At 38.9% G+C, this 144,179-nt stretch overlaps 2 protein-coding genes and 1 long non-coding RNA gene across 4 annotated transcripts; 1 reads left to right on the forward strand and 2 right to left on the reverse strand.

Moving 5' to 3' along the window:
• Positions 1-29,838: 29,838 nt before the first annotated feature.
• slc7a11 (solute carrier family 7 member 11) lies at positions 29,839-73,423 on the reverse strand. 2 transcript variants are annotated; one of them, XM_088009278.1, is made up of 12 exons: positions 72,871-73,422; positions 70,594-70,720; positions 65,282-65,397; positions 63,398-63,523; positions 51,074-51,173; positions 48,545-48,589; positions 39,202-39,325; positions 35,972-36,075; positions 31,656-31,752; positions 31,398-31,547; positions 30,774-30,948; positions 29,839-30,289 (listed from the first exon to the last, which is right to left on the reverse strand). In XM_088009278.1, exons 1-12 carry the CDS (start codon positions 73,148-73,150, stop codon positions 30,234-30,236), a joined length of 1,500 nt encoding a protein of 499 aa, XP_087865404.1. In that variant the 5' UTR covers positions 73,151-73,422; the 3' UTR covers positions 29,839-30,233. The 2 variants fall into 2 exon arrangements, with proteins under 2 accessions (XP_087865404.1, XP_087865405.1); XM_088009279.1 differs by lacking the exons at positions 35,972-36,075; positions 39,202-39,325 and having other exon boundaries at positions 72,871-73,423.
• A 42,297-nt stretch (positions 73,424-115,720) lies between these two features.
• Positions 115,721-117,541, reverse strand: LOC148156654 (uncharacterized). The gene is made up of 3 exons (XR_015764355.1): positions 117,089-117,541; positions 115,954-116,449; positions 115,721-115,785 (listed from the first exon to the last, which is right to left on the reverse strand). It is a non-coding gene; the product is annotated as an uncharacterized LOC148156654 (long non-coding RNA).
• Positions 117,542-131,746: 14,205 nt separating this feature from the next.
• On the forward strand, positions 131,747-133,752 carry LOC106912201 (THAP domain-containing protein 6-like). The gene is made up of 5 exons (XM_088009211.1): positions 131,747-131,934; positions 132,405-132,597; positions 132,728-132,841; positions 133,045-133,255; positions 133,366-133,752. The coding sequence occupies exons 1-5, from the start codon at positions 131,855-131,857 to the stop codon at positions 133,521-133,523; spliced, it is 756 nt and encodes a 251-aa protein (XP_087865337.1). The 5' UTR covers positions 131,747-131,854; the 3' UTR covers positions 133,524-133,752.
• The last annotated feature ends 10,427 nt before the right edge of the window (positions 133,753-144,179 follow it).

Here is a 144,179-nt window from a genome sequence, read left to right on the forward strand (position 1 = left end):
TACAACAGACACTGACAGGCCTCTGTGTCTGCCTTTCTCTGAAGAACTACTGAGAGGGAGGAGACAGGTGAGGAGAAACTGTTCTTATCGATTCAGTATTTTTATCATACAGACATTAGGCTGCTGTTTTTGTGCTATTAGCTAGCTGTTAGCTAACGAGTTTGCTAGCAAAGCTAGATAACTAAAAAGCCTCTTCCCTGTATCATTAATGATAGCAGTCATTCTTCAGTATCGCTTGTGCAATAGGGGCACATCGCCCGTCCAAAACCGATCATCTCCATAATGGATATATGTCTTCTAATTTCCTTTGCTGCATAATGTACATTGCATTTATTCTGGTGTTATGTAAATGTATCTTGAAGGAGAATAGCACTTAAATAAAAGTCCAACAAGGATATTCATTTAGAATTAAAAATAACTCACCCTGAATTACCAGGATATATAAAATGTATGTAATAAACGTGTGTCATTAATGAAGGGGAAAAAACTGAATCCAGACTTTAAGTAAGTTTAGGGTCTGGTTCGCAGAGTATGAAGTCAATTTTTTCCCCAATTATTCAATGAAAAAAAAAAAAAAAAACTAACCTCAGTTAAGTAAAATAAAATTGTAATCAAAACTTTTGGAATTGTAATGATTTCTTTTTTAAAAACAAAAAGTTTTGTTTAAAAAACTTTTTTTATATATTAAATAACTCATTTTTGTCCTGTGAACTTAAAAAGTTATTTGCCAAACATAAACTTTTATTTGCACACATCAGAAATCTTTTGTTGTGATTTTAGGCCCTGCCCACGACGTCATGTGAGAATCACAAGCAAAACTTTGAGTCACAAACAAAAACTTAGAATAGCAAGAAAAGATTTCTGACATGCGCAAATAAGTTTGTTTTGCAAATAATTTTTTCACTTCATGAGACAAAAATGTGTGATTTTAATTTTAAAACAAGTTTTTTTTAAGCAGAACTCAGCAGGCGTTTCTCATGACATGCATTAACAATTCAAATTTTGCTTTTTTTTCTTTTTTCTGCAGTTCCACATTAAAGTTTGATGCAGCTCTGCTTTCCTGAATGAACCATCTTCATCTCCACTGCAGCAAACAGGCAGCTCTTTTTTTATAGATTACAGTCACTAAAAGGTTGCATTGTGCCCTTGTTTATATTTTTAATAGTGTAATTCTGTAAAGACAAAATATGTCTGGTGGTCTAGCTCTGATTTACATATCTTGCTAAATTGCGGGTTTGAATATTGCAATACTTTCCTATAACAAAATAGACCTGCAGAAAGAAATTACTAATAAAATATCTTACGCGTAGTTGTATGCTCTATATAGAGATTTTCCTTAGCTTTGATTGTATATCTCACAATTTTGTAATTTATCATTGTTTATTAAACTCAAAGCTGTGGTGCTTTGTTAATATTCTGTCTTAAAATGCGGTTAGATGTGCCCTTTTTTTGTTGAGCACCTGCCCCTCTAGTGGTCTCTGCACGGCCCTGCCCACCACTGATATTCACAGTAACGGTACACATCGAAGAGGTGTAATGCACTCACCACGCCACTAAGTTCTTTGAAACTAAGTGTGCATGCAATTAAAAAAAAGCCGTCTATTTGAAAGTTCTATTTGAAAGCACGTCGATTCACGTTTTCCCATCAGGTACCGTTCCCCCAGATATTGGGGAAAAACACGCACTACGTGTGTCTGATTAGGGTGCAGTTGGAAAAAAGTGCGATAACTTTGCTGAAACACATCGTTTGAGCTTTCACAGTGTCCGTAGTTCTCTAGATAAGAGCGCTGAACAAGCACCTGCCCCTTTACCACCGCCCAGGTGGTATTTTGCCACCTGGGCGGTGCGGAGCTGTGAAGAGACACTGGAGGAACCATATCTGATGGGGAAACACGAACGGTAGTAACACCAGTATTGTCAGTACCATCTTCTTCTGTGGATTGTAGGAAGCAGCTATGTTTAGCGTCATATTATGCATGAGCTAGGGATTCCCTGACAGAAAAGATCCATTTACTCTGTTTACAAGACAATGGACACTAGTACGTTTTAGAAACATTGCACTCTGGAACCCGTTCTCAAATTGTGTCATTGTCAGAGAAAACATTTCTCTGACCTGCAGGTGGTTTCATGTAAATGTAAAGTGCAAACACAACAATGCTCTTCCATTTTCACTAGAAATTGTTGTCGTGTAAACGGGGCCTAAGTCTTGGACTCTCTGCTCGCTTTTGAAAACCCCTTTTGGCACAGTCGCCTGGCAACCTCTCAGCCAACAGAATGATAGTGTTATACAGGGTGCATTTGTTTCCTTCTAGCAGGTGTGCCTGTGTGGCTACTATCGATTGTAGCAACCTGTGCCACCCACTGGATGTGGGTGGTGCAGGTTGCTACGCCACCCACATCCGTAGCAACCTGCTACGGATGTGGCAGGTTGCTACCACATCCGGATGTGGCAGGTTGCTACCACATCCGGATGTGGCAGGTTGCTACCACATCCGGTTGCTACCACCAGAAAGCTGCGTGTTACACTAAATATTCACCAGCAGTGTGCTACTGATAGCTAACAGTAGCTTTTGACAAAAGCTATAACAAACAGGAATTGAGGAAGTGGATGAGGAGTGTACCACCCTATAGAATGTCATCAGAACCTATAAAAACAACAGATGTGTCTCCTGTGTGTCCACAAATCAGCTTTTAGAGCAGCATGTTCAAGTCATATATCTATACATTTATATAGAATTGTATTGTTTTAAGTCAGAAGGTCTGCCACGTATTTATCATCAAGCCTGATCGTTCTAAAGCGAATCCACTTCTTTCTAAAGGGGTTAATATTATATGTAGTGGCTAAAAACCTATATCTTAGGCCACTGGTTGTTGTTGAAAGGCGTTGGTTTTACGTGCGCTCAATTAAGATTCAGCATGCCGATCTTCCGTTTGATATAAAGTAAAGTCATTTATTTACAGTACAATGTCCATCGTCTTACTGTTTCCTTAAGATCCACATCAATTCGACATGCATCCAAAAACCAAGCACAGTAGAAAACTGTTTTGCCTCTACCTATCAACAACACCTGAACAGAATCATGATTGACCTTAAATAACCCATCCCCCATCAGACACTCAGAACTCAAAATAAAATACGCCCCCTGGTGGCGATAAACACCAGAAAGGATAAATGGCTCCTACACGCCAGCCCCTAATTGCGTGTGGCAATTATCAAACTTAAATTAAAAGGAGCCACAAATAAAGACATATCTCTATGCAAATATACATAAGATGTAAATCAGGTTTACTCATTCATTATCCTATCAGTTTTCAGTTTGTAGCTTCACATAATAGACAGATTTTTGTTACAGGTCTTTCAATTATGTTTGTTTTCGTTTGAAGATGAACCACTCGAACCAGACCTTTTTTATCTGGAAAGGTTTTAATAACTTTCCCTAATATCCATGACCCTCGAGGTGTTGTAGAGTCCATAACCACCACCACATCTCCAGGGATGAAACATCTCCTTTTCTTTGTCCACTTTTGTCTTTCTTGTAACAAACAGTAGATATTCTCGAATCCAACGCTTCCAAAAGAGATCTGAAATATATTGGTTTTGTTTCCACCTTCTTTTAGCGTAAAGATCCGTTTTGTCAAAGAGTCCTGGCGGGAAAGCTGGTTTTCCCTTCATAAGTAGCAAGTGGTTGGGTGTTAAAGCCTCAAGGTCGTTGGGGTCCTCCGATAACTTTGTGATGGGACGATCATTAAGTATTGCCTCTGCTTCACAAAGTACAGTGTGAAATCCTTCGTCGTCCAATATTTGTTGACTGTTAGTACAACATCTGCTGAGAAGTTGGACTGATTATCCTCAGCAGTCTTTCTGAGAGCATAGCAAGCACAGCTCGGTGAGGAGACTCCACCAAATAAGTGGACAGTCATACGGTATTCCTCAAGGTCTTGTTCTAGATTACCTTGAGGCCACCACATGAAACGTAGAAAGTCCACATGCTCCTCAGCCACCTTAACCTGGTGGAACATGGATTTTATGTCTGCCATTAATGCCACATGTTCCTGCCGAAACCTCACTAGAACCCCCACTAATGAGCTAGTTAGATTAGGGCCCTGTAAAAGCTGACTGTTAAGAGAGACCCCTTTATACTCTGCTCCACAATCAAACACTACACGCAGCTTATGTTTTTGTGGATGGTATACACCATGATATACCACACCTTGCCTTTTGCTGTTGTCAGCTGATGCTGTGGAACCGTTTCTGCATGTCCACCATCAATGGCATTAGTCATGAAGTTTGTGTACTCTTTATGGAAACCTTTGTTCTTAAATTTTCTTTTCAACCCATGTATGCGCCGCAGGGCAACAGAAATGTTTGGCATGAAGAGTTCTTCCCTTTTGAAAGGCAGTTTCAGTTTGTAATGTCCATTCTCCACTTGTGCAGAGCGATCCATTATGTCTAGGAACTTTTGTTCCTCTCTTGACATTTCCTCTTGTTCTGTAAAGGACTTTTCAATAAAGTCATAGTTGTATTGACTGATCAGAAGCTCTTCAATTTTATCAACTGTAGCTCTGTTGACATGAACTGAAGGGTAGCCATTTTCAAGATCATTGTAATCTTCTGCTGAAGCATTTACAACCCATCCTAGGAGACTTCTGATTGCATAGGGCCCTTCACCCTGACTATTAACCACCTCCCAAGGTTCCATTAGTTTAGATGCATTGGTTCCCACCAGTAGATCTACACCAGCATGTATGCGAGGAAAGTTGATGTCCTTTAAGTACGACCATTTAGACAGTTCCTCCTCACTGATGATGTTGTCGGTGGAGACTGGCATTTCCTTTTGTGTAAACACAATGGGAAGCTGATAGAAATGGCTTCCATTTATTTCTGAAATCTCCAGCCCTTTAATGATTGAAGTTGTCATTGTTTTACTCTGACCCATTGTCTGGAGATGAATCTGAGTCTTTCCACCTTGAATATCGAGTTCATTAAGAAGTCTTTCAGAGCAGAATGTATCGGTGCTCCCAGGATCCAGAAAAGCGTATGTTTTAATGATTTTAGTTCCCTTTGAACTTTTCACTTTCACAGGCAGGATAGGAAGAATCCCTCTATGGTGGCCAGCCCCAGTATGACCACAAGTTGAGGAGGTTTTACAGCCCTTTGCTGCCTGATCCAACTCCTTCTGATAGAGTCTTTCCTTCTGTCCAATGTGCAAAAAGCTGGGATGCTTTTGGTTACAGTGTTTGCACGTTATGCGTTTAACACAGTTCTTGCTTAAATGTCCTGTATTCAAACAACCAAAACACAAACCTTTGTCTTTTAGAAAGTCTAGTTTTTCCCTGTGTGACCTCTTTTCTAATTGCCGACATTGTTCCAATACATGTCCATCCTGTGTACAATACAGACAGGATAAGTAATTTGATTTGTCAACAACAGTTACTTCATTTTTAAGAGAAGGCATGTTACCGTCATCATTAACAGAAACATGGGTGACAAAGCTGTTTCTTTTAAACTGTGACTTTATTTGAGGTTTGCTAGGTCTTATGATCCCCCTAGCAAGTTGTAAATCCTGTATATCTCCAAAAACTGGATCTGAGATTATTCTAATCTGGTGTTCAATAAAGGCAACAATATCTCTGAAACATGCCCTTTGACTTGTTCTCTCAAAAATCTCATTTGCTTTTGTTCTCCATTTTTCTCTTAGTTTAAAAGGAAACTTTTGAACCAAGATTTTCATGTTAGCTGGCATGCTTAACTCATCCAAATACTGCAGTTCCTCCATTGCATTGCAGCATTCACGAAGGAACAGTCCAAAGGCCTTTAATGCTTTTGCATCTTCACCTTTAATGTTGGGCCAAGCAGTGACCTTTTCCATGTAGGCTGCAGTAATATTAAATTCATTGCCAAAATGTTCTTTGAGGAGTTGCTTGGCTACAGCATATCCTCTTTCTGCAGTCATGTGAAGGCAGCTGCGTATGAGGTCTCTTGGTTGCCCTCTAGTGTACTGTTCAAGGTAGTACAAACAGTCTCCTTTAGAACTGGTCTTTGCTTCCACACAACGTTCAAAGGCTTTCATAAATGAATTGAACTGCAAAGGATCTCCATCATAGATGGGAATTTCTCGATGTGGCAGCAACTGGCTTGATTGCATTTGAACCAGAAGAGCCGTTATGTCATTCTGTTGTTTCAACACATTGTAGAGATCTCCAGCAGGTTGATTTTGATTTGATGGAAGCAGACTTTTTTGAGTGGCAACATTGGGATCGGATAAAATAGAAGCTTTAGAAGTTTGAACAGGGGGAGCTGTTTGTGACACCAAAGTATTGAAAACAGTGTCCACCTCAGGTGGAACATGCTTTTCATAGGCTGTGGTTAGATCTGACCCGACCTCGAGTCCAACATCTTGAAGCTTCTTTGCAGGTTTTGTAACTAATTGTGAAGCTTGAGGAAGGAGTAAAGTCGGTTTGAACTTGGGTCTAGCACCTTTTCTAACATATGAATCCATTCCATCAGAATGCTTGGATGTAATGCTGCCTTTAGTGCTGCCCTCTAGCACCATTAGCAGCAGCTATTTTAGTGTCCATCTCAAGTTGTTCCTTTCTTTTCTTTAACAGGTATTCCTGTTCCTCCAATGCGTGCTTCTCCTTTAAAGCAGCTGCACATGCCAGGAGTGCAGCCCTTTCTGCTTCTGCTTTTATTTGTTCAGAAAGCGTTGACGATCTGCTGGTTGTTACAGAAGAACCCCTTTGACTCCCAGTTTTTCTAGAAGATCTTACAGAAACATTTGAAATGCTGTCATGAGGTTCAATCTGCAGCTCCTCCTCCATCATGCCACCACTGGCAACATTTGGTTCAGCTTCCTTATTATTTTTACTTTCATATCATCAGGCACACCAGTTGAGCAACCTTGTGCCTCAGTCAACCATTTATGAGTAGCAGCAAGAAAATCATGAACATTCAACATTTTAGCTTGAAACCATACATCATGCTTCTGTGCTTCATCCACAGGCAATAAACCCAACAAAACCTGGTGTACCTTTTGTGTTTCTTCAGACAAACCCAAAAACCTTTTAAATTCTCCCTTAATGTCATTCACACACCCTTTGTCATTTTTCAACACTGTAATAGTTTGTCTTAACTTTGTGAGCTTATTTAACTTTGTTTTTCTTTCACTTTCTAAGTTACTGATTTTCACCAACAAAGCCTTGGCTGTTAATTTCACCTGTCTTTTTTCAGACTCCCATTGAGGATTTTCCTCTTGACCCACAATGTTATTTGGACCCTCCTGATCCAGATCAACATTTTCCTCTTCTGCCATAATGGCCGACAGTTTATAAGAATAGGAGACAGCTTATAAGTTTATTTATTTATTCGCAAATTGTAGATTGTTTATTTATAGAGAGCTCTCTTTGCTTTAAGCAGTCTTCAGTCTGCTACCAATGCATTGGATTTAAGTTTGAACCTTTGTGTGCGCACACATAATAATAATAATGGCCATTCATAGATATCAGCGCTGACTCACATACCCCAATGATGCGTTGGCCGGCATTGATGATCTTCGTCCCGATGTCCGCTGCAACGAATCTCAGTAGCTCCAGTAGCTCGATCCATACAGCTCTGTTCCCAAGCGTGCGGTGTGGATCGCTCCCGTGCGGCTCCGGTTCTGGTTCTGGTTCCGACGACAGGTGTCCCGATCGTTCCTCTGCGGGTCCGGTTCCGACGTCAGGTGTCCCGTTTGTCCCTCTGCGGTCCTGGTTACGACGGCCACTGTCCAGCGGCTCCAATAGCCTGGTTCTGTGCGGCGTTACTTGTCCGGTATCTCCAATAGCCCGGTTCTGTGCCGTTACTTTACGGCTACGTGGAATCCCAATGCAGCAGGATCCGTGGATCTTCCGAACGAGGCAGTTTTCTACCTAAATGTAGCGGCTAAAAACCTATATCTTAGGCTACTGGTTGTTGTTGAAAGGCGTTGGTTTTATGTGCGCTCAATTAAGATTCAGCATGCCGATCTTCCGTTTGATATAAAGTAAAGTCATTTATTTACAGTACAATGTCCATCGTCTTACTGTTTCCTTAAGATCCACATCAATTCGACATACATCCAAAAACCAAGCACAGTAGAAAACTGTTTTGCCTCTACCTATCAACAACACCTGAACAGAATCATGATTGACCTTAAATAACCCATCCCCCATCAGACACTCAGAACTCAAAATAAAATACGCCCCCTGGTGGCGATAAACACCAGAAAGGATAAATGGCTCCTACATTATATTTGAACAAATTTCAAAATAATGCAAATTAACCATTAGAATGTTTTAATGGTAAATTAAATATTAAAACAGACAATTGTTTTTAAGTATAAACAGATTAAATAACATGACCAAACATTAATTTGATCTTTTAGATCTGCGGGGTTTCTTTTTTACATTTTGAGATTTTTGATGCCCATCTTGAAAGAGACTAACTCAGTGAGTCATTCCTGATTAAACTTGTTTTATTACATCAGTTCACATTCTTCCAAAGTACATAAACGAACCTCAGTTATGGCTCCAGTGTGCAGTGGCATTCTCACTGGTGACATTTACGCTGGTCTTTACTGCAATGACTGCAGCCCCGTTGTCAAGATGGTAAAATGTTCACTTATGGAAAGTACAGCTTTATGAATATCTTCATTCAGTAAGTTTTTGTTGTTCTTGTGTTAGATAAGAACATGTTACATTTTCATATCACTGGATGTAGTTAATGCTGCCCAGGACTTTGTGAAGCTGCCTGTTGCCTGGCAAAACAGAGTTTTTGTACAAAGACGTCCCGACTGGGCTCTCCATTGGCTACATCAGTCCCATAAAGGGACTTCACTGTTGCCATAGTGTTTTTTTTCTCTCCCACAGACAAAAGAGGATGCTGGGGACAGAGAACATGAGCGAAAAGTAAGAGACAGATGAACAGAAAGATGGTAAAGAAGAGAACAAATCACTTGCTTGGCAGCGCCAAGCTGTTCATTAAATCTGACATGAATGATTCATTAAACGTCTCAATTTCAGCACTACGTCAAAAGAAAGTGGAGGAATTTTCAGGGATGTGACAAAGGTCAAATTAATGTGACAGAACTCTCTATTAGGTACAACCGCAGGTAGGAAGATTCACTATAGAGATTATGTTTTTGTACTGTAACTAATTAGTAGAAGAATAATACAAAATCAGCCCGCTCTTGATTGGTCTCTAGCATTAAAATCATCCTAGAATATATTTATCTTGATTATTAAAATCATATTTTCTTTCACCTCACTGCTTTTTAATCACTACAAAGAAAAACAGGAGCTGGTGGTGTTGGTGTCCAGAGGTGATTGGACTGGAGGCGGGGTTCAAAGGTCGCTGGTCTATCACAGAGCCCGAAATATACAAAGCCAAAAATATAAACAAAAACAATCTAGAACACAATATTAATGCAGTTAAATACTGTTGAGGAAAAATGATTATTTTTAGTGTTTAATACAGTTAATCTTACGGCATGTGTAAAAGGTATATTGAGCATTGCCATTTTGAACAAATTTCTTAATTTTGAACAGGTTTGTGTTAATGATTTAAAAACTAAACTATTGATGGGTAGGTATTCAAAGTGCAAGAAGGAAAATACAGATCAAAAGGGAACTCTCACTGAGGCTCCTGTTGTGTTATCAGAGAGGAACAGGAGGCCATAAAATTAGCATCTCCAGGAGGGCAGTATCACTTGAGCCTGGGAGAGAGAAGTTTGTTCAGTTCACGGAAGATCAAAAGTCTTCCAGAACTAACATCTGGGACGGTGTAAAACTGAATACAACATAGAATGTTAAAACCACTAACATTTAATTTCTAAGACATTTTTCTTAGTTACTATTAGCATGTTTTTTAATGAAAACTGTATTATCTAATTTTAGAATTACTAATATAGTAAATGATGAATGTATTTGAAAATTGTACTATCTGTGACAATATCAGAATCAAATGGAAATTGTTTGAATGAAAATGTTTTGTTAAGTATTAGAAAATTGCTCAGGATTTATGCTAAATGGGGTTTTGGAAAATGATTGTGTTAACTTGTATACTTAGGATTGAATATTATGTTTCATAGGTTAGAAAAAGGAATTGTACCTCATTTTGTTCTGTTGATTTTATGTGTTATTTTTGGTTTAAGGCAGGACTCAATCTTTTGGGGTGCTGAGTGCAGAACAGCAAAACTGGGTTTGTGAAGATAACCTTTCCCTGAAACAAATTACTGAATTTAAGTTTGTTCCTGAGAATCTATGTAAGGAGAGATAGCGGTAGAGACTCCAGATTTCACAGCTATCTGTGAAATACTTTTCTTATGTTTTTCTTTACCTAGATGGCCTTAGAACCGCAGGAGGCCAGGACAAGCTCTCCGCTCTTTTTGTTAAACAAAAGAGCAAATGGCCTTTGATCTTCGCCGTAAATTAGGGGGAGTTCTAAGTTTTTCGGAGTCTCCAAGATAGCTTCCAGTTGGTCAAGCAGAGGTACGCCTTATTTGAATATATTAAAGAGGAAAAACACGCCTACATTATAAAAGTTCGTGCCCAGGAGTAATGATTCAGATAGCTGCCGCTTTTTGCCTTTTTGCACCAGCTCTCTCCAAAGACGCGTCTTTGCCTTTCTTTTTCTATCTTTTTTGTCTCAGGTAATGAATGTATGTCTCTGTTGTTCTGCAGTTTTGTTGTTAATTCATATGTTGTTTTCTATTGGATTAAACTCTGTAATTCTGTGACGTCAACACGCATTGTTGTTTTCCTTGTGGCCACACGTGGCTCATTGGGAGGACCTGTGATCTAAGAGGAAGAGAGAGCCAGACTTTCTCCAAAGTTAACTAATTTAGATATTCTTCCTTAACAATACCAACATTTCCAAACCATAAGCAGCTACTTTTTTCACACAGTCTGAACATTGCGTTGAGGCTTTTTGCTTTTTTGCCAACACTTTTTGAAATGTTGGACTTCTGCGAGATGAAGGATGGTACAAGCTCATACAAATTTGCCTCGAGATGAAAGTGACAATGAAATAAAGACCGAGGAAGTGTGTGAATCTGTTTACAACACTAAAGAAACTTTAGTGGTTTTAGTGTGCAGGAAGATGAAGAGGGCAATCAAGGACTTTTCCTTTTTTAAAGCAGTCATGCTACAGTCACTGTTTGTAAAAAAAATATGGTACATATTTGTATGCTATATTTCATTTAAAGTTAAACATCTGTATACATTTTCTCGTGCTACAATGTAGGGACCTGCAGCTCATAGACAAATGTGGCCTATATATGTATTGTTTTTTTTAAGTTGCAGGGTTTCCCCCAGAAAACTTGCTAAGCCCGGTGGTCGGGGCGTCAAGGCGGTCCACCGTGTTTTTTTATTAAAAGATGTTAAGTTGACAGGAAATGTAAAAGTATTATTGTATAATTATATGTTACGGGAAAAGATCTCCAGTGAAATGCTATTTAAACCCACAACTAGTATTAAAACAACAAATTTGCACTTCAGTTTAATCCAAATTAAGTCAGCAGCTCCATCAGGTCCCCAGGGCTTCAGAGGCCCCATAGATGATAATAATTTAAAACAGACCACAGATACAGAAATGTAACACTTCTTTATTGAGATTATCAATGCTGTTAAATTTTATTCAATTGTTTAGGCATACATAAATTAAATAATTTTAAATTGTTTAACATTTAAATACAAGATTTTAAGGAGCTGACAAGTTTACTTTGTAAAACTTCAAAGAACAATATTCATAGTTAGATTGTTTTGTTACCATAGCAACAATCTGATGCTTTAAATTTAATCTTTGAATTTACAAATACAAATTAGTAAACTACGATTATAACTTATTGCTTTTTAGGCTGGCCAATTAAACTACTCCCTTCTCCCATATTTCACTAAATCTAACACAGAAGCTGTTAGAGGTGCCGATATTCTTAGCAACAAAAGAGGCCCCTAAGTCAGATTTTGCTCCAGGCCTCATACAGTCTTGGACCGGCCCTGAATGATGGGTTAAATCTGCTGCACTACGCAGAGATGCGCAACAAACGGGAGAGTTAATTCAATGCTGCTAATGTGGCTTTAGTAGTTGTTCCATTTTGTGTCTGTTGAGTTTTTAATCGTCACAGAAACTATTCTGGTTGGTCGAGTTTATGGGACGAGTTTCTCAGATCTCCGTGCGGCAGTGCGTATTAACTCTAAGTAGACAACACATTTGATATGGTTTGATGCATCGTGTAACCGGAAAAATAATACTAAAACTAATAATAAAATAATATAAAATCAGCGTGATGCATGACTCCGAGGAGAGCGTTAAAGCTCCTCACCGGGCTGAACCTGGATGGTCAGGTTAGCGCTGCTCGTTATCCACAAACGCTCCGGCCAACCGGGACCACAGATATAAACTTTACAGGGAAGACAGACACAGAGCCACACGCTGGGCAGCGTGTTGAGATGTAAACACCGCATATAATTGTTCGTTCACAAAGATAAATCATTCTCACCACTCCACAACGCGCCTCTGAATTCGCTACAAGTTATTCCTGCGGTTCACATTGAGCTGCGCAATGTTAAGGAAGATTTGTCTGAATTAATTAATTTTGGAAAAAGTTTGGTTCTCTCTCTTCCTTTATGATCCCGGGTCCTCTCGCGGCGGCCGCGTGTAGTCACAAGGAAAACAATGCGTGTTGACGTCACAGAATTACAGAGTTTAATCCAATATAAGACAACGTATGAATTTACACAGAAACTGCAGAACAACGGAGACATACATTCATTTACCTGACAGATTTGGAAAAGAAGGAAAGAAAGAAAAGCAAAGACATCTTTAGAGAGTTGCAAGATCAAAATCTAACGTGTTACTTCTGTGTAGAAAGTTTTATAGTAAAGGCGTAGTCTTATCTTTAATTTATTCAAATAAGGTGTATCTTTGCTCATCCAATCCAGGAGCTATCTCTGACCCTCTCTCAAGCCAGAAACTCCTGCTGTGTTTACAGCTTTTCACAGATGAGTGTGAAAAGCTACAACTTCTCCTGTATTGTTTCCCACACAGACAAAAGGCAGTTCAAACAATCCTAGCAAACCATCTGCTGTAACTACAGGTAACATAAAGGTCAAAAAGCCAGAATACGTTACTGATTTTCAAACCACAATTAGGCCATTTGAATCAAGACATGTAAAGTTTTAAAACTAGCTTATTTTAAATTTATTTTCTCAACAGCAACCAGAGCTAACGCGCCAGGCTTTAAACTCTTACCTACCTCTTACCTCTTACCTTAAAGGAGGCGGCAGCACGCGAGGCAAAGTGCAGAGGCGCCAGCTGTGTGATTAGTCCGCACGCTGTAGGCTTTAAATGCATAAACCTATCCTTTAGGAATAAATCTGCTCTGCTAGTGAAATGCAAAGAGCAAAAGTGACGCTTGCAGCCCAGCTTAAAAAAAAACAACTTTTTTTTTTTTTTTTTTTCCCAGAAACGTAAACAAGCAACGCTTAGCTTGGCAGGGCTAGTAAAGCATGGCGGGCCACCAGGCTTATAATACACTGGGGGAAACCCTGAGTTGGGGTTGTGGCTTATATTCTAACGGAAAGCGAAATCAGCCAGAACCCAAAATGCAGCCAACACCAGAGTTGGTTCACCAAATGTCTTTATTACAAAAATAAAGGTAAGAAGGGGCTAAGCAGGGTGTGGTCACGCTGGTTGGTCAGGAAGGGGGAAGTCTACTGGGGTCTGGGATCCAGCCAGGGAGGGGTAAGGTGGATGGGCAAAGGGAGGACTTGAGGGCTCAGGGGAAAACAGATGACAGGGACAAAATCCACCAACCAGAGGCTGAGTCAAGGGACAATCCAAGTTCATTCACAGGAGCACCACAGGCAATGAAGATCCAGTAATCAGAAAAACTTGAGGCAAGGTCAGAGTCAGGCAGGGTTCATCAACAGCAGGTCAGAAACCCTCCAGCAGCCGAAGGACAAGGTAAAATCTGTGGTCAAAAACAGGCAGGATCAGAAAACTTTGAAACATGAGACAAGGCTTGAAAGCTGTGACTGGGGCAACAGACGATCTCGCACTGAGCTGGTGATGAGCAGCTGTTTAAATAGGGAGCAGCACAGCACAGGTGAGGGTAATGAGTAATCAGCACACTCAGGGTGGAGCTGAGGGGCTGAGATCATTCAGGTGCACTCAGTAGTCTGAAACTCTGTTAGATAGAAATGGATAAACTCTTACATAACATTAAATACACACAACTAGAAACCTCAAAGAGAACAGTTCTAAAAGTTCAATTTTACTTTCCAGAGTTAGGTTCTCACATTTCTGAATATAATGTAAATTCAACAAACTGCAACTGTTGATGTTTGGTCCATAAAGGACCATTTCACATAGAAAACTACAGGTTAGTGTAGTTTGACTGATGTTATACCATAATCATATACCATGTAACACATGGTATATGATTATGTACATTAGGTTGAGTTAGGTAGTGCTTTAAACCCAGAGGAAGTTTTGAGGTTCTACTGCTCCCATGCATGCAAACCATCCATAAGCCTGGTTTTATACTGGAGACAGAGTTAAAAGCTGGAGCTAAATGTCACAACGGAGAAGTTTGTTCTGCCATCCACATGTTCACCTAGGTTTGTTAAAGGCAACTGGGATATCTGTTCCAAACTTAGAAAGCTCATACAGTATAAATGGATAATAATGCTGTATTATCGTAGGACTCCTGTTTCTGATTTCTATTTATAGGCTTAATCTTTAATAAAGATTTTATGTCTGGATACATGCAAGATACAAATTAAATACAGCTGGCCTGTGTATGATTAATCTTCTGATTCTTGTACATTATTCACCAGTATGTGGAGAGAGTTACACACAGATGTGCAATATTTTAGCTGTATATGTTTGCATTGTGAATGAAATTATAAGTTTGTTGTTCTGCATAAAACATGTAATGTTTGTTCTGTGTTGGTTTGCAAGCCATGAGTTTCTAGCAGTTCAGAAAAGAGTCAACATCTTTAAAAAGGAAACATTTATTGAAAACTTGAACTTATGATTAGTTTGATCACTGCTAGAATAATGCATTTTATATCACTGCCTCACTTCATGAATGTTGATCCTTGTAATCTATGCTGCTAACATGCCTGGTCCCTCTAGGACTTCGTTACTGTACTTAAGTACAATTTTCGTGTATCTGTACTTTATTTAAGTAGATTTAATAATGGATACTTTCTACTTTTACTCCACTACATTTTACAGTATCTGTACTTTCTACTTCACTACATTTCTACAAAACTGTCGCGTTACTGGTTACATCCAAGTCGCGTTGCGCTTTTTTTCATTGCTACTCATGCCATTGTGTGTTGACTGAGGTGTCGCCTATATGGGACAACACTGTGACCAAAGTGCAATATAGTAATATGACATTCAGGAACGATCCGATTCTTCTGGACGGATCTTTATTAAGTCCTAAGGACTGAAGCCTCACTGAGAGCCGTTCTTTGTTCTTGTGTACACTGCAGTAGCTAACACATACACACGTTTATTTAATCGCCGAATAAGTAAAAGTTGAATGAACACAGAGCATGCTCATTGATTGATTTCGTCTCCTGTCATGGTGGCAAACATCGCAGGGAGGGTGAGAACAGTCATGGTGCTCCTTCTGCTTGGTTTCTTGTTGCGCCGTTGGACAGTGTTCATAGTTGAACGTTATTTACTGTTAATTGCGATGTTTCAGTTGTGGTTTCTGACATGGGCAATATAAGCAACCGCCCAGGGTGTTATTTTTCTAGGGATAGCAGGAGACCTCTGTGGATTGTAGCACAGCGATGAAAGCAAAACAGAATGAAATGAGTTTTAATTGATACTGGTTAAATATATTTCAGCTCTAAGTATTTAACATCTAGGTGTTTTTATGGGAATGTGGATCTTTCAGATCAATCTGAGAACCAATTTTGATAGGTGCACTTCATTTTATTGTGTCATGTAGCGCAGGGCGCTGGTCTTGGTCTCGGTGGTCTTGACTACAACTCTGCTACGTGGCTCCTCGATTGCATGTCTTCCCCCCCACACCTTCTTTCCATCCCCTTTCTGTTGGATTTCTTTCTAAATAAATGTCACTAATGAAGTTCATGCTATGTTAGGACAGGAGACAAGATGTTTCCATCCCTGAAATTATGATGCATAGAATCACATATCTAAGTATAAACTGTTACAGAGAATAAACACAATAAGAACATGTTTAATCTGTGACATTGTTCATTAAAATGGCACATTTATCACATTTTCAAATTAAATACTATCAGTTCACTTAATGATATTAGTGATTAGGTTATGTATTCAGCAAGTACTTTTACTTTTAATACTTAAGTATTTTTAAAAGCCAGTACTTTTTTACTTTTACTTAAGTAAAATGTTAATGTGGTACTTTGACTTTTACTTAAGTACATTTTTTGAGTACTTTCTCCACCACTGGGTGAAAGTAAAGGGATATGGTAGGGTACTGCGTACCCCAAAAAGATTTACCGGGGCTACGCAGTACCAGCAAGAGAGTGGAGTGGCTGTCTGCTGGAAAAAGTCAGTGGGTTCACTGTGCAGCTGTGAGTTCACCCACTAATTAGCCGTGACTGATTAGTTTTTCAAGAACAATCTAAAACACGACTTAATCAGTTAATAAATAACTTTTTTCCCGTTTCATATTGTTTCTGAACTGTTCGTGCTTTTGCTAGAGCAGCGGTGCAATATGTCGATCGCGGAAGGTTTTGCGTCGATCTCGGCTTTAGGTGACAAACTGAACGCCGCCATGACACTGAGACCAGCACGTCCTCCTCTGGCTCCTTATCAAAAGGTTTGTAACTTTATTAAAGAACAACAACAAAAATCAACAAAACGTGTTCAAATTAATGACCCAACAACAATAATAATCTCAGTGATTATTGTTTCAACAAGGTGTTGCGCAATTCTGTGCGTTTCGGTTCCATTTCCAAAATAACGAGCAGAGCAGGAGTTTAAAATTAACTAATCAACCACCGCTGTGTTCAGGGAGGCTTAATAATGATCGCAAAATAAATATCAAGCCTGCAAACCTAATATTGTAACGGACTGAATGTTATGTTTTTAACCAGAGCCGTGTAGAGACCACAAAAGGGGCAGGTGCTCAAAAGAAAAAGGGCACATACGTACATATATATTACCAAAAAAAAAAAAAAATATATATATATATATATATATATATATATATATATATACACAAGGGATCAGTAAATAGCTTGAGCAGAATTGTCAAACAATTATGCCATCCAGGGCCGTGCAGGGACCACTACATTCTAGGACAGAATATTAACAAAGCCACAAAGCTTTCAGAGTTTAATAAACAATGATAATTTACAAAATTGTGAGAAATACAATCAAAGCTAAGGAAAATCTCTATATAGAGCATACAGCTATGCATATGTAAGATATTTTATTAGTAATTTCTTTCTGCAGGTCTATTTTGTTATAAGAAAGTATTGCCATATTCAAACCCGCAATTTAGCAGGACATGTAAATCAGAGCTAGACCACCACACATATTTTGTCTTTACAGAATTACACTATTAAAAATATAAACAACAAATAATTTTAGTACGTTATTATGTGTCAGAAGAGGGCTTAGAAAATAATACCAAAAAAAAAAAGGGCACTTGGGGGCAAGGAGCAAAAGGGGCAGGTGCTCAAGCCCCCCCAGCCCCTCCCTCTGCACGTGCCTGATGCCATCAACACATCAGTAACGCGTTACTCTAATCTGACCCTTGTTTCAGTAACAAGTATTCTAACATGTTACTATTTACAATCCAATAGTCAGATTAAAGCTATGCAGTATAATGACTGTCATTCCAGGATGAACACTCACTTTAGCATTTGCCTCACAACTAGCAAGCTAAATACTCTGGTAGCACAGAGCCGACCAGATTCTGATGTATCTTATTGGTCAAAATGCATTGATATAAATTGACTGGTAATTGAACAGGTTCTACTTATTTCTAAAACCAAAGTAGAAAACAGCTCATAAAATAAGACACAACAGTTTTAAACTCAATACAGCAATTTGACCAACAAAAATAAAATCTAAACAAGTTATGGAGCTAATAGCGAAAATTCAACCTAGAAGACTCCATCACCTCCGTTCGTCCATCGGCGTCATGCTCATCCCCGACCTCAGCTCTGGACCTCACCTGGCGTGTCCAATCATCAATCAAGCTCAGCATAAAAGGATCCACACCGAAGCAGTCAGCCGCTTCCCAGCTGCGTTCAACCCACCACCTCCCCTTCTCCACCCACATCCTTCGGCTCTCCAGGATGGCACCCTTTCCAGACCTCCACCACCAGTGTTGGGCCCTGGGGGAGAGCATCCCTAATCGGTTATCGGGATGTTCATCAAGTTCACATCAAATCTCAGCTCAGATCAGCTGCCGGGGCCCGAGCGCCAAAGAACTGTTATTCATTGCTGTCATTAAATCTTTTAATTGTTCCTTTTTCTTCGTCTGAGTCTTTCCAGATTGAATTGTTCTTCTTTAACATCTCTCTACATCAGTGCAACAGTTTGATCTACAAAATAAATAAAAATTATACTTTTCACGTCTAACAGACACCTTAGCTCCTCACTGTTAACTCAGTCTCACTCTCCAGCCCTGCATTCAGTAACTTACCAAAGATCCATGAAAAACACTGAGGCAAAAAGACTAAATGTTTTTTTTCTCCTGTCATTTTCAGCCGCAAACATTTAACTAAAATATCTACAGATATGTGTTTCTGTCTCTGCCTCCCTCTGACTCTCTGCAGCCTGATGTTCCTGCATGGATTCATGGATTTACAACAGACACTACAGTAATGTACAGTGTCAGAATGTGAACTAAATATAAAAAGTATGTTTTATCATACAGAATGAGAATTTAAACAACTTAATTTTCAGATGTATACATTATTATACATCTCAACTCTATTTACTGTGTAGCAAAAATTTTCACTAATTTATTTTTAAACCTCTCCTCAAGCATTCTTTTATTGTCTCCTGTAATTAATTTTAATATAATTAATATAATTAATTAATATAATTTTTAATGTAATTAATTAATATAATTTTTATATCTTTACACTGAAACTCCACCTGGCTCTCTTATGTCTTCCCTGACCTGCTCCTCTCATAATAAAATAGTTTAGTTTATTTAAAAATTAAAAACAGTTAATACATATTTCAGTAAACTAAATGAAGACCTCACCAGAGCTTCTTCACCTTTCTTCAACATCATTCTAGCCCTGCTGTTCTCCTAAATATCTAAATAATATAATATAATATAATATAATATAATATATAAATACATGTTAAGTGGTGAGTATGATCAGATGTTGCTCACTTTAAATAATAAAAAGGCTCATTTTGCTGCTGTTTCAGTCTCATTCTAAATCATTGTGACTAGACTAGCTAACTTTTAAACAAAGTTAGCAGTAAAATTTTGGACATGTGACTATCCCAGAATTAAAACAGCTTAACCTAAAAGATTTAGTTCTATATATGAAAGTAAACTGACAACAAGATGTTATAAATGAGCGATATTCATGGCAACATCCCTGACAGACAGTTTACCTCCTTCAAACGGAGTTTCTGACTCCGTCTGCTGCTGCCTTTACTCTGAGCCGTTCAGAGGGGGGAGGGGCAGGAAGCGCTCTGCTGAATGCGCTGTTATGCGCCTTCAAAATAAAAGCACGCGAGTGGAAGATTTTAAAATTCTTCGCAACAGAGGTGAAATTATTGGGGGGAACGAATGTGGCTCTCTCCAATATTGGAGAGGACATGTCCCCCCCGCCCCCCGCTTCCTACGCCTATGTGTATATATATATATATATATATATATATATATATATATATATATATATATATATATATATATATATATATATATATATATATATATATATATATATGCCTTACCAGTGATCAGATAGCAACCTCAATAAGGTCACAAGGAAAGGAGCCACAGCCAAATACCTCCAACGAACAAGGCAAGTCCTGAGAAGCCAGCTCAATGGCAAGAACAAGATCCATGCAATAAACAGCTATGCCTTACCAGTAATCAGATACCCTGCAGGAATAATTAGCTGGCCAATGGAGGAGATAAAGGCCACGGATGTTCAGACTCAGAAGCTACTAACCATGCATGGAGGATTCCACCCCAAATCCAGCACCCTGAGACTGTACACAAGCCGTAAGGAAGGAGGCAGAGGACTAGTGAGTATGAGAACCACTGTCCAGGATGAAACATCCAAGATCCATAAATACATCAAGGACAAAGCCTCAACAGACGATGTGCTCAGCGAATGTCTCAGAAAATGGGGAACAGAGGACGAGGTGCTGGAGGAACCATCATGGGAGGACAAGCCCCTACATGGGATGTACCACCGACAAATAACTGAAGTGGCTGATATCAGGAAATCCTACTGGAAAAAGCTGGACTCAAGGACAGCACAGAGGCCCTCATCCTGGCCGCCCAGGAACAGGCCCTAAACACCAGAGCAATAGAGGCTCAGATCTACCACACCAGACAAGACCCAAGGTGTAGGTTGTGCAAGGAGGCCTCTGAGACAGTCCAGCACATAACAGCAGGGTGCAAGATGCTGGCAGGGAAAGCGTACATGGAACGACATAACCAAGTGGCGGGCATAGTGTACAGGAACATCTGTGCCGAATATGGACTGGAAGCCGCGAGGTCAAAGTGGGGAACACCCCCAAAGGTGGTGGAGAATGACCGAGCTGAGATCCTGTGGGACTTCCAGATCCAGACAGACAAGATGGTAATGGAGAACCAACCGGACATTGTGGTGGTGGATAAAGAACAGAGGAAAGCCGTTGTGGTGGATGTAGCAATACCAAGTGACCACAACATCAGGAGAAAGGAGCAGGAGAAACTGGAGAAATACCAGGGCCTCAGAGAGGAACTGGAGAAGGCCTGGAAGGTGAAGACCACAGTGGTGCCAGTGGTCATAGGGGCCCTCGGGGCAGTCACCCCCAAACTGGAGCAGTGGCTAAAACAGATCCCAGGAACAACATCAGACATCTCAGTCCAGAAATGTGCAGTTCTAGGCACAGCCAAGATACTGGAGGAGAACCTGAAGCTCCCAGGCCTCTGGTAGAGGACCCGAGCTCAGAGGATGAAAAGAGAGACCACCCACGGAGGGTGAGAAGGGAATTTATATATATATATATATATATATATATATATATATATATATATATTTTATGTATATATATGAAACATGATCGATAACTAGGGCTATTTATAATCGGAAAATATAATCTTAATTTTTTTAAGGTGGTAAACCTCATTCTTACACACAAAACTGACAAATATAATGTTCAATTGCTGTTATTGGCATTATGTTTATGCTGAGTAATGTTCTGCTGTTTCAGGGGGAAAGCTTTGGCCCTGCCTTCAAGCTTTGTTTGAGAAATACATTTGAAAGAACAAAAAATATGGAAAAACCTTCAGTTTAAGTAGCAGAGGAAATCAATATCACCTCCTCTAACACATAAAGATTCAGAAATAACTCAGGAAATTATCTGATATCTTTCTTATACCATAAATTTATGACACCATGACAACGACAGGTGGAAATATGAGCCAATTGTTGGAGCTGACAGGAGGGAATACGCCCTGCCTTTCATTCGGAATATTGCTTGGGGAATTTGTGGCGTGAACAATGAACGATGTGAGGATGTTTTCTCAGCTGATATCACTTTCACTTTGTGGCCTGCTGCTTGTTGAACAGGTGTTCTGCTTCACCACTACGTGACACACAAACCAATCTGGTTTTGTTTGGCTGATTGGATTCCTTTCAAGACAAATGCACTGCTGGGAAACATCAGGCGTGTTATAAAGTTTTGACGTGATCCACTGATTTCAATATGCACCCGATGACTTCTGTCGCCTTTCTCTCCTGAACGCCGCTGAGCAAAGCAAGCTCTCATCTTAGTTTAATTTCTTCCGAAATCAAAGCACACACAGAGAAAAGGATGAGGAACATTGTTTCTGATCCTGGGTATGTGGTTTTTTTTAGACCTTTTTTGCTGGTAAATAAGAAATAAAGAAGCTCCTAGAGTTATGTTTTATTTTTTGAGAAATCTACAAAGGTGCTGATGGGATTTCTTTGCAGATTTGTCCTTCCTTTGTTAATTTATTAAAGGTCCTCGGGCTCAGTCTTATTTTTGGGGACTCTTCTCCCACTGTTCATTAGATCTACTATCACAAAACAGCATTATTCTGCCATTTGTGAATAATGAGCACCTCTAATGTTCTCAATGTATATTACACCCATTTCTTATTCTGAATAATGACTTGCAGCACATTTTATGTGCATTATAGTGGAGATCACACACAAGTTTCTGGCACACACCATTCAGTCTCACGGTGCAGCTCAAACATCAGACAAACTGTTGTTTGAACAATGGTTCCCACAAGGCAGCATAAGAGCTGATGAGCCTGAACCAGGAAAAGAAAACACATCGCTGTAGCTTTGCTTACCCGAGGCTAGAAGAAGATGTCCTGCTGTCCTTAGCCGATAACAGCGCCATTCCATTTGCATTGAAAACAAAAGCATGAAAGCCAAAGGGTTATAAATGATATTTTCAGGAGTACTTTCAAAATGTTCTTTATTCAAATTCCCTTTGTGACTTTTCAATGCAACAAAATCAAAATGATGGACGTTAACTTGCAAGTCTGGAGCCTGTCATCTTGAAAAGGATTAAGATTTGTCAGGGTGAGTCTATTATAAACACAGATGAACCGCTAGAGAACTGTGGGGTAAACTGTTACAGCAAAAGACTTGCTGTAGACATGCTTTTCTATGTGAAATAAACCGAAACATTTACTTCAACTTCCTGTCTGTGTAGATGCAGTGGTTTGATGATCCAGTCATACGGGAAATAAAACCATAAACCTGTTATACACCAGATGTGTTCAGATGTCTTTAGGTTGCTGCAATGAGGTCAGGTCTCATGTCTCTGAGAGGCAAATCCAAGTCCTGACTTGTGGTTTGCATTGTCTTAAGTTTCTAATGAATAAAAATGTTTCCAACAAATCCATAACTTCTATTCCTTCTAAATCTGCAATGAAATTCAAATTAAATTCAGATTCAAAAATATTTTATTGATCCTAAAGGATTCCAAACCTGACAACAGAAGAAGACAATAGAATAATTTAAATGTTTAAAATCAGGAGCTTAAAAATAAAACTCCTGATAAGTTTTATTTTTAATTCAAATTAGTTTGTGGTCTGTTTTTTGTGAGATTCTTTAAGTTGTTAGTCTGGTGAGGCTAAAATTATACAGTGAGAGTTGAACTGCCACTTGCACTGCTGACCTTCTGACTTGCCTTAAATTTAAGGAAATCATTTTCTTTCAGTATCTTTTTACACATCTGATACAAATGAAGAAGCAGATGGACTGATCAAAAAAGCATAGATCCATCCTGTGTTGTATCAACAGTTCAGACCACCGGAGGTGTCATGGTTTATTGTCTTGACACAATTTGGGTTTGGGTACCTCAGTATTAAATCAACATCACATCAACACCACAGCCTGGCTGAGTATTTTTACCAACCAGGTCTATGTACCCATTATCCGACAGTTAGCTTTAGCAAAATAAGGCATCCTGTCACAAAGCTCTGATCATCCCCGACTTTTTTTGAACATGTCAATGATAAACTCTGTTGGCCTCCAATACCTTTTGGGATGTGATAGAATATGGATATGCAACCAACTAATCTTCAGTAGTTACATGATGCTTTCTTTTAATATGAACCAGAATCTCTCAGGGAAGTTGCTGACATCTTGTCAAATATGCACCACAAATTGAGGCAAAGCTCCTAAACCATAACAAGGGAGTGTGCACGACAATGTGTTGATGTTTCACAAAATGTGCTTAATTTTTTTCATACTTCAATCAACAAAGAAAGCATTTTAAACAGGCTTATAAACGTGGCAGATCTCAATTTTTAATGTCTCTCTCTTGTCCCTAAAATGTCTCACAGGAGGTTGAAATGATTCCCCCTCATGCGGTTCCAGGGGAAATTGGATTTTGGGTGCCGAGTAGTAAACCCTTATTTCTAAAACTACAGAAGAATAAATTTAAGGCTTCCCCTGTGCAGTAAAATTGGGGCAAAGAAGACTTTATTCTCTTTAGGGAAGATGAATTTCTATCACAGTTAAATTTGGATTCCAGTGGATGTTCTCACTGTCAGCCCTCTCCATCCATCCCTCACAGTTTTCATCAATACCTTTTTTGCATTAAGAAAATGCAGCGACACAATACTGTATACACACATGCACACACACAGACACACACGCACATTTATATCTATCTATCTATCTATATATATATATATATATATATATATATATATATGTATATATGCCGCCAGAGATGGGCTGTGGTCAGATTGAATTAGTTACTGTCTCATCAGCTACCTTCTCTACCTCACTCCCATACAGGGTATTACTCACTAAACCTGAGTCACACAGACTCTATGAGCACTGTGCATGTGTGTGTGTGTGTGTGTGTGCGTGTGTGTGTGCGTGTGCGTGCGTGGCTGCGTGAATGTACATACATCAGTCACCTTTTCTGACAGCTGTAGCCTCAGGCCACTCAGCCTCCCCTGCAACACATTTACATGCAGGAACAAACAGAATCCGAAGCTCTTCAGAATGCGCTGAGTCCCTGCTATAAAGGAAACAACACAGAGGCACACGCACTCTTGTCATTTCCATTTAGGACAAGACTAACCCTGTGGCCAGACGCCTCTTACCTGGGGGAAGTCGGTCCGCTTCCCGCTCCTTACCGGTTACTGGGACGACCGTCTGTCTTCAAGGTCCACCACACACACACGCACACACACACACACACACACACACACACCATTAATCACACTTTGCTGCAGGAACCCCCCCAACACACACACACCCTCCACTCTTTCCCCCTAAACTCAGTTGAGTCAGAGTTCCAGTGTAACAAAGGGAAAAATATGTATATGAATATAATAACTCTTTATTCTTAGGACGTCTTTGCTGTCCATAACTTACAGCTGAATAGGAACATTTTGCTTTCTATAAATGTTATTTCTATGAAAGGAACTTTTCTGAAACAAAGTAAGTGATTAATGAAAATAAAGTCAAAGCTGGTATGAGCCAGACTATAAATGCCTCCTGGCCAGAGAGAATGAATACCTTTTGTAATATAATAGAAAGTAGTGACACATGTAAAGACTAGTTGTATGAAAGACATTAATTGTGATTCAAAATGGAGGAGGTTCAAAAATATTTCCCACAGCAGTGACAAATCCATAGACTGTTCTTGTTTAGGATTCCATCCATTACTGAACCTTTGACCTTTGTTTTACAGGCACAATAGTCATCAAATGTTTCCTTTAAGTTCAAGCATTCTTTACCAAGTCTCTAACATCATCACTTTATGTAACCAGGTCTCAAAGTGGACGTTTCTGGAAGATTCACTGAGGTGTGAAGTACTCCACAGGTGTGAAAAGGCACATGCTAAGAACACACAGCTGAAGGTTGGTTCTGCACATGCAAAGGCAGATAATAACAAAAACAATGGTGGACAGCATTGTACTGTGTGCTACTTAACCTGCTCAGTTTAACAACCTCTGACATGGAGTATATGAGTATATGAGCACCTGGTTCATCAGAGACAGGTTACTGTTTTCTGAATGAGGTGGAAGCTAAAGGTCAAAGAGCATTCACGTTGCAATGGTGTGCTAAAATCAGAGCGCCATCTAGTGCCCTGGCATGACAACTGTAGCAGAGTAAGATTGTCTCATCCAAACATGAAACTTTTCCCCATCAACATCCGGAAATGCCAGCAGTTGCTGTTTCCATGAGAGTCACCCTCTGCAAGTCACTTTGATGTCTGAGCAGTGCACCTCCAGTCTAGCAGGTTTTAGATAGATTCTTGGACAGAATTCTCTATGATTTGACACCATGTTTCTTTTGAGCGTGATGAATTGATAACACTGATTCTAGGAGCGCCGTGTGTCGAGGCTGTGGTTTTATTAGTGGATGTCTTGGGTTCATTTCCCAGTCTCAGACTTTATGCTGTTTGTCTTCCTGTTCTCTCTTCAACCTATTTCCTGTTCAATAAAAGCCAGTAGTGTTCAAAACTCCTTAAAAATGCCTATGATTCGATGTGCTACAGAGTTATTTGACCTGCAGCTGGATGGTGAGAACCCACATAACCACTGATGACAGTAGACGGACGATAATGGCCATTAATGGGGTTCAGTCAAGTGGGAAGTAGGTTTCACATTCTCTGTGACAATGTGTAATCAGGAGCTGAGGAAATGAAAGCATCATGTGCTTGATATAAGAAGAATCCTTGTGTGTTTCTAGTCTGCTGGAAACATGAAAGCAGCAGCAACTTCTGACAGGTTAAAAGCCTGCTCTGCTGAATCTATAAATTACTCGAGTATTGTCTGATGGAGTAAAACTTCCTGGCAGCAGGGCAACATATTTCCAAAGTGTTACGAGTCACTGACGTTCTGCGAGGTAACCTCTCATTGTGAGATGTGATTTTCATCATTTCTACGTCCCCATTGATCTGTGCAATAGAAGCTGCCTTCAAATTCTCCCCTTCAAATCATTTACTGTAACTCAATAATGTCTCTGCTTTGTGTGATCCTCCAGGCATTGTTGGAGTGTTTGCGGCAGTTTCTTTCATTGTTTCTAACTAGCCTGCGCTTCAGACCATCATGAAAGGGGATAAAGCACCCAACATTTAGGAAGCTCAGCAGCATCCCCATGTGTCTGTACTGTGAACTGCACATGAACGGGTCTCCTCATAAAAATGTGAAATATGTTTGAGTGAGAGTCTTGCTCTGGTCGTTGTTTTCAGATAACACAGTGAAAGGTCAGGCATGTCTGGGGATTGAGGTCCATCCTAAGTCAACTGCAGGAGAAAATAATAGAATGGATGATGACAAAGAAGAATAGATGGAGCAGGGAAGGAGGCTGGAAGAAGGGAAATGAGAAGAGGTGATGAGGAGAGGAGATATTACGAACCCATCCAAGCTGTCAGAGTAAATTAATAAAGTCACAGTAATCTGGGCTGCTTTTTCAGCCAGCGACTCAACAGCTTCCAATAGCTGTAGACACAGTCAAGCAATCATTTAATAGTTTATTTATCCTGAATGAAAAAGGAACATAGACACATGAAAACAATAACAGATTTTACCTTCAGTCTGTTGATCAGTGAGTTTCAAGTCAATAAATCTCATTTTGATTGTAACAGAAAAGGCTCCCCTGTGTTCCTCCAGTCGAGACCGACTGGCAGGGTAAGACGACTGTCCTCCGACAAGCAACATATTTCATCTGTTTTTTAATTTACAAATCTGTGCAGGAGTAATCAAATCCTTAAAATACAAACTCTTACCACAAACAAAGTTCAGATATTAATATAAATATTTAATGGTTTCGTTGGCATTGCATTTTCTGGTGACTTTACCTCAGCTAACACACTCTGGTGTCTGGTAACACATGGTTTATAACCACAACATGCTGGAAACCAGATGCTTCTTTTTTTATTCCATATATTCTGCCCTTCACTGTCAACAAATGGAAAAATATACTGACTGAAAAAATAGAATACATTATTTAAAAATACATATATGATTGAGTGTATGACTCCCACACAGCCAAGCTGTTTTGACAATAATGACAGGCTTTTTCCTCATTAACTCTCATATGCTTGGCTGTTAGTCTTCTACATGGGTTGGAAACAAACAAACTATGTCTTCCAGACTCATTAAGACTAAGAGTCCAGAAAAGTCCAAAAATACTGAAGAAATACACAATTTTATACTTTAATCTTTTATTAATTAAAGCACTTCCTGCTTATTCAGCAGATTTTCAGACCCACAGTAGAAGAATATTCCCCTGGCAACTGAAAGGTTGTGGGTTGTTCTTCCAGTTTCAACGACCATATGTCAAAGTGTCCTTGGCAAACACATGGAACTCCAAGTTGCATTGCAATACTGTGCAGTGAAGTGTGGATGTGTATGAATTGGTGAATGTGACTTGAAGACTAAAAACACTCTGAGTGATTATTAAGATTAGAAAGTGTCATTTAACATTCAGACAGACTAATCCAGTAAAAAGGTTGGTGTCTGATTCTTTAAAGAGCTGAAATGTCAGCTGCTGAGTTGGATGGTTCCAAATATCTGAATGTGACAAGGTTTGAAAATATTCCTGTGGTAGGTTTGCCCTTCATTATTGAAACTGATTCAACTGACTTTTAGTAAATGTTACTTTGCCATTTAAAAGTCCAGCGATGGCAGTGCATGAAGCATGGGCACTGTAGTGAATCTTCATTTGCCTGCAGCGCGTCCAGCTAACTGCCTGCTTCCCACCCAAAGCCTGATGCTGGTTGGGTTTAGGCCAAATTTTTTGTGGCTCAGCACTAAAGTAAAAGCTCCTAGGCATTTTGTCTCCAGCCTGCCATCCTGTCATCAACAGTAAAAGCCCTCCATTTACAGGACACAGAGCAGAGAGGGAATTCAGTGTGCCATGGGGCAGCAGTTACACAGATAGATTACCTGCAAATCCCACCCAGGGGGAACTGAGAGCAAAGACATCAACAGACTACACACACACACACACACACACACACACACACACACACACACACACACACGCACACACCACATAAATATACACACATAGTTCTCTTGAGTGAGAGCATATGCACAGCAGGGCACATTGGGCCAAATCGCTTCATTCCTGATTCAGGAAGAGGATGGTGGTGCAGATGCAATCTGACTGGCAAATGTGAAATGCAATGGGAGAAAGGGAACATAAGGTCAGGGTGGTGATGGAAAGTCATGATAATGATTGAGTCTAATGGCAAAGGTCCTAATGGTGGAGCTGGACCATCTGCATGCTAACACAGATGGAGAACAGACAGACGTAGCACCTTTCATACACAAGCTGAATCTGAAAACTTTGAAACTAAGTCAGTGTGGTGTGAACATGATGAAGGAAGTCAGTCTCAGTGACATAGTTTCAAAATGAAAAATTTCTTAAATTACTATATTTTACGCATTAAAATATTTATTCTCTCCGTAGAATAAATCGCATCAGTCAAAAAATGCATCATGAAGAGGAAAAAACCATACATAAGTCACATTTATGCATAACTTGTTCAACATGAGGTGGGCTTTATTCATGTTAAACATATGATCCAGTGACATGCTGTGTTCAGCTTCCTGCTTTTCAGCAAACTCAAGAGATGTCAACTTTGGTTTAAAATCTGTTTGAAGTTTGCGGCGAACTGATGTCTGTGCTCTGATAGAGAAGAGTTTGGATTGCAAGAAGCAGGTAACACCAAGAATGCTCGCCTGCAAAGTTACTCATTTTCATCTCCTTGGCAACAAGTCAGGTGTGGAGACGTAGCTGCCCTGTCTCTTCCAGCAGCACGCTCTTCAAGCACCAATCTAACTTAGCTTTCCTTGTGGAAGCAGACAGTAATGTTTTCTCCTTGCTTCACGTCAATCAGTATGAATTCACGTTTAAGTCATCAATCAAAAAAAATGCATCATGAAGTGAAAAAACCCCACATATAAGTCACACCTGACTATAAGTAGCAGGACCAGCCAAACTATGAAAGAGTGCAACGTATAGTCTGGAAAATAAGGCAAATGCAAGAAACATTTAAACAAATATTAACAAAATGTCACAGACACGCAACTACACAGACATGAGTTTCAAACTTGTGAATAAAGTTTTCAGAAATGACAGAGAAAATTCTCCATGTTCATACGCTTTTATTGGGAGATATGATGACCAATTGCTTGGAGAAAATCTTCATGTTAAGACATTTATTTTCTGGTAAATTGTCAATAAAACTAATAAATAAAAATATGAGTATGTGGTTATTTAGACTTCCAGTTTATATTGCTAATTTCTGAGATAAATCATTCTAATAAGTACTGTAAAAAACCCATTAGCAATTATTGTGTTTCAGTGCATGGAAGGTCCTATAATATCTCATGATTTTACTCTAACTTTTTTACTCTAAACTAAAATATAATACAAAATACAAAATGATTAACGTAAAAACAAACATATGTTTAACTCAGCCATATTTGACATAAGACTTGTCTTTCATCATTCCTCAGCTGAAGCGAAACTCTCCACTATTACTGGTCAGCAGGTACTACCTCCAGGATGATCTGCATCGTTCTGTTGAAGGAATCTGTTGGTACAGAAATAAAACAGCTTACAAATAACTCCTTCCATTTCACACCCAAGCAATAATGTTCTGTTCACATTTATAGACAAAACTAATTCTGCAGAGCTCATCAAAGCAATCTATACTTTATTTAGATCATGTTAATGAATTCTTTCAATGCCTGATGTAGAGATGTCTTGGTATCAAGTGACAAAGGACAAAAATATCAAAGATTAACAGGGGAAACCTTATCAATGGTGTCTTTAAAGTTTTAAAGGACTGTTGTCCCTGGCATTAACATCTCTCAGGCCATACAGGTCTTGCTTTAGTTCTATGAAGACCAGATAGTTCATGAGAGCATCCCTGACCCTGCATACTCCCTCAGCTCTCACTGGCTCAGGGGAACACAACCGTAAGATCCAAGAATCACATGTGAGCCACACAATCATGACAGACATTCATTTAGCAAAGAAGCCATCATATTAAATGGATGTTTGTGCTGAGTTACCTAAAGCTTTTTGAAGCCACCTTGGTCTGCTGAAGTAAATAAAAATGTAGTAGGCAGGGATGCCAGTGAGGGACATGGCGAATCCAACCCCTGTGTTAAACGGGTCTGAGTACAGTGAGAGGAAGACCATGAAGAAACATGTCAAACAGAACACCACGGGGATGAAGAGTGGCACCTGTGGATGAGACAAGATGGAACTGATGCAATATGATGCATGTTTACACTGATGTGTGGTTTCAGAGTTCCCATGATCTGCATTTGCAGATCAGAAGAACAATATTTCTTAGAAAATGAACAAAAATACCACAGAAGGGGAATTAGGTCTATTCTTGGCACTGACTGTCTTTTTGAATGACTCAAAAAGAGCCTACAGTTTGAAAGTTTGAAAGTTTGAAAGTTTTCTAATTATTAGAATACTACCAATAGTAGTATTGGTAGTATACTAATACTACAAAACCCGAACATTCAAAGGCATATGGACCAACTAAGGGACCTGCAAAGCTGCAGGACTTGGCAATTTAAACTCTTAGCAATCAGCAAAAGATCTACTTAAAAAATGCATGAAACTTCATCATGTATGAAACTTTGTGCAACAATAGTTGGTTAAAATATTGAGACACTGACCTTAAAGGGTCGGGGGAGATCTGGTTTGGTATATCGGAGGTAGATTAAACCCAGAACCACCACACCAATAAACAGCCACCGCAGAAAGCTCATGAAGTTAAGAAGGCTATAAATGTCCCCCACAAACAGCTGGAGTATGGTCATGGGATACTGCAAATTCAGATACATACAACTTGTTATTAAAACATGAGATGACATACAGGAGATAATGTCAGTATTGTCTGTTGAAGAAAAAACAAGAACTGAAAGTGCACTGACCAGTATAAGGACAGCAGCCAGTGGAGTGTGTCTGCGGACATGGATCATAGACAGGACCTCAGGAAGCTGTCCTTCACGTGAAGCTACATAGAACATTCTAGATAACACAAACACCAACTCATTTAAACATAGAGAAATGGGAACAGCTTGACAGTAGCGTAAATGCTCCCACATACTTGGGAATACTTCACTCCACAGAGGTCCATGTGTACTCAAAGTGTATTCAAAGAGGACTCAATGCAAACTGAAAATGGGCACATCCTCAGGTAACACTTTCACATCAAACGGTAACACTTTATTTGAAGGGGTGTGAATAAGACTGTCATGACACTGTCATAAACATGACATAACACCTGTCATGAACTTCAATAAGTCTTCATGAATATTTATGACTGTTGTCATAAAGTGTCATTCGGTAAATCATGACACTTTTAATACAAAGTTGACATTATTCAAAATGTCTTTGTTGTGACAACTTGACATTAACCAAGAAATCATGATCTGACATAAATTCGTCATAATAGTAGTCATAATGATTTAATTATTACACTAGCAAAAGCGTTAACAAAATAATGATTAATATTTCCACTCCCTGAAATAAAGCAAAACTGTTCATCAATGTTAATATAAAAATTATAAGAATCATTTCTATCAAATAAAAACATTGTGCTCTTTATTCAGAAATGCCCCAAAACAATTAAATAATCACAACAAAAGTTAGAAACTCTGTCTTTAGTAATTTCTTTGATTACCAAATATATTAATGTGTGTGAGAAAATGTGTCAATGACAGGTATTAACTTAAAATACTTTGTAGAACGGCACTTTGTGAAGTTCGGTCCATTTACTTGTATTAGCTTACTGGGACATATTCCACATTCAATATGGTGGACGCTTTTACGTATCGCAGCAACGGGATGACCCGCTCCATGAGGGGGTCTGCGTATTAATGTCTATGGTTATAACCATAGACATAATATAAGCATAGACGCCTCATGGACCGCTCCGGCGCAGGAAATACGGCGGCCATCTTGGAGCGGTATACCCTCCTACTTTGCTCAATCAAAACAGCAGAAGATGCCTCAGCACTGAGGGATATTGTTGTTCGGATCGATGGATTATTGATGTGAGGGCTCCACAGACAACATTTCACAAGTAAGATGGACATATTATTGTGTATATATTGTGATTAGAATATTACTTTACTGTATTTATGTCCACCGGCGAGATACCAGCTAATATTAGCTACAGTGCTTGGTGTAATACGGGTTCAGCCCCGCTATGAAGGCTAACTGAGATTCTGTAAATCTAAAAACATTAATTATTCTCTAACATTGACTTAGATTATCAGACACAAGGGCCTATATTAGAAAAGAAACAATATAACACATACTATAAAATTTATATTATGTGTTATAACATTCACCGGCAAAGTTTACACAGGTGGTAAAGACTATTATTTATATTCTTTCACTCTGTCAAAAGTAAGATACATCCTAAATCTTCCGTTTTTGTTTTGAAAGTTTCCTAAAGACACGATGTGAGGAAGAAGAGGGAGAAATCTCTAAAGAGAGACGGATTCACTGCAGCATGGATGAATCTCACATCGGATTTTGGACTCGTCGGCTGAAAAACATACATATATATATGTGTGTGTGTATATATATATATATATATATATATATACACACACACACATGTTTATATATATATAATTCAGTATTAATCATTATTTATTTGTGCCATTATTAATCTTTATTTATTAGTGTTTGTATAGTTATATAAAATATGTATTGATATTACTAAATAATTTATTAAATAAATTATGAACGGCTGTGTGCTTTGTAATATGCTCTTCATTCATCGATATCAGAATATTCCATTCCTATTCTATTGTTATAGCCACTAAGCATATTTAAATATGATGAACTATGTATTAAAAACATACTTAAAAAATACAATTGTTTATAAATGTTGCTTTGATAGATGTTTGAATATGGTTTACAGTAACAAAAAAGTGTGTTATGATCGATTAAATCCGCTGATACGTCATTGTGCTGCTAAACACATAAGGCTGAGTGGAGTGGAGTACCGCTCCAAGATGGCCGCCCTAAATCTCGTCAGCGACAATAGGCGAGAGCGGTCCATGAGGGTCTATCCTTATATTATGTCTATGGTTATAACTTGTGTTAGGTTTGCGCCACAATATGGAAGATTTCTTCTTCACCAACACACTGAACACCTGTCCGTGCACTGCTGCCTCTCACTGGTGGAGATGGTGTATTGCACTACTTAGCCCTTGTGTTTAGAAATGGGATCCATACCAACCGACCCCACACACATAAAACTTTTATCATTTGCCACAGTTCTCTACGTTTGCCTCAGTCCTCGCACGCACAAGGGTTAAAACAGCCTTAAATAATGTTTCAAATGCTAAGTTCATAAGTGCTTTGTAGACATCTTGCTGTAAAACTTTAGGATCGATTAAATTAAGAAAATTAAGACTAAACAACATGGCAGAGCTTTATAATATTACTACATAAAGCTAATTTTTAAAGTTTAATCAGTAATACTTTCATAACAAATTTATGTCAGATCATGATTTCTTGGTTAATGTCAAGTTGTCATAACGAAGACATTTTGAATAATGTCAACTTTGTATTAAAAGTGTCATTATTTACCGAATGACGCTTTATGACAACAGTCATAACTATTCATGAAGACTTACTGATGTTCATGACAGGTGTTATGTCATGTTTATGACAGTGTCATGACAGTCTTATTCAACCCCCTTCAAATAAAGTGTTACCCAAAGAAATGTAAATGAACAGCCATTAACACCCACAGCCCATCAGGTGGGGACAGAACAACTCTTCTAAATCTTTGAGGCCTGTTTTGTCCACTAACCTTGTTTGCAGAGTGCCAAAAGTTTAAAACGGTCATTTCTTTCTAGTTATTTATTTATTATTATTATTTCTATGTGTTTGACATTATTAGAAAGCTTAGAACCAGTGGTGGAAAGTAACGAAGTACAAGTACTTAAGTACAGTACTTCGTTACTGTACTTAAGTACAATTTTCGTGTATCTGTACTTTACTTAAGTAGATTTAATAATGGGTACTTTCTACTTTTACTCCACTACATTTTACAGTATCTGTACTTTCTACTTCACTACATTTCTACAAAACCGTCCCGTTACTCGTTACATCCAAGTCGCGTTGCGCTTTTTGTCCATTAAAATGTGAAGTCCAGGGTTTTAAGGTGGCACCGTAAAATCCAAGCAATAATGTGACTTAGTGTCTGTTGTCACCCATCGCCTCCACCTTTACTCGCACACGGAGCTCCAGACATGCGCAGTGGTTTCCTCTGAGCGGGAGAAGATGTCTAACTAACTGTGTTTCATGGTTTAATGGTGCAGACAGTTGTGGTTTCTGACATGGGCAATATGGGCAACCGCCCAGGGTGTTATTTTTCTAGGGATAGCAGGAGACCTCTGTGGATTGTAGCACAGCGATGAAAGCAAAACAGAATGAAATGAGTTTTAATTGATACTGGTTAAATATATTTCAGCTCTAAGTATTTAACATCTAGGTGTTTTTATGGGAATGTGGATCTTTCAGATCAATCTGAGAACCAATTTTGATAGGTGCACTTCATTTTATTGTGTCATGTAGCGCAGGGCGCTGGTCTTGGTCTCGGTGGTCTTGACTACAACTCTGCTACGTGGCTCCTTGGTTGCATGTCTTCCCCCCCACACCTTCTTTCCATCCCCTTTCTGTTGGATTTCTTTCTAAATAAATGTCACTAATGAAGTTCATGCTATGTTAGGACAGGAGACAAGATGTTTCCATCCCTGAAATTATGATGCATAGAATCACATATCTAAGTATAAACTGTTACAGAGAATAAACACAATAAGAACATGTTTAATCTGTGACATTGTTCATTAAAATGGCACATTTATGATGTTTTCAAATTAAATACTATTGGCACACTTAATGATATTAGCGATTAGGTTATGTATTCAGCAAGTACTTTTACTTTTAATACTTAAGTATTTTTAAAAGCCAGTACTTTTTTACTTTTACTTAATGTGGTACTTTGACTTTTACTTGAGTACATTTTTGCCTGTGTATTTGTACTTTTACTTAAGTACATTTTTTGAGTACTTTCTCCACCACTGAACCCTTAAATAACTCAGAGCGGACACTTGTTCCTGGTTTTGTCCTGCCCAGTCACAAATGTGTACAGATGGTTTTATATTGCAGTTTGAACTCAGTCCAGAACCAGGTTGAAATAAATAAAGAGAATCTTTACCTTGACAAAGCAAAGTGACCGCCGTTCATGGAACCAAAACAGGACAAGGCCACAAACACCGGGACAGCAACTGAAAAGTTTCCTAATAGCCTCTCTGCAAATGTCTAAAGAATGTAAATGAGAAAAGGGATACAAATAAGAAAGTAGGATATGTGCTGGTTCAGAGTTCAGGCAGTGATTAAAGTGTAGATAATGACATTAGGTCAAGTGGTTGATGTCTTAATTAAAACATATTTCTTATTGTGCTGAACTATGTAAAAAGGTTGTAAGTGTTAAAGTGAAACTACAGGATGTAATCCTTCCACCTTGACATGCCCAGGGTAGAAAAAACAGCTGTTATCTAAAGGTTTTCAAAATAATCCAAAGACTTTTCCAGGTACATAAATGTTGTGCTTTGAGTACTCAGTCATTTTAGATATATTCAAATCATTAATATATCTAAAATGACTAGTTATGTGACTAACTAAAGAAATCAACTAAAACAATTCACATATATTTCACGAGTTTCAAAGGTCACATCAGATTTGTGTGAATTTATGGTCATGACTGCAGACTGTTACTTTTTTTAGTCTTATCTTATTAAATGTGGTTAATTAGACTGAATTTAGAGGACTGAAAGGACTGCTGCCAGTAATTGTCATAAATGGGTCATGCAGAAGTGGGAGACAAAGCTAATTATTATTCATGAAGCTATTAAATTTATATTAGCCACAGACATTGCTGGCATGGGTGAATATAGTCAGTAAAGGGGAAAAATCTGAATTAACTAAATACATGTACAGTTGTCATTTTAAACTAAAGTAATGATTCATTTTAAATGGAAAAAAGAGAAATGTTAACTAGTTTGCACACGACCGAGGAATCCAAACCAAGATGACGTTCATATCTTCAAAGATTTGACCACTTCCATCTTTTTGATCAGTTCCATCTTCATCAGCTTGGTGCCTGTTGTTCCATTTAGCATGTTTTCAGAATGTCTGGTGACTGCTTTATTTAAAGTGACAAGAGACAAATCTAGTAGCTTTTCCTGAGGTCATTGGAACTTTGTGGTTCAAACTCTGCTCAACGATCAGCAGATTCTTGACCATGCTGGTGATACAGCAGCCACAGCTGACTAACATGATATTTGTAATTGTGAATACTGACATTGGATTAAAACCACAAATCAACTAAACTTAAAACTAATAACCTTTTTTTTTAATCCAAAAGTTTTTTACAGATCAACACAGAATAGGGATATTCACTCAATCATCGTTGCTTCCATACCATCCATTAGACTTCAATTCATTTACAGATAAACGATTATGCTAATTAGCTGACAATGTCAATTAGTGACTCCTGTGACTTTTAAAAGTTTTGAAATATTTTGTTTATAAAACCAGAGAACCACAAACATAGATCATCCAAGGACAGAATGTGCTCTGTTCAAATGTCATTCAGACCAGGGTAATGTTTTATCATTGTAATCCTCTTCAATTTTCTCTGATCGTTAGCTGTAAATATGAAACTTTATTCCTAATGGGTACTTAATGCTTAATTGCATAAGATGCAAAATTAAAAGGACCTTTAAATAATCCATGTCCTCTCTCTCTTCATTGCTTTCCACACCAGATAATACAAGCACACATCCTGTTAAGGTCATCTAAAATGACTCATTACGCAATGCTGCAAGCTTCTTTTACATAAGTCTGACACATGAGTTAAATCTTAAATTAAGTTTTCAATGTAAACTTCTGCCCACTGTCTAATGGAGGAAGAACAGACTGCAATCCTTTTATCATATCAACCTTCTAAGAACACAGAAATACTCTTAACACCTTTCTTAAGGCGCTCTTAACACTCATTGTGCTCAAGGTAATAAAGCTAACCACATTACAAAAAGGCAGGGATCTCTTAGTGGATCTGAGAGCCCTTAAAGCTGAGGAAGACTCAATCACTGATAGCATCCTGCAGCCTAATAAGGAACTGTGGCTGTTATTGGGGAATGTCTGAGATGTGATTAGCATTACCAGGGTTGGGCTGAAGCAATTGCATTAGAGGGGAAGCAAAGTCGTCAGAAATGCTTCACTAATAATGAGATGCTAAGTGCAGGAACTGCAGCATATAGGTTCAGACTTAACTGTCTGATAGAAGAACAAAGGACTTTCTGCCGACATATATATCTTATTATATTGTTTTAAAAGACTTTAGTTCATTTCTTGAATTCTTAATATTTTATATTTCATATTTTATTATAGCAAATGATCCAAACCAACATTTTTTTGTCACCATTTGTGATCATATTACCACACAATTATGTATCAAAGACAAACTTTCAAATATATTAGCACTCCCTGACTTTCTGGTAAATGTCCATCAGGTTAAATTAGTTTTCATTATTTAAGCCCAAATATCTTCCCTCCTTCAAATCCTTACCAGAATATTTCCCAAGTAGAGATCACTACAGGAATAATGCTCTGTGATGACTCCAAAGGTCGAGCTGACTGCATATGATGTTTATTAATCTACGTTTTATTTTTAGCATACATGTGCAGTTGATTTGAAGTGATATATTTCCTTTGATTTCCAGCAGGTAGATATTGATATGACAGATTTTGATCATAATCTGGCAGGTAAACACCGACTGGGTTTAATTAGCTGTTCCTCAGAGATCTTTCATATTCCCACATAGGCTGGGTTACCAACAGGGCAACCATCAGCCCTGTGATTGAAGTCTGAGATCTTTGCAGGCTCTGAATCCCTTGGTTAAACTAACATTATTTTTTGGTCAATAATTTAATAATTGCAAATTCTTCAGAAAGATATTCCTCTGATTTTATGCTGAAAACCTCCATCATAAAGCCCTGAATCTCAGAGTAGCCTTCTGGATTGCCTTGTTCTTTGGGAAACTACTTTTTATCTACTTTTATTATTTACTGTTTACTTTAAAAATAGTAAACAGGTTTTACTGCTTTTACTTTCATGAAATTTATTTTTCATAAAAATAAATTGTATTTTACTTTTATGAAAGTAAAATACAACTTTCATAAAAACGTCATATTTAACAGCTAAATATTTTGACTTTGTTAAACATACTTTAACACACTTTTTAACTATTATTGTTAATTATGGAATTATCTTATAATTCACATTTCTACAACAACGCTGATCTGTGGTCATTTAGTGGCCTTCAAAAATGCTGAAGGAGTTGAAACAGAGTGCTTTCTGTGTTTCTGTTGCTGTGTTCTTACCACAGCAACAGCCTCTGAGGCTAGGAGTTCCTCTGCTGACATCACAGTGTAGTACGCGACGTTGGTCAACACATAGCAGGAGGTCACAATTGCCATGGAGATAGAAATGGCCAATGGAACAGTCCTGAGAGCAGAGAGATGATTATGATGAGCATCTCTTTGACCTGCTCCTCTCTCCTGTCTCTGTTTTTAGAAATTAGCTAGTAACACAAAGTCGAAAGGGACTTTATCATGTAAATTAGACATTTTAAGTCTAATATTAGAGTTTTACGTCATGTTAATATTATGTTATTATATACACAATTATATAAACAATCATGAATTTCCAGTCTTTGAACAACAATTTTAATTAAGTCGTTTTTATAAGCACCTTTAAATAAAAAAAATTATGATGGCTCAGTAAGATTTCAGTTTAATTTACAAACAAAATTATGTTTTGGCTGCTGTTTAAGAAATTACAAAATATTCTTAGATTTATTAAGTTAACTTAAGTAGTACTGACTAAAATTGCACAAATTGCTGTTAACTAATCAGTTGATTCATTAAAAACTTCATTTTTTGAGGCAATGAGTTTGAATTTTTGAAGTAAGGAGAACTAATTTGATGATACTTTTCTAAGTGCCAGTTTAAGAGCTATGACTCAATTGTTTAAATAAATACGACCAGCTGGGTCAGACTGAACAGAACTTCAGCAGATAACTGATCCTTTTACCTGCCTTTGGCTCCAGTCACCAGCAGGCCACAGAGAAGTCGGCTCCCTCTGAGCTGATTGTTCTGAACAGCGCCCAGACGAGGCACACTGATAATGAAGTGTGTCAGTGGAGTATTTAGAACACCCACCAATTGTGTCATATTATGGATTATGTGTATCTATTTAGTAGAGATGTGCCGATCAGGTTTTTTCCTGCCGATACCGATACCGATCACCCATGAGGGCCGATCACCGATACCGATCACTGATACCGATCACATAATTATTATTTATATATATATATATATATATATATATATATATATATATATATATATATATATATATATATATATATATTTAATAACTTTTTCCAAGAAGAAAACTAAACAAAACAGGCATTGTGCAAATTGTACTGCTATTTATAATACTATCTTTAACAGACTGATAACATATGAAGGCTCTGAAGAGGCTAAATAATACAAAGAGCCAAAATAAAACCTCTCAACATTGCCAAGAAGTTCAAGTATAAAACTTAACATTCAAAGGCAAAAACAGGATCCATTACAATAAACAATCCAGAGTTACTGAATGAAAACTTCCTGTTAGCATGGCGGTTAGCTGATTACTGCTAGCTCTGATTGGCTGTTTCTGACTGAGCGGAGTAATTATGCAGAACAGGGAGGAGATCAATTATTTTTTTTAGAGATTATCTGTCTCATGTTAGGACAGCGAAAGTTTTAATACGTATGTAAAATGTATTTTTTAAGTTAGATGCTGCAGCTTTAAGCAGGTTCGGTGTGAGAGTCACTACCAGGTGGAGCAGAAGCGAAGCTCCGTCTGTCAAATATTACTACCTGTAGCGTAGCAGCGGTTCAACAGGAGAGCAGAACCAGCGTCTTACATCGCAGCTCGAAGACTTAAATCATTTTCCAGGTTATTTGTTTAGCTTTCTGACCGTCATGCTAATCCGGGTGAGTGTTTGTAGCTGTGCGCTGCTTTACCTGCTGTCTGATCCTCCGTATGTCTTTTTTACTGCAGTGAGCCTCGATGTAGCCAAACTCCGTCAAGTATGGCATTGTTTTTATGCCATATTAGATTCGTTGTGTTGATGCATTTTGACCTGCTTCACCCCTCGTGCTTTAATTTTCTGCTGCAACATGCAAACTTCCCCATTCACTCAGTGCGTTATAGTTCCACATCGCTTAGGATTTGTTGCTGCGCGTTTGCGCAGAGTGAAGGAAAGAGGAGACCAGCTGCACAGGCAGGCTGTGAAATGAGAAGCAGGTGATCGGTATCGGCAACCCAATGATCGCCGATCACCTATCATGCACTTTTTCACGGAAATCGGCCCGATTATGATCGGCACACCTCTACTATTTAGGGAAGGAAGTAACTATGGAACTAACGAACCATGTCTGTCTTGTTTGACTTCATTCTAAGGTAACTAAGACCTGATTAAAACATTATCTTGTTTGAGCATGTGCCAACTTCCTTGATACTTTAAAATAAATCCAGAGAGGAATCAGCTGGAACAATTAAATTGCTTTTTCTACTTTAGACCACAGTGACTGATTTGATCACCTCATTAGTGTGGTTATGTCAACTTTACTATCTACCATGCTTCATTTTATTTTTTCATTTTTCTAATAAAGACAACAGTAGACAGAATGAGAGCAGTGCTACACAGGGGTGTACAGTATGTAGAACATGCAGGTAGTTCTGTGGCAGTACTCACTGTGTCCAGACGTCACTTTCCAGTTAGGTTAGATGAATGTTCTCAGAATACACTGACACAGTTTCACTAAAATGGAAAACACACTGTGCAGTCCCTTCAGTGGTTAACAGTCTGTTTTCAAGTTCTCCGTGTGTTTATTGTATCTTTCTTCTTTCACGTTGCTCTGTTGCTGTTGAGTGTTTATTCAATAATAAGTCTTTTATCTTTATTTTCTCTTTGCGAAGTAATGAAGCAGAAGCAAATATGTTCAGCATTTTTTATCTGTCAGTGCTTTGTAACTTCAGGTATCAGTTGATGCAGAAAAGTGTTTTTGTGGCATTTTGTGGTTTTCTGACTGTTCCATATTATTTTCAAGCTAGATAAGATTACATTTGGATTCATTCAAATGACTTTTTCCTTTTGTCATCCCAATGATTCCTCTGCCAGCGCCTCTGTGGTCAGTGGCTTCTCTCTGTCTGTATTTTATTGATCACAGATAGTTTATCTCAGCTCCTTCACTGAGCACAGCCTGCTGTGGCAGCTGTTGCAGGAAAATCAAACTAAATGCAGAAACTGAACTATAGGTGACTTAAGTTCAAATGCACTGAATTCTGAGGGAGAAGTGCAGAGACCATCAGACACTAGTTCTTCACATATTTATCCTTCTAACCATCTTTGCATGTCACTTTGTCAGTTTACCTAAACCTTTTCCTCTGGGTTTCTACTAGTGTTAGATCCCAAGACCACTTTTTGATGGTATCATCTCATACTAGATCACATTGAACTTGCTCTTGTCTCAATCTCAAACACTGAGGACTTGGGATTTTATTTCAAGAGCAGTCAAGACCACAACTGTAAATATCACTAAGTTGTTGTCCAATTTATTTAACATTGTTGCTTCCACTGGATATAAAATGTCCTGATTCAAATGCAAGCAATAATGTGACTCATGACTAATCAAGTATTTTTGTACTGCTCCCACTCATCCCCAGCCACTTTCACTCACACTCCAAAAAAGTGAGCAGTGGTTGTCTGGAAGTAGGAGGGGGTGTTGGTAAAATGTTCAGGAACAGTATTTGGCCACATTCATCATAAATAATATTGTAAAACAACATCAACAACCTCCAGAAGAAAGCATAGAGCAAATTATAAATTCTGCAGTTCATCGCTGTGAGAAATGGTGGCCACAACATCAAACTCTTATCGTCACTTAGGAAGGAAGCAAAAGTTCTGTTTAAGTCAGTGTTTCTCCACCCTGGTCCTCACTGCCCCCCTGCTCTGCATGTTTTAGATGTGCCTCTATTCCAGAACAGCTGATTCAAATGATTGCATGACCATCAGGTACTGCAGAAGCCTGTTAATCACCCAGAGATACAATTCAGGTGTGGCAGAAGCAGGGCTTAAAGAGCTCTGGCCAGGGACCGGATTTCCGGCTTTTGACCAAACGGTCCATCTTAACCCATCTTCATGGTCCGCCTCAACCAAACTGTAGTCTCCGGGGTTAAAGAGCTCCGACTGGGGACCAGACTTCCGGCTTTTCAAGCAAAGCGAGCATTGGACCAAACGGCCCACCTCAACTAAACTGTAGATAATAGACAAAGATGTCTGCCAATCAGAATACTAGCTCCCGTGTTCTTGACCTGTAAAACCATAGACATAATATAAGAGTAGACCCCGCCTTGGCCGCTCCGGTGCAGGAAATACGGCGGCCATCTTGGAGCGGTATGCCCTCCTACTTTGCTCAATCAAAACAGCAGAAGATGCCTCAGCACTGAGGGATATTGTTGTTCGGATCGATGGATTATTGATGTGAGGGCTCCACAGACAACGTTTCACAAGTAAGATGGACATATTATTGTGTATATATTGTGATTAGAATATTACTTTACTGTATTTATGTCCACCGGCGAGATACCAGCTAATATTAGCTACAGTGCTTGGTGTAATACGGGTTCAGCCCCGCTATGAAGGCTAACTGAGATTCTGTTAATCTAAAAACATTAATTATTCTCTAACATTGACCTAGATTATCGGACACAAGAGCCTATATTAGAAATGAAACAATATAACGTATATTATAAAACACAGGTGGTAAAGACTATTATTTATATTCTTTCACTCTGTCAAAAGTAAGATACATCCCAAATCTTCCGATTTTGTTTTGAAGGTTTCCTAAAGACACGATGTGAGGAAGAAGAGGGAGAAATCTATAAAGAGAGACGGATTCACTGCAGCACGGATGAATCTCACATCGGATTTTGGACTCGTCGGCTGAAAAACATATATATCTATATATGTATGTACATACAGACATATAAACATGTATCTAATATATATATTATTCAGTATTAATCATTATTTATTTGTGTCATTATTAATCATTGTTTATTAGTGTTTGTATAGTTATATAAATATGTATTGATATTACTAAATAATTTATTAAATAAATTATGAACGGCTGTGTGCTTTGTAATATGCTCTTCATTCATCGATATCAGAATATTCCATTCCTATTCCATTGTTATAGCCACTAAGCATATTTAAATATGATGAACTATGTATTAAAAACATACTTGAAAAGTACAATTGTTTATAAATGTTGCTTTGATAGATGTTTGAATATGGTTTACAGTAACAAAAATGTGTGTTATGATCGATTAAATCCGCTGATACGTCATTGTGCTGCTAAACACATAAGGCTGAGTGGAGCGGAGTACCGCTCCAAGATGGCCGCCCTAAATCTTGTCAGCGACAATAGGCGAGAGCGGTCCATGAGGGTCTATCCTTATATTATGTCTATGTGTAAAACGGCTTGTAGAAAAGAAGTGCATGCGTTCGGTTCGGCGGTTAAATCAAATGCGATATGAAAGAAGATGGAGTTTGTCTCACCCGGTAAAGAAACATATGAGGGGCCGTTTAGGACAAAATTTACGTTTTGTCTCTCACACACTACCAAAAACTCTCACATACTCCAAAAAAATAGCCACGCACACTCAAAAAATACTCACGCACATTCAAAAGATACTTAAATTGCGTATACACACACTACTAAAATGTCACACATACACAAACGTTAACTTTCTCGCTCACATACACTGCTAACAGCTCGCACACACACACAGACGTTTATCTCTCACATACACAAGACTAAAGTTGAACACACACACAGTACTAAGACTCGTTTTATGTATGTGTGAGAGCGAGACTTTTTTTGAATGTGTGAGAGTTGTCACGGAAGAGGCGGGGCATAATTTTTGGATCAAACTGCGCATGCGTAGATCCTAAACTATAAGTTTCGATTAGTATATTTGTGCTTTTAAATATATATAGAACGTTTAACTTTCTTGCAGATTAAATGTGCTATAGAAATAAATGAATCTGATTGATTGATTAAAAATAGCAAAATTGCTGTAGTACAATCTGTCCACTGGGTGCCAGCATTACAGGAATTATTAAGAGGTCTTGTGAGAAATTCTGTTCCCCCTGTGACGGGAGCGCGCATTGCAGCCAGAGACGCGGATCTGGTGAATATGACCATTTTCACGGCGCTTCTGATCGATTTCTCGGTAAAAACTACTCATATGATCATGTCAATGTGTAACTTTCAGTTTAATCGGAAGCTATCAAAATAAAAATACATACATAAATAAACGAGGTCTGGTGTGGAGGTCTTTTTTTGCTGTTTTGTGTTATTTTGAAAGCAAAGAAAATCGATCTTTTTTCAGCTTTTGTCTCGTAAGCCTGACAAATAAAAGTCAGTCAACAAACACAGGTTCCCAACACGTAGTGTGCATTTATAATTTTTCATTTCTGATGAAGGAGGAAGGAGATTAATATACCTGCAAGATCTTTTACTTTGTTTTCAAAATATTTGCACTATGTTTGACATTTGTCCTTAACATAGTTTAATATAAGGTAGCTATTGAAAGATAGTTTCAATATATTTATATATTTTTAAAAGCACAAATATACTAAGTAATAGAACATACAGTGAGTCAATAATCGAAACTTATAGTTTAGGATCTACGCATGCGCAGTTTGATCCAAAAATTATGCCCCGCCTCTTCCGTGACAACTCTCACACATTCAAAGAGTCTCGCTCTCACACATGCATAAAACGAGTCTTAGTACTGTGTGTGTGTGTTCAACTTTAGTCTTGTGTATGTGAGTGAGAAAGTTAACGTTTGTGTGTGTGTGTGTGTGACATTTTAGTAGTGTGTGTATACGCAATTTGAGTATTTTTTGAGTGTGTGTGGCTATTTTTTGAGTATGCGTGAGTTTTTGGTAGTGTGTGAGAGACAAAACGTAAATTTTTTGAGTGTGCGTGAGTATTTTTTGAGTGTGTGTGGCTATTTTTTTGGAGTATGCGAGAGTTTTTGGTAGTGTGTGAGAGACAAAACGTAAATTTTGTCCTAAACGGCCCCTCATAGAAACACGTTTACTTGAGAAAGGAATTAAAAACAAGTGGCGCTGGGCATGGCTAGAGGAAAGGGGACAAGACGGGAAACTGGCGGAAATTTTTACAAAAGGGGGGCGCTGGGATTTCTTTGGGGGGTGTTTGCACCTTACAATCACAACAATACCAGTTTAGACTTTAAGCAACTTCCTAAAACTGTATTGTGTAACATTAATTCATGCTTGGCTGCAACGGTATCCATGGCAGCTCTTCTTCTCTTCAGTGTTTGTAGCTTTTGGCGCAGCTCCTGCTAGTAGCAGGACTCTGAAACAGGAGAAGCGGGACGTAAAACGGAGCGACGAACTAGATGTGAATTAATAATTAAAAACAGAGAATCCGACGCTGAACAGTGAAAAATCAACACATGATGATTAGGCGGCGCAGCAGGTGATGAGTGAAGATTACTGATGGTCAAATACAGAGACTGTATGGCAAGAATAAACAGACACTATTTCCAGATAAAAGGTAAAATAATATTGTTGTAGTGCCATGGGTTTGTTGAGACCATATTTAGTACTGAGAATAAATATATCTTACAGACCATAACAGTAAAGAACTTATCACTTATTTATGTTTTTAATTAGATTTGATATATTTATTTCTTCAATATTATTTTTCATGTCAGTGTTATTGTCATGAGGCTGACGACTCCATAACACCTTCAATTTGACTCATTAGGATTTGATTAAGAACCAGATTTGTTCTTTGTAATTTCTGTCCAGTAAAACTATTAACCTGTAAATCAATAGACAGGTCTATATAAAGATACAATCCATGTTTCTGTCTCATATTTGTGAGGCATTAAAAGGGTCTGGAACTTTTGTTTTTCCACTGAAAGCTCTGGTTTGCACAATAAATGCCATGTGGGTGAAATTTTATGGATGATACTCTGATGTCCCATTCTCCTGAAGGCAGCACAGAGCTGCACCACCAGAAACAGAAACACTGAAGAGAAGAAGAGCTATGATTAATGTAGTTACAGTTCTATCCATGTTTTAATGTTGCAGAGCTCAGTCGGTTTGCAAATAGTTCAAAGTTTAAACTGGCATGTTGTTCATCTTTTATCTGGTCATTTTGTGGAATATTTAACAACTAGAAATTGGCACAGAACAAGAATATTTTTCCACTCTGATTGGCTGCTGTTAGGCCTACCGATTTTAAGTTGAATGTTCATTGCATTTTTCGTAGACGCCTGTGAAAATAATTTCTATTCCCATGGGTTTTTTGTTCTCTGGGAAATTATTTTGATGATAAATACAGAAACAAGCATCAAAATCAAAACATCTAAAATAGTGATAGTAACATTAATAAAAAAATAATAGTCAGTGCAAAGTAGCCTACAAATTCTTTGGTGGGGGGCAGAGAGGGACCTGGATATGGGATGGGGGATGCTGGCCCGAAAAAGGCTGAGAAACAGATTTAGTTGGTAATGTTGCATGTTCTAAATTACTTGCAAAAACATAGACTGAAAGGACTCTTATCTAATGTTGAGGGATTTTTGCCTGTAAGGCAAACCTTTAGGGCACAGACATTTTACATTTTAAGTTGAAATGTACTGAAGTCTTATTTAAGTTTGAGTGTTTAGCTAATTGTATTAATTGTATTATTAGAAGCAACTGTTTGCAGTATTCAAAGACACTTTTTATTAAACTGTGGCAATAGCAACGGTTATAGTTCATTTCTATCACGACTATAAGTTTTAGGCTCAGGATTTTTTTTTTACTTTAAGCCCTGCAGAAAGGAAAAACTTAAAACATGCAGGACAGGGGGGCAGTGAGGACCAGGGTTGAGAAACACTGGTTTAAGTGATGTTAGCCAAGCTAGCTAGCTAATGTTAGCAATGTGCCTCTGTAACAAAATGATTTGCCCTGCCCTCACATACAGAGATTTGGTGAATATTAGTGATAATGTTTAATTAGTGATAACTCTACCTGTGTAGAGTAAATACTGTGTGTTTTATGGCATAGTTTGTATTTCCTGTCAGCTCTTTGCCTCCTCTGCACAAGTTAAGCTAACGTCACCTAATATAGTTAACATATTGAAGGAAGTAATCAAATGCAAATTGAGAGATTGAGGGAACAGGACTTGTGGTGACAACTTCTTCCTAAGTTTCATTTTTGCTTATGATAATCATAAGACAAGCCAGGATGATTTAATATTAAGTTCCATCAACTTTAGTTAGTGCTGCATAAAGCTTCTGACATTAAAGTTATGGGCTGAAATAACTATATTTACTTCAGCTCTGAGATTTTTAATATTTAGGTGTTTTTATGAAAATGTTAATCTTTCAAATGCATTTGAGAAGCTCTTGGACTTGTTTCACATTTTACTAAGTCATGTTGGTCCTGTTTCAGCCTCGATACACTCTGGTCTTGATCTCGACTTGGTCTTAGTTAGGTGGTCTTGACTATTATCCTAGTATGTAGTTCATCACATTAACCAGAGTGTCATCACAGATCAGCCAGCATATGGAACTTACTTCTCTGGGTTATCAACCTCCTCTGTCACAAAGTTGAGATAAAACCTGGAAAAACACAGAGAAGAAACAACTTTAAAGGAGAATACAAGCAGCAACAGACACAAGATCCAAGTACTTCCTGTACTGATATGAAATAATGACTCACACAATTCCAATACTTATTTCATAAATCATATTTTTATGTTGATCATTTAAATGGAAATTAAGCATTAATTATGCCATTTAAAAATGATATGTTCCAGGGCCATATCTATACATAACTGTTATTCTGGTTTAATTCTCTGCTGCGTCTGTTCATAGACCTGAAATAAATCTTAAGATAAAATATTTAAACCACATTGATGTCAAGAGTGTTAGTCATTTTAATTACATGATATAATTCTACACAAATTGCTGAAAAATGGAAAGGAGCACAAACTAAAGCGTGTAAATATGCAAAATTACAAGAAGTCACTAACAAAATCTGTAATTCTCAGTCTGAGAGCAAACAGTAAATATGAAGAAATTTGTCTTGTTCTGGAAGCAGAAAACAACATGTAGTTTAATCTAACATGTCATTAGAACATGGGAGTGTACAGGCTGTTCCAGTACATCAAGATGCCTTCTGGAAATCATGTTAATGTTTAAACAGTGTTAAAAGCTAATTTATAAAAGCCAAATGGAAACTGTTCAGCATGAATTATAATTCTTACCCAGAACTGCCCACATCACTGCTCTGGCACTTATAACAAGATCGATCCGTCCGACCCTGAACACCATTTAATTATTCTTGCCAATCTTGGCTGTTAATAAAAGTCTATTAGATGTCAACTATTTTGGCAGAACCGCTAAAGATGCATAAAACCTTCAAATAAATTCAGTGTTTACTACTGTCGCCTAATCACACACCCGGAAATTCAGAAAAAATGAGGACACATTTTCTTGTCAAATACATGTTTTTAACAGAATGAATGGTGGTAAAAATTTAATTAATTTATTTATTTTTTATTTATTACATTCTTAGGTTTATCAGATTGTTAAGGAGCAACAGTATAGAAGGGTCTGTGGGGGTCACCACGTCTCCATAGCAACCATTAGATACAATCTACATGCTAATCATGTATAAAAATAAAAAAAACAAATCTTTCTGTCCTACCATTACAAAAGTAAGCGAGTGGAGTTCACCTGCTGGGACTTTACCTGAAGTGGTGTGTGTTGAGGAGGTCAGATGAAGTTTGAACTGTTCAGCCTCACTTTCAGATGAGCTTAGAGTAAAACAGAGGATGAACATGTGCTGTTGATGTGACTCTGGTCCAACCCAGCTGAACCGCCTCCTCAGTCTGTAAGCTAATTGTTCAAAACCTTGCTAATGACCAAGATATTTGACTCAGCTGTGTTGAAACATCTAAAAGGCTCTCATAATGCCAGAAGGGGGTTGTTCGATGTAATACTCAAATTGTCCATAAGTGTGGCACCATAAAATTAGTTATAAAATAACATCTATCTACATGGGCCTTGTAAAACCTCAGGTGTTTAGTAAATGTCAAACTAACTTTGGTTTGTTTCCCTCCTAGGTTTGGTTCCTTTGTGTGAACACAGCAACAGCAACCTGGTGCAGACTAAACTAACCGTATTGGGACCCTTTGGAGGAGGTGGTCTCGGTGTGGTTCCACCGTAGAGCAGGACATTTGCTCTGTGAATGTGAGTCGACCTTGATCTGACTCAGCAACCAGCTTTAGCCAACCGCCTTCCCTTAGCAGGTTTTCATTGCAACGTGAGATGTGGCTCAGAAACTAAGCTAATAAACAATGCACATCTTTTCCATGAAGCATAAAGCCTCATGCAACTTTCAAGACATCTCAACATAATTTTTTTCAGATAATTTTGCCTGATATGGTCAAAATTAATGAGATGATTAAATTCTGTGTTTCCCCAGCTGAGAGTGCAGAATCTGCTTCCTGTATTTACATTTGGTTCTCTCTCCCCATATCTGACCAGTAATCAGACTGAATGTTGTTAAGTGGTTAGCAGCGAAAGGTTAGGGTTTGTTGGAGTTTTTTATGCGTGAAAAGAAACTAATCCAACAGAAGAGCAGCAAGTTAACAAACTCGTCAACGGATTTAGATCAGAGTAAATGAACAATAGGTGTGAAAACACCCCATATTTACTGTATGGTTATACAGTACATAGAAAGAGAATGAAAGAATGTTCCCTATATGTTCTTCAATGTTTTCCATGGGAAATTATTTTATTCTCATAAAGGTTAAATTCATTTGAAGGCTTTTAACACATCTACACCAGTCGTGCTAAAAATTCTGGCTGCCACTCTAGATGAGTGTCTGTTGAGCATCTGTTCACTGGAGGTCTAGTCACTCCAGTCATATTAATAATTCTTTAATGTTAGGCAAAAATCTAACAATTCCAAATTTTACCTGCTGATTGATAGGATTTAAAATTGCTGTCTGCTATTGAGAAAACATTGATCGTCTGTCTTTGTTTTGTGAATTTTGCCCAAATGTGTCGGTCTCCGTTTGTGTGGACCATACCTACCAACCAGCATATGCATACATCCCAGAGTAGAAAGCCAGGGGCATTCCAGACAGCTGCACCTTGCTCAAATCAAAGGCATTCTCAAAGTTTTTGGTCTCACCTGTACACACACAAAGACACACACACATATATTCTAAAAGGACATGCATTACCTACTTTAGGTGTTCTGAAACACCTTCATTGTTTTAAAGTGAAGAGTGAGTGCTATAGTCACATAATGATATGTGTATACAGTTGAAACCAGAAGTTTACGTACACCAAATTAACACATTTTTTCTCACTGTCTGAAGATAAATAAGACTAAATTCTTTAGTTTTCAGTCAGTTAAAATGACAAAAATTATGACTATTAACTAAATGCCAGAAAATGGAAAAGACTTTTTAGAATTTTTTGTAACTTTCTTCAAAATCAAAAATGTACATACATTTAGCATTGCGTGACTTGGGTCAAACCTTTTTGGTTTCCTTCCACAAGCTTCTCAGAATAGTTTGCTGGAGTTCTGGTCCGTTTGTCCTGACAGAACTGGTGGAACTGAGTCATGTCTGCAGGCCTCCTCGCTCACACACACATTTCAGATCTACTCACAACTTCTCCATAGGACTGAGGTCAGGGCTTTGTGATGGCCACACCAAAACACTGAGTGTGTTTTCTATGAGTCACTCTGTAACCACTGTGGCTGAATGCTGATTAAAATCTGTGCCCAAGATTTTATTTCCTAAAATTATGCTTCAGTAATTCTACATAATGTTCTTTCCTCATGTTGTCTATTTTATGAAGTGCACCAGTTCCTCCTGCAGCAAAACAGCCCCACACCATGATGCTGCCACCACCGTACTCCACACTTAGGATGGCACAACCGTCCCCATGTTTGCTCCAAATTTTTGACCAACTGATGATGGTCATTATGTCCAAACAGTTCCACTTCATTTTTATCAAACCACATTACATGTTTCCCATGGTCAGGGTGTCCTTTCAGCTCATGTCGGTACTGGACAGTTTCACTATGGATAATGACTCTGTCTTACCAGCTTCAGCTGCATCTTCACCAGGTCTCTGCCTTTTGTTCTGACAACCCAGTTTGAACCAGAACCCGTCTCCTTCCTGAGCGCTATGATAGCTGGACATTCCCATCATGTAATTGTTTGAACAGATGACTGCAGCACCTTCAAGCATCGGTACATTGATCCCCAGAATGACCCAGACTGGATCTGCTCTATTATTCTCCTTCCTGACATCTTAGCTAATTTATGCTGACTTTCCCATCGTGTCAGACAATGAGGTTGTGTGTTCCTGATGAGCCTCCAGTTAACTCAAATATGACAGTTAATCTATCAGAGGTTTATTGAAGGAAACTCAAAAGGTTTTACTCAAGCCATACAACTTAAAGACAGTTTTCCCTCATACTAACAAAATGAATATAAACTTCTGAATTCAAAGACAGAAAAAGAAATTTCTTAAAAAAAATTTCTCACTAAGTTTTCTGGGATTTAGCAAATAGAAATCATTTTGATCATTCTGACTGACCTAAAACATGAGAGGTTTGTGTCTTTTTATTCAGTGTATGTAAACTTCTGGTTTGAACTGTATCTGCAGTTGCACACAAGAACAGGAGCATCCTATTTATTAACAACAATAATAAAATCAGCCATAAAGTGAATGAGTGGAGGAACGATTTTTCTCATTTAGTTTGGAGAGTTAGAGTTCTGCCAACAAAGGTTGAAAAATATCCCTCAAGTGGGATCAATGTTAAGCTGTGAATGAGCAAATGCTGCCCATAATATAATTCATCTACATTGTTTAACTGTATTGCTAAGAATCATAAAGTCTGTGTATTGATAAGCAGGAGAGAACAAAGTAATGTGAAATCTACCAGCTGTAGTAGGTACTCTACAGAACAAGCCAAGCTAACCCTGTTAGTTTATTTTTCATTAGTGTGTTACCTATGAGGTGAGCTTCATAGTAACTTCATTTAATAGATGGTTTTCCACAGTGACTGACATTACACCAAACACAACACATGTACAGCTTTTATTACTTGAGTTCAAACATTCAGAATTATGAAGTTAAAATGGTTTCATTAAAGTGTGTTCATTCCAGGCTAAAATCTGATTCTCTAGTAGTAAGTCACAGTGCCGCAGGTTTAACAGATACACTCTGGTATTTAAAGGAGTAATTAATCAACTTAAATTAATTAATTTATTTTGATTAATAACTTGTTCACAGTTGGATAGTGTGCTGTGATAAATAGCTAAAACTCCAAGGAGGGCTGCTACTCTCTAATTGGAAGGCCAGGAAATTCTAGCTAATGGGGAAATAAATCAGACGGTTTTGTTTATGAATTCTATCAAATCTAATATGATCATTAGCCGAGTTTAGGTATTAGCTTTTTGTGTCATAATAGTAAAGAGGAACTAAATTCTTGCTGCACATCTGATCTTCCATGTTTTGGAAGGATGTTATTTATGTGCTCTTATCCTTCTCATATGTTCAGGCCATAGGACACTTTCCTCTCAAAGGTACTCCATGACCCTGGATTTGAGCAGTGCCAGAAATACTTGGTGAAAATCATGCAGTGACTGCTGCAACACAAAGACTCTCCTGTTTTTCCAACCACTAATGCTGGTTGACGGGGGGATCTACCTAAATACCAAGGTTGGTTTTTTGTTGTGTACTTGCTACTTGCTTAAGAAAGTTTCTTTAAAAACAGAGAAAACATGAGGAGAGGAAACAGATCTGCTGCGTAAACCATCTTCACCTACAAATAAGAGCATGAATATAAACAACTAAGAATTTTCAACAGTCGATTACCAAATCTTCAACACAGATGTCAAACTTTATGTAACTAAAGTTTACAAAATATCGAAGTAAATCAGAGCTTTAGAATTTATCCCACACAATTAATTTAGGGGAAGCTAAGAGTGTTCATCAGAGTTAGCAAAAAACACAGTTTATGGTTATCATGTCAATTAAATATGAATTTGTATTTAATCCTCCAACAGATAGCATTCATTTATGTTACTTAGTACAGTTATGTCACATTTTTGTAGGTTCTTATGTGAAATAACCAACATTTTCAATCCACTTAACAATTCTTAAGAATTGAATGATGCATTACTCTTGGCCAGAAGCACAATCCCCAAGATTAATAAAGTGAGGTTATTTAGTTGAGTCAGTCAGAATTTATGTAAAAGTTCTTGTTTATTTTTTTTCTTTTAACTGTGAAAACAAAGCAACTTTGTGTCATATCCTGTGAATGATTATATTAATCATTTAGAGTAAATAATAACCATATTTAAAATGGAGGTCAAAAACTGGGAGAGAGCAGCAGCTCCTCTGAACACCTGCTTCCAGGACATTGTGAAATGTTGTGCTTGATGCTTGATGCTTGATGCTTGCTGCGTACAGCTGTGCGTCACAGCCTGCGAGTCTCTAAGCTTGTATTTACAGTGCATGCTTGAGCGTGATACTAAGGAAGCTTTGATGATTGTTGCGGCTGAGCGCTCAGTGTGAGCCCCTGAAGGGTTTTTCAACAATACTTAATGGAAGCAGATGGAGTACTGCAAGTGTTCCGCACTCAAAAAATAACTTATTCAATTTACTTAATACAGTTATGTCAACAATTTCTACAAACTGACTTATGTTCAGTATATAAATAAAACCTAACTGTATTTAGTAAAACCAATCAAAAATATTTTGCAGCTCCTACTTAATGACTTTTAGTTAGAGTGGTAATCATTGAATTTTGCTTTACTAAGCTAGTTTTAATTTTCAAAAAAATCAATCAGGGGCGGATCTACTGGGGTGGCATGGGGTGGCAGTTGCCACCCCAAACGAGAGCCTTGCCACCCCTGTTGCCACCCCAGCTAGCGACAATTAATTCAATAAATAGTTATGGCAAATCGGACATTAAGCGCATGAAACTCTTTTTTTCCGACAACATTGAATGCAACACAATGTAACCTGACACCCACTGCTAAGTAGCGGGAAGTGCGAGAGAAGGACAGAGCGCCAGCAGCATTGATGGATAAATATTACTGGACTGGACATTACGTGATTTATCGTAAGTCACACATGCGCCATTGCTGTCCATTGAGTCAGGAATATCGGTGGTCAGGAAAATACTATAATCACGCAAAGAATCAGAACAACGGACGCAATGTTTAGCAGTTAATTCAACCATAGATAATGGTAATAAGGGCTTCAGATTTCACAGGTGAGGACAACGTTTTAATTTAAAGAAAACATTGAACAAGTGAGCAGTGGGTCAGTTATACTAGCCTAACTGTTGCTGGCCTGGTATTGACTTTTATAACATTAACATGTGCTGTGCAGTTCGGTGTGTTTTGGTTCTGTTAGCACTAAAACTGGTCAACCTGCCCACCAAGTCATCAGTAGAACAGCTGTTTAAATCAGCTAATCAACCACCGCGGTGATCAGGCGAAAACTTATTAATAATCACAATATGTTGTCAGGCATAATGACAACATAATGTTGTCATTATGCCTGACAACATAATGTAACATACTCGATGTTCTGTTTTAGTGTTTTTGCTACTTTTTTGTGTGGGAAATGTTATTTTTGGTGTTGATTCCCCTGATCGGTGATCTCTGCTCAATCTGCTCGTTGAGCTGTTGTTTGTCGGTTGCCATGGCAACGGGTCGTGTGTAATGCCGACATACAGAGCGAGAAGAGGCGGAATAGAAGTTGTTGGAGCTATTTTTTCTTTATTTCTTTATCCATTTGAATTTTGTTACTTTATTCTTAAATTTCTATTTTTTGTATTATTTACAGAGTTTATTTGTAGGTTGATAATTGTTGATTTTATTTATTTTTTGTTTTATTATTTTTCTTATTTATTTTCTAAATTTAGACAGGAAGTAATGTGGGTCAGTCCACTTTCTATAAGCTTAGGGGCCTGGTGAAGGACCAGCAGGCAATTGGGTTTGGGGCCGATGGTTTTTACCAGAGCAAGAGAGATAGCATGAGAACAATTGAAAGTTTGAACTCTGTAATTGTTTGGTGAAAGAGGAAAATAAATCACCAAGACCAATCAATAAGTTTGGAAATTGAACCTTCTTTTGCCTGTGTCGAGAAACATGACCCCAGTGCCTTAGTAGTGGCTTGATGGAACTTTTATTGGATGTTTGGCTTGGCAAACAATCAGAAATGGTTTTGTCTAGTTCGGTTCTTCACCTGTTTATCAGCTTTATTGTGGCGCACTGCAGCTGCTGCAATTCCTAAAAACAAGTGACAAAAACTGAGCTAATCCCCTGTGTTCGCAAAACGTGGTGATATTTATAACAGTCGTCAAACTACGGCTCCTACAGTATATTTAAAATAAAACGATTGACCAATATAAATAGAAATTCGCCCCTTCTTGCATCTTGACAGAACTAACAGAAACTAAACTGTTTATAGATTTGTATCATGGAGAATTGATCAAACATCAGTTTTCTAATCTTTATTAGATATATCTAATAACAAATGATGGCACTACTAATATTTTCGTGACAGATTTCTCCTTGTCCTGTATTGGGATAAAATGGTTTTCTGGACACACTGAATCACATAGCGACCAACAGGCTCTGTCCAGTCCAGTAATACATATCAATTAGCAGGAGTATGAAAGACGTAAAAATAATGAACTATACTACGTTAAGAAATTGTATTTAAGCCTCAGTGCTACATGAAGCTCATTGTGAAACAATGCAAGTTAAAAACAATATTTTGTGTGTGTGTGTGTATAAAAAAAAAAATTCCCTTCTCACCCTCCGCGGGTGGTCTCTTTCATCCTCTGAGCTCGGGTCCTCTACCAGAGGCCTGGGAGCTTGAGGGTTCTGCAGTATCTTGGCTGTGCCTAGAACTGCACATTTCTGGACTGAGATGTCTGATGTTGTTCCTGGGATCTGTTGTAGCCATTGCTCCAGTTTGGGGGTGACTGCCCCGAGGGCCCCGATGACCACTGGCACCACTTTGGTCTTCACCTTCCAGGTCTTTTCCAGTTCCTCTCTGAGGCCCTGGTATTTCTCCAGTTTCTCCTGCTCCTTTCTCCTGATGTTGTAATCACTTGGTATTGCTACATCCACCACAACGGCTTTCCTCTGTTCTTTATCCACCACCACAATGTCCGGTAATGGCGAATGGTTGGTTCGCCATTACCATTTTGTCTGTCTGGATCTGGAAGTCCCACAGGATCTTAGCTCGGTCATTCTCCACCACCTTTGGGGGTGTTCCCCACTTTGATCTCGGGGCTTCCAGTCCATATTCTGCACAGATGTTCCTGTACACTATGCCCGCCACTTGGTTATGTCGTTCCATGTACGCTTTCCCTGCCAGCATCTTGCACCCTGCTGTTATGTGCTGGACTGTCTCAGAGGCCTCCTTGCACAACCTACACCTTGGGTCTTGTCTGGTGTGGTAGATCTGAGCCTCTATTGCTCTGGTGTTTAGGTCCTGTTCCTGGGCGGCCAGGATGAGGTCCTCTGTGCTGTCCTTGAGTCCAGCTTTTTCCAGCCATTGGTAGGATTTCCTGATATCAGCCACTTCAGTTATTTGTCGGTGGTACATCCCATGTAGGGGCTTGTCCTCCCATGATGGTTCCTCCAGCACCTCGTCCTCTGTTCCCCATTTTCTGAGACATTCGCTGAGCACATCGTCCGTTGAGGCTTTGTCCTTAATGTATTTATGGATCTTGGATGTTTCATCCTGGACAGTGGTTCTCACACTCACTAGTCCTCTGCCTCCTTCCTTACGGCTTGTGTACAGTCTCAGGGTGCTGGATTTGGGGTGGAATCCTCCATGCATGGTTAGTAGCTTCCGAGTCTTAACATCCGTGGCCTTCATCTCTTCCATTGGCCAGCTAATTATTCCGGCAGGGTATTTGATTACTGGTAAGGCATAGCTGTTTATTGCATGGATCTTGGTCTTGCCATTGAGCTGGCTTCTCAGGACTTGCTTTATTTGTTGGAGGTATTTGGCTGTGGCTCCTTTCCTTGTGACCTCATCGAGGTTGCCATTTGCTTGTGGTATTCCCAAGTACTTGTAACTGTGCTCTATGTCTGCTATTGTTCCTTCTGGGAGTGAGACCCTTCTGTGCGGATGACCTTCCCTCTCTTTGTAACTATCCGGCCACACTTCTCTAGTCCGAATGACATCCCAATGTCAGTGCTGTAGATCCTGGTGGTGTGGATCAGTGAGTCGATGTCTCGCTCGCTCTTGGCGTACAGCTTGATGTCATCCATGTAGGAGGTGACTGATTGTGGCCCCATTCTTGAGTCGGTATCTGTAGCCAGTCTTGTTGATGATTTGGCTGAGGGGGTTCCGGCCTATGCAGAACAGCAGTGGGGACAGAGCATCTCCTTGGTATATGCCACATTTGATGGACACTTGTGCAAGTGGTTTGCAGTTTGCTTCAAGGGTGGTTTTCCACAGCCCCATCGAGTTTGCAATGAAGGCTCTTAGAGTCCTATTGATGTTGTACATCTCTAAGCATTCAATGATCCAGGTGTGTGGCATTGAGTCATAGGCTGTCTTGTAATCAATCCAAGCGGTGCACAGGTTGGTGTGTCGGGTTTTGCAGTCTCGGGCGACTGTGTGGTCTACAAGGAGTTGGTGTTTGGCTCCTCTGCTATTTATGCCGATGCCCTTCTGTGCCGTGCTCATGTATTTATCCATGTGTCCGCTTATCTTAGCTGCTATGAAGCCTGACATGAGCTTCCATGTTGTTGAGAGACAGGTTATCGGCCGATAGTTGGATGGGACTGAACCCTTTGAGGGATCCTTCTGGATCAGGATTGTGCGCCCTTCAGTTAACCATTCAGGATGAGTCCCATTTTGTAGCAGCTGGTTCAGTAGAGCTACCAGACGCTAATGGAGGGCAGTGAGTTTCTTGGTAACACTTTATTTGAAGGGGGTTGAATAAGACTGACATGACACTTTCATAAACATGACATAACACATGTCATGAACATGAATAAGCCTTCATGAATATTTATGACTGTCATAAAGCGTCATTCGGTAAATTATGACACTTTTAATACAAAGTTGACATTATTCAAAATGTCTTTGTTATGACAACTTGACATTAACCAGGAAATCATTACTGTTTAAACTTTACCTTTAATAACATAAAGTTACCTAATTTTTAAAGTTCAATCAGTAATACTTTTATAACAAATTTATATCAGTAATGATTTATTGGTTAATGTCAAGTTGTCATAACAAAGACATTTTGAATAATGTCAACTTTGTATTAAAAGTGTCATAATTTACCGAATGACGCTTTATGACAACAGTCATAAAAATTCATGAAGGCTTATTCATGAACATGACAGGTGTTATGTCATGTTTATGACAGTGTCATGTCAGTCTTATTCACCCCCTTCAAATAAAGTGTTACCAGTTTCTTTAGCCAGTAGGCATGGATCATGTCAGGTCCTGGTGCTGTCCAGTTTTTCATACCCGAGACTCTTTCTTGGACATCTGCCACAGTGATGGTTACCGGGGCTTGTTCAGGGAGGTTCCTGTGGTCCTCTCGTAGAGAGGTTAGCCACTGTGCAGTGTTGTGTTCAAGACCACCTAACCCGAGACCAAGACAAGACCAAGACCAGAGTGTATCGAGACCGAGACAAGACCAAGACTTTTAGGGTCCGAGACCAAGTCAAGACCAAGACCGAGGAAAGTCGAGACCGAGTCAAGACCAAGACCAGCGGCCCGCGCTACATGACACAATAAAATGTAAAATATGATCGAAATTGCTTCTCAGAATAATCTGAAAGATCCATATTCCCATAAAAACACCTAGATATTAAATACTTAATACATTTTACCAATATTAAATATTCCATTTCTGTGTTACAATGTGTGATGGTCTCGTGCCATCCCTAAAAACATAACACCCTGAGAATTTGCCGATATTGCTCATATAAGAATCCACCACTGTTGCACCATTAAACATAGCAATTGAGGCAATGCCCTGACGGTAAATAACGCTCAACTATGAACACTGACCAAGGAGCAACAAGCAAGAAGTAACTAAACAGAAGGCGCTCATCGTGACTGTTTTCACTCTCTCTCCCAGTACATGAAGCCAGGTAGTCTGACACCATGGCAGACATTACAGCTGCCACTTTGAACAAAAACAAAGAGCAATGTGCATGCTCTGCGTGCTCTTTCGTTCTTGTGTTTTAGTTATTTGTTAATTTAAATATCAACGTACATAATTAAATAAAATAATGATGCAGTGTACACAGAGCATTACAAGAACAAAGAACGGGTGTTCTGTCAGGTCAGATCGTCATACGCTTAACACGAACTCACGGTATTCTGTCAGATCAGCATACGTTGTCAGATAGTCGTACGCTTAGCTCAGACATGCATACGCTGTCATTACCATATGATTTTATTTAATCAGCAACATAGAATCATGACGTAGATCATCATACACTTGGTTATTAACAGTTGTATGGCATCCAGCTGCAGCCAGACCTGCTTTAAATACACTTTGAAACCACGACAACGCATGTATATCTATCTAGTTATCATATTATGTCATATTATAAACAATTTAATGACTTATTTTCGTCATAACTTGTTGCATATGCTGAACTGACAACTCCACTGACGGTCGGACTTCTTAAGGCGCATGCGCTGGCATGGTACTCACTGCATGTATGCTAGGAACATAGAATCATGACGTAGATCGTCATACACTTTGTTATTAACAGTTGTATGGCATCCTGACTTAGCGGTTAAGTGAGTTTTACACGGGCGTGTGTTGTAGCTGACTCCAGCTGCAGCCAGACCTGCTTTAAATACACTTTGCAACCATGACAACACATGTATATCTATATAGTTATCATTGAAAACAATTTAATGACTTATTTTCGTCATAACTTGCTGCATATGGTGAACTGACAACTCCTCTGACGGTCGGACTTCTTAATGCGCTGGCATGGTACTCACTGCATGTTTGCTATTCTGACAGCATACGGTAATCTGATAGAACAACGGCTCTCAGTGAGTGACACTCCAGTCCTATCTAATAAATAAAGAGCCGTGGAGAAGAATCGACTGTTTCTGAATGTCACATCACTATATTGCAGACTTTTGGACATAGCGTTGTCCTATATATGCGACAAGTCAGTCAACATCTCCGCACAATAATTCAGGCAGTGAGTGACTTTTTTTCATCACAAATTCTTATGTGTCTCTGTACAGCTAGCTTTGCTAACATCACGTTAACGGAGCTTACCTTCTTTGAGCTACTTTTCTAAGTGACGAAAATAGTTAGACGTTGTCCCCATCGTCTCTGAAAGCGAAGCACTGCTGAGTTAGCTCTGGCCATCGGATTTCTTACTATTTATGCTGACGATTAGACAAACATTTTCTGCCGCTGAGAGAAAACCACTGCGCATGTCCTGGAGCGCCGCGTGCGAGTGAAAGGTGGGGAGGGGAGGGAGAGGGGGAGAAACACATAGTTGCTTGGATTTTAATTGGTGCGTTTTGCATCCACTGAAAACAAAGATGTTAACAAATAAACTGGACAGTATGCTGCACGTTTAGTGATATTTTCACAGTTGCGGTCTCGACTGGTCTTGAAATAAAATGCCGAGTCCTCAGAGCCCGAGACCGAGACAAGACCGAGACCAAATGCGGTCGAGTCCGAGACGAGACCGAGACCATCAGAAAACGGTCTTAAGACCGGTCTCGAGACCAAGACCGATCTCGAGTACCACAACACTACCACTGTGCATTGCTGTTGTGGGACGCCTCCCTTTCCCATATGCCTTTCCAGTATTGTTCAGTCTCCAGCCTTGGTGGGTCTGCTCTGTTGTTAGTACCCTGCCATTGAGAGTACACTTTAGCTGGTTGGGTGGAGAAGAGCCGGTTAATCCTCCTGGCTTCATTCTCTCTTGTGTATCTCTTTAGGCGGCTGGCCAAGGCTTGGAGCCTTTGTTTGGCATTTTCGAGTGCTTCAGGTATCGGCATCTGGCTGTACTTCTTAGGTACTGATCTTTTCATTGCACCTCTTTGGAGCTCTGACAGTTGGCTCACTTCCCTCCTTGTTATCTTTATTTTAGCCTCTAACCGTCTTTTCCATGGTGGATATCGGGTCTCATGGTTGCTCTTATAGCCAAGCATCTCAAGGATCACTGATGCTGAGTTGTATATCAGCTGATTGGTTTCTGTTATGGTGTTGGTAGGGATCGTTCTCAATGCTGCATTCACATCTTCAATGAGACTTTCTGATGGTACTTCACTCAGCCGCTGTAGTTGGCGTCGGGTTGTCTGGTGTTCATTCAGGCCATGATTCTCTCTCTCAGGTCAGCTGCTGCCTCGTTCAGCTATGATGGTTCGTTCATTACTGGGGCTGCATATCCAGTCTCTGGGGTAGTTGTAGTTAACTCGCCCCTGTACTGACATCCAGGCTCCTCCCCCTTGCCATAGCATTTGGAGAAAATTTAGATGCATTTATCTGCTTTATGTGTGATGGGATCTGGACTCACGGTTCAACTGGGTGAATATTAACTAAACCGCATAAAAATGCAGCTATATAGCCGATTTTAATGTGATTATAATTTGACGGGTAAAAATAGTAAATTACCGATTTTTAAAAATCCTTTCAGTCAAGATGACGGAGAACAAAAAAGGCTAGCGCGACATCTGTGTAGCCCCTACCAATAAAACAGCATAACACTGGTAAAGTACTGCAGCATATCACCTTACAGCTAAAGATAAAGAAAGTACAGCCATTTATGTAATGCAACAATCCTTCATCAGTCATAAGTTATTTTTTTCTGACACAGGTATGCAGATTTGTTTTAGATCATTTAGGGCAAAATTAAGTGTAAGATTTATTTTAAAGTGGGATTCAAAGAATACAACTTGTGTTTCGTACACAAATTGTATTGAAGAGGTGTAACTGCTGATTTGTATTTCTGAAAGCCTGGAAAAAATCTATAGTTACAAAACTCTTCAAGGATTTTTCTCCACAACTTCTCAATTACAATCCACAAACACTTTTGTATCAAAAATTCCTTCATAAAAACGTTTCATTATAGATGAAAGACGTAGGTTCCTTCACAGGGTAAGCTTCTGAGCATGTGCAGTGTCTTCTTAACGCTATTTTTCTTTTTTACTTTAAGTTAAACTTACTAAAATATGCCATGTTTGAAATTCCAACTCATTTATATTAATTAATTTGGACATAGCTCAATTTATTTAGTTCAACAATTCACTGACTTTTTTTTTTTTTGAGTGTGGAATGAGGAAGTCTCATTGTTTGTGGAGATTTATATAGCTCATTATGACAAAGAGTCTTACCTTTGAAGAGCTGGAACATCCCAGGGACTATGATGGTGGTGATGGCCACTAACTTGCTGATGGTGAGGAGGATCTGGATCCTTGCTGTCCAGGTGACACTCATACTGTTCAGATAAACAACAGAAGCTGCAGGGAAACAGAGCAGTCAGAGGCCGCTTACCTTCTCATACTGACACAGCTGATGACACACACATACTGTGAGAGTCTGCTTTAGGGCTGAAACGATTCCTCGAATGATTCGAGTACCTCGATTACTAAAATTCCTCGAGGAAAATTTACCTGCCTCGAAGCTTCGTTAATTTATGTTTTATTAGTTAGCGCACTGTGTTCCGGCCGGGACTTCATTTGCGTTGCGCAGAGCTCTCACTTCCGCCTCTGAGTTGTTGACAAAAGCTAAGTCTCAGCGGCATAAAGTCCAATCTTCAAGATTGGCCCGTGGGAATTTTATTGATTGATGATAATGCCCGACTTTTTATCGTTTTTGGGGAACCAATAAGCATCCTTAAAATGACTGGGGGAATGCCTGGAGTACGGCAGCATTTCTCCTGCTGGTTGAAAGCGAACGGCGGGAAGAGCGCTGAGGTGAGCGGATAGCCTGAACAGGGCGGGCGGCTGAGTAGCTGATGCTTACCGTGTAAATGTAGCTTTACCGACGAACCGCACAATAAATTTCATATCCCGGTCTGAAGAAACGGGTGACGGAGCGCATCGTACATGGCTGGTAGATGAGTTTCTGAGTGTGACCAGTGAAGGTGTCGTAAATATCCCGTATTGCTTCCCCCCGTGTTCGTCCCCCGGTCTAACGGTTCGTCAGTCCGCTGGTCTATTTCCTCCCCTCCACCCCATGTTCGTTCATTCGCCCTCTCCTCCCACTCCAGGCGGCATTTCCCGTATTTTCAAACTCAAAACGTGACAGGTTAGGTGGCAAGGTGAGTTTAATTAATCTATTAAACTCACTGAAGATGAATACATAAACTAAAAGCTGGATTGTAGACATTTTTTATAAGCATATTTGTGAGCCTGCCTCTTTGTTATTAAATTCAATATAATTTCAGATTTTTCTATAACTTTTCTTCTGGTTAACTTAGAAAGTGAGCTATTATTGTTACAGGTTAGTTTTCTAAACTACAAAAAAGCAACTGTTAGGGATGCTCAAATATGAAAAATTGGACTGATATTGATATCTGATAGTAACACCGGTATTATGCCAGATTTACCAATATTTCATTTTATATTTTTTTTATCCGATTACTCGATTAATCGTAAGAATAATCGATAGATTACTCGATTACTAAAATATTCGTTTACAACAGCCCTAGTCTGCTTTAAGCCTAAAGGTAACCAATGGCCATGTTGTGTAGTAAAAGAAGAAAAATTATTTCCTCTCATTGTAGTCCTACACAAAAAAATCATTTCTAGGCTTAAATCTAGGTACATTTTCCCTAAAAACAAACTTTCCAAATACTCTACATGTGGAATAGACATTTAATGACATCTATCAGGAACAAGTCTCTTGTCTTCTCTTATGAAGACAAGAGAAATATGTCCAGATGCATTTGAATTTTGCTGGCTTTCTGGCCTTCAGGAATGATTTATTGACTTTGAGCTTCTCACAAATTTGCTCTGGTCGGAGTTGGGTTTATAGATAAGATACTAAGGGCTTAACTTTTTGAGCTACAGGCAGTCTAAATTTCGATGGAAATATTTACATCCAGTTTAAATGAAAGCTGCATGTGGCTTCCAAAATGGGACTTTGTGTATTGATCAGTGGGATGAATTATGTGCGTCTGTACAGTCAGTGTTTACAGAGAAGGCCAAAAAGATTATATAATAATCTGACACAGAGACAGTGAAAGGTAAAAAAGCAATAGCTGTCATATTTACTTATGCCGATGGCTGTGGCCAGTTTCACAGCCAAGGGGGGGATACTGCAGGGCATGAAGAGCGGCTCCAGGATGTACCGCCCAAAGGCCAGAGAAATGACCGCCAGCGCTGCAGGCCTGTAGGATACAACACATTCACATCAGATTACACTGTGAGACTAAATTACTTTTACAGCTGATAAACCCTCAGATTTTCCACTATCTGTGTTTGGATTTTGATAACCACGCTGTGTGTCTGGGTTGTTATACAGATCCAACACCTTCACTGACAGCTCAGTTTGTAGTTTTGGTACCGTCCACATTCACATGCTTTCAGCTTCACATACTTAAATCTAAATGTCTACTTTTACCAAATAGATTTTATTTTCCCCAAATAGCCTTCTACTCCACTGATTCCAACATACAGATTTGTTGCAAATCTGCTAAGAATGAGACAAGAATAGAAACTTTAATGTTTGTCTGGATTTGATCCTCAGTGGCCTTGTAAAAGTACAACCACAAAGTTTTTCTTTTTTTTTTTTTTCTTTTTACTGGGATGTTATGTAACACACACAAATATTTGGACTATTGTAAAGTGCAAGCAAAATAATGCATGATTCTTTTTGGAATTATTTAAATATTTTTGTGTCCAGTCTTCTTTACTCTTGTAACCCAGGGTAAAGCAATTCCCATCAGACGTCAGCGTGGTGAGCATACGCTAAAAAAAATGCAGCACAATCTAATTTATAAACAGAGTCTACCTGTTTCTATTTTAAATCCAGTAGTTCTGTAAAAGCTTCAATAGTTTATGAATCAATCAATCAATCAAATTTTATTTGTATAGCACATTTCAGCAGCAAGGCATTTCAAAGTGCTTTACATAATTAAAATAAAAACAGCATGTGACATTGAATAAACAGTGAGAAAGAGAAAGACATTTTGAAAAAGATTAAAAAAGATAAAAACATTAGACAGTGTGACAGAGAAATAAAAAGAAGTTAATAACTAGATGAAAAGTAAAGATAAAAACATTAAAAACATCGAAGACATCAAAACCCGCAATTTAGCCATAAGCAGCTCTAAACAGGTGGGTTTTAAGTTGAGATTTAAAGGCACCCAGTGTTTCAGCTGTTTTACAGTTTTCTGGAAGTTTGTTCCAAATTTGTGGTGCATAGAAACTGAATTCTGCTTCTCCTCGTTTGGTTCTGGTTCTGGAGATGCAGAGCAGAACCAGAACCAGAAGATCTGAGGGGTCTAGACGGTTGGTACAGCAATAACAGATCTTTAATGTATTGTGGTGCTAAACCGTTCAGTGATTTATAAACTAGCAACAGTATTTTAAAGTCTATCCTCTGAGCTACAGGGAGCCAGTGTAGGGACTTTAAAACTGGTGTTATGTGCTCTATCTTCCTGGTTTTAGTGAGAACACGAGCAGCAGCTTCTGGATCAGCTGCAGCTGTTTGATTTGTTAGTCAGACCTGTGAAGACGCTGTTGCAGTAATCAATGTGGCTGAAGAAAAATGCATGGATGAGTTTAGAGAACATTAGTGAAGAAACAGCATCATGAAGACCAAGGAAGCAGCAGACAGGTTGACCTGCTCATCACTGTAGACTAAGAGAAGCTGATCAGAGTTAATGCAAAGGTCAATATGGAGCTAAATACAGGAAAATACTGGAAGAAAACCTGTTAGAGGTTTTAAAGGACCTGGGATCTGGACAGAAGTTCACCTTTCAGCAGGACAATGACCCTAGACAGCCACATATACAGAGGACACACAACTATGCAAGCATACCACTAAATAAAGGACACTTTAAAAGGACCAGTTAACCTGGAAATCATGTTTTTGGACTGTGAGAGGTAGCCAGAGAATCCAGAGAGAATCCATCCATTAGAGAGACCATAAGCAGGGAGTCATAAAATCTGCCAACTATCCACCATGCAGCCTGATTAAGTCAAACTCCAGACCTAGACCCAAAATGTGGTCTGTGATAATACTCAAGAATGATGTTTGTCTGAGTTTGAGCTGAACTGAAAAGAACTGTCAACAAATTCAGTCTACATATGCCAAAGACAGGTAGAAAACTGGCCCCAAAGCTTCCAGCAGTCTCTCTTTGCAGGACATACAGGGAGCAATGGACAGCGAAGCTTTTCTACTACTTGGAGTGAATCAAACACACAGGGTGTGACAGTGCCAAAAGTTGAATGTTTTCCAGCTTTGTTTTGTTGCTGTCCTGTATGTGCATGTCTGCATGTTTGAGCTCAAAATTTCAGTTTTAAGGAAAGGCACCTTTACATACTAAACACCTCAGCAAACTAACTGGACTTTCCAGGGAACTAAAGCAGACTAAATCTGGTGTGAGTGCTCCTTTAATCACCTATTCATTTTATCCAGGTGTGCAACATAAGGGGAACAGACAAAACAGAGACAGAGGGCCCAGAGGGCCCAGGAGACCGGGCCTGGGGGCCTCTGCTATACAAACTGGGAAAATGTTCAAGCAGTGTGAATACCTTTGTAAAGTCATGTATGTTGCATAAGGAATGAGTGATGACCTTTAAGCATGTTGTATTAGTTCAATACAACATGAAACAAATGCAATTGTGTTAATGTTAAGATAGTTTTCATTGCTAGGACCTCTACTGAATTAAGCTCAGGGTTTTGCTGGGTTTTATTGGGTCAGTGTGTGTCGGATGGAGCTTCCTCTGTTTCCAGAACCCCGTGGTCACCGAGTGAAGCATGTGCGACCGTAGCACAGAGCTTCTGAGTTTGGTTGCTTCCACAGACTGATCCATGGCTCAGCAGAACACCCTGTTCATTCCCCAGAGCAGCTGCTGAGGTGCTGCAGCTGACAAAATCTCCTTTTGTTCTTCCTATTCTTGTTTTGACTCTCTGCGTCTGACCCTCATCTCTTCCCATGGTTTTCATGCAATCCCACTTGCCGGGGGCCAGCATTAAACTGGTCAGGCCAGGATAACCACTAGACTGTTTGCACAGCTTTGGCTTGGCAGTGTACACATATAGGGCTTCTCTCTCCTCTCTGCTCTTATCTGGGTATCCCAAAGGCTGCAGGCAGACAGAGCCTCAGAGTTCCTCACATTATCTGCTAGGTCCTAAATATGTATACAAAGCATACACAGCAAATTCAAAAGTGTTAGATTTCCAGTATAAGCTTTGTATGTTAAAAATACAATGTCAATTCAACACTTGTTTAGTCTAATTCAACATGAGTATTCGTTTCCCTAAAGAGTTCCAAAGAGTTAAATTCAGTCTACATTTAACTCTTTAAATCAACACTGTCCATAGTTAATTTCTAAATTAACACCTACACCCAACTCAGTCTGGTGTTGATTTAGAAATCAATATAGAACAGTTCATCCCACAGTTCTAACATATTTGTAATATCACATCAGGGGAGGAGTTACAGGTAGGGTGGGGGAGTGCAGCAGGTCCCTGGCCCAGGACTAAAAGGAGCCCAGATGAAAAGCAGAATATGCCTTAAGGAATTCAATTTTCTTATCACATCTGACAAGAACTGTGAAAGGAGAGCTCTCTCCTGTTGAAAATTGTGTATGATACCCCAGTAGGTTCTATAGTAGGGTGCCGTGCCCCATTGTTGACTCATGGTTGCTAAAAACCTTACCAGACTGACTGATTTTAATGACATAGTGGGTGTAAAATGTTGTGCTACATGACTGGCTTTATTTTCACTCTTATATTTAACTTTATGACACACAAAACTACAAATGAATAGTCCTTATTGTCTCCAGGTGCATTCTGGGTAAAGCTTGTCACCAACGTCATCATCAGTCACTTGGCAACAAATGGCAAACAAGAGCATTTCTACGGACTACGTTAACATGTTTTCAATTTGTGTTGTTTCATCATTATTGACCAGTAGCCTGATGTCTCTGTTCTTCTCTTGGTTTGTTGTACTTCATGTCAGATGGATTTCAGAATGACTTAATCGCTCTTTCTGGTGATGAAACTTGTTAGCTCCGCTGTTGCGGGCTTGTCCATGTTGTAAAGTTAAATTATCATGAGTTTTATTATTTGGGCCCGATCATTAGACCCGCCCTCCGGCCGACGCCGACTTGTTCCGCTACTGCATCACATGTTTGCCTGAGGAGCGAAGGCAGCAGAATGACGTCTTATCTGGAGCTTATTATAGCAAGATAAGTTCCATGTTAAACAGCAAAAATTTACTTTTTGCTGGGTTTTTTTCTTTTCATAGAAGCTACATCCGGTCTGGCATTCTGTTCTGTTCTTACACCTTTCTCGAGGGGAGCAGAGGCTTTCTTCTTGTTTCTCTGCTCTGTCTTCTCTGTTGGAGATTACTTCCTGTGAAATGAAAGTTTTTCTTTCCACTGTTACAGCATGCATGGTCAGTATGAGGGATTTCTGCAAAGTCAACAGTTCAATGCAATCAATTTTCTACTGTCACTATGCATTTGCCCAGGAGTGGATGCTGAAAGTCAATGACTTGGTGCAATCTGCTGGGTTTCCTGAGAAAACTTTTTAAACTAACATAAAGAACAAACTGATATTTTTCTTTAATCAGGAGCAGAAAATGTTCCTTAGCATTTGTAAACTATAGCTATAGCTGTCCTATAGCTTTGGGCCACTTCTCATTTAAGATCAGACTTCTGAAGATATGTGCTGTTTCAAGGACCAAACCCATTAAAAGAAACCAGAAGATGAACCTAGAATGAAAGTGTCAAATTTAGCATGGTTAAATAAAAAATTAAAACCTGCATGTGGCACATATTTATTAAAATAACTTTTTTAAGTGACTTTGAAATGTCAAGGTTAAATTAAAATGCTTATTAAAGGCTGAACGTGGTTACATTCCAACAGAATGGCACTATATGTTTGTTCTGAGCAGATCGTTTTAATTTGGTCATAGATACATTTATTAATTTCAGACTGTAGGAGACAGAATAACGGCATTTGCTGGAAATAAGGCTTTTAGGACCTATTCTGGCTTGAATCCTATTTTCCATTGTTACCTTTCTACCTACCAGTAGCCCGGGGAAAGTTTTTTAAAGTCATGGGATCTTTTCTGAAGAATAATTCAAAATAATTGGAAACATTTAGGATGTAAATGACTGGATATACATGTGTGATGTATTCTGAAGTGGGATGGGTGTCCCCCCTGGTGCACGTACCAACGTGCTGAAACCACAGCACTGCATGTTGACTGTTTGGCTTTGGGTGAAATGTGTGGGAACTTCGAGCATGAAAGAAGGACAGGGCACCATTTGTCACTTAGTATTAAACCATTGGTCACTGTCTGTTTTATTTACAGATTAGGCTGACAAGATTTGCAATACATCACCTTATTGCAATGAGATCAGCCCAAAGTCTGATAAAAGCCATCTGAGGTCCAAATGCTTCCATTATATATGTGTAATGTCCTCCAGACTTCTTAATGCAAGTCCCCAGCTCAGCATAGCACAGTGCTCCTGCAGTGACAAAGGTAACATATTAGTTTTGATTGAATATCAAGAAGACAGATACAGAAACCGTCACATTTACAGAATAATACTCTCTAGGTCCAGAAGTCCCTACAGGATATGATGCTGGGAGGCTTTCCAGAACCCGGGCAACTTTAGGAAGGGACTTCTGCAGAGCTGAATCTTAATTAGAGTTTGGAGCAAGAGAAATAAAGAGAGTAAAGAAGAGGCTGAAGTAGAGTATTTAAGGATAATGTGCTTGGAGTTTTCATTACAGCATGAAAACTGAAGGATTTAGGGATTCAACAACACAATATAATAAAGCCATGCTACTGTAAAGTACTGGGCAGAGTTACTTAAGGACTGAGAGCTGGTGGTGCAATCAGCCTGACGTGACTCAATGTTAACTCGGTTATCAACTGCTAATTAATTATCAGTTGAGTCGAAGCATATAGACGGCAACAATGTTGAACATGACTGGATTTAATCCTCTGTGTAAATCTGCAAAGGAACACATGCTGGTAAAGGTAGGAAGGGAACTTAGTAATAATGTGGAGAAAAACCAACAAGCTGTCTGTTGGCACATGTCAGGTTGGGTCATTTATTTCTCTTCTCTGTGAGGAAGAATTTACCCCCAGACAAAAACCTAAGTACAAAAGCCCATTATAAAATTAGAATTTCATCTCCAAAGGAGTAAAAAGTTATCCAATCAAACTTGGTCTAATATGAAAATATGAATTATCGGTGTTCTATTTTACCAGTCAGATCCAGGACTGATTACAGTCAGACCTGTACAATCACTGAGTCACTAGAACCTGCCTGACAACATGAAGTGGGTTAAAACATCTCAGAAACAGAAGCATCAGGGCACAGTGTGATGCCTTTTGGACTTATCTGATGGGTTCTGTGTAATCAGGCCTGCGTATGGCTAGAAAAATTAAATCAACAAATGTGGCTGATTACATAAATGAATTAACAAGCAACTTTTATTTCCAGTTAAGTCCAGATTAGGCTGGACGAGCTTTTTTCAAACTGTTCAATGTCCTCTATCTTTTAATTACTAAAAAAAAAAAAAAAAAAAAAAAAACTTCTCTTCTCCTGCCACTTTTCTTTTCTACCTGCATTTGAGTCCAACTAGAAACTAACCAAGACATTTTTGTATTTCATCATTTGGACAAAAAACAAGAGTTTTTTTTGTCCAAGAGGCAGCAAATTATCTGAAAGCAATTTACTGAGTATTCTGTGAACCTTTCAGTCCTAAGGGCGGCTCATGACGTTTCACATGAGCAACAAAGGCTTTAATCACAGATTTAGCAAAGGAGGAACAGATATGGACCGCCCTGAGATGCATTGTCTCTTTTAGACTTCAGCTAACTCTGTTATCATCGGTACGACGAAGTTAAGTGTGACTACGTTGAATATGGACATAACATTCTGTTAAGAATATGAAGGGTCGGCTCAGCTTCTTTGGCTCATGAACGGGTTCCTGGAGTTCCTGGTGCTTTGTGATCCAAAATGGTGTTAATTAAAAGTAAAAACCTCCCTTCAGTATGTCAAACTAACTTTTATGGCTGAGCTGCTTGCCCCTTTCTACAGTGTTGCAGTGAAAGTAAGCACAGCTAATAAATATGAGACTTTAATAAAGACTGATCCAGGTAAAATGTGACACAACACAAACAGGTTTTGTCAAGGCTGTTAGCTTTGGACCTGAAAACAGTTCAGCACATCATGATCCATGCTTTATGCTTGGATTAATTTGTTATTGGAATAGTTGAAGCTTAAAACATCAAGTCCTTGCAAGTCAAACAGACACCAGATATATTGTAACTTACATTACAATCTTGTGAAACCAGATTTTGGAACAAGAATCCAATGAGAACTGATTTAAGCAACACCTGTGTACAAGCTTAAGGCTAAAAGATAACACTAGAGTGTTTTGGACATGTTACATCATGTATTTCAATGTGTGAATTTAAAAACAGAACAAATCATAGTTAATGTTTGTTTTTAACTGATGGTACAGTGCTTCATCCAGTCCTCCTTTATAGCTTCAGCAGAAGGTGTTCTGCTCTTGTTCCCCTCTATGTCTGTCCTCTGAGCATGATCAGGTCTTGAACCCATTCCTCTGAAGCCACCCACGAATCAGAAATGTAACTCACCAAAAAGTGACAGGACACCACAGGCAATCCACACAGTCAGGGACATTCCCACACTGCCAGAGTGTTTCAGGATTCCCTTGGGTGAGATGAAGATTCCAGCTCCGATGATGGTCCCAACAATGATGGAGATTCCTCGCAGCAGGGTCACCTTTTTCCCCAGTTCCACCTTCTTTCCACCACCTTCCTGGAGTTTCCCTCCAAGAACTTTTCCATTTTGGGAAAACGTTTGTCCATTTGAAGCTGTTTCCCCATCTTTGTTAATAGACGTAGATCTGTTCATCTTCTTAAACACTGCCTGGCGCACAATCTCTGTTTCTGTTTGGGTTGGATATGTCTCTCTGGTGGGGCCTATGAGGGTACGACTAGTCCAGGAGGGAAAAAGTTCCTCACTGTTACAGTCCACACTATAAGTGGTCTTTCATGCTCCTTCCTTAAATCTGCTACTCCACATTCAACTCTCTGACATCACCCAACTTTTTTTGTCTCTGTTCATCTGTCTCCCTGACTTCTGTCTTTTTGTCTTGCCCCATGATTTTGCTGCTTGTACTCCCTCCCCTTTCTGAGCCATGCCTCCTCTCTAAAACCAGCAGTGACTCACAGAGGGGAGGTGTTGTGCTGACTTGGTGAAAGGTAATCATGACATAGCAACTTGTTTAGAGGGAGTGCATGTCCTCTCGGCTTTCTAGATTCTCCCTCTATTTAAACCTGCTCACTGCATTTGCTTTTAACTCAGTCTATCCCAAGATCCAATTTCTATAACTTGGTGAGAAACTGCAATATTCTAGGAAATCAAGAAGAACTTGCTTTAATATGACGGTATGGGGCTGACAACACATTGAAAACCAGACTTAGTTAAATTATCTGATCAGTCCCAACCAGGTTTGGCATTATGCTTAGGTAAGAAATGGCACATTTGTATTTTGTATCTAGAGCTAAAGCCCAACTACACTTGGACTCCACAATAAGTCTTTTCACCTTTTTTCAGACACTGGCATCATCTCTTCTTTGTTTATTTAACAACTTGACCAACATGTACAAATATCTATATTTCTACCTTTAACCTTCCTGTTATGTTGTGGGTCAAATTGACCAGTTATAAAGTTAAAACATTTTTTTTAATAGTTGGAAGTATTTCTTTTTTGCATGAAACTTTTTCTTTTTGTCTAAATAGGTGTACTCTACATATACATTGAAAATTTATTCATTTTACACATTTGCAATCCCCCCTGCGTCTACATATTACATAGATACTGTTCGGGTCAATTTGACCCAGCAGTCAAGTTGAATGGTAAAAAAGATTAAAAAATGTCCAATTCTATATGTTTCCTTGCAGCTATGAACTATATCTCACCACACACACACACACACACACCCGCACACACACAAGCTCACTTTCTCACTATTCTCTTTACTTCACTAGGAAACTGTGAGAAAGCAGGTGTTCATGCAGTTTTTGACGGGAACCTTTTCCGTTCACATGGGCAAACTCCACCCACACTGAGTGGACACTCAGGGGAAGTGGAGGGAAAACATAAATACTCTCTGCATGACTCATTTGTCTTGATTTTAATCAGCGCGTCAATTTGACTCTGAACAGTATACGTGTCTCAAGTTCAATTATAAAGATCACCCCTTGAAAAAAAAATCAAAATGTAATATAAAAAAATTACAAAAGATCAATTTCAAGGAAATTATAGTTTTTTGTGTCTAGGTTTTTTTCAGTGGACATAAAAAAATGTAAATTCCATATTTTATGTCCAAATGAGTAAATAAGTAAGTTGTTGTCATTGATCCTTTATTTGTGAGAAATAATAAAAAAAAAAACATCATTGCACAAATATTGATTGAAATGGTTAGTATTGGAGTTAATAATCAGATACAAAAATGTTTTGGAAGAATTTTTTGGTTTCTGACACTATTGCATGATTAAACACTCCCGTGTCAAATTGACCCAGGAACATTATTGCTGTATCCAGGGGCTCGGTATAGGGGGGAAGTGATGACAATTCTAGGGGTCCTGACTAACAGGGGGCCCTCCCCATTTTAATCATTTATGTTTTGTTCATTGAAATAAAAAATAAAAAAATCAGGGCCCTGTCAATTACAAAATTAATCATTGTAAAATCAATAATTGTATTTTCAAAAATTGTTTTTTGCAGTAAAAATTTAATGTTCCCACTCCGAGATCAAAAAACACACATCCATATTTGCCCTGAACCTGGGCAAATTTTTAGTTCTCCTAAATTATTTAATAAACAGACACATAAGCTCAACAATAAAGTTTATTTTAAACTGTTATTGAGGTTTTTCAAATATCAGATTGGTGGAAAGTGTTTCATTGTTTCAGAAACTGCAGATCATTCATAAAACTTATTTAGAAATGTGGACTGTGCACGTTAACGTTAGTATCAGGGACGTCTGTCCTGCTGCTACATGGTTAGCATTGAGATGCTATTTTAGGCTTGAACATCTTTGCTGATAGGCTAACTCCTTTCAGCACAACTTGCACCCCATCAGATGGTTTTTTGAAGCAAAAGCCAACCCCATTGGGCCAAGAGAAGCAGCTTTTTCATCTATTGCGGTTGTTTGGGGATTCTGTGTGGATGCCAGATAGGCATCCAGACAGAATCCCAACAAGGGACACACTGACAAATATTAATGGTCCCTTCAGGATGTGTCTTTACCATAAACATATAACACAATATCATGCAGTCTGACATTTGTGGTTAAAAAAAAAAAAAAAAAAAAAAAAAAACAAACACAAAAACCCAAAAATGTTTTATGACTTTATCTGTCTTAAAGTGCTATTAAATGGTGAAAATATGGGAATATAACATTTTCTCATGTCTCCTTTGGTGATACTGACCTGATTCTCTCAGATTTTATATACATTCATAGGAAAACCTGACTACATTCATCCTACTTTAATAGCTTTTAGAAAGGAAGTAATAACTGTGAGATTTCAATATATTTAGTAACATTATCAGTGAAAGGATTGTAATGAAAGATACAAAAATCTTTACTGAGGTGGACAGATATCAGTACTGATATTAGAAAAGTAACAATTGTTGGTTATTAATCTGAAGAATATTATAATGACATTTATAATTTCTTTATTGCCATTCTGACGAAGAAAACATTTGAGAAAGCAGCCAGTCATCCCCATGGTGACCCAGTGAATTCATCTCAGATAAGACCTTACAGTGCTCAGAAAAACTGCAAAGAGAATTTATGGGTGCAAGTTCACATGTTAAAAGTTAAAGTTCATTATTTATTAAGGAAGCAGTAAATGTAAGCAAACCAAAGTATTTTCTCCAGTCTAATAATGAACCTATAGACCCAAAGGCATATCTGCTCCATAGAGCGAACAGAGTCCCATATTTCAAACAGTTCATAGGCATTTAGGGGAAAGTGAAGACAGACTGAAGCTGTTTTTGCAATCTGTGTTTATTTCTACACTTTTGAATCAGTAAATGTAAAAAAAAAAGAGTCATAATCTACGATTTACTCTTAATTCTGATTAAAAGTCTTCTATTAAAAAAGGTCCATCACCGCTCATAATTTCTCACGATGGTAGGTTATCCAAGACAAAAGTGTTTAAAGTCAGGTTTAACTTTACATTTGACTATGTGGCTGTGTTAAGGTTATGTATTGTATTTGTCAGAGGCAGAGAGACAAGAACTGTGGGTAATGAGAAGGGATGAGCCTCATCTTCAGCAACCTGTGAAATCCTTTCGCTCAATCAGAGGGGTACAAAGCACTTACAGAGCACAACAGTTTATGTTAATCAGAAAAGGTTGGCTCATTTGAGGCATACACACACACACACACACATGCACGCACACACACACACACACACACACACACAGAAGTATAAACACCATTTCTTATGTTCACATGGTGAGCAGGTTTCCAGGGCGCTGTGGGAAACTCACTTACCTTTGATTAGAGAAACATAATTGGCTCAGTGTGTATGTAGCTGTAGGGCAAGCACACACACGCCTTCCACATTCCTTTCCCCTGAAGTACCAGAAGCCCTGTTTGGTGGGGTAACAAACAGGGTACTGGGGGAATTCAAGGCCAGATCCTCACTGTTGCGCAAAGTGGAGAATTTGGGACACCCAAAGAGTGATTAAGGTTCAGATCGTTTCCAAGACAGTGCCAGTAACTTCTTAGAAATAACACTGCAACACTGGAGTTCCAGGCTGAATCATGCATATGGAGAAGCAGTCTCCTCCTCCACTGTGATGAATAAAGGCCACAATAATAAGTCTGATTTTGTCAGGTTCACTTTGACATGCTGGAGCTTGCCTCTTTTGCACAATCATTTCAAAAAAGCACATGCATTAACAACCATACTGATGTGGAAGAGCAGTTGGTAGTAACTAACTAACATACAACATTATGTTTTCTAGTTAATTCATAGCATTAAAAGAAATGGAGTCAAACCACCAGGAGGGTGGTTTGTTTCTATAGTTTCCCTCTGCATGATGTGAGGCTAAAACATTTTCTAAAAACCTTTCTTAATCAGGTCTAAACTCCAAAATATATTGGCATACAACACTAGGTGGTCTTTGATGGTTTAAAATATTCCTGTATGTCTGATGCATCCTACATCTGACCAAGATGGCAGAGCAACATCACTACATTAGGTTGTACCTCAGATGATCTCATTATCTCTGCCTTGGCAGTTTATCATCATGTAACTCTTCATGATCTAAGAGTCACTTTTGGTTGTTCTGATAAAAATGTGGCTCCGTTTACTGGAGACAGAGCAAGATAACATATAAAACATGTTCTGGACAAATTTAGCTTGTTTAATAATTAACACAGTTACAGAGCATTTGAACTGAAGGGGGCGTTCTAATATGCACATATGTACATATGTACTTCTCAGCCTGGCAGCTCCCTGTGTTCTTAAAGGGGGATGAGTGGAGAGAGGTATGTATGTTCCAGGCATATAGTGCCATTTTATATCACAATACAGTAGCTATGTTTCCTTCAGTTTTTATGAAAATGCTGTATCTGATAACATGAAATTAGTCTCTCCTATCCCTTCCGACACTCCCCCTTCAGCACATCATCACAACAATGCTTCTCCATGATGCCATCTATTGATTTAAAGTCATGCTTAGAGCTCAACAGACGCTCAGATCCACTGGATGTTTACTAATTGCCGCTGCCGCTAGTCTGGAGGAGTTGAGTGGGTAAGGTTGCACCTGCTCTGTGGGCAGGTGCTCGCCTGAGGTTGAGCTTTGAGTTAATAGGTGGTGCATTATATAAGCAGGATTTAAAACACCCCTGAATGGTTGCCATGGGAGATTCAAGAATTTCTCAAACATGCATGAAAGATTCAAAGCAACTCACCAGGTATGTTTTAGATAAGGGATATTACAATATGACATGCAAAATATAATTTTTTGAGCTTTATAATACCCCTCCTTTAAGCTGAAGATATTCTAATCTGCTGAAATAAGAGAAGACAACTCACTCCACCATGGCCATGCGTTCCTTCTCGCCCAGGCATACAGCTGTATAGATTGTCCTGACTCACAACAATCTGCCAACGCTGTTTATATTTCTTTTTTCCAGTTATTAAAATATGCCAACTAAAGTGAAATCTTCTGCAAACCTTCCTGACTTACAAAGTTTATTCTGCAAGGACTTCTAGCTTTACTGGCTACCTCCACTTCACATTAGAGCATAAACTGGTTTACAGTTTTGGTAAAATGTGGACCCATATTTTAATATTAAAAAGGTAAAATCCACACTGATTGCTTTAGCATCAAACTATTCTCTCTAATGTTTATTTTGAACTGAAATTGTATTGATTGTGGGGGTGGAGATGTTGGAATTAGGCTTTTTAAAAATTGAAATTGTATACAAACATGTCAATGATAAAGAAGTCTTAAATTACTTTTCTGTTCAAAATAAGTGCTGAACCTGCGCTCTGTGTATCTGGTTATGTGTCACTAACAGATCTCCTCAGAGGAGCCATCAGAGAACAACTGCCTCTGGTGACAAAAAGCATAAAGGAAGGTTGGAGGAATAAAAAGCCTTTTTTGTCTTTTGTACTCTTTGTGTGGGATGAAAAATATCCTCTGCACATGCAGATAACTAAAGTTGAGAGGACAAGTGTTTAAATGGGAAAACAAAAGATTCAAAAAAAGAACAAGCAGAAACTGAGAAAGAACATCCTCCACATTTACCCAGGCTGAATGAGATGAAAGAACAAGACAAGGACAAGCAGCCGAGCTTGAAGAAATAATGTGTGGTAAGCAGGCCCCGTCTATCTTGAACTATTGAACACAAAAATACCTTTTTAACTTTGCCCCTTGCATAATCTACTAATGACACTTAGTAGCACCTGTAGTGGTTCTCAGGTACAGTTGTTAGATTTGTAAAGTTCACTCCATGGGTCAAAAGCTGCCTTTGAAATTATTATTTTGCTCTTGGTATTTTCTTTTTCATTTCCCCTAAATATGTGTTTTTCTCAAGAAAAGTAAATATTTTATTTTGTCTTTTCCTTATACAAGCCCTCGTTTTTCTGTCATTGCCTCCTCTCTTGTTTTTACTTTTCCGTGTGCATCGTTATGTTAATGAGGAGAGCTACCTTCTATGTCCAGCTCCTCTACTATTGGCCAATAGAGCTTTGGAACCAACGTCACTGCGTCAGACGTTGTGGGGCGTTTACGTCTCGCGCAGTCGCTCGGTGCCATCTTTACAGGCCACAGTCCAAAACAAACTTTATCCCAGTGGTTTTATTGTGTTACCGACTGCAGTGAAGTTAGTTTTGAGTTGGATATTGGAATATCCAATATCTGCTGAGCAAGCAGCATTTAGCTCAAGGTTGATCCGATTTATGAACTCTAAATCGTTCATAAATCAGATCAATGATTTATGAACGTTCTCAAACGCTCGGAGTTTCACTTAGGGCTGTCAACAAATTTCTGAACCAAACACTCCTGTCAAACAAATGTTAATAAATGCCTTGCCTTGTGACCAACTGGCAAAAAAAGTGGAAATTCATGTTTTTACATGACACACACTACACTCTATTAAAATGTCAAGTCATATTCAATATTTTAAATAATTTTAATATTAAATAATATAATGTTTTCTTCAATAGCTTCCATATTGTGCGCCACATTGACTAGAAATCAGAATGTAATTGTTTTACTAACTAAACTGTATATATGAGGGACATGCATTTTTCTTCCATTTTAACTAAAATTTTATTTTTGTTACCTATTTTTTTAGCTTAAATTTAGTATTTATCTTCAATAGCTTCTAGGTCATGTGACCTATTGAGTCAAAATTAGTGTGAAATTGTTCTAACTTGAAGGAAACTCATGTGTAAGGACAAGGAAAAGTTAAACATATATTTATGCTTTTATTTCTTATTATGACAGTTTTGGTCCTCCATACAGCACTACTTGCCTTTTGCTCACCTGTGCTGCCCGGACTTCTGTTCTCTCCATTACCATTATTAAACCCTCATTTTCACCATAACCTACAGCCTCATCCTCATCAACAACAAACTACGACTCTTGACAGGGATATAGTAAGGACATAAGAGACTCAGACCCCATCAAACTAGCCTCCTATCCATGCGTATATCTGAGTATTTTCATTTAATAGCACTTTGAGGATATCTGTACAGGTCATTAAATACTATACATAGTCTTTTTTAATATTCACTCATATTAAAACTCAGCAAAAAATATTTTCGTACTGTTATGACCCGGCTCGTTGAGCCATAACAAAAACCAGGAAGACACAGCCTTCAACAATAAATACGCTCTTCATTGAGCAACTAATGAAGAGCTCATTTCATCGGCCCCCTGTGGCCGATGGCATCTCAGAAGCCGGTGGGGTGAGCAGGGGAGTCCTGCAAAAGAAAAGTCAAACAAAACAAAACCAAACAAACAAAGACGGGGTGGGCAGGCAAGTCAGGGAAGCGCAAATCTGGAGAGCGGAGCTGGGTGGAGAAGACGACTCAGCTTTAAGCCAGCTTCAACTCCCCTCCCCTCTCTTGACACACTGGAGCAGGTTGCTTATATAGCCAGGATGCGCTGGGCCCTAGCAGATCCTGGTCCCGCCCCTTCCGGTCCGCCTCGGGACAAAGCACAATTAATAAATGACGGATCCCTCCACATAGAGTGGAGGGGGACGTCACAGTACTTTTGCTGCAAAGAACTCACCCCCATCTAACCTCAGTGTGCGGGCTTAGAGCTCTTGTTGTTAGAGCATGTTTGACTGGAATGTGGAGGAAATAAGTGGAAATGAAAACAACGTCATGATCAGTTAGCTAGAGAACTGGCATATAAGCACAGACTTTTGTTCTGCTCCTATACGTCCCCCACACCACTACGCTGTGTTGATGTTACAAGGTTATCACAGAGAAAACATATGAGAGGCCCCATAGGCCAAAACCTACAAACTCTCTTACACGTACTATCAAACCCTCTCACATTCACAGTCAAACCCTCTTGCACGTACTAACAACGGGAGTTATCTTAAAATTTCAGTTTCTGATTGGACCCCTGGCAGGCTTTTCAAAATAAAAGCGGACCTCCGGTTTATGTTTGATTCATGTTTCTCTCCTGCGGCTTTAAAAATGTAAAACTTTGTGTTAATTGATTTGCTCAATGTTAGAGCCATAAATAGGAAATATTTAAGTTATTTGTAAGATGGTTTGTTTGTATTTTATAAAATTTAATTAGGACGATTGATATTTGTTTAGGCATTTTTATTGTGCAATTTAGTTTTATTTTGAAAGGTCTAGGGAATGACAGATATTGGATCTATTGCCATAACACTAAAGGAAATCATATATCTGAAAATAAATTAAAACATATTATGTTGGCAAAAAATTCTGTAAACCACATATGTGCTACCTCAATCAAAATTGCTGACATTTGACATGCAAAAAAATCTTTCAGATTACATAAACAATACCTTACCAGGTACTTCTCTGACTTCAGGATGACACAGGGACACCTATAAGACCAATTTTAACTGAAGTTGCACATATGTGCTTTACAGGATTTTTTGCCCACACAATATATATATAAATATATATATATATATATATATATATATATATATATATATATATATATATATATATATATATATATATATATATATATATATATATATATATATATATATATATATATATAAATATTTTCCTGCATTCTTTTGGGAGCTTGTTGGTTCCTAATTACATATCAATCATAAAATCGGACCCCGACACCTCCCGGAACCGGATTTGGGTTTGTTGCCTCAGGGCAACATTGCGCTACAAGGGGTCTAAAACGGCAAGTTTTCTACAGTAATTATGAGAAATGAAATACAAATCAAACAAAAACTATATTCATAAAAAAACTTTTTTGACAAAAATAAATGAGACATGGTTCCAACTCACCAAATATAAAATAAACAACTAACTTTCATTAATGAATGGTACATTTGCGCAAAGTACTAAAACGAGCATTTGTGTGTTTGTACATGGGTATGTTTGGTAGAGTTAGAATCACTAAGGATGTTGAAAACAGTCTTTTCCCTATTATATGTTAAACATCAGAAAGGAATTGCTTGCTGATGTGAAAAAAAGTGTGCATCACATTTTTGACACTTTATTATTGGCGTACCTGGGAATCACCATCTGTTTATCTGATTATCTACGGGTTGTAGTGACCAGATTCACATCAGTGACAGGAGTTAGGGGTGCAGGTTCTTTTTTTAAGAGTTTGTAGTTCTGATTTTTTTGGTAGAATTTGAGCCAAGCAAATAACAACATCTCCACCAGCTCCCATATCTGGTAGATTTGGCCCTGTGTAGATTTTCAAGTTGTAAGGAACACCATCTGCACCAGCCATATGAAGTACCCTGCAGACCCGTATATTTGGGTTTAGCAGGTATTGCTTCAGTCTTTACCTGCCTTGGAATGGGGCCATTTGTTCATTGATGACCAGCTCTTCACCCTTTGGGACTGAAGTCAGTTTTGAGGATAAACAATGAAATAATGGTTGTACAGTGTTTTCATTGGGAATGACCCCAGATGAACCATGCACATTTTGTCCATGAAATGATCTTGCATCCATCTCCTGTTGCTGTTAGTCAATAATAAAGTAAAAAAAATTGGTTTTGATAATCATTTTGTAATCAATTGAATATCATCGCATTAGAAGAATGTTGTCTGAGCAAAAGGCCACTAACTGTGCAATGTTGCCCTGAGGCAACAAACAAAAAAACAGTTTTAGCATATAAATTATTTTTAAAAATTGTCTTGAAATGATCTATAATGCTTCTTTACATACTTACAGATATTAAAATATTTTTAGTTAGAGTGACCCAAATTTAAACATGAAGAAAAGTGATGTATAACTTACAAGTAGGAGGCAAGGTGTACCATCCACCTCCGCTTTATAAAAAGGACTGTTCCTCTTCTAAGTAAAAGGTCACATGAACCTCAATGCGTCTTTTATTTGGACAAAAATATGTCTGGAGGTATTTTAAATCATTTCCCCCAAAATAAAATTACAGAGCAATGTGAAGTACAGAAATGTGGTTTGTTGCCTGAGGGCAACGCCATGCCATAGAGGGTTTTAATTTGCAAAACGACATTATGTATCTGAAAAAATATATATATATTGTGTGGGCAAAAAATCCTGTAAAGCACATATGTGCAACCTCAGTTAAAATTGGTCTTATAGGTGTCCCTGTGTCATCCTGAAGTCAGAAAAGTACCTGGTAAGATATTGTTTATGTAATCTGAAAGATTTGTTAAATGTCAAATGTCAGCAATTTTGATTGAGGTAGCACATATGTGGTTTACAGAATTTTTTGCCAACATAATATGTTTTATTTTATTTTCAGATATATGATTTCCTTTAGGGCTGCACAGTGGCGCAGTTGGTAGAGCTGTCGCCTTGCAGCAAGAAGGTTCTGGGTTCAATTCCCAGCCCCGGTCTTTCTGCATGGAGTTTGCATGTTCTCCCTGTGCATGCGTGGGTTTTCTCCAGTTTCCTCCCACAGTCCAAAAACATGACTGTCAGGTTAATTGGCCTTTCCAAATTGCCCCTAGGTGTGAGTGTGTGTGTGCATGGTTGTTTGTCCTGTGTGTCTCTGTGTTGCCCTGCGACAGACTGGCGACCTGTCCAGGGTGTACCCCGCCTCTCGCCCGGAACGTGAGCTGGAGATAGGCACCAGCACCCCTCCCGACCCCACCGAGGGACAAGGGTGACAGAAAATGGATGGATGATTTCCTTTAGTGTTATGGCAACAGATCCAATATCTGTTTCATTCCCTAGACCTTTCAAAAATAAAACTAAATTGCACAATAAAAATGCCTAAACAAATATCAATCGTCCTAACTAAACTTTATAAAATACAAACAAACCATCTTACAAATAACTTAAATATTTCCTATTTATGGCTCTAACATTTAGCAAATCAATTAACACAAAGTTTTACATTTTTAAAGCCGCAGGAGAGAAACATGAATCAAACATAAACCGGAGGTCCGCTTTTATTTTGAAAAGCCTGCCAGGGGTCCAATCAGAAACTGAAATTTTAAGATAACTTCCGTTGCAATGTTTGATAGTACATGTAAGAGAGTTTGTAGGTTTTGGCCTATGGGGCCTCTCATAAAAACATTCCTAATCTACTTCTTCTGACAAAAACTCCTTTCATTCATGTAATTAAAAGTAGACAATATATTGGACTATAACCTATTACATACAGTAATAAAATATTACTATATTATAATTAGGTAATATTTTACTTTTAAAGCCACCGTTAAATAATAAAATCGTCTGTAACATCCTATAAACTGTGAGGCCAATACTTTTACACAGACTGCTCTACATCAGTAAGGACTAGGAAAAGAATGCAAAAGTAAAAAGTGTGGAAATATACAGAATGATTGTTGTAGTTTCACCACATGACCAAGCAGGTTAGGACCACAACGTCATGAGAGGTCATGTTGATGAGTCAAAAAAACAAACGACTTCATTCTGACACATTTAAAAAATAATAATAATAAGCAGATGTTATCTACTGTGATGGACTCATGATCTGTCCAGGTGTGTCCTTCCTTTCATATTTTGAAAAATTATCTTTGGTAATGAGCTTCAAGTCTTTAATGTTCTGAAGGCCACGTTGCCATCACCTTAATGTTCACTTTACAGAATCTCTATCATGTTAGAGCTCTGGCTGGACCAGTTGGAAACATTATACTTCCAGACAAAACAAATATGATGGTAAAACAAACAGACTATGTTACACCTTATTCTGCCAGATCTATGAGTAATGTTGGTTTCACCTGTAAATTCTGATAGATTTTAAGATTCTCTGTCTTATGATTTAACCCAGTAATAGTGGCCCAAGCTCCACCTTATATCAGAGATGTGGAGTTATCATGTAGAGTTTCAAAGAATGGTGATAAGAATAAAGGCCTTCCAAACTTTGGGGCCCTGGGTCAGCAAAGGGCAGGTAACCCTGGCTCCTGTAGGCTGCAGCAGCTCCAGCAAACCACATAGCCTCAGGCATTTTGCTGCAGAGGTAGGTGATCCATGGAGCAAAGGTACTGTAGCTCATCAGTAGAGCAACAGCCTCAGGTCAAAGAGGCACAGGGAGGGACGCAGTGCGTCAAACACCCGACCCAGCACCGCACGTCCCTCAGTTCAGGCCACGCCTGGACCCCCGCAGCCAATCAGGTAACATTCCTTTATTGCTAAAGCTTATAGATACAGTGAAGGTGCTGACGGGGGACAACCAGTGCCAGTGGTAGAGGGGCACAGGGATCTTCAACTATAACATTAGCATCAAGAATACTGTTATCAAAATAGGAAACTTAAATTACCTTTAACTTTATCTTCCTCCAAACTTTTTTAATATATTGTTTCCTTTTCTAATTGTTCTTGACTAATGGTCCAAAATACACCCATGCCAACTCATCTACAAAGGTTTTGAATAATGTTGTCAACTCAGGTGAGCTCAGCTTTTTTTTTTTCAATTACTACTTCTTTATTTGTTCCACTGCAGGACAATTAAGTCTAAAGTATTAAATCTGATTTATGTCTATGTGAACTCTGATACTGTGTAGTGAACCTGGGAGGGTGGTGAGACAGTGACTGATGGTCATTTTAGATTTTTTTCTCCTCCTAACAACACACCTGAACACATCACCTTCCAGCATGTGGCTTGGAGCTCATTCAAACTGTGCAAATATACTGTCTTGTTTACCTCTAATGTACCATGATATTCTATGTTGATGGAGAAGGTGAAAGGGAGGAAACTGATTAAGTGGAGATATTTTTCAAACACATATCAAGTTTATATGAAGAAAATCTGTATTGGTTGATGAGTAATGTGTGTTACATGGATACACATAACCAATCAGTGAGTCATAGTTATTTAAATTCTCTTTTAGACGTCAAGTTGGAATCAGCAGTCCAACATTTGCTGCAGTGACAGCTGTGGGTTATGTGGTTTCCTTTTTTTTTTTTAAATAGATCCTATAAATCACAGGCTCTCGACAGCAGCTTCTTCTTCTCGCAGTGGATTTCTCCTGAATCCAACAGTGGCTTCATGAGTCACTGAAGCAAACGATTTCAATAAACCAAAACGAGCTTCTCTGAAAATATCAAGATAATGAGAAATTCAAATAAACACAGTGAGGAAAAAGTCAATACTCTGAGGGTGTGAGGGAGTGGGAGAGAGTCACACATGCATTAACTCCGAGGTCATTTATTAGGCCCTCAGCTGTGCAACAGCATTCAGAGGGAAACTGCAAATCTAATTTTCTACACATCTCATAAGTGGCGGAACAACCACACTCACTTATCATTCTCTGTTGTGCTTTCTTCCTGTTTTCATTCTTTCCCAACTTGTTTCAGTAATTGCCAAAGCTTCTACCCTGGGGGGTATTAGGGCATCAACTGGAGCTCTTGGGGTTATTCGTGTGATTTTGTGCTTTTAACATGGTTTAGATCTTGCTACTAGAAAATAATATGTGTGCAAAGACAGGAGGGTGGTGGGGTCAATTATGGTTATTAATCAGTACTTTAAGCCAAAGTCCAATAATGAAGGAATTCTAAGTGTCAAACTGATCAGAAATAATTGTTTTGGAAATGCCTTTGATGTCATTGTGATCAGATACTTCAAACTTATTTGTGATCTCAGTAGAAAATAGCAGTTTATATGTACATTCAGCAAAATTAGAATTTTACATCTATATTTTCTCCTATTTTAACTTTTGATAACAATTCTTGATGCATCACAACATGAAGATCCTGGGACTTTTATGTGTGGCATTTACATGCTCTCCCTGTGCATGTGAAGTACTCCACAATCTTCACACAGTTCAAACACATATGTTAGTTAAGTGAGAGAGGCACCTCAGTTCACCAGCCCATGACAAACTAAATGTTCATACAGCTAGTAAGCAAAGCGGAGCTATTCTGCTCTGAAAAGGCTGAAACACATTCATCAAGTATTACATTCTTGATGAACTGATTGGTTGGATGACATTTTAAGGTCTACTTGTTCATCTTAAAATCTTAAAGGTTTATGGAGAGCCATTTCAGCCAAAATTAAATAAATAAATAAATGGGTAAAATAAATAAAAAATGAGTAAAATAAATCAAAAAATGAAGAAAATGAGTGAAATAAATAAAGAATTTGTTAAATAAATAATTTAGCTTTTTCATTAAACCAATTTTTAATTTATTTATTTTTCATATTATCAATTTCCCAATTTCTCTTTTTCATTTATCTATTTGTCATTTATCCCTTTATCCATTTACCCATTTTTCAGTAATCTAATGATTAGATTAAAATTAAACCATTTTTCTATTTCCTTTTTCCATTAACCCGATTTTCTATTTCCCACTTTCATTAATCAATTTCTCATATATCCCTTTTTTATTTACCCATTTTCTTTTATCTATTTTTCATTTACCCATTTTTCATTAATCTCTTTATCTATTTACCCATTTTTCATTAATCCATTTTTTAATTTAACCATTTTTCTATTTCCTTTTTCCATTAACCTGATTTTCTTTCCCACTTTCATTAATCAATTTCTCATATATCCCTTTTTTTATTTACCCATTTTCTTTTATCTATTTTTCATTTACCCATTTTTCATTAATCTCTTTATCTATTTACCCATTTTTCATTAATCTATTTTTTTAATTTAACAATTTTTCTATTTCCTTTTTCCATTAACCCGATTTTCTATTTCCCACTTTCATTAATCCATTTCTCATATATCCCTTTTTTTATTTACCCATTTTCTTTTATCTATTTTTCATTTAGCATTTGTTTGAAAAAATTTTTATTTTCCCATTTTCCAATTCCCCTTATTCATTTAGTATTTCTTTATTTTCTTATTTATCACATTCTATTTCCCCGCAAAACTTAGGAAAAAATAAATGCAAATGAGGAGAGGCACGTCATCAGGCTACACCTTCCCCAATTGGTTGGTTAGCGTCACCTGTACTTTGCTTCAAGAAAGATGGCGACCTACTACCGGGTTATCAATAAGCTGAAGCTCATTAACTTCATTAGAAAATAGTGTTATTACTCCTGACTTTATTTTTGGTGTGGCCGCTCAGACAGAACGCGTTTCAGCTGGCGGCTCTCATGGACTCAGAGCTTCACCGTCGGGGTTTTTTATAGTTTGGACGAAGCGGCCGCTGAAGTTGGCTTACGATTGAAGGTTGGGGACGCCTTCGTAGCTACCAGCTGTGATCCAACCATAAGGAGCAGATTTTACTGTACATCGTAAGTGAAGTACAATATCCAGAGGCAGCTCTATGGAGCATCGAGCTGAGAGAGTGAGAGTGCCAAGCCTTGGAGATCTGCATCGGAGGCCATCTTTCAGACATGCACCGCTGCTGTCCGTCCAGGATCCTCCGGTTGCCCAGACGTTGCACGGTAAGCTAACGCTGATGGTTGTTTGCCAACTACAGTCATATTTAATCAATAGGTGCTCAATTACGATCGCGGAAGGTTTTGAGTTGATCTCGGCACTAGGTGACAAACTGAACGCCGCCAGGATGTTGAGACCAGCGCGTCCAATACATCTTATTAAGGATAAAATCAACAAAACGTGTTCAGATTAATGTCCCAACAAAATTAATAATCTCAGTAGTTATTGTTTAAAAGGTGTTGCGCCTTTCTGTGCATTTCGGTACCATTACAAAAGTAAAAAGGGACTCAAAGACCCTGATGAGCAGAGCATAAGTTTAAATTGGCTAATCAGCCACCGCTGTGTTCATGAGAGGAGAGGCTTTTTAAGGAGAAATGAATATGAAGCCTGAAAACCTAAAATCTTAACGGACTGAATCCGTTGTGTTTTTAGCTAATCTCTGCTGGGTTTGTGGGGCGCAGGCGGTTGCCACAGCAACAGGTTGATTATACAGTAAAAAGGCAGGAGAGGGCTCTTAAAATGTTTTTCCATATGATTTTTTTCTATTTTTTATGTTACTACAAGTTTTATGCAATTGATTTCATATTCTTCTGCAATTTTCACTATAAACCTTCAGCTCACACCATTCACACTGGATTTTAGCAGGAAATACAATATTTTGTAGTTAAGTATTTTGACTTTAAAATGTGACTTTTAGCTATAGAAGTTAAAAATGTGTAACAACTGAAAGAAGCACATGATCAATGCTCAATGAAATGTCTAACACATAATTTACAGAGGAACTGCTAAGATGAAGCAGATTTACCAACTGGTGTCACATCACTATTATTCAGCTTTTTGAAATGAAACCAAAAGAGCCCGTCTCCTGGAAAAAGATACTGCGGCGATTGATGTTCTAATTGAGAACCTGCCCAGATTAGCACAAAAACATATTGAACCAATAATCAGAGCTGAATGAAACTGAAATTGTAAAAAATCATGGCCTCGTCAGTCTCGGCTGACCCCTGGTTTACCTTCAAAACACACACACTCACGCACACAAACACATCCAGGAGTTATGGAGGAAACGGACACTTTGACAAAGCTGAGGTAATATTCGACTGCACAAATGGAAGGCAGAAAGAGCACATCTATAAGAGATGATGGAACAATAAAGAGCTGTGTGTTTCCAGCACAGACATCACAGGTCCATGCCACCATATCCTTGCACACAAATAACAAGAGGATGAAGTTTGTTTTGCTGAGTTTCTTTATTAAAGCCAGCCAGGGAGCAGGGTGATATCCTGGTATCTCTGTCCCTGTAGAGGAATGCGTCTTCTCTCTGCTACAGATGATAAGAGAGCCGCAGACTGCTCTTACTAACCCATCCCTCAGGGGCTTGCTTGACTCTTGTGTGATCCAGGTATGAACATGTCTGCTAGAATCTTTTAACAGCAATGGATTTTTTACATATATAAAATCCATGTACATTGCTCGGAGATGGGCTAGCCTCTGAAACAAACCCGAAGCTAGGGTGGCATGAAACAAGGCAGAGGGTCAGTTATCATGTTGGTTGTTAGTTTTTGACTCAATACTTCATCAAACTGATCCCTTGGTTTATCTCTGATTGATTAAGAGGACAGTGTCACATTACCCAGTCAACAGGTAAGTTACCTGCATGTTCAAATGATATAAACATGTCAAATGTTCAATGAAGATTTGAAGGACTTTTAGATAACTTGCAAACCAACAGATCAAGATCCATTCAAACAATTATACCACTGATAATTGTTTTGAAGTAAATTATGACTCAATACGATACAGTACAGGGCTGCAACTCACAGACTTTTATGAATGCGCCTTTAAAACTCAGTGTTTCTATGCACAGCAAAGTTGGCCTATATGACTGTTGGTTATAACAATTATATAGTAGCTAAGGTTGCATAGTGAAGGAGTAAACATACAAAACACACAACAAACATACAAAGAGCAAATTCATCTATGGGGGTTCATGTGATATCTATACACTGAGCAAGTGTCACTTAAGTTTACATGGAAAACCTGCACATTCAGGAACAACCAATCTGAAATGAAATGAAATGAAATAGTGCAAGAAAAAGCAGAGAAAATTAGTTATTTCCTCTCTGATTTAACCTAAAAAACAAAAATTGTTTTGTTCATCTATTCATCAAAATATTCTAGAACCAATATATTTTATACCACAATTTAAAACTATTTATTCTGCTGTGACATATTTACCTTTTCTCTGAGCTCTTATCCGCAGTGCACATGATGTATTGAGGATTCCTCTGAGGAAGCTAGCAGTTGGACTACAAGCCTAGTAATTATTTATGTATACAAATGCACCTATCAGTTTGTGTGAGGCAGCCAGCTCTGACATGGGAGTAAATGAATGTGCTGGGAGCTTTAATAGATGGCTCTAATAGGAAGACGGCCATGCATGGAAGATTAAGTATTCCGCTTCCTCACTCTCAGAAACATTCTCTGTCTTGCTTGTGACAGTGAACCTGCTCAGGGATTTTACTATGTGTTGTTTCACTAGGAAAAATATCTCTTCAGTGTCTCCTTATTTTTACACTTCTTCCTGGTTTATTCTTCAGTTTTTTTAGTCCTAGTTTTATGCTTTGCTGCCTTTTTTAACACTTTATACAGAAAATGCATTTTACAGAGGAAGACAATTTATACCAACTAACTCATTCAGTATTATGGAATGTCAGGAAAAGATCACCTGTACATTAAGTTTTCAGGAAGAAGTAAGACAGTGAATTTAACTGAACTCCAGCTGAAGTTAATGGAGAAAAAGGAGCTTCCTCACCATCTAATACCTCAAAATCCAATATGGCTGACAATAGGAAAATGTACACTGCCTGTTCAAAAAAAGTTACTACCAAAAGGAAAGATCACACACTCTAATATTTGGTGCAAGCTAAAATGTGTAAGAACAAACAGGCAATAACTCATAGAACAATAGTAATTTTATACTGCACTATGAATATGTTTACTGAAAGACATTAATATTTAAGAAATTTGGTACTGAGGCCAGATTATAAAATTAATTAAAATTAAACTAAGAACACTTTAATATGTGTTCAAATAAGTGCTTCAAAATGCAAAGCAGGAGTGAAGATGAAAACATTATTTTGATAAGTTGATATAATGAGCATCTGAGAAACTGAAATTACAGTTAATCTAAATTGTAGAAGTATTGCTGATGTTTGAAATCATATCTTCTTTTCCTAGCGGTGGTTAACTTGAGATCTGTCATCAATAGTCACCATCAACATCATCTGATGGAAGGAAAGTCTTGCTGAACTGCAATTATCAGTTTAAACTCTTCATGAGCCAGTAAACCAAGAACGCTTCTCACTCACCCTGCAGTTGGGCTTAGAGCTGGGAGAAGGACGCACAGGCCCAAATCATGTTCCAACATATCAACATCAGACTGTTTGGAAACTAAAAGAAGAACCAGCTTTATCAAGCTACAGCTTAAAGGCAGTGTGTACCTTTGTCAGAGAAAATCCCTGGCATTACACTGGAGGATTAAGTTGTGCTTAGGATACTGATTAGAAAGTAATGTGACAGCCTGTTGGTGTGGTGAGGACAGCCACAGAGAGGCTTGTAGAAAATACCACCGCCTTAAGGGTGTTGCTGTAACCAGTGCACAGTAATCACTGCACAATCACCGACACATTTTCACCATGTGAAAGCGTGTTTTCACACCTGGTAGTCCGGCAGACTCTGTTCAACAGACCAACATTGGTTACATCTTCTTCACTCTGCACTGTGCCAGATGAACCAAACCCTTTGAAGAACCTGTTCATCTCATCACCTGTGGGGGTGAATCGACACAAAAACCTCTGAACAAGACTCTGACTACAACTTCCTTCTTCTTGAGTTGTTAATAAAAATACAGAATCATGAACCAATATTGCTGGCTCAGCACTATCACTTTTTTTTAGATGACACGCTCAAAGCTTGAATGCAGAGGAGTTCATCCTAATCTTAGTGGAACCTCCTGCTATCTGTAAACCCTCTGAGCTCCAACAGGATGAAGAGAGAATAAGTCTCACATGAATCTAACTGTTGCTGCATTTAAGAAGTAAATATTACTTAAAAAGCTATTTTGTAAAATCCTGCTAACACCCTTTACAAAACTTCTTCTGTGTTGATGATGGGAATTTAATGACATAAAATTATTTCATGCCAAGGAAAATAAAAAAAGTGAAAAAAGTTTTTGAAATGCAACTTTAGGCAAATCGTTTGCAAAACACACATTTGTGTCACTGCCAAAACTCTAACATTATCGTAGACCCAATGTGTGTTGCTTCTCTGGGCTTGGGAACTTTTTGAGTCCTGAATGATTCAAAGGTTAGAGTTGAAGGGCTTAACAAACAAGCAACATATTTCTAAAAACGTAATGCAATGGACAAAAAAAAAAAAAATAATAAGTGTAGTGAAGAAGCAAGTGCAGCTCCCCAAATAAACATTTTAAAGACCTTCAGAAAGCTTGGAAAATAATTGCTTGAGAGCCTTTAAAGAGATTACAAATAGCTTTGATTCTTGCAAGCAAACACCAGAAAAATTGTATTTGACTGTGTTAAAAAAAAATAAAGTAACAAAGTATTTATGTTCATCCTTGGGAGGATATCTGGTTCCTGTGTGAACACAAGATTACAGTGATGTGGCTCAGCCAGGTCCCTGCTGACTGTCACACTGCTAGCACCTCCAATATTCATCACTGACACCCTGGATTACTGTTGACAGCTGGAGAAGTGGACTGAACTGCCCACATAAAATATATATTTTAGTGTGTGCGTGTGCATGTGTCAGTGTGTGTGTGGATTTGCCCATCACAGTGAAGGTATTGATTTTAGTGCAGGTGCTGGCTGGTTAAAAGCACTGGTCTTTACATCTCAATCCTCGGTGCGTACCACTAGCTGACAGCGCCTTTTTATTTGTTTATGCCAGAAGCATCGCAGCTCTTATCCCTCTGCAGCCTTTTCCACACAAATCAATGGGAGCGTGTCAACTTGGATTTTAGTTTGCTCTGACAACACTTACACTTAGACAACTCACAGACACAGAGCTGCTCACATGTGAAAGAGCACGCAAACTTGAGGACGGAACAATGCTTGATCTTTTTCTGGAAGGCTCTTTGGTATCTTGCACAGCAACATGCAGCATTCTCTGCTGAAGGCAAAGGAGTCAGCCTTTCATTTCAATGCATAAGTATTGTCTTGAATGATCATGCTGTCAATCAACCCCCGAATATTGATTCTATAACCATGGGGAAATGTTTTACTTATCATTATTTAATAAATTAAATAATCACTTGAAATATCTTTTTTATATTTGCTAAAGTTGTCTTTCTCTGATGTTGACATTGGTTTAAATATTTGAAAGATTTAAATGCTAAAAGAAAAAAACAGAAGAAATTCATAAATTCTTTACTGTATGTACAGTATTGATGTGGTGGCTTTCAATATTCTATATTCAACTTGCTGTTCTGTTTTGTATGACACATCGTCTGCGTATGCTGTCGTTTTGTTTTTGTTTGTTTTTCCAAATGATGGCTCTAATGACAGAGTGTCACCTTCTGCCAAATACGGACCCCAAAACCTTTTAAGCCTTTATGCTTCAGAAAATTGGGAAGGATGAATAAATATGTGCTGATAAAATCTCTGAGAAACATCTGTGACAGCCATTTATTGGGAGTATCAACTGTAATTAGTTGTCTATTTACCAGGCTTGATGAACAAACGAGCTGTCAACATGTGTTTTACCTGTGGAGTCAAACTTCATATCGCTTATCTGTGAAATACAAAAGAACATCCCAGATTTTAAGCAATCGGTTTTTTTCTAATAATCAGCAAGTTTCCTTTATTGTTACTATTTCGATTATTTTATTGGAAGCCAGCAAATCCAGATGTTTGAGCATCATGTCCACATTTATCAGCATCCTAAATTAAATTAGCACTGACTCAGACATTTTAACTGGTCCGTTTGGTTTCCTATTGAAAGATAGAAGATTTGTTGAGGTCTCAGACGGTTGCTGGGGCCAGAAGGCCGGACTGACTCCTGTTTACATGATGTCATCCCATCATGTTCATAGTCAGTTTTAGATGGAGACTTCGGTCTTACTGACATGCTTAGAAATTATGGACAAAAATAACACTCCAAAAGATAAAGGTATGAAAATGAACAAGAAATGATCATAAAGTTAAGCTTAGATCAGTAAGAAAATAATGCTACACTTGCTGAGCAGTTAGTTCCTTCACTATTTACAACCCATAGATTAACAACTTGCTAAGTGTTGTTTGTACCGTTATAATATTTTACATTTAACATAAAAACTAATGACTGATTTAAAGCTCTTGCATTTAAAAACAATCCGACTTTGAAGGCTTTTCAAATGGGACTAATTTTCCCTTCCACACCCTAGGCTGTTGTATAAATAATATTTTCTTTACTCCACCCTGCAGGTCTCTGCTGCTGCTCCTGTAATGTGGTAAGTTAAAATGTGAAAACTATGAGCCCAGACCTTCAAAGTGCAAAAGATCCTGTCAAAAAATACTAAAGACTTATGCAGGAGGAGCAGAGTGCATCAGAAAGACGGTGAGCTATCCAAAGTGTTTTTATTGTTATGTTGGAATGAACATAACCTTAGGGCAATATTCTTCATATTTCTGTTCTCTATAACTTCAGCTGACTCCGTACAGACTAACAGAAGAAAGTCACCCGACATGATGGCCACAAAGAGGAGGATGGAGATGAAGGTGGCTGACATGCTGTCTTCATCACTGCATAATATGTTTTCTTTGATTATTTAATGCTGCAGAATGTTTGTTAAAACAAACACATGCAATAGAAGATCTGTGAAAAGAATTGAGCTCTTCTGCCTTCTCTCAGAGTTTCCTGTACTCACTGCAGAAATACACAGCTTTATCAGAAACAACCAATCCGAGCCAGGAGGAAGGTCTCAGTGCTGTCCATCTCCCTCGTGTACACGCCGCTCACAGCCTCCTACTTTCTCTTTGCCATGCAACAGCTGGTTCACCACAAAGCAGACTGTGAAAGCTAAGGCTAGTTAGAGTGGCAGATAAACAGTTTTCCTGGAACAGTAAGTTGTATATCTGCTATTAGCATAATGAGAAAAGTGTACACAAGGTTGATTGATAGCACTAAGCCCCTCCTCCTGGCTGTGATTGGTTGTTTTTGGTGAGGAGTGTTTCATTTCTTCAGACAGCAGTCGTAGCTCAGGGAGGAGGTGGAGGAGATCCATCCTATGAGACAGAATATCTGTCTCATAACAAACTGTCAGGCCATGGTGGCAGTCTTAGTAAATATGTGAAAACTATATTTTCTGTAAATGTTACACACTGCAGCTTTAAACTACATCTTCATCGTCCTCTACACTAAGACACAACACCTCCACCAGACACAAACTATACAAAATAAAAAAGGAATAAGTGACAGATTTAACTATTATCAACTCAAATGAGCACAATCCGATGTGCATGCATGCATGTGTGGAGGTGTGTGTAAGAGACGCAGCAGAATCGAGTGCTTCAGCTGTTTCCTGGTGTGTATTGAGTGACAGATGACACACTCGGGTCAAGCCAGTTCTCCTGGAAAATCACTCATCAGGAAGTGTGAGAGTGTGTCCACCTCTGAAGCACAAACAAGCTTTTATGTTCCACCAACTAAATCAGACAGTTTTTCACTTTAAGATGTGAAATCCTTCCTCATTTCTTGGTATTCCTGCTCATCGCTGTTAAAACCCACTAGTTCCAGTTGAGACAAAAGGAATATGTGGACTGATTGTCCACTCAGTAGCGGGCTGTTTGCTTTCCCTCCTGTTTCTGGAGTTAGAACGCCTCCAACTGGCTGAACTCAGAACTGTGCCTGAGAAGGACCTCAATCAAACCCACACAATGCTGCTGAGACATTCAGTGTGTGCGTGAGTTTGTGTGTGTGAACACAGACACATGTTCATTACTTAGCATCACTTACATGGACACACACTCATATGCTCGCCACCCCACAGTAAGCTAAATGTCAACATATTTCACCAAGAGGTCAATAAATAACTGCAGCACTATAGGAGCCGTGTAATTCAGCAGCATCTCACACTGCAGCACTCCCCGCCTCACCGGGTGCGCTCCCTTTTGTTTGACTTAAATTATTTCCATTGTGCCGGGCGGCTGAGATCAATCTTTACGCAGAAAGCGAGAGCATTTCAGCCTATCAATCACTCAGCCAGGCCAACAGTATTTCAGTCTCATTTATTTACAAATCAAACTGATGGTCCTCCATTATACAGCAGCTGTAGCAAACAGGACACCACACAGGATGAGGCCAGTGCTCTGGAGAACACAGCCATTGATTTTTTTCTCAGGTGATGCCCATTCTATTTTTGACATTTCATGCTGCTTGGGCTCCAAGCTGGAGATCAGAAAGAAAAAGTGGGTTTTATTTTGGCATTTGCTTTCCTAGTGGGAATGTGTTATTTTATTTTATTTTTTGGAAGGAAAGCTGCTTGCATATAAATGTCAGTTATATCCTCTGCAGAGGAACTGTTGATGTGCAAAACCGATTTTGGATGTTTAATATTGCTTAAGGTAAAAAAAAAAAAAAAAAAGTTTCCTGGTAGAAAATGATTGAGATAAACACAAATTTTCTTCCATCAACAGGCAAACTGGCTTGGAAGATTTGATTTTGATTGGTTCTCCCTCATCTAATTCTCCCCAGATTTCAGGAAAAGAAAACATTTTTCGGAATCAGTTGTGTGATAGTAATTTTTTTTTTTTTTTGTGTAAGTTACTTTCAAAGGCTATAAAATAGACCACCAATTGCAGGGGAGTTGAGGATGACATTTGCTGTTCCTCTGTAATTTAACTGACTATTCTAGACAGAATATTAATCATGGGAAAATTGCAGGATGTGCTGCGTGACAGACAAGAATACTGAAGCAGAAAGACATAGTTAGTGCAACAGGAGCAGAAGAGCAGAAAGGGAGCTTGGAGGGAAGAACTTCAGACAAAGACAGTAACATGTGTGCTACATGCAAGTCTAAAACTAAACTCCTTCAGAGAGGCAGAACCTAGATGTTGATTATACAAGAGTTGAAGTCATACTGGTACAATTCAGTCAACACATTTACGTTGTGATCAACCCCAACATTGCCTGTCCACATGAAAACAAAATGCTGATTTGCTATTTTAATAACTACAGTTACATTTAAAATTATTCAAGCTCACATGCAAATTAGGTTTACAGACAAAATTCCAGATTGTTCCAGTTTTTGCAATTAACAAATTTCAAAACACAGTTTAAATACATAAATATAACTAACAGAAAAAAGATTTTACCCAGGTTCATAGTGTATTTTCAATAACGATTGCAGTCTCAAAATTATCCAACCTATTGAGAGAATAAAGATAAGTTAAAATTAGCTAAGATAAGATAAGATAACTGTACTAAAAAAGCACATCTGAAATAAAGGACAATACAAATGCTCCAAAAGAGTAAATCACATCCTATCACAACTTAATTGATAATGAAATATATGTAATATAAAACAATTAAACAATTAAAATTCAATAAAAATGAGCATAGAAATATAAGATATAAAGTTAAAATGAAACTAAACATTTCCACCAAAATAACCAAATAGTAATCAGAAATATTCATAAAACCCAGGCACCCATCAGAGGTTTTATTAGTGGTTTCATGCCCAGCATGTTTGACAGATAGAACATCTCCAATACCTGGTTTGCTGATGATGTTGTTTCATTGCCAAGTCAAGAGACTTGACCAAAAAGTTCAGAGAAGAGTTCAAAAGTTTAGATACCTAGTGACTGAAAGAGGAAACTATCAACAGCTGCTAGCAGTTTCTTGATCAAAATAATAATACCACTAAATAAAAATCTGCAGCAGGATTTGATGGCAGCAGCCTCTCGGGTTTCAGTTTCCACAGAGAAGGACACAATAAAAGCTACAGAGCTACATGCCTGAACTCCAAGGCAAAATTTTCAACTAGTTCTATTGGACCAGAAAAGCCGCGTCCAATTTATCCATAACTTGATAAATAAATCAAAGAGGTTTTGGAATTCTGCTTAGTGACGCACTGAAACAGAACTGGACCTGTTTGGGTCTGTGGATCAGTGTGATATGTCTAAATGAAGCATTCACTGAAAATACAGTGGAGCACGTTGGGGTCTCTGATCCTCTGGTACTGCTTTGCTTCTTCTGGAACAGGAAACTTGCAGCATGTACAGGGGGAGATGGATTCAGAAAACCCTGGGAGGGAAGGCCTGATGGCCACCATCACACCTTCATCCAGAAAAGGATTCCTTTTACTCTTTATCGATTTACTTTCTCTAAGTTGGTTGTTTGGTTAAGGCTACATTCTGATAAATAGAGGTCATCACTGGGTAATAACCCTTCATCTTACACATCCACTCATTATTATCACTTCTTATTTCTACGCTAATAAGTTAATTTCATTGTTTTGCTGCAGAAGGTGGTTAAGTTTAGATGTACTGTTGCAGAATCATAAAATTTTTATTTTTTTGATCATTTCAGTGATTCAGAACTAGTTGTCTGTCTGTCTAAGAAATACATATAATCCATCCAAAGACTCCCTAAATAGTTGTTCCATAGCTTCTTACAAAAAGGACTACTACACTCAGTGTCTTCTAATATGGGCTGATGCCTCATGTTCAAAGAAGAACTATATTTCATTTTGAGCTGTTAATAATAAGAGGATGAAACATGGACAGCCTTTCCAGCTAAACAAACTGTTTTCTAGCAGTTTAATGATGTTGCTGTGGACAGGATTTAAATTGCAGGAGCAACAGGCAGCAACAAGACGTCTACATGAAAGAAGGACAGACTCCACAGAGGCACCACAGATTGGGTGTCTGCTCTTTATTCTGGCACATTTGTTAAAAGGATGCGAGGGCCATTAGAGTCTGCAGGAGTTTTAAGAAAACACTTTCTCTATGTTTCACCAAAGGAAAGGTTTAGTTTTTAATTTATTGCCCCCAGTTTCTATTTGACCGTCTTCCCCTGAAAGGCAGGGGTTTCTCTAAACACTGTCCTTTGAACTTTCTTCTTCTCTTGGTTGAAGTTATTCCATGAATGTAAAAGAATTTGACCCAGATCACAGAGAGTGCAACATAACAGAAATCAGCTGTCTGATGAGAAAAGACAAAACTTGTGCTTTCAATTGTTTGTTCTTGGTATGACTCAGAAAACAGTTGACTTCCTTCTATTAGCTGTCGTTGTGAAAGTATTCTGACTGGTAAAAACTATTATTCTCCAACAAACAGTATTTCTTAGCTCAAGAATGTATTAATTTCTCTATGGAGTAATATTCAGTACCTATAAAAAGTATTCACCCCCTCGAGAGTTTAAGCCCCTAATTTCTTTAACAAATTGATCAGCTTTTTGACAAAAAAAAAAAAAATCCATGTCAAAGTGAAAACAAAATATTTATAATTAAATAAAAATATTTAACCTAGAATAAGTGATTGTATTAATACTCACCCCTTTCCAGTCAGTAATTAGTAGATGAACCCCAGGCAGAAATCTCAGCTGTGTTTTCATTACAAATGTTTGCAAATCTTTGTCAACATTCCACTGATGCCGAAAATACACAATTTCACAATTGCAGTGTTTCCATTAAATAAAAACATGTGAAAATGTTGCTTCATCTGTTGATATAAAGTTTTTGATTAAAATTTGATCAATTACAAGCAATTAATCACAGACCCTGCAATTAACTTGATTAAAAAAAACTTAATCAACTCCTTCCCACTTGTCAAAATGTATATTAAATATTAATATATGTCCACATACTTTAGAAAAACACACTTACTGTTGTGGGATGTCCTACTTTATTCTCAAGACCGTTTGCTGCCAAAAAATGAAACGGAGTTAACAGCCAGCAGCTACTGTAATTTAGCTGTGCTACATTATTACACATCATACCTAAGTGCCTCCTAAAGCTGTGTGTAGTTAATCTAAAGATAGTTCAACCTGCCAAGTAATAGATGGCTGCTGGATATTCGGCTGGGTCTAATGAAGACTGCTGCTGCCCTGGCTTATTGATGCTAATGTGAATGGAAGCGTGATGGGAGTGGCTCTAAAAGCATGGCGGTGTCATGACCCTTATTAAAACTTGTAGCAGAGTGCTTGTGACATGGCTCCACGGGCTCCCGGACTGAGGGATGGACAGACAATTGATCCAGAGAAATTTCATCATCTAAGTTTCCGTCGCGCCTCCCTTCCTCATCTCTCGCTCTCTATTTTTCTCACTCTGACACGCCAGTCATTCATCTCTTTTAAGTCAATAACAACAAATCCTCAGTATCCAGCTGAGCAGACACACTAATCAAAACACACATGGTTCTAGGGAATAGATTGCTTTTTAATAGGACCATTAAATACCTAGCATTTTTTAATAATGGCTCCAAGGACTCCAAGAAGAATTACATTTCAATACTAATTACAAGGAAATGGAAACAAAGTCAGGAGGTTAATGTCTTATCTGGTTTAAATCCAATTACTGCAATCATCAGGGATATCAATGATCTTTTGAAAGCAAAAAGTGGCTTGATTTAAAAGTTAAGAATAAAATGTTTTTTGTATTATGACTTTTAAAAGAAATAACGTTTTGTGTATGTTGTCTCTTTGTGTGCCTAACTGTCATCATGTAGAGCACCGCCTTGTTTTATTGCCTCTTGATATGTAGCCAAAGTTAGAGATCAAGTAATTATGGTATCACATTTTCACCAGCTCTATTTTCAAACTGGGTTATATGTGAGCAATATGCCGACATCATTCACACCAGTCAAGGTAGGGTGTCCTAAATACCGTACGCTCTGTTGGGAAATACTCCAGTGGGAAATGCTCTCCTGGGAAAACTTGCATGCTTGCGTTTCTAAGGTCCCCTGCAGGTATTCCCAAGACAGATGTAGGTCCTCAGATGTAGGTCCTGTAGAAACTGCCTGAGGGTGGTGTGATGAACATGACAGACTCCGGGTGTTCCCCATACCTCCAAACTCACACATGATCACTCTGACGGTCTTAAGTGGGAGCAAATCTAATCCATCTTCCCACCAGCAGGACTCTAAATAAAAAGTACTATTCAAATACCAGGCTTGCCAGAAACCCTGGAATATTATAGATTGATGCTGCATTTGTAGCAAACATTATACAATTCGACTCTACTTTACTCTTTTTTGGTGGTTTTCCATTACAACTGAGGAACTTTTCCAGTGTGTGGGGTCTTCATATCCAGGGCGACCTCACAGGCTGAAAAGTTGAACATTCTTCACAGTCTGTGGCTTTCTGTTGACAGTATTCTGTTTTCAGCTGTATACTTGGAAGCCCAGTGAAATAGATTCTAAAAAAGGGTCTGACACCATCTGACCGCTAACCCCGGAAAAGTTAGCGGTGTCACGAGAGCAAAAAAGCCATAAAAACCCAGCTAGCTGTCTTGTTTTGCTTTCCAGCTAATTTTTTAAGACGTTGACTTCAACATCTTCTGTTTTCTGATTGTTGCAAAAATGTAGCACATTAGAATAATGATGCCCAACCAGAGTCCTTCAAAAGGCATAGACAATATTCTGCGCTTCTGAGAAATGCTTTTATAGCATCAGGCTAATACAGATGTCTTAGCTACAGGCAGAGCTACAACTGTCATCAGAGAAAAGCTGAACTCCTTACTGGTTTCACTGATCATTTTTGGAAATCTCCACAAACATGGCTGACATGAATTCCTCCTTCACCCAACAAGCTTTTGTTAATCTTGATACTCCTGTGAATTGTTCACACATGGTAATGTGTTTCATCAGCTGCTTCTGGACCAGACCAAAGGAGTGTGGAGTCATGTTCTGCTCATCTCATCCTATGAAACCTTCCTGGTGGAGGGCATCAGCTCACACAATGCTGCCAACAGCTAATCCCTCTCCCTTCCCTGCTACTCACTTGTTACTTTTCATGAACATAGAAAGTTCTCCTGCATCAGTTCATCTCTTTCTCCTCTGTCTTCTCTAACCTCCAGTCATCTGTGGAAGATGACCGCTTGCACTGAGCCAGGTTCTGGTTCTGCTGGAGGTTTCTTCCTGTTTAATGGGAGTTTTTCCTCTCCACTGTCGCTACATGTATGCTCAGTATGAGGGATTGCTGTGAAGTCAATGACAACACTGAGCATAATGTACTGTTTGGTAATAATCAGTTGGAATGTGTGCGACTGAACTGAAAGGACTTTTTCGTAAAGTGCCTCGAGATATTTGTTTTAAATTGGTGCTGTTAACATTGAACTGAAATAGATGAAAGTTGCCTGCTATCCAGTGAACCTCCCCAAGCAATGAAACAGCAGCTAATAAACAGGTTCATTATTTTGGACAAAGTCTGTCTCCTCTTCTCTCCTCCAACCATATGAAGCTGGGTGGCCTGGCAGAACCAAGAGCCTGGTTCTTCTATTCCTTTAATTGCCAACGGGTGCTGCTGATATTTGGAAGAAATATTTTAAATGCTCCAGAACAGTTTTAATTATCTCTTATTCAGATGAATGATGAATGTGATAAATGAATCAGCAATCATTTCTTGCATTTTCGGTTCGTCAGCCAATCAGCGGTCAAAGGGTAGGAGCTAAGGTAGATAGTGACTGCAGATTGCCAGTCACATTTCAGAAAAGCACAAATTTAGATTACATTAACAAATCAGTTTAAAAAATGTGACACATCCTGAAGTACAAATCTATTTAAATTACAATGAAAAGACTGAAACTATCAGTTTTGATAATTTCTGTAACCTGACAGTAAAACACTGAGTCCTGACTTTCCACTGACTTCCACAACGGTGAGAATCTTTCTGAGAGCCAACATCCAGGGTCACTTTGCATCAACAGGACCAAAGTGGAAATACAGTGCAATACATTTGCAAGTAAAAGGTCTCATTTTCAACTCATTCTCCTGCTGCCTGGAATTCATTGAAACTGAATTGTAGCCTGGTCTGTAATATGCCCCAGCACACAAAACTCACACACACTCTGCAGAACACACACACACTGGGTCTAATTTTGTTGAGAGCATGAGTGACAGACTCCATCATCAGCTTGATGGGACCCTGACAGCATGTCACACACAGCTAACATGACCCACCCTGGGAAAATGAGAATATGCTAGTAACAGCATTCCAAAATAAGTAACAATTTAAAAGACAAAATAGGAGCAAAAGCACAAGACAACAGTCAGAGCCGCCCTCTGCTCAGCCATGTTGCACTTCAAGATTTTATAGGAATGAAACTTGAAATCCACTTTCTGTGGCTGAGTTGAGGTTATTATGTTTTATATAGTATTTAGCTCTTCTTTTCACCATGTTGTAATGCTGTAATGAGAGTATGAGATGCAATTGATTAGTCAGATGGTAGGTCAGGGTGTGACTGTCACCCAACACTCCCCGCTTCCAGACTCATGTTTCTGCATTATAAATCAGATTGTCCTGCCATAACTAAAACAAAAAATACATCTAACAAAACTAGTTTGGTTCCTTTTTTAATCTAATTCTATTAAGGGCAATAAGTCTTATTCATCTGCTTCCTTTGAGGTCATATCTTTATTGAAAATTAGTTTTTCAAGCTGTAACCTACTTTTCAAGAAGCCATTTTGGAGGATGAAGAGAGACTTTCTTCCACATGTTAACACAATGTCATTATGCTGAATGGGAATTGAGGTCCTGAGTTTCATTCCATTTTTAAAAGGATTTGCTCTATTAAAAAAAGATGCTAAATAATAAAGACATGACAGCAAAGCATACCCGTGTGATCCATGGAAAGAGGAAGATGTTGATTCCCAGGTTCAGGTGGTAACAGACATCCAGAGGACAGAGGAGGAGAAGGTGATGCAACATTGTTTGTTTAATTTCTACTCTTTTGGGGAACATTTCGACAAGATTAAATTGTTTAACCCGCAGTCTGAGATGCTCAGTAGGAGCGGCAGATGTCTGCCATCCGGCGACCCGCCAGAACCGCACACGGTAAAAAGCTCAGCCGGGATCCAAACGACCGTTGTTGGAACTACAAGTGGGATCAAACTCCGCTCATTCAGTTTTAGCTTACAGAAAAAGCACCAAGCCGCCAAATAAACAAAAGTAAACTGACCAGTAACATTTAGACTTTGACTTGCTGTGGATACAGCCGTACTGCAGCTGCTGCTGCCCCCTGATAATATCCTGCAGGCGTCTGCGCATAATTCTGAACTTTAACCTCAGAAAGGAGTTGTATACATACAGCAAATTATTTTTAAACGTTTTTATAATTCACAAAAAAAATCTAAAAATAAACAAATGTTATTATTTCAAGGTAAAAACATGTAATTGATTTTTTTTTTTTTTTTTTTTTTTTGCAGTGCTCCCTTATTATATATTATATGACAATGACCATTATTAGAACTTGCTCCGGGTGCGACTGCGTTGGTGACCCCGGGTGTATATAAAGTTACATACAATTATACCCAGTAGATTATAATAGGTTGCCCCAGTCATGGTTGACTGATGGTTGTTAAAAACATTTCCAGACCAACTGATTTTAGTGACATAGTGGGTGTCAGTGTTGTGTTCAAGACCACCTAACCCGAGACCAAGACAAGACCAAGACCAGAGTGTATCGAGACCAAGACAAGACCAAGACTTTTAGGGTCCGAGACCAAGTCAAGACCAAGACCAGAGTGTATCGAGACCAAGACAAGACCAAGACTTTTAGGGTCCGAGACCAAGTCAAAACCAAGACCGAGGGGAGTCGAGACCGAGTCAAGACCAAGACCGGCTACAGCTACATGACACAATAAAATGTAAAATATGATCGAAATTGCTTCTCAGAATAATCTGAAAGATCCATATTCCCATAAAAACACCTAGATATTAAATACTTAATACATTTTACCAATATTAAATATTCCATTTCTGTGCTACAATGTATGATGGTCTCATGCCATCCCGAAAAACATAACGCCCTGGGCATTTGCCCATATTGCTCATGTAAGAAACCACCACCGTCTGCACCATTAAACATAGCAATTGAGGCAATGCCCTGACGGTAAATAACGCTCAACTATGAACACTGACCAAGGAGCAACAAGCAAGAAGTAACCAAACAGAAGGCGCTCATCGTGACTGTTTTCACTCTCTATCCCAGTACATGAAGCCAGGTAGTCTGACACCATGGCAGACATTACAGCTGCCACTTTGAACAAAAACAATCAAAGAGCAATGTGCATGCTCTGCATGCTCTTTCGTTCTTGTGTTTTAGTTATTTGTTAATTTAAATATCAACGTACATAATTAAATAAAATAATGATGCAGTGTACACAGAGCATTAGAAGAACAAAGAACGGGTGTTCTGTCAGGTCAGATCGTCATACGCTTAACACAAACTCACGGTGTTCTGTCAGATCAGCATACGTTGTCAGATAGTCGTACGCTTAGCTCAGACATGCATACGCTGTCATTACCATATGATTTTATTTAATCAGCAACATAGAATCATGACGTAGATCATCATACACTTGGTTATTAACAGTTGTATGGCATCCAGCTGCAGCCAGACCTGCTTTAAATACACTTTGAAACCATGACAACACATGTATATCTATATAGTTATCATTGAAAACAATTTAATGACTTATTTTCGTCATAACTTGCTGCGTATGGTGAACTGACAACTCCTCTGACGGTCGGACTTCTTAATGCGCAGGCATGGTACTCACTGCATGTTTGCTATTCTGACAGCATATGGCTATCTGATAGAACAACGGCTCTCAGTGAGTGACACTCCAGTCCTATCTAATAAATAAAGAGCCGTGGAGAAGAATCGACTGTTTCTGAATGTCACATCACTATACTGCAGACTTTTGGACATAGCGTTGTCCTATATATGCGACAAGTCAGTCAACATCTCTGCACAATAATTCAGGCAGTGAGTGACTTTTTCATCACAAGTTCTTACGTGTCTCTGTACAGCTAGCTTTGCTAACATCACGTTAACAGAGATTACCTTCTTTGAGCTTCTTTTCTAAGTGACGAAAAAAGTTAGACGTTGTCTCCACCGTCTGTGAAAGCGAAGCGCTGTTGAGTTAGCTGTGGCCATCGGATTTCTTACTATTTATGCAGCGCTATTATATTACTGACGATTAGACAAACATTTTCTGCCGCTGAGAGAAAACCACTGTGCATGACTCAGAGCGCCGCGCGCGAGTGAAAGGTGGGGAGGGGAGGGGGAGGGGGAGAAACACGTAGTTGCTTGGATTTTAATCGGTGCGTTTTGCATCCACTGAAAACAAAGATGTTAACAAATAAACTGGACAGTATGCTGCACGTTTAGTGATATTTTCACAGTTGCGGTCTCGACTGGTCTTGAAATAAAATGCCGAGTCCTCAGAGCCCGAGACCGAGACAAGACCGAGACCAAATGCGGTCGAGTCCGAGACGAGACCGAGACCATCAGAAAATGGTCTTAAGACCGGACTCGAGACCAAGACCGATCTCGAGTACCACAACACTGGTGGGTGTATATAATATTGAATAAAATGTTGTGCTATATGACTGGCTTTATTTTTACTTTTACATTTAAGTCTATGACATACAAAGTTATAAGTGGATCATCCATATTGTCTCCAAGTGTATTCTGGGTAAAACTTGTCACCAGCCGTCCACCAACGTCATCATAAGTCACTTGGCAACAGATGGCAAACTAGAGCATTTTTACGAACTAAGTTAACATGAGTGGAGCTCCATGGAGTGGCAAAGTGAAAAGGATGGAAAAAAGAGAGCAAGAAAAAGTAAAAAAAATGAACGCATATTTTGTTCCTTGTCTTGGAGATGAACCGGACTTTTTTGTTGGCAGCGATTCAGACCCGCCAAAACTCCCAGCCCAGCGAAGGAGCCGGACTAGTTACAGGTAGCAACTCTGACATTATTCACAAAGTGAGAGTTAACTGTAGACTGATACTAAACTTTATCAGCCCAGCCGCCGAGCTTGCATCCCTTTTCTCTCTGTCGGTGGTACAGCGGTGATGTCAGGGACTGAAGGCTGAGTTATAGTCGCGCTTTTAACAGTTGGGGTTGAGCGCGTTTTTGAGCAAAGACAGCAGTATGGCGTTCATAGTTAAGGTTCACATTGGAGTCACCTGGAAGAACATCTTCCAGATCATCCAGTTTGTGTGAACGGCGGCTCGCGCGATCCGCGCCAAGTTACAAACATTCAGAGGTGCAAGAGGTGCTGCACATGCGGCATGTGCCTCTGCGTACCTGCTTCAATGTGCGGTGATGTGTGCTCGTTTTAACGCGTCAACAATAAACCTAGCTCCAGCAGTTGCGAGCTGCTCCAGGCTCTGAGTTGAAATTGATAAAGTGTCAAAATGATCCGAATCCATCTGTGGTTCTGAACTGATTTCAGAACCACGTCTCTGTTGTTCTCTTGGTTTGTTGTTCTTTATGTTAGATGGATTTCAGAATGACATAGTCGACTAGTGTGGTGGTGAAACTTGTTAGCTCCGCTGTTGCGGGCATGTCTATGTTGTGAAGTTAAATTATCATGAGCTTTATTATTTGGGTATAAAGGGCCCGGTCATTAGCTTGTTCCACTATGTGTGTATATATATATATATATATATATATATATATATATAAATTCCCTTCTCACCCTCCGCGGGTGGTCTCTTTTCATCCTCTGAGCTCGGGTCCTCTACCAGAGGCCTGGGAGCTTGAGGGTTCTGCGCAGTATCTTGGCTGTGCTTAGAACTGCACATTTCTGGACTGAGATGTCTGATGTTCTTCCTGGGATCTGTTGTAGCCACTGCTCCAGTTTGGGGGTGACTGCCCCCAGGGCCCCGATGACCACAGGCACCACTGTGGTCTTCACCTTCCAGGCCTTCTCCAGTTCCTCTCTGAGGCCCTGGTATTTCTCCAGTTTCTCGTGCTCCTTTCTCCTGATGTTGTAGTCACTTGGTATTGCTACATCCACCACAACGGCTTTCTTCTGTTCTTTATCCACCACCACAATGTCCGGTTGGTTCGCCATTACTATCTTGTCTGTCTGGATCTGGAAGTCCCACAGGATCTTAGCTCGGTCATTCTCCACCACCTTTGGGGGTGTTCCCCACTTTGATCTCGGGGCTTCCAGTCCATATTCTGCACAGATGTTTCTGTACACTATGCCCGCCACTTGGTTATGTCGTTCCAGGTACGCTTTCCCTGCCAGCATCTTGCACCCTGCTGTTATGTGCTGGACAGTCTCAGGGGCCTCCTTGCACAACCTACACCTTGGGTCTTGTCTGGTGTGGTAGATCTGAGCCTCTATTGCTCTGGTGTTTAGGGCCTGTTCGTGTGCAGCCAGGATGAGGGCCTCTGTACTGTCCTTGAGTCCAGCTTTCTCCAGCCATTGGTAGGATTTCCTGATATCAGCCACTTCAGTTATTTGTCGGTGGTACATCCCATGTAGGGGCTTGTCCTCCCATGATGGTTCCTCCAGCACCTCGTCCTCTGTTCCCCATTGTCTGAGACATTCGCTAAGCACATCGTCTGTTGAGGCTTTGTCCTTGATGTATTTATGGATCTTGGATGTTTCATCCTGAACAGTGGTTCTCACACTCACTAGTCCTCTGCCTCCTTCCTTACGGCTTGTGTACAGTCTCAGGGTGCTGGATTTGGGGTGGAACCCTCCATGCATGGTTAGGCCGAGACTTAACATCCGTGGCCTTTATCTCTTCCATTGGCCAGCTAATTATTCCGGCAGGGTATTTGATTACTGGTAAGGCATAGCTGTTTATTGCACAGATCTTGTTCTTGCCATTGAGCTGGCTTCTCAGGACTTGCCTTATTCGTTGGAGGTATTTGGCTGTGGCTCCTTTCCTTGTGACCTCATCGAGGTTGCTATTTGCTTGTGGTATTCCCAGGTACTTGTAACTGTGCTCTATGTCTGCTATTGTTCCTTCTGGGAGTGAGACCCCTTCTGTGCGGACGACCTTCCCTCTCTTTGTAACCATCCGGCCACACTTCTCTAGTCCGAATGACATCCCAATGTCAGTGCTGTAGATCCTGGTGGTGTGGATCAGTGAGTCGATGTCTCGCTCGCTCTTGGCGTACAGCTTGATGTCATCCATGTAGAGGAGGTGACTGATTGTGGCCCCATTCTTGGGGTTTGCAGTTGGCTTCAAGGGTGGTTTTCCACAGCCCCATCGAGTTTGCAATGAAGGCTCTTACAGTCCTATTGACGTTGTACATCTCTAAGCATTCAATGATCCAGGTATGTGGCATTGAGTCATAGGCTTTCTTGTAATCAATCCAAGCGGTGCACAGGTTCGTGTGTCGGGTTTTGCAGTCTCGGGCGACTGTGTGGTCTACAAGGAGTTGGTGTTTGGCTCCTCTGCTATTTATGCCGATGCCCTTCTGTGCCGTGCTCATGTATTTATCCATGTGCCCGCTTATCTTAGCTGCTATGATGCCTGACATGAGCTTCCATGTTGTAGAGAGACAGGTTATCGGCCGATAGTTGGATGGGACTGAACCCTTTGAGGGATCCTTCTGGATCAGGATTGTGCGCCCTTCAGTTAACCATTCAGGGTGAGTCCCATTCTGTAGCAGCTGGTTCAGTTGAGCTGCCAGTCGCTCATGGAGGGCAGTGAGTTTCTTTAGCCAGTAGGCATGGATCATGTCAGGTCCTGGTGCTGTCCAGTTTTTCATACCCGAGACTCTTTCTTGGACATCTGCCACAGTGATGGTTACCGGGGCTTGTTCAGGGAGGTTGCTGTGGTAGCCACTGTGCATTGCTGTTGTGGGACGCCTCCCTTTCCCATATGCCTTTTCAGTATTGTTCAGTCTCCAGCCTTGGTGGGTCTGCTCTGTTGTTATTACCCTGCCATTGAGAGTACACTTTAGCTGGTTGGGTGGAGAAGAGCCGGTTAATCCTCCTGGCTTCATTCTCTCTTGTGTATCTCTTTAGGTGGCTGGCCAAGGCTTGGAGCCTTTGTTTGGCAGTTTCGAGTGCTTCAGGTATGGCTGTACTTCTTAGGTACTGATCTTTTCATTGCACCTCTTTGGAGCTCTGACAGTTGGCTCACTTCCCTCCTTGTTATCTTGATCTTAGCCTCTAACTGTCTTTTCCATGGTGGATATTGGGTCTCATGGTTGCTCTTATAGCCAAGCATCTCAAGGATCACTGATGCTGAGTTGTATATCAGTTCATTGGTTTCAGTTATGGTGTTGGTAGGGATCGTTCTCAATGCTGCATTCACATCTTCAATGAGACTTTCTGATGGTACTTCACTCAGCCGTTGTAATTGGCATCGGGGTTGTCTGGTGTTCATTCGGGCCATGATTCTCTCTCTCAGGTCAGTTGCTGCCTCGTTCAGCTCAGATGGTTCGTTCATTACTGGGGCTACATACCCAGTTTCTGGGTGGGTAGTTGTAGTTAACTCCCTTCTGACCTGGCGTCCTGGCTCCTCCCCTTTGTGCTGTACCTTGTCAATCTCAAGTTGTGATAGCAGTTGCCGTTTGCGGATGTTGGAACACTGAGCTACTAGTTGTTTGGCAGTTAGTGTCGACTGGGGATGTCGAAGTAACCATTCCTCCCACAGTCCTTGCATGTAGCCCCTCTGGCTAGGGTTACTTGAGTAGTAGCATTCCAACAGATCCATGTTTTCATCTCTCGCCCATTTCCGTCTTGTTCCAGTAGCCCATTTTTCATCAAGGTGCTCTGGTTCCCCAGCACCTGACGCAGAACTGTTTGGCCGGGCGACGTCTGAGCCGGCATGTCATGCCGGCATGTCATGCTTATCAATGTCTCTCATGGTATGAGGTAGGCTATATAGCTCCAAGGGTCTTGGAGGGACCCACACTGCATAGCTCAATTTCCCTGTTGTAACTGTTTGCCCCAGATTCGAACCCGGGTATCCCGGGTGGAAGACTGGTGACTTATCCACTGAGCTATATATATATATATATATATATATATATATATATATATATATATATATATATATATATATATATATATATATATATATATATATATATATATATAAAAAACCATTTATATTGCTATTTTCACCCTGTGGTTTGTACTATAAAGTATCTATTTTTCACTTAGCTTAACCAATTCTGATTATTTTTTCTTCAAAATCGCTGGATTTTCGCATTTTCCCATTCAAATGCTCAGAAGCAAAGCCGGTGAGGCAGCAGGAAGCTGAGCCTCACCTGGGATTGCGCAATCTCTCGCTAACTGCACTGACTGCCATTCTATGAGACCATGTTCCTCCTGTCTGTATGCGGATAATAAAATGGCTAAAAAACATTTAATATATGGACTGATTTTCCATAATTTCGCTTATGTATATAATGTACATTGTTTTTTGTCACTAACTGTGTGTGTATCGTGTTTTGTGTGCAGAGGAGCGATCAGAAACGGCAGAAAACAGATTCCAGGGGAGGCAGGCAGTTCTCTTGCCTCATGGCAGGGGGCGCTCATGATCCCAGATATTGTGACTGCACAACTGCAGAGTAAGACACAGTGAGCTAGCCATGGAGCTAGCCATACAGTAAATAAGTAAAGTACAGCGATATATTTGTTTTCTCCTCTCTTCCGACGTCAACATGAAAGACTACATTTCTACACTTAGTTTTCTAAAGTAGATTTTCAATTGAAGCAGGAGATAATAACTAAAGGAAGACCAACAGAGCTGAAAGTTTTGCTTCGAGACAGTTTGATGATTCTCAAACGGAGTAGAAAAGACATGCCGAAGATAGACTTGGCTTTGGATGAACGGATATTTTTGTGCAGAATTAGCGGTGCATGGATTTCATTGATACATAAAGGTAAGACAGCAATAAGATGTTTTTTTAATGAAATATGCGTTTTGTGGGCTACAGTTTGTATGTCTAAATAATTCAGTTAAGTAGAAGTGGTAGCTAATCTACCACAGCAATTATTTATTAATTAAACATTAAACCTAAAACGTACTACAACAACAGACTAAATGTTCTGTTCTGTGTGCAAATTCTTGAATGTTTTTGGTGTTAAACCCTAAAACATGAAGTGGTATTGTTGTCAGTTGCTATGGCAACGGATCTGCGTAGCTTGGCGGATACAGATCACTTTGCTGTGGATCATAGCACAAAATCAATACCTACATTTCTAAGTTTCACTGAGTTAACGCGGCTATGGATGGCATGTAAAAGGTTAGTCTTTTTGCCCTCCAGCGTTGTATGCTTGCGTGAAATTTCCGTACGTCCAATAACATGCATGGTGTCTAACTCATAAGTCAGTGCCTCACCAGCAATGAACCTCACCGCACGTCACTGATATATATATGTGTGTGTGTGTGTGTGTGTGTGTGTACAGGCACCTGTAGATGCTGCCAACTCATCACTTTGGACTTGAACCTTGAGTAATGTTACAGATATATAAAGTCATATCAGCTGATATGACTCTTTTTATTCCCAAAGAGAATAAAATGTGATGGAAAAAAAGACCAAAGGAAAAGAGAAAACAGTTGATCAAGCAAGAAAAGAAAGAAACAAAAGCATGGTTAGACAACAGACTAAAATGGAAGATGGAAAGAAGAGAAAATAGAAGCAGAGGAGGCAAAATAAACAGGATGGAGGAAGAGAGTGTATTTTATCACCCCAGAGGCAGCAGCTTTCCATTGATAAGAGACAGAAAATAGGCAGCAACTGGTAATTGTTTCGCACAAGCAAGTCCCAAAGGCTTCATGGCAAGAAATCAGCATAAAAACATAATTAAAAAGTTACTGTGAATGGCTGATCCACTCAGCCTGCTTATTTGTGTGATAGGAATAGTTTGAAAGGAACTAAGATTGAGGGGGAGAGAAACTGGCAATGGCGCTGTAGGCTAAACATATGGAAGCTGAGCTACTCACAGCCCCTCAGCCAAATGACAGGATGTCAAATATGAAGAAGATCCAGAGCGGATGGCAGAACGGCCACATCTTACAGAATTTCTGGAGTTAAGCACATCAATCTGTTCATGTACTCATCTAAAGACATTCTCATAAGCACACTAAATAAAGTAACTCTTTCAACTGTTTCTGTGGAAAAGCTGGTTTGTATGCAATGGTTCAGAGAAAAATCTATCATTAGTGGTCCGAGTACATGTTTAGACTAAAGAAGGAAAGACCTCTGAGGTACACCATGGCTTTACATGTAGATTTTCTATCCGGACAAACCCAGGTAGGACTATGGAAAAAAAACTTGTTTCCCCTCATTTATCCCATATGGGGCCCAGCAAGGTATGTTGGATGGGTTTATAACATTTTTTGACACAATTATGGGTCATCAGTAGTTCAAGGATTTTTTTTATTGTCATACCAGTTTGCATTTGCTTGCTTGTGGTACAAAATTCAGACTCTGGTTCAATGCGTATTTAAACATTTAGGTTAGATCCTGTTTAAGGTGTGTAATAGGTGGCCTTGAAAAATACACAAAAAATGTTTCTTTGAAAATAATCATCTATAAGGATTAGATTAAAAAAATGAATGAGGCAGATAATCAACAGAAAAATAAACCTGTTTGAGAAGATCAATAAGTATGTTAGCCTATTCTTTAATACCCTTTATGCCACCATAAACACAAATAGCTAAGCTGAAACCACTAACAGGGTTTTGCCTTGAGTTTATATTACATTCATAGCAGAAATAACTAAATGCTGAGAGGAAGTGGAACCGTCAGATAAGGCTTCTGCATGTTGGTGTTCCCGCTAAATCCTGAAAATGCCCAATGTGGGTTGTCTTGGCGCTTTTATCACAGCCGGTGGGGTTTACCCTGACTGGGAACGAGAATACAACCTGCTGAATGTGACAGGTAGCCAATCAGAAAGCGTGGTGACGTAAGAACAGAGGGGAATCCCAAACAGCTGACATATCGCGCAACTGAGAGTCTGGTGGATATCGGAGATGATATGTGGAAATGTTTATTATTATATGTAAAGGTCGTTATTATATATGTTTATGTTTATTCAGTTAAAAATGTTAACTATGAAAAAACATATTCACCTCCAAATCATAGTGCAGCAAATAGAGCGGCTGCTCCCGCTGTCTTTTATCACCGCCTTTTCTTTTTGTTTCTTTTTTCTCTTAAATTGAGTCCACAAACTGTCACTATTGCTTCTACATCGTCATCCGTGTTTGGTCATTCTAAATTCCCGTATGCTATGTTGGGGGTTTTACCTGATTATCCTCTGGAATCGGGATGTTCGTGACTGGAATTGGTTCATGTGGTTTGTTGCTCCTACCTTGTGGCTGAACACAAACCGATCGAACCTGTTGTACTTTTATCAGCTCTGTGATCACAGAGGTTTGGAGAATCGGCCGACAATTCATAAATCTTGCCGTCTAAACCAGACTTAAGACTCACAAGCTCTACTCATCTCCTCTCGACCACTGCCCAAACGCTCTCTGACTCTGGTCGCTATGGTAACGTTTACATATCCCTTCAAAATAAGATACAGATGCGCCACAAAAACTAACATTTTACTTTCGTGAAAATTTTAACTCATGATAACGACTAACTGGAGCCCTGAGCTTGTTTCTCTGCAACGAGACGGTCCCATCTGGGAGTGATGGAGACAACCCAGATAGCACAGAATCATTGAAAAATCATTGAATCAATGTCAGCCAGAAACATTGAATCAACGTTGAACGCTGACATTGAAACAACATCGAAAGTGGTCGGTGACTTGTATGTTTAATCAACGTTAGGGTTTCAACCATTACTGACATTATATCAATGTTGATTCAACCATCATCTGTATGTCAACTTACATGCCTATTTGTGTTGATATTACATTGAATCAGTTAGGAATCCACGTTGATTCAAGCATTATCTGAACGTGGATCTGCATGCAGATTTGTGTTGATTCTACATTGAATCAATGTTGATTCAACCTTCATCTGAACGTGGATCTGCATGCATATTTGTGTTGATTCTACATTGAATAAGTTAGGAATCAATGGTGATTCAACCATCATCAGAACGTGGATCTGCATGCATATTTGTGTTGATTCTACATTGAATCAGTTAGGAATCAACTTTCATTCAACCATCATCATAACACTCATTTGACTGTGGATGTACATGCAGATTTGGGTTGTTTTTATATTGAATGAAAGCTAAGGATTTATGTACATTTTAGGTCTGATAGGTCTACATCATAACATGCCACTAAAAGTTTCTTCACTGGTGTTAAACACTATATTATTGGCAGATGATGGGTAAACTGTGTACAAAAGTTTAAAAATGACAACATGGGTTTGATTTAACATTTTATTTAAGAAAAGAGGGACAGATCTTTAAACATATTTGACTCCTTTTTGACTGTCAAAACAACAGTCTGTTGTCCACAGAAGAACAGAGTCCATGAGGTTAAGCTTTGTACTGTATGAAGTAGGAAAACAGTACAAGTTGTGGTAACCCCAGTTTGACTCTGGTTGGCGTCACTTTGATTCCTTGTGATGTCTTCCTCTCATTCTGGCGCATAATGAAGCCGCTTCTTGACAGTTTTGCTGCAGTCCTCAAGAGTCAGCTTTCGGTCAAACTGCAGAGCAACAGCTGAAAAAAATAAAAGTGAGGAAGGTGCCGGTTAGAAAGATGATAAACATTTGAAAAGTTCTGAAACACAATGAAAGATTAAACAGTGTACTGGTTACAGGTCTGAGAACAAATACAAACCATATAGTTCCCCATGTACACTCACTGTTAAATTAATATCTTAATCTTTCATTAATATTTATCTTAATGTTTACATATACAACTGCATTTACCCATTAAGCTGCAGTATAGTGTAGGATTTATGATATTGATATTAAATCAATATTTAAAATAAAGGGCTGTTTATCAGAAAACCTAACAATAAAACTCAGGGAGGATCAGGTTTATTTAACACACCAGAGACAAATAAATCGAACAAAAGGTGATTTATAGTGTAGTTGGAAAAATTATAATTTATACAGAATAAACTTCCATCAAATACCTGGTTCAATCTTCCATCAACTACAAATATTTCCAAATAAGTTGATTAAATTCCTTAAAAAGTGTCTATATGCTAATAAAGATCCCACACAAGTAACAATAGTCCAGTTCAATTTAACCAGTTACCAATCCAAGGATCAACAGACTGAATCAGTCATTAGCAGGTTTAGTTCAGTGTTTCACCTGCCTTACATGTTAAGTGTTTCCCTTCTGCCTCACCTGGATTGAATCTGTGGATGATTAACAACCTTCTGCACTTCTTGATGGCTGCAGACGGTCATGTAATCATCCAACTCAGCTGTTCTGGTACAGAGGCTCATTTAAGCACGTCCCTAAGCATATCATAATAAAAAGTTAAAAACAAGTGATTACTATCACAACAATTTAAAGCCCACCTGGAGCAGCCAGCCTTACACTTTCTTGTCCACCACATGCTCTCCCAGACCAAACAATAGGCCCCGCCCTATTTTAAAAACTCAAATCCCACAAAATCTCGCAGGATTTCATACTTGGGCCTGGAGTGGTGGATAGGATGAAAATAATACAAAAGGGGACATGACCTCAATTATTAAAAATATCCGTTTTGCCCCAAAATAACCAGGATTACTATGGGCACAAAACAATGCCCTTATTTTTCAATAAACACATTTAAGATCAAAGTAATATTGAAAGACTTACCATAAAAGTGCTCAGCGGAGAATTCAATTCAGAAGCCGGTAGCAAACAAGCCAGCAGCAAAGTGGCTGTTTGGTTGGGACAAACCACAAGTGTAAAATTGGGGAGGTGGACTGTACAACTCCTAGTAGAGACTTGTAGATGTTTTTGTGTCAACACATTATGCACAGTCAGTAATAATATTTACAGACAAGTAAGAAAATGTACAGAAAGGAATCACAACCCACTGTTCTCAACATGTAGTGCTTAATTTGAAACATGATTAACCCCCACCTAGTAATAAAATGTTCTGACCCAGAGCTCAAGGAGGGGGAGGGAAGAAGGGATGAGAGGGGGTAAAGAGGAGAAGGTTGGGAGGAGCGGCTGGGTGGGGGAGGTTTGGGAGGGAGTAGGGGGAGATGAGGAGGTAATGAGGGCTGCAACAAACTGCCCAGATTGCACACAATGGTAAATCAACATTGAATTATAGTCAGAAGGGTTGATTTTTGGTTGAAGGTCAACAACTGACGGTTGATCAACCATCAAACAACCATCCACCTCCAGCCAAGTAACCAATGTTGAAACTGTGTCATTGAATCAATGTTGTTTTGTGGTTGAAATCTAATGAATGAAATGCTAATGTCTGATCAATGTTGAATCAATGTTGAATCAATGTCAGCTCTTTTGCCACACCCCTTCCCCTCCTCTCCTCCTCATCAGAGCTCTGGGTCAGAGCATTTTATTAGTGAGTGGGGGGTATTACATTCTAAATTAACCTCTGTAAAGGATAGTGGGTGAAGATTCATTTGTGTACATTTTCTTTCTTTTTCATAACAAAGTCCTACTGACCATTTGTGTGTGATATATTGACACAAAAACATCTACAACTTACTACAAGGAGTGGAGCGGTCCACCCCCACCATTTACATGAGTGGGTTGTCCCAAACACACAGCCACTTTGCTGTTGGCTTGTTGGCAAAAGATGTTAATTCAATGTTGAATTGCCATCATGTGCAATCTGGGCAGGTGCAGAGCTATGGGGGGGGTGCGGTTTCAAGTCGCTTAAATGTCTGATTATAGACTGAGAAAGTCTACCGCCTGTTGAGAAAGGTCTATTTAATGGTAAAGTTACTTTCCCTCAATGGAATATATACTAGTCAGTCCCAGTGACCGTTTCACTCACGGTTTAGCCGAGGTGTGTGTGTGTTTTTGGCGGGTGGAGGGAAGGGGGTTGGGCGTTTGAATGGCAAGCGGTGGTGAGGGGTGCAAAAAACACCTTACATTGATTGAACACTTTGATTACTAGTTTTTCCCCAAACCTTATCCTCAAGGCAAACTGACCTGCATGCTTTCATTTCACCAAAACCTTGTTAATCAAATGTTAATTAAAAGCATGTGTGCTGAATTAGGGAAATGGCTAAAACTTGTAGGGCAGTGTGCCTGGTGCCAGTGCTGAAAAACACTGGATTCGATGTGGCATTTCAATCAATGAATGTTAATTGGCTAGAATTGAATGGTTGTTTGATGGTTGATCCAGCTTCTGTCGTTGACCTGAACCATACATGCAGCCTTTGTGATCACAATTCAACATTGAATTAACATCGTGTGCTATCTGGGTAGTTCTTCCCCAAACCTTGACGTCAATCAAACTGACCTGCGTTTTTTCAGTTCAGCAAAACCCCGTTAATCAGACGTCAATTAATATCATGTGTGTTGAATTAGGGAAATGCCTAAAACTTGTAGGGGCTGGAGGACCAGTGGTGAAACACACTGGATTCGACGTTGGCATTTCATTTATTTGATGTCAACCACAAAACAACATTGATTCAATGACACAGTTTCAACATTAGTTAATTGGCTAGAATTGAATGGTTGTTTTATAGTTGATCCACCATCAGTTGTCGATCTCAACCAAACATGCAACCTTTGTGATGATAATTCAACATTGAATTAACATATTTTCCAACAAGCCAACAGCGAAGTGGCTGTGTGTTTGGGACATCCCACTCATGTAAATGGTGGGGGTGGACTGCTCCGCTCCTTTTAGTAAGTTGTAGATGTTTTTGTGTCAATATATCACACACACAGTCAGTGAGAATTGTTATGAACAAGTAAGAAAATGTACAGAAAGGAATCACCAACCACTATCCTCTACAGTGGTTAATTTAAATGTGATAACCCCCGCTCAGTAATAAAATACTCTGACCCAGAGCGCTGATGAGGAGGAGAGGAGGGGAAGGGGTGCGGCAATACATCTGACATTGATTCAATATTGATCAGATGTTGATCAGACATCAGCATTTTAGTCATTAGATTTCAATGACAAAACAACATTGATTCAATGACAGTTTCAACACTGGTTACTTGGCTAGAGGTGGATGGTTGTTTGATGGTTGATCCACCATCATTTGTCGTCTTCAACCAAAAATCAACGATTCTAACTATTTTTCAACGTTGATTTAACATCATGTGCTATCTGGGAATGACACCCGAAGTGTTGCTTATATCCACAGCCTGCTTGGTCTCTACGAGGTGAAGCAGTTTGAAGCTTCATTGCCTCATTAGCAGCCGGTCGCCGCATGTTACACAGAGCGGCTTGCAATGTTTGACTCACCTACTGGTCCGGGATAAATCCATCCTCCTGTCGCTTCTCTGGGCCTTTTCCCCTTTGCAAAGGAACTTTCCAAAGACATCTGATCCATTTTTTACTCATTTTGCTACTTGTGGGCTCAGTGTTGGCGCGCAACTAACCGAGAGAATCGGGTTAAAGAATTTTCAAAATAAAAGATCCTCCAGACTCAATACATATGCCAGCTTTTTTTTTTTTACATACAGTGGTCCCCGCTGGTCTACAGGAACAGCCTTTGCAAACCACTGTAGATAACTGAATATGTTGTTGCACTAGGTTGGGATAAAATGGTGTCTGGTGAACTATGAAGCCTTAGTGGCACTTCACTTTGTTTTATCTCAAAATAAAATGAAGAAAAGTCAGCTGCTATCGTCAACATAAACCATCTTCATACACCAAACTGTAGCTTAGCGGACCCAGGAGGACGTGGGGGGGAAATCACTGCCCTGAACAAACCTGTTGGTCCTTCAATGCGCCAACTCACTCCACAACCACACAGCTAGACGACCCAGAACCCTCATTCCTCCCGGATCTCTTCTCAACCTGCCACCAGTGAGCTGCTTCTGCCTCCATTACCACAGCTTCTTGACCCCAGCACCATCTCCACTCCTCCCTCCCAGGGCACTGAGAAGCTCAAACCAACCCATCTACACATTCCCTTCATGCTCCCTGACAATACTGTCATGTTGACCCACATGCAGAATCACTAGAACACAATGACTAAGGATGGAGGTTTATGTCCAACATTTACATCTAATCAAAATGTGTATACGATAAACTGATTCTACTCCAGTCTGGAGAGAGGAGAGAAAAGTTAGGTGGAGATCACAGAGGAGGTGGAGTAGCTGATTGGTACAAGGAGAGCTTACACCAATCAGCTACCTCCAGAGTTGGCGTCTGGAGGTTTGAGGTGTGGTTGGTTCTGAGTCCTGAATGGTCTTGATCTGCATCTGGAGATCAGGGGGCAGGTGAGAGCTGAGAGCACAGTAACTACAAGCTGAGAGAATATTTCCTCAGGTGAATAGTGAAGAAGACTACAGGAGCAGCAGGGTGAAACACAGAAGATAGGATGACTGGGGATGGTCACTAATACTTTCACAGTGTAATCCCCAGGGCCGGAGAGAGGATGGAGTCTACCGTCCTTTTCTTTCAAATGTCTTTTTATTGATTATTAGCAAACAAATCCCTAGACACCATCCCCAGGCTACCATCAAGGTAACTCATCCTGCAGAGAGTGAGGGCTCAGCCATATCACCGGCAGAGCGCCCAGCAAAGATCTTCTCTGAAAAAGATCTCCCACTAACAACTTTATCAGCTTTGGTTATGTGAAAAAGCTGGAATAGTTCAGCTCTACCGATGGAAATAACAAAACCCTCAGTAATTCATCTCAAGAAAGGCAGTAGGTTTGTACAGATGAATTCAGGAAAAAATATATATTTCGGAAGGTAGTTAGGTGAAGTAGCTGGGTGTTATTTAGGTGAGTTAGACAGCAGTATTGGCACAGAGCAGCTGAATGAACAGACCTTGACGAAATAGTGATGGACAGAAACTGGACCAAAGGGTCGGGTAGGAATCATAAAGGCTTGGCTTCACTAAAAGCTCTTTTTGTGGTTGTCTTTCTGACCTGTCTTAAACCAAATCCAGTCAAAGCAATGACCATGACAACAGTTTCTGAGAAGTAAGGAATAACTGCACTCTGAAGAGAAGACAAAAGCACAAAGCTTTCCTTTTGTTTTCTTTAAATGACATTAATTGCATTTAATTCCAGAGAAAGTAGCTGTATGCTTAAAGTGAGAAAACAGGTCTTTACAATTTTATTTCTGGAGGTGAACATCAAATTGCCGGAAGTGCAGGCATGTTTTGAGTAGGAGCTATCTGACGGTGAAGTTCCTGAAGTGTTAGAGACAAACAGAAATCCAGTTCAAAGCAGCTTTTAAACATTTTTGGGGGGCATTTGTGTTTCAATCTAGTCTGCTTTCTCACTAGCTGATGCTGGATTAAGAGACCAATATGTTCAAAGCTTTGCAACACTCACTGCCTTGGATTAATACACAATGACACACACACACATGCACGCACACACACATTTACTCAAAGTATTTTCATTCAGAAGCAGCTCTTCCATCCCTATCAGTCCTCTGACACCTCAGCGTTCCACATAGCAGACCAAAGCACAGCCAACGTCTCTGCAAATGTAGCGCTCACTTGAAACACATGCTCTCTGTCTAGCTCTCACTCACAGAGATCTGTACTGTATGTTCCAGCACGTTTCTGAGCTTACAGTGAAAATACCTTCAGCCTGCTCTGACACTAAGAAAACATCCATCTGATTTCAGCCAATTTACAAGCAGTCACATGTAGAATAAAGTGCATACTTCCTCACCATTTCACATCCTAAGCTCGACTTTTATTACGTTTCCTTCAAATAAACTCAGTGCACCTCTGGAATATGCTATTAGATAATAGCATATTACCTGATAGTCAGTCTCATTGGACTTTATTCCACTTTCATCTTGTGAAAAAGAAAACAGACGTGAATCAGTGTTACAAAGCCTTGAAAGTGTGAGTCGAACCATAATTAGTTTCAAGATTATGCTTCATGTGATCCAACAAAAGTATCAGTCATATAAAAACAAAAGAGATTTCATATAACCTAATTTAACATTAAAATGTTCAGTATGTCATTATGTATGATGTTTTATTTTAAGGCAGAATTGCCTGTTTGATCCATGATGTTTTTGGTCAGTTCACAAACTAATGTATAAAAGAAGTCTGAACTTGATTTTTACTAGACTGAAGGAAGAATGATCATTGTCCAATATAAGATATTTCTTAGCTATTTTCATGGATATCATTAAATCAGAAAATTGAAAGAAATAAATTGTCAGCTCGCATCACAAGGAGTCATTACCAAATATAAAATTCATGACAGCACACCAAGCAGCCCTGGCATGTCTGTTCTTCCTTCAGTTGTGACATCGCTTTATTAATCAGATCCATACCGAGTTTGGACAGATGAAGAACTGATGGCTCCCAGGTCTCCTGTCCTGTAACCTGAACATTGTGGCATTTTTCACTTGGTAAACAAAGAGATGGAACAAAGAAATCTCCAGAGTTGTAACCAACTTCTCTAAACAGTTCACGCACTTCTTTGTGCTGTAGGTATCCTGGAATGGTGACATTCCTAATGGCCCCTCATTTCTTCCCACTGTCACGCTGAGACTAACATTTCCCCATGGATGGTTTTAATGTTGGTCTCCTCTAAAGCTGGGTATGCCGACAAGTCAATTATATTTCAAGTCATTGAAGCAGCAATTCTCTTATCAGTGTCCTGTCAGCTTTGATCCAAGGGCAGGCTGTGCTTGATAAACAGGCTTGTGAAATGGTTCTGACATCCGAAGTGAAACTCATCACACCTCCAAGCTGCAGTCTGAAGCCACACTGAGGAAAAGCAGGTAAAAACATTTTCATGTGCGTGAAAATGTGCAACACACCTTCATATGGAGCCCAAACTTTTGAGGACTTGGAAACTAGGAAATGTCAATCGCACTAATGCATGACTCCAATTCGAGAGCCTCTGACTGAATAGGGACTTTTTGAAAACACTTGATGAAATAGAAAAAGCAACCAACTTAACAATAAAAATCCCTGTTAGATTGTGTATAGCTGCTTGTTTGAAAAATAGAGGAATGAACCTGTGCTTCTGGATGCCTGTTTCTACAGTCGCATCAGAAAAAACTACAAGTCCATCATCCCTTGTTCCAGGTCAGCCTTTCCTCCATGGCAGAGCCAGAAAATAATAACGGTACTCAAGAGAAAATACATCCAATAATATGTCAATCATTTCATTCGACTCTGATCCAGAGTGGCATGGCATTGTGGGAGATGTAGTCAGGGAAAAGGCTTTAGCCACTCAACCTCTCATTTTGTTTATTGATCAGCACTGATTGGATGTGTAAAAATGATTAGAAAAGCAATTTTGTTTATTATATCTATTTTTTATCTCAATCTAAACTTACAAATTGCTTTATGTTTATTTATTTCACTGTTCTTACTGGTTTTAGTAAAAAAGCTCCATTGGATAGAAAACTAAATACTATTCACTGTGTGAATGCAGCTGTGTGGTACAAGTCATGGATGCGTCTCAAGAGCAGAAAGTGAAGATCACAATATAACCACTTCCAAAACCTAAGCACTGCTATAAACCTCATCAGTCGTTGCTAATTTTTTCTCCTGTTCTTTGTTGTTGGTAGATTTGAAACCAAGGCTTTCTTTGACAGCGGCACCCTGCATCCAGATTGTGGTTTGAAAAACTCACCACTTTCATGTCTCCAAGCAACCAGAATTAAGGCTGAGTGTAATTTAGAGGTGGGCACCTCAGTCTCCTCCTGAACGGAGAAAGTGTATACACATGTCCAGAGAAAAAAACCCACTACTAGTAGCAAAGAAACTTGTAAAAGTGCAGAATAAAATATGTACTCTGGACCCTGGTCTGTTCGCTGTTCATTATGGACAGATTTTTCTCTGGAATGTAGCTCCAAGTTATTTATGAAAAATGCACCTAGTCATATATTTTTTTCATAGAGCACATAAAAAATATTCAAAAGTAGAAGCCAATTGGGAAGCTGACATGCCTAACGCAGTGCTACTCAACACACTACTGGTTGGTGTTTGTAAAGCAACTGATCCATGTGTCTGAGTCCTGGTTAGCTGTTGATGAAGACTGAGTATGCTAGCTTCCAAGATGGTTTCCACTGTGCGTATTAATGCATGTTTAGGTATATTTGGTATTTGGACTACTAAAATAGGCAGCAGTAAGAGTTTTCACAGAGGGTCTCAAGGTTTAACAGATTTCAGTTATTCATGAGCGATTTTGATCTGTAAATCTCAACAGGAGTTTACTGTAAATGGCTTTAAGCTAACGTATACAGTAGGTCATAAGTCTAACAAGTGTTCCTATGCAACCTCTGATTTTGGGGTTATTTTTTGTTAAATATACTAAAGGTGTTTTATTTATTTATTTTTTATTAGTCATCTGAGAATAAATATAATAACTAAATTACTTAACCTTTCAGCTTTCAGTCGTTGCTTGTCCTATTGCTCCTCTGTGTCTTCTCCTTCTTGTGCTCATTATCTTCCACCGGACCTTTCAGTTCACATAACATCTGAGGATTCTGCTGAAACTGGTAAAAAGGAGGAGGCAGTGTTGTGGTACTCGAGATCGGTCTTGGTCTCGAGTCCGGTCTTAAGACCGTTTTCTGATGGTCTCGGTCTCGTCTCGGACTCGACCGCATTTGGTCTCGGTCTTGTCTCGGTCTCGGGCTCTGAGGACTCGGCATTTTATTTCAAGACCAGTCGAGACCGCAACTGTGAAAATATCACTAAACGTGCAGCATACTGTCCAGTTTATTTGTTAACATCTTTGTTTTCAGTGGATGCAAAACTCACCGATTAAAATCCAAGGAACTACGCGTTTCTCCCCCTCCCGCTGCCCTCCCCACCTTTCACTCGCGCACGGCGCTGCTCCCTCCTCCCTCCTCCCCCTCCCTTCCCCACCTTTCACTCGCACGCGGCGCTCCAGGACATGCGCAGTGGTTTTGTCTCAGCGGCAGAAAATGTTTGTCTAATCGTCAGTAATATAATAGCGCTGCATAAATAGTAAGAAATCCGATGGCCAGAGCTAACTCAGCAGCGCTTCGTTTTCAGAGACGATGGGGACAACGTCTAACTATTTTCGTCACTTAGAAAAGTAGCTCAAAGAAGGTAAGCTCCGTTAACGTGATGTTAGCAAAGCTAGCTGTACAGAGACACATAAGCATTGTGATGAAAAAAAGTCACTCACTGTCTGAATTATTGTGCGGAGATGTTGACTGACTTGTCGCATATATAGGACAACGCTATGTCCAAAAGTCTGCAATATAGTGATGTGACATTCAGAAACAGTCGATTCTTCTCCACGGCTCTTTATTTATTAGATGGGACTGGAGTGTCACTCACTGAGAGCCGTTGTTCTATCAGATTACCATACACTGTCAGAATAGCATACGTGCAGTGAGTACCATGCCTGTGCATGCGCATTAAGAAGTCCGACCGTCAGAGGAGTTGTCAGTTCACCATATGCAGCAAGTTATGACGAAAATAAGTCATTAAATTGTTTTCAATTATAACTATATAGATATACATGTGTTGTCATGGTTGCAAAGTGTATTTAAAGCAGGTCTGGCTGCAGCTGGAGTCAGCTACAACACACGCCCGTGTAAAACTCACTTAACCGCTAAGTCAGGATGCCATACAACTGTTAATAACAGATCTACGTCATGATTCTATGTTCCTAGCATACATGCAGTGAGTACCATGCCAGCGCATGCGCCTTAAGAAGTCCGACCGTCAGTGGAGTTGTCAGTTCAGCATATGCAACAAGTTATGACAAAAATAAGTCATTAAATTGTTTATAATATGACATAATATGATAACTAGATAGATATACATGCATTGTCGTGGTTTCAAAGTGTATTTAAAGTAGGTCTGGCTGCAGCTGGATGCCATACAACTGTTAATAACCAAGTGTATGATGATCTACGTCATCATTCTATGTTGCTGATTAAATAAAATCATATGGTAATGACAGCGTATGCATGTCTGAGCTAAGCGTACGACTATCTGACAACGTATGCTGATCTGACAGAACACCGTGAGTTCGTGTTAAGCGTATGACGATCTGACCTGACAGAACACCCGTTCTTTGTTCTAGTAATGCTCTGTGTACACTGCATCATTGTGTACCATGCCATGTACATACATTTAATTATGTATGTATGTAATTAAATGTACATACATTTAATTATGTACGTTGATATTTAAATTAACAAATAACTAAAACACAAGAACGAAAGAGCACGCAGAGCATGCACATTGCTCTTTGTTTTTGTTCAAAGTGGCAGCTGTAATGTCTGCCATGGTGTCAGACTACCTGGCTTCATGTACTGGGATAGAGAGTGAAAACAGTCCCGATGAGCGCCTTCTGTTTGGTTACTTCTTGTTTGTTGCTCCTTGGTCAGTGTTCATAGTTGAGTGTTATTTACCATCAGGGCATTGCCTCAATTGCTATGTTTAATGGTGCAACAGTGGTGGATTCTTATATGAGCAATATGGGCAAATTCCCAGGGTGCTATGTTTTTAGGGATGGCACGAGACCATCACACATTGTAACACAGAAATGGAATATTTAATATTGGTAAAATGTATTAAGTATTTAATATCTAGGTGTTTTTATGGGAATATGGATCTTTCAGATTATTCTGAGAAGCAATTTCGATCATATTTTACATTTTATTGTGTTATGTAGCGCGGGCCGCTGGTCTTGGTCTTGACTCGGTCTCGACTTTCCTCGGTCTTGGTCTTGACTTGGTCTCGGACCCTAAAAGTCTTGGTCTTGTCTCGGTCTCGATACACTCTGGTCTTGGTCTTGTCTTGGTCTCGGGTTAGGTGGTCTTGAACACAACACTGGGAGGAGGTACGGCAAACACTAGGAAGTCTCACCTTTAATAAACATTTTGTCTTTTGTGAAGACTTGTCCATATTTTCTCATCCATTATTCATAGCGAAAGCTTTCTGTTCTTTCACAGAATTCATATTTTTTTCTATCTTACACCCCCTGGAACTTCTCTCTGTCATGATCCGTGTTTCTGTGTATTTATTTTAAGGTTTTTCTGTGTTCAGTTTCTGTCCTGAGTCTCTGTTGTTTCTGCGTCTTCCCCGTTGATTGCTTCCCAGGTGTGTCTCATTCCTTGATTACCCTCCCTGTGTATTTAGTCCCACCTGTTGTCTTTGTCTCTTGTTGGATCCTCGTCGTAAGTCATTTGTCTGCTTGCCACCACAGTCGAACTGTAAAGTCCTGTGTTGGTTCAGCTCTCATTTTCAATCCTCTGTCTTTCACTTGCTACTGGTAATTAGCTGTGTGCTAACTCTCTGCCGTGCCGCCTGTGTTTGAGCTGTCTTGATTAAATTCATCATCATCTTCATCACTACCTGGGTCGTCAGCGTTCATTCTCACCACCACCAACCACACCCCATGACACTCTCCTTTCTCCTCAGTCTGATTACCTCTGATCCTTGATTTTGTCCACAGTGTCTTATCATGGAAGATTTCTTTTTTAAAAAGCCGAGCTCTAACAGTTTACTGTGTAAGCATTTAGTTTCATCCTGTTCTTTTTCTTTAAAGCCGGGCTGAGACATGCCCTGTTTTAAATATGTAATAATGCTAATCTATTCAGTGGAGATGGCGGCTTAAACACTCACAAATACACTTATGGAAGGGAGCAAAAATCATTCTCTGCAATACACAGAAGGTTTGGCGATAAGAGCGTCTGCACTGCAGCCTCCACCAACATGAGTATCAGCTTGGAGATTTATTCACTGAGAACGTCTGTTAGCATTAAAACTGGAGCTGCAGCTGCAGGTAGGAAATGTTATTTAAAGTTCAGCTGCAATGTCATTTCCAATCTAATCTCTATCACTTCTGGAATACATGGTTGGTGATACACTTTAGATGAGACTTAACTTTGATTTACTGTATGAGACTTTTTCCGCAGCAGACACTGTCACGTTTCATGGCAGAATAGTCATAGAGTAAATTTATGTCATTATAAAAATATCCTTCATGGTATGTTTCAGTGGCTGGGGAGAGGGAAGTCTGGGCCTCCGTTCTTAGGCTGCTACCCCCACGACCCGACCCTGGATTAAACTGAGGATGGATGGATGGAATATTTCAGTGAGTTTCTTTATATTCCCCGCTCTCTCACATGGCTCAGGTCAGTTCAATATCACCAATCGGTCAGGATGTTTTCTTCCTGAAGAGTCTTGGTGAGGTCCTCTGGCAGTTTGACCCATTTCTGACTACTTCAAGTGTGCACCAACCTTTCAAAGCAATGCTAAGATGGTTTACAACCGCGACTATCAAACATTCCTGCTTTTGATGTCTTTGCAGCCAATATAATTAAACCACATCGTCATCACATAGCTCCACCCGATCCACTTTCGACACGTACCAATGAACATGGTGCATTGATAAGGGCTAGTGCACCATGTTCTCTACTGGTTTAGGTCACATACTTAGAGAGAAAGAAAACGTTTTGCCTTCTCAGATTTGGCTGTTGTGTGAACCTGTCATGATCTTTGCCCCCCATAAAGAAGTAGAGGACAAGAAGGACAGAGCTGAGGCTCATGTTGGGTCATCATCTGAGTTTGAGTTCAGCTTTATACCTGAACAGCTCCATGTTTACCTCAGACTTTGTAGATCAAACAGTGCTCTTACATCTGTCCTGCTTCAAAAATGATTTACTTTGAACAGCAGTTTTACAGTCTGCTAAATGGAAACAATATTTAACTTAATATAAAGAAGCTCTGCAGACTTGAAGGCTTTTTTACATTTTAATAAGATCCTCCTAGTGAATCTTCGTCAGGAAAACAACAGTTGTCATGATTCTGAGGGTCAGTTTCCTCTGAGTCAGGTCTTGATTGCTTTTAGAGGTTTGAATCAAACAAATACATGTGAAAACGGCACTAAAGTGTTGTTCTAACTGCACTTCATAGGATGAGTCCTGGTTCTGTGTAACTCGCCACATTGTTTCATTCATTGTACTTTACTTGTTTCCCAGTTTTAATTGCTCTTTGTTAATTTTCCTCCACAATAGGTAAAACAATTATCTTGTGTGGGAGTAAATCCATAACAGTACTTATGAATTTATTTTTTTCTGACAAGTTTTTCGGAGAAGGTGGCATCTTCATAGATTTTTCAGTGCAATATGCTGGATCATATTTGTCATAGTTAGTAATATTTGTCATGTTCATCCTTGTGGGGTTGTAGGAGGATGGGTGTCTCCAGTGGTCATTGGGTGAGAGATGGGATCACCCTGGAGAGGTCGCCAGTCCATCGCAGGGAAACACAGAGACACACAGGACTAACACACACACACTCACACTATGGGCTATATAGAGACCAGTTAACCTGTCAGTCATGTTTTCGGACAGTGGGAGGAAGCTGGAGTACCCAAAAAGAACCCAAGGACTCACAGAGAGAACAGGTAAACTCCTTGCAGAAAGAACCCAGGGTTTTCACTGGACAGTTTAAATAGAAAGATGGTGAGAACAAGGACACCTGAGGCTGCCAGTCAGGGTGATCGTAGTTGTAACCTCGAGGAAGGAGGTTAGCAAAATCTGTAGGCACATGGAAATAATGTAAGAAATTCATAGGGATGGAGATAACAATCAGGGATCCACTGACCGGCAGTCAACTCCTCGTTTCCTCTTGCTGATTAGAAACAGGTGCACTGGGAAACACTACTCAGCCCCGCCCTCAGTTGGTAGTTGAAGGCCCAGAGAGAGACAAATAACTCCATCCTGACGTCACCACCCTCACAACATCTCCATCATCTCTCAGGGCACCAAGAGGCTCAGAGGAACCAGGACAGGAGGACTCAAAGGCCCCAACAAGAGTTGTTAGTCTATATATCACACACACGCACACACACCTACACACACACAGAGAGAGAACATGGTGACATGGTGGAGAAGGAAGTTTTCTAGCTATAAATCTATTAAATATTTTTAGAAACAAAGTCAATTATCACAGTCACACAAATTAAATTATTTAAAGTAGTAAAGATCATTACTGTTCATTTTCCAGTGACCGATTCTGTTTCGATCTTAATCACATGATGTTCAACTTAAAACACACTCCCAGGGCTGAACGTCAGCTTAGTGCTTCATGTTCCATGTTTCTTGATCAAAGGTCAGAAGGTTCTGCTACTGTCATTGATTTACTCTGGGTCAAGTCTCTGCTGACTCAGTCACATCGACTACTGATTACAGGAAATAGACATTTTATACATTAGATGTTACAAAGAGGAAAACCCTCTGCAGGCAGGCCTCCCATTGACTACTGAAAGCCACGTTCTCAGCTGCTGCTGCAGTTTACTGATGAGAAGCCAGTTTTACTGAATCAAAGTAACAATAGAATAAATGTAACTTTATCTGTGTTTTCATCATGAAATGTTTGCTGAGAAGGAGTCTGTGATGAAGCAAACTTTAGTCCATCTGCTTGGTCACATTTGAACACTTGAGAACTTCAGTCAACTTTTCCAGAAATCCTTGCCTAATAACTGGTAAAGAAAAAAAAAAGACAAACAAAAGAAAACAATATGGTAACACTTTATTTGAAAAGGGTTGAATAAGACTGTCATGACATAACACCTGTCATGAACTTCAATAAGTCTTCATGAATATTTATGACTGTTGTCATAAAGCGTCATTCGGTAAATAATGACACTTTTAATACAAAGTTGACATTATTCAAAATGTCTTCATTATGACAACTTGTCATTAACCAAGAAATCATGATCTGACATAAATTTGTTATAAAAGCATTACCGATTAAACTTTAAAAATTAGCTTTATGTAGTAATATTATAAAGCTCTGCCATGTTGTTTAGTCTTAATTTTCTTAATTTAATCGATCCTAAAGTTTTACAGCAAGATGTCTACAAAGCACTTATGAACTTAGCATTTGAAACATTATTTAAGGCTGTTTTAACCATAGACATAATATAAGGGTAGACGCCGCATTGGCCGCTCCGGCGCAGGAAATACGGCGGCCATCTTAGAGCGGTATACCCTCGTACTTTGCTCAACCAAAACAATAGAAGATGCCTCAGTTCTGCTCGGCTTATTCGTGTTTAAATCTACGAACTGTTGATGTCAGGGACCGGGGGATAACTTTTCACAAGTAAGAATGACATATTATTGTTAGTATGTTGTGAATGTAATATTACTGTACTGTATTTATGCCCACCAGCGAAATGACAGCAAATGTTAGCTATTGGTCTTCAGCCGGAGATTTGATGACAGGAATATGTTTCAAACAGGCCTACTCACAATTTCAGTAGCTTTGGTTAATTATCATTATCAACAAATTTTAATCAAATTTGGAGTTTTATGTTCTTTGAAATATGAAGATCAAAAATAGTGAGTGTAACGTTTTTTCTGAATGCTCAGCTTAAGCAGGCAACATGGCTCCTTAGTTTCAACCGTTGCCTTTTTATTTTTGCTTTGTTATAACAGTTATGTGCAGATCAGCCAGTACAAAATAACTTCAATGAACTCACTAAATAACAGTATATGAAGAAAATAACATGGACCTCATTCGGACAATGTTTTTGTGTACACACTCCCAGATATCACGTTTTTGTTTTAAAGGTTTCCAAAAGATAAAGAGAGGAGGAAGAGGTGGGAAATAGCTTTGAGGAGGGATGGATTCACTGCAAGTGATTCATCTGTACTATGCAGTGAGCATTTCAAAACGGAGGATTTTGACAAAACAGGTCAGATTGTCAGACTGAGAGCTGATGTGATACCATCAATTTTCAGCTTCCCAGTTCACCTTCAGAGAGTAGGTGCATTATTAAAAGTTCATTAGCATTCATAAATGTACATAATGTTAGCCTTAAGGGAGATATGTGTGTTTATGTACAGGTAGTATATACTGTGAAGTCCATATTCATAAGGTTTTTACATTTAAGGTTGAAAACTACAGAACTACAATAACCTCCACAAAAGCCCAAAGTAGTGAGTATGTGGCCTCTCAAGATGACCCAGAAACTTGTAGTTCAGACCTGCAACCTCAGTCTAATGATGTGAGTATTTTTTCTATTGTAAATATCATATCATAATGGTCAAGATCATATTAAAATCTAAATTATTTTCTAACCCTCATGTTGAATGTTCTCACAAATAAAACCAACATAGTTGAAGACACACACAGTGCTGCTGTCGTCTGAAAGAAAGTGTGCCATAGTGATGTCTAAGTGATGGGTGATGTCCATCTCTCTGTCTTTAGGATCATTGCTATGCTTTGCCAGCTTCTCTTACCGCTATCACTGCTAAACATAAGAGAGCGTTGGCAAGAGTGGAATATCTGGAGCGGGACAAGAAAAACACCATGGCCAGAGAGAAGAGGGCAAAGACCACAGCAAAGTCACTTTTGGGGGAATTGAGTGAAAAAAATCTCATTACTGAAGAACTCAAAGAACGGCTTGAATTCTACTCTGGTAATTCAAAATTAATTCCTCAAAATTTATGTACATTTTCTTGTATGTTTATTTTTCCTCCTGAGCTACATCAGAAGAAGAGTTTATATTTTTTCCTCTTAAATTGTCAGATCTACAACTAGAGTTTATGGAGAAAAAGGGCCATGAATACTCCAACGAATATAGAGAGTTTGCCCTCACACTTCATCTCCATGGCCCAAAGGCATACAAATACCTTGGAGAGAAGCGAAGATTTCCCCTCCCACATCCGCACACATTACAAAGGTAGCCTTAATATTCCCCAAATGTTTTTTTTTATTTTATTTAACCTTTTAATATTGCAAACATGTTAAATATTGATGCTCCTCCTACTACTTTTTACAGGTGGTTGTGTTCAGTAGATGACAGGCCTGGCTTGAACAAGATGATGCTGGACATGCTGGAGAGAAAATGCCAGGAAGACCATGCTAAATATGGATTTGTTGCACTCATTTTGGATGCAATGGCAATCAGAAAACATGTGCAATATAATCTACATACACAGTCACTGTCTGGCTTCGTGGACCTGGGGGATGGAAACAATGAGACTGAGGTTGCTACTGAGGCTCTTATGTTTATGGTGGTTGGCCTCCAAGGGCATTGGAAGGCTCCCATTGCGTACTACCTCACGGCGTCTCTGTCACCAGACACACAAAAGGTACTTGTCAGTCATGCTTTAGAGGAGCTGCATGCTCGAGGAATTCGGGTGCTATGTATAACAATGGATGGGCATGCTACCAACATCAGCATGTGTAACCAACTTGGGTGTGAACTGAAGGGAAACCCACAAGAACCCCTGAAAACCAATTTCCCACATCCAGTTACTGGAGAGAAAGTATTTGTAATGATGGATCCATGCCACATGCTGAAGTTGACACGTAATATGTTGCAGGTAATTGATGATTGTGGTATACCTAATTCTGCAAGTTATTTATTTGTCTGTTCATGTCCATAGATTTGATTGGATTTAGTGGTCAACATTTACCTGCTTATACTTATTTAAGTTGTGACTCATTCTTACTCTGCAGGCATATAGCCCAATAGCAACAACCACTGGACACATCAACTGGAAGTACATATATCATCTCAATGATGTGCAGAAACAACATGGACTACATGCTGCCAATAAAATTTCGGACAAGCATGTGTACTTTGAGAACCACAAGATGAGAGTGTCCCTGGCTGCACAAACACTGAGTCGCTCAGTGTCAGTGGCCCTCCGCACTATGAGAGATCTTGGGTACTCTCTGTTTAAAGATTGTGAGGCCACAGCAGCATTTATTGAGGTAATGCAATTTGTTAATACGGAATGAAAGTACATATTTTATTAATCTATTATAAAATGAATTAACATTCTGGTAAAATAAGACTGTGCTGTTACTTATAAAATTATTCTCTGTATATTTAGAACAGAATTCAGTGAATGCAAAGTATTGAATTCACCTATCGGATAACTAACGAAACCCTGCAAGTTTGGCATTTCAAATGATTTAGATGTCGCAATTTCTTACAGATGATTGACAGGATGTTTGATACAATGAATGCACGCAATCCTCTTGCTAAAGGATTCAAAGCTCCCATGGGATCTTGGAATTGGATGGAAAGAAAAGCATTTTTGTCAAGAGCCCGGGAGTACTTGCTCACTTTGTTGACGAAAGATGGAACACCCCTTCACCGATCTAAGAGGTTTATTAAAATAGTGCATGAGAAGTTCCTGATTTCTGTTCTGTTATCCATCAAGTTCATAAGATGTTACTGTTAAAATGTTTTGCATTTTGTCACACAGTCTGTTTTGTTTGTCTTAATTATCTTGTCTTCAGTGTATTTCAGATCCCCGATGCTTCTTGGTATGTATTACACAACATATATTTTGTGCAGAAATCATATTTTATGTACATTATGTTGCTATGATTGTGTATGTATGTGATTGTGTGTTTGGTGATGGTCAGAGTGAATGTCAGTGCAGAATGGCAGTACCGCTTTTATCAAACTGACCCAAGCTGGGCTGTGGCTCCAAACCACCAAGAATGAGAAATGAATAAAAAAGATATATGTAAAGTGTCTAAGAGTGTCGAGAAAAGAACTGTACAAAACTGATTTTATTTTACATTTTAAACAATGTTCTCTTGTTTAAATTCTTTAAGATCTGCAGTTTTGTTTCTGTTGGAATCGTCTTTTCTTCAGTGTGTTACAGGTCCCTAATGCTTTTAAATGGTAAGTACATTATTTAAAAAATTAACTATAGGTAAGTGTGAAAAAGGTATGTATTGTATGTGTTCTGGTTCAAGTTCATATTGGTGGTTTCTGAAAATACCGTTTAGCGCTTTGAAGCAGCATCACTATGCTTTTCTGTGGTGCTTTTTTGAGGTGTCCTGTTTAGCGATGTTCAGAGCAATAAAACATTTTTCTTTTGCAGGTACCTCTCTGTCATTGGATTTGTCATCAACATTGACACGTTGCTGCTGATGATTCCTGAACTGCTCCAAGTGCAGCGGTATGTCCTCACATACAGGTTCAGCCAAGATCACTTGGAGCTCCTGTTTAATTCCATCAGAGCGTCAGGTACTGTTGATGTCCTTTCAGTTAGAATAACTTCATAAAATATACTTCATGAATGTGTTCATATGTTATGTCGTATGATTAACACATGTATTGTATCCCTGTATTCCATTCAAGGTGGCTGGAATAACAACCCATCAGCATGCCAGTTCCAGGCCATCTTCCGCCGGCTGATGGTTCGATGTGGGGTTACACCCAGTGAGATTGGCAATGTGGCAGCACAAGACAACACCGTGTCCCTGTCTGCTGTTGAAATGTCCTCTCCTGAATCTAATGAAGAGCATCCCTGATCTTTAGTGAGGAAAGATCAGTCAGGATCAGAGCTGGAGCTGCTGTTCTTCAGTCTGTTTCCAGCTCAGCTTCACCATGTCGGTATTTAGCTATAAAGATGCTACGAGTCAGAGCCCAACATGCTGAAAATGTCTTTTTTTCTGAATGTGAAAGAAACATGTATGTATTTTCTATTTCACTTTTGGATAATTTCTCTTTTATCCTTGGCTTTAGCCTGTGAATCAGGACGTCTCTGAAGTCATTGAGTTCTCCCAGTGTGACCAGCAGACTGAAGCCTGTGGCCAGTGTTCCCAGTATAATAAATGTTTTATTCTTTCACTTTTTGTGTATTTTTAAATATCTCAATCTGAAGTATTATAGTATTAATGTAGCTTATATAATGAAATAAAAAATAATTTACTCTGTTGGAATTATTTTCACTCTTTGCTGTCAATAGCAGAATGGACATACTGTAAATTTGCTGGAAAAAAGTAAGAAAAATATGTAGTTTAATGTTTGACAATGACTGATTTATAAATCAGTCATATATATATATATATATATATATATATATATATATATATATATATATATATATATATATATATATATAAAATTTCCTATATATTATTCATATATTTATTTGAATAATAAAATATTTTTTATTTGTTAACTAATAAATAAATAATATATATATTTTATATATACATATATTTTATTATTTAATATATTGACGTCTGTGTGTGTACATATGTTCTTAAATGTTGATTACTGTATATATAAAAACGATTTATCAAAATCAATTGTATTATAGGTTCACATTTATTTTCTTTATTCAGAAATTACAATTAAAATATAATGAAAAGTCATAAATGTTGTCTGGTGATTGTTTAATTTCCAAATATATTCACGTTTATATGTGAGTGGGTCGATGACGAACATTAGCTAAAAATACTTTGTGGAATGGCATTTTCTGAAGTTCGGTCCATTCATTTGTATTAGCTTACTGGCAGAGATGCCACATTCCATATCGCGGACGCGATTACGTATCGCTGCAACGGGCTGACCCGCTCCATGAGGCGTCTACGTATTTATGTCTATGGTTATAACGGCCAGACCTCCTGTTTAAAAAGAAGCCGAAGTTTGATACCTAATACATATGAGGTATGTGTCTTATTAACTTTACATTTTCTTTGAGAAAATAACATTGACTATGTTCTCTTTCTCTGTAATGTTAGCTATAAGCAATTCTTGCCAATCCTACCTTGCTGTAAGTTAATGTTAGCTAAAGTTATTAAACACAGTTACTGTAACATTAGCCCTTAATATTAAATATATTTTAAAGACAGGCAAATTGTTTTTTCCCCCTCCAGTTTTAATCTAGCAATTAAAAGCTAATATATTAGTCAAAGTTATCCTTTATGTGCATTATTTAGCGACTTGGCTGATGTGACACAGTGCTTGTGTTCTTTGCTTTGGCAAGTTTAGCCACATGAAGACCCAGGCTAGCCTAAGGACACATGGTGGGGAGGACAAAGTTGGCTAATGAAGACATGCTACGAGTGTGGAGGATGATCATAAGGACCAGCCACCAGAGGAAGAAGGTCCTATTTCACCAAAGAGAAAGAAGCAGATGAAATATTCCCCAAGAAAATTAGGTAAGTCGTTTTTGTGTTAATATTTTCACCATGTGAAGTGGGGTGGGACAGCCAGGTAAGTGGGGAATGGGGAGCAGGAATCAACATTCACCAGCTGATTTAAGTTACGTTTTAGACAACTAAAACTGATGTTAAATCTATTTATTTATTAATAAGCTTCTTGCAAACAACCCTAAGTTAGAGTATCCGGTTAGAAATAATTTAGAATGCTCATTAAGTAAAAAGATGCATTCATGTGCCTAAAACTATATGTTAAATGATGCATTCGAATAACAGTGGCAGTCTGTCTGAACTTCTGCCAGACAAATATTTGATCAGAATAATTTTGTTCAGCTCCAGTTATTATTCCACTTGTATTAAGAAATAATTGTATTGCACTTTATAACAACCAGTCATGTTAACTAGGCATTTGTCTGCCAGTCTACCATTCTGACAGTGTGCAGCAAGGGACATTTTTGAAATGGTATTTAAATAAATGCTGGAATATGATGACATTGTTTTTTGTTTTTGTTCTTTTTTTAAGTGACCACAATGAATTGAGTCATCACCGACTATGAGAATGTCCAGAAGAGATTCACCAAGTTTGAATTCATGAAAAGGCTTTCACCATGATTAACTATTGCAAGAACAGCTGAAATTTCTGAGCATTTCTGGACACCTTCAAAGAGCTGCTTCCAGGAAATGAAGACAAGAAGAAGATCTCCTGTTTTCAGAGCATTACAGGAAGACTATTACGAAGGAGATGGCTGACATAAAGCAAAAAATTTTACTGTTGAAAGAACCTATTTTCTTAAGTTAAAGAATAAGTAATTCTGTTTTAGTTTTTCAATCAGCATTTCAGAGTAACAATATACTGACCAGACGTTAAACCCTCTGTTATCTTAGAACAAGTTATCTTTTGTTTTATTCTAATGTACAAAGGGTTTGTTCTACAGCTATGATGGTAGTTATAAGTAGTCCAGTGTGTTTCACTACATTTGAGGTAAGACTGAGGTAAATGCTATGCTAACTCTGTTAGCATAGCATTTGACACTGTAATAAAACTAAATTACATCTTTATAATTGTTGCTACTAGTTTCAATTTACTTGAGGTAAAAGTTAATATTAATGACACTGTAATAACACTTAATGACATATTCATAACTGGTGCTACTTGTTCCACTTTAGTTGATGTAAAAGAAATTGTTTTACAATTTCCCCAAGAAAATTTAACGTTACTAAATCATTTGACCGTGTAATAAAGCTTAGTGAAATCTTTATTGCTTGTCCTACTTGTTTTGCTTTATTTCAGGTAGTGGAAATATTAATCATTGTTCTGTTAAAGCTTTTGCTAGTGTAATAATTAAATCATTATGACTACTATTATGACAAATTTATGTTAGATCATGATTTCTTGGTTAATGTCAAGTTGTCATAACGAAGACATTTTGAATAATGTCAACTTTGTATTAAAAGTGTCATTATTTACCGAATGTTCATGAAGACTTATTGATGTTCATGACAGGTGTTATGTCATGTTTATGAAAGTGTCATGACAGTCTAATTCAACCCCCTTCAAATAAAGTGTTACCAACAATATTCACACACATGTGTTTCTGGAGGAATGATGTGTGTAAGGTCAGGAAGAAACACAGCTCTGTTCCTCCCAGCATGCACACAGGTCTGACCTCATCCACCCGCACCTTCCTGTCTCCAAGCTAACCAATCAGCTGACAGCAATCAGCCCAAAGGGTTAATGAGTAACGTTAACCATGGTGACTCAGATGCCTCTGGGGTTTCCGTAGCAACTACAGCCCAAGTATGTGTCATCTACAAGCACCAGGGATATCAGTCATCCCTGATGCTATTAGGCCAAAGAGCAGTTGCTGCTCCTCTTCTCACGTGTGTGTGTGTGTGTGTGTGTGTGTCTGTAGGTGTGTGTGGGTGTGTCTGTAGGTGGGTGTGTGTGTGTGTGTGTGTGTGTGTGTTTCTTTTCGTGTATGCAAGTATGTGGGTGCATCAGAGAGAAGGAGTGAAACATTGTTTTTGCATAAGTTAAAAAACTACTGGCATGTGTTTGTGTTTTAGTGAATAGATCCAGTTTGAGGATGGGTCTGCAATCTGATCCTGACTTTGTGTTTCTCTAATGTGAGTCTTTGTTGTTATTTCATGGTGTTAACTTATTGATCCTACTGTTTCTGATTGCTTATTGAGAAGTGTGTGTGTGTGGGTGTGTGTGTGTGTGTGCGTGTGTGTGTGACATGTGTGAGTGTGTGTTCAATACCATTCTCTGTTGTTTTTTTTAAATGCTGACAATAGCTGAAGCTTTACCTGTGGTACAACACTGCCCCCTGCAGAAGGAAGTTACATTTCTTCTTACATTGATCAATAAAGAAGGAAAATGAATTCCAGGTTTGTTATGGAAGCATTAGTGTCATTTTAAGAGTTTAATGCATCTTAGATTAGATTGCTAATAATGACATTATCCACTAATAATTTATATTTATCAAAATCTGCTGAGCATTTAGGCTCACAAATTAAACTATAATGTTGAATAATTAAATAATTGCAAGTTACCAACACACACACACACACACGCACACACACACACACACACACACACACACACACCCACACACACACACGCACACGCACACAGGAACACAGTAAATCATTACGATATAGAGTTCCTCAGATTTTTAATCTGAATGATGTTGGCAGAGATTTGTAATCTGAATATTGGTTAATATTTTTCTATAAACCATATTTGCTACAGTTACATCTTTAAGTATTTTGGGGGCAAATTTCTGCTTCTGTACTCAACTTGCAAATGCTTTGCAGCATCTAATTGTTTTTTCTCCAGGTCTATCAAATATTTAGCCTTTAAAGAATTTGTCTTTTCTTGTTCCCTCTAAATGCTAAGTCCTGCTCTGCAAGAGCTCCTTCCAAATCACCAGTTCATGTGAACGGTGGCGTGTCGATCTGCACCAAGTTACAAAAATTCAGAGGTCCAACGTAAACCTTCATGCTGCGACAATGTGCAGGACGGGGTCAGCTTGGTTCAACATGTAGAAAATAATTTGGGGAGCAAGTCTGTGGAGAATTTATTTGTTATAAACTTTTCCTAAATATCTGTGTAGAGATAAAGCGAACTTCCCTATTTATTTTTAAATGATAACCAGTATTATAGGTAGGAAGTTAGTTGGAAATGAACAGCTATTTTGGTTAGATTCTCGATCTTCATGATGATCTTGTTCTCTACGGTTTTCTAACTTTGCTACAAACAGGTGGACTCTGTTTCCTTATTAGATGATTTCCGAAGACAGTGGCTGGTCTGAATTTTATTTAGGAGAATCAAAGTAAAGGGTCTTGAGTACAAATTCCTGCAGCATGTGGAAGGGTCAGTAAATCACTGCAGTTAGAAAGTAATTTGTAGCAGATAACAGAATCAAAGCCATTGGCTCATGATTGAAGATGATAGAACCTAAGTGAGAGATGAATACATTTGAAGAATATTTTCCCCTCAAGGTCTGTGGTGATGCTGGTGAGAACAGTAGAGCATGACACACAATAGTTACTGGCAGCATCTCCCTCTCTCTCTTTCTGTTCTTCTTTCATGAGATGGAACAATGCGAATCAATAGTCAGTTCAGGGATCATCCCATTTAGCAAGATGACTGTTTAAGGTAGAATTATTGATCTCTCCAAATGACTCTTGTCAAACATTATAAACAAAAAGGAGGGTATAAAGTGTCTCAATATACCTCTGTTTACCCAGTTTAGACAAGAATTAAATGATAAGTCAGATAAGAATTGAAATGTTGGACAAAGGTGGAGCTGCGTTGTTGCTGATGTAGTTGGTAGGAGGAGGAGTGGGGATAGTAGATCAGGTTAATCGTGATGCTCACAGAAGAGGTCTAATTAACACTGAAGTGAACTTGATGTTTTTGGTTAACCAAAAAACACAGCAGTGTGACAGCTCTGTTCACACGCTGATGGTTTCCCTTCTGGTGGTTGGTGTTGACAATAAATAATTCTGTTTCCCTTCTATCTCTGTTAGCTAGTTGCTAAGCTAATCCTAAAGGAAATGACATGTTAAATGCAAATGAGAGCTATGGTTAGAGGAGATGACAGACTAGGGAACGCCCTCTTTAGGGCGTAGCTTAGATAGTGACTAACAAAGCAGATCACAAACTGTTCTTGGCTGCCATTTTGTCCTGCTAACTGGATGATTCTCTGAATTCGGTGCCTTTTCGGGTCTTTGGTTACTTAAAAATATACCACAAAAAATTGTGTTTTTGAACACTGCATCTATTGAAGGACTCTTTGAACCTCCAAGAAAATATGTCTCCCCACCTTATGCATGAAATCTCAAACATTAATACGAATTTCTTTGCTGCTTAGGTTGCTTCAAATTCAACCCCGTAACAGGACAATTTGATTCCTCTATGAGTATAACTGTATAACATAATTAAACAAATTCTTCAAGTTCCTTTGAGATCGCCTGTCCTTTGATTAAAATAATTAATTGTAAGTATATTTTATTTGTTTCTGCATCATAATAATTAGACTGATAAGTAGAATATGGCAACTTTATGTAAAAGCGTTTCTCATAAATCATGAAAATACACTTAAAAATAAACATTAAATCAGACTTTTTTTATGTTTTTGAATCATTCTTCCTCTTCATCTCTAGGCCTCTTTTTGAGAAATATGGTTGAAAATACATGCCCAAAATGAATTGAATGTATCTCAAGAACTACAGAGTTTATTTTAATTGTTTTGGTATCAAAATAAAGGCAAGACTCTAGAGAATATGTTACAGCTCTAAAACCCACCCTGCCTGTTACTGAGGAAAGTGAATTAATATGATACACAGCAGAAATTAAGCAAAATATCTATTTCCGCCAAAAAAAAAACCAGTTCAATATATGAAGATTCCTTTCAAAGCATGTTTACTACATGTTTTGGATGTAGTAAACAACAGTACACAATCTGACCTTTTACTGTGCCAAGTTTCATGGAAAGAAAGTGCATCACATGAGTTTTAGAGAGGTACTACTTGATAAAAATCTAGGCGGACCTTCCAAATTAGCCATTTTGGCACAATTTGTGCCATTTGAACTTTCTCAGTTTTTTTTCTGTAGGTTCTGTTTCAATTATTTATTCTTATAGAATAAATGATTACTTGTCATAGATAAGTAATTACATCTAATAACAATTGTTTTTGGGGGTTCCTTTGAAAAAAAATTTCCTCCTGGAGTCTCTAGTCTGCGCTCTGCGCTCTGCGCGTAAAACCATGCAGTTCTCAATACAGATATTCAAACTTACGCGGGGCGGTTTCTCGGGATCCCATTGGCCAATTTTGATGATTGACACGTCTTTCGAACCGTCAGAGCCAATAGAATCCGAGGGCGTTGACATTAATACGGAAACTAAAGTCATTCACCAATTAGAGGACGGGAAACGCATGTGACGTGCATTGACGGAGTTCGCCTCTACATTTTTATATGGAAGCCCAGGAGGCGGAAGAGGCTCTGGGCAGAGCCGAAAACAGTATGAGATGGACTTAGGGAAAATGGATTATCGAACCAAGTGGAAATATTTAGTCTAATAAGGATTATGACCACGAAACAGCAAAGGTAGGACTGAATTTATGCTTTTCGCTTCGTGAAATTAGCGATTTCTTTTTTTCTTCTTCAGCTGCTGGTTCAGTGAGTTTTGCACGTAGCGTGGTGACTCTGGTATTGTTGGAAACGGCAGAGCTTCGGCTTTACTCTGATTGATAGTTTGTGGGCTTTGGGAATAGTCGCTCTTTCACTGTTGCATTTTTTACCGCGTATGCCTCGTTAGCCTCGTTAGCATCTAATTACGTTTCGTTTTATCAAGCTACTTCGTGTTCAGGCTGGGTGTTGTTGATGTAGAAAATATTGTTTGTATCATTTAGAAGAGCTTTTTCCCGATCTGTGGATATGCAATATGCCTATATTGATAAATGTATAGCATGTTTTTTCAATCGATCTTGTTGCGGCAAGCGCAGAGGACCCAAATTTGAGTCCTCTCGTGACAAACAGGTTGCATAAAGCCCAATAAATATTAGTCTAATATTTGCTGTTATTATAAAAAGATTACAACAATGTATCGCGTTATGGGGTTGAACCCATTGTAAAAGTAACGGGGTTGAACACTCTGGCTGGCTTAACAACAGTCCAACGTTCAACCCCATAACAAAACCACCATTTTTGTAACGGGTTGAACATTATGGGGTTGAAGATTTTCACTAAAAGTTGCTATAAGTCCACATCAGCTACAGTATGGAGCAACATATGATATGATGAAAACAAGAAATGAATATACTTTTCAAAGACCATTCTTTACTTTTTCCCAAACAACAATGAATATCATTTATGTGTAACAGGGTTGAAAGGTTGAGCTTGACGA

This window comes from Poecilia mexicana, unplaced genomic scaffold (genome assembly GCF_051168715.1).
Source record: "Poecilia mexicana isolate PSO_F unplaced genomic scaffold, ASM5116871v1 scaffold_10, whole genome shotgun sequence".
Taxonomy (NCBI): domain Eukaryota; kingdom Metazoa; phylum Chordata; class Actinopteri; order Cyprinodontiformes; family Poeciliidae; genus Poecilia; species Poecilia mexicana.

What these genes read in the sequence shown, in the direction of transcription:
- slc7a11 (XM_088009278.1), bottom strand. Translation starts at nt 73,150, where the DNA reads ATGAACAGATCTACGTCTATTAACAAAGATGGGGAAACAGCTTCAAAT. An exon ending in GATGTTCCAGCTCTTCAAAG is followed by an intron (nt 51,174 to 63,397) that starts GTAAGACTCTTT and finishes GTGTGTGTACAG; the next exon opens with GTGAGACCAAAAACTTTGAG. An exon ending in ATCTCCCCCGACCCTTTAAG is followed by an intron (nt 30,949 to 31,397) that starts GTCAGTGTCTCA and finishes TCTCATCCACAG; the next exon opens with GTGCCACTCTTCATCCCCGT.
- LOC106912201 (XM_088009211.1), top strand. Translation starts at nt 131,855, where the DNA reads ATGCCTCAGTTCTGCTCGGCTTATTCGTGTTTAAATCTACGAACTGTT. An exon ending in TGCAACCTCAGTCTAATGAT is followed by an intron (nt 132,842 to 133,044) that starts GTGAGTATTTTT and finishes CTCTGTCTTTAG; the next exon opens with GATCATTGCTATGCTTTGCC. An exon ending in ACGGCTTGAATTCTACTCTG is followed by an intron (nt 133,256 to 133,365) that starts GTAATTCAAAAT and finishes TTAAATTGTCAG; the next exon opens with ATCTACAACTAGAGTTTATG.